This window comes from Chiloscyllium plagiosum, unplaced genomic scaffold (assembly GCF_037043375.1).
Source record: "Chiloscyllium plagiosum isolate Xiang-an unplaced genomic scaffold, Cpla_swu_hap1 HiC_scaffold_12, whole genome shotgun sequence".
Lineage (NCBI taxonomy): Eukaryota > Metazoa > Chordata > Chondrichthyes > Orectolobiformes > Hemiscylliidae > Chiloscyllium > Chiloscyllium plagiosum.
The window spans coordinates 76,486,846-76,631,024 of record NW_028270150.1 but is presented as its reverse complement, the minus strand read 5'-3'; the positions used below and the strand labels follow the sequence as shown (position 1 = coordinate 76,631,024).

Sequence of the window (144,179 nt, the reverse complement as noted above, 5' to 3'; positions counted from 1 at the left end):
AAACTATTAGGAGCACAATGCACTGCACACTAAGAACCTCTGATTCCCCTCATGCCATCCCCAATATCACTACTGATCTGAAACATATAGGGCATGACATTCAGTGAGATCTTTTGAAATTCAAGAAAATAATCCTAGTCTACTCACTTTCTCCTTACAAGACAATCCCCTAATCCCAGCAATGAGCCTAGTGAACCTTGGTTGCATTACCTAGGTCAAATATATACCCTTCTTTTAGCAAGGAGGCTAAAACTGTACATGATACTCCAAGACATTTGATATCACCAAGGACTGACCAAAATAAAACATCAATGTCATAGCCAGATAATCTCTTGCAATGGCTTCTCTTCCTGGGTCTACAGCTGGACCGATGGTGTTTCTCAAGGATCAAATCTTGACATTTGAAGGCAGAATGTTAGTTATCAGCTGCGTAATGACAAGAGTCATTTCTGCCTCATCTCTCATCTTCTCTGCTGTTGTTAAGTTATCAAACTGCTTACTTAGACATCCAGTTCTGGATGTGCAGAGAGTTCCTCCAACTAACTACTGGGAAAACTGGCATTCTCAATCTCTATTCCTAGCTACTAACTTCATCCTCCTATCTGGCAGCAGTCCAACATTAGGCCAGTCAGTTTGAAACCTTAACATCACATCTGACCTGCGTGCCAATATGAAAATCTATTCCCACCTCTGACATTTTCTGATATCATCCCTACCTCAACTCATCTGCTGTAAACCTCGCCCATGCCTTTGTTACCTTTAGACTCAACTATTGCCCCACACTCCTGAATGGTTTTCTACATTCTACCCTCCATAAATAGGAGATCAGCCAAAATTCTTCCTATATCTTAAATTCCAACAAGTCCAGTACCTCCATCACTTGCTGACCTACAATGGGTCCTGATCAAGTAAATTTCTAGTTCCTTTGATGGCTTTGTTCCTCCTTACATCATTAATTACACAACTCTTCAAGGTATCCCTTGATTCTGGCATCTTATACTTTCTCAATTTTATTTGCTCTCTCGTTAGCAGCTGTGTCTTTCCCTCACTTACCCCTTAAGACACATCAGAAATCTTATCTCTTTGGTCAAGTGTTTGGTCGTTTAACCTTATATCCCCTGATGTGGCTTAGTACTATACCATACTCCATTTATTAATGCTCCACTTGTGTTTAATGACATTGAATTATATTCAAAGCCTGATTGTACTTGTCAGGCACTGGGGTAAAGAAGTGGAATTCAAAAACATGTGTCGAGTCATGAACCATCTACTCACTTTATAAAATACATACTAATAATGCAAACATCAAAACCACAAAAAGGGGGCATTCTTTCCATGTAATAACCAAATTACCGAGAAAAACTCTGGTTTGAATTGAATTTGTTGTCACGTGTACTGAGGCACAGTGAAAAGCTTTGTCTTGCGAGCAGTACAGGCAGATCACAGAGTTAAGTAGCAGAGATAAGTAAATAATCGGTAAACAGCAGCAAAAACAAAAACACAGGTACAGGTGAATGCTAAGAGCTTGTGAGTCCACTCAGTATTCTAACAACAGTAGGGTAGAAACTCTTATGAAACTGGCTGGGGTGTGTGTTCAGGCTTCTGTACCTTCTCCCCAATGGTACAGCTTGTAGAAAAACATTGCCAGAGTGGGATGGATCTTTAAGAATGCTGGTGGCCTTTCCTTGACAGTGGGCCTGGTAGATTAGATTAGATTACTTACAGTGTGGAAACAGGCCCTTCGGCCCAACAAGTCCACACCGACCCGCCGAAGCGCAACCCACCCATACCCTTACATTTATCCCTTTAACCTAACACTACGGGCAATTTAGCATGGCCAATTCACCTGACCTGCACATCTTTGGACTGTGGGAGGAAACCTGAGCACCCGGAGGAAACCCACGCAGACACGGGGAGAATGTGCAAACTCCACACAGTCAGTCGCCTGAGTCGGGAATTGAACCCGGGTCTCTGGCGCTGTGAGGCAGCAGTGCTAACCACTGTGCCACCGTGCCACCCGAAATGGATTCTATAGATGGGAGGTTGGCCTTTGTGATTGTCCGGGCCGAATTCATCACTCTCTGTAACAGTCTCCGATCTTGATTAGTACAGTTGCCATACCAGGTAGTGATACATCCAGACAGAATGCTCTCAATGGCGCATCTATAAAAGTTGGCAAGGGTATTCGCCATCATGCCAAATATCCTCAGCTGCCTGAGGAAGAAGAGACATTGTTGAGCCTTTGTAACCAGTGCGTCTACATGAAGAGTCCAAGAAAGTTTGTTATGGATGACCACTCCCAGGAGTTTGACACTCTCTACTTGTTCCACTTCTGTGCTGTTAATGTGTCGGGGGGCATGAGTAACATCCTGCCAAAAGTCAATAATGAGTTCCTTGGTTTTGTCGACATTGAGAGCTAAGTTGTTCTCAGTGCATCATTTTTCCAGGTCTTCCATCTCCCATCTGTAGTCTGTTTCGTCGCCATCTGAAATTCGACTGACTATGGTGGTGTCATCAACGAACTTGTAAATAACATTAGTCTGGTATTTGGTGATGCAGTCATGGGTATACAGTGAGTACAGTAGGGGGCTGAGCATGCACCCCTGGGAGGCTCCAGTGTTTAGTTTGATGATGAAATACTGTTCCCAGTCTTCACTGATTGTGGCCTGTGGGTCAAGAAGTGGAGGATCCAGTTGCAGAGAGTGGGGCTTAGACTGAAATCACTAAGTTTAGTAATCAGCCTCAAGGGGATAATAGTGTTGAAAGCTGAACTGTAGTCAGAGTAGGATTCTTAGTGTCAAGATGTTCTAGGGAGAAGTGAAGGGCAAGTGATATGGCATCTGTTGATCCGATAGGCAAATTGGAGTGGGTCAAGCGTGGTGGGAAGACTGGAGTTGATTAATGCGTGACCGGCCTTTCAAAGCACTTCATGACCACTGTAGTTAGGGCCACTGGGCGGTAGTCATTGAGACATGCTGCATGAGCCTTCTTAGGCACAGGGATGATGTTGGTCAGGGACAGTGGCCTACTGCAGGGAGAGATTGAAGATGTCCGAGAAGACCTCTGTCAGTTGAACTGCACATGCTCTGAGTGCACAGTCTGGTACACTGTCTGGTCCCATCGCTTTCTTTGGATTCATACGAAGGAAAACTGCTCTGACCTCTGATGCAGTGACTGTTGGGATAGGTTCGTCAAGACTTGTCAGAATAAGTGTTACCTCTCTTCCAAAATTCTACTCAAAATGAGCATTGAAGGCGTTGAGGTAATCTGGGAGGGATATGTCATCATCTGCTATCTTGTACTATCTCTTTTTAGAACCTATGATGTAATTCAGTCTTTGCCATAGTTGCCGGGTATCTGTCTGGGTCTCTAGTTTGGATTGGCAGTGGTCCTTGGCTGTCTTAATGGCTCTGCAAAGATCATACTTGGATTCCTTATATTTGAGTAGGTCTCCTGATCTGAAGGCCTCACACCTGGTTTTTAGCAGGTTCTGAATGCCCTGATTCATCCAGGGATTCCTGTTGGGGAACACCCGGATTGACTTTCTCGATACGCAGTCCTCCACACACTTGCTGATAAAGTCTGTGACAGTGGTGGCGTACTAGTCCAAGATATCTGCGGGCTGTTTGAACATGGCCCAATCAGCCGATTCCAGACAGCACCGGAGTTGGTTTTCTGCCTCCTCCGACCAGCATTGGGGGACGTGTGTCCACGAGGGAGTCTCCTGCTTGAGCTGTTGCCTGTAGGCCGGGAGAAGAAACACGGTATTGTGGTTAGAGTTCCCAAAATGAGGGTGGGGGATGGAATGGTAGGCATCCCTCACAGTGGTGTAAGTTCACTTTTGTTTAGAGAAGCCAAAAAGGAGGAACAGGGAAGAAATTAAATTGATTTACAGGACTTCCAAATACTTAAGTTGAAGGGATGTAATTTATTTTTAATAATTTGCATCTCCCCTTCAAATTGAATTCCAGGAGAAAAAGTCCTTCCTGCTCACACCTTGAGATACTGAAAACTGAATTGACTGAGATGATTGAGTGAACAGATGCAGTCATCAAAATAACAGAAAATTGGGCAGGTATTCAATCAGTGGACAGATGCTCTCAATATGTGAAAACACTAACCCAGGGGAGAAGTGCTTCAATCACCAAAGGGATTTCATGGTGTGATGGCACTGCTTCAATCTCTGAGCTGCAATGTCTGATCTACTTCAGAGGTGTATCATTGCATATTTTCAAAATCAGTCTCTACTTCCTGCCTTACCTAGCTGAGATCATTGACAACCTTTACTTTCCTTTGCCTCTCTTGCTTTTTTTTGCCGATGGAGTTGGTAAATGGCCAGCCAATGAGAGAGGAGATAATTGATTGCTTGGTTTCAGCTACTTGTTGGACAAATGCAGAGTCAACCAATTAGAGTAAGTGGAACTGAAACTAGCCTTTTGTAGTTTGGTAGGTGCTCTTCAAAAACCCAGATCTTCCCCATTTCAGATTGCTGTGTTGACAGCATTAATCATCTTTTACTTCACTTTTTGTTTATGGAATGGGAAAATTGTTGTCAAGGCCAGCATTTATTTTCACCCGAATTGCCCCTTAGAAAGCTACTTTCCTGACCCGCTGTAGTCCCAGTGGTGTAGATATACCCATGAAACTAGATTAGATTAGAGTGGTGCTGGAAAAGCGCAGCAGGTCAGGCAGCATCCGAGGAGCAGGAAAATCAACGTTTCGGGCAAAAAGCCCGTCATCATTTTGCCCGAAACTTCGATTTTCCTGCTCCTCAGATGCTGCCTGACCTGCTGTGCTTTTCCAGCACCACTCTAATCTAGACTGTGATTTGCAGCATCTGCAGTACCTACTTCTGCCTATACCCATGATACTGTAAGGGAGATTATGGAAGGCAGCAGAGTTTGTGCCTGGCATAGTGAGATGCAGGCTCAGCATGGGAATCAAGGAGCCCCCATACCTTCATATTCATTTCTTCCTGATGCTCCTTTTCAAGTCCATTAGTGCTGAGTTTTAAATGATTAGATTAGATTCCCTACAGTGTGGAAACGGACCCTTCGGCCCAACAAGTCCACACCGGCCCTCCGAAGAGTAACCCACCCAGACCCATTTCACTCTGACTAATGCACCTAACACTATGGGCAATTTAGCATGGCCAATTCACCTGACCTGCACATCTTTGGACTGTGGGAGGAGACTGGAGCACCCGGAGGAAACCCACGCAGACACGGGGAGACTGTGCAAACTCCACACAGTCAGTCACCCCAGAACTGGCTTACCCCATTTCCCTACCACAGCAATGGCCTCTGATAACCCTGCCTTTACTTCCATCAAGTACAGCCTTAGGACTGACTGTTTTTCTGAACAGGATTAACTGCCCTGACTAGTAACTAACCAAACCTCTGGGTAATCTGTGTGCAGCTCTGTGACTGACTGACTGACTGACTTAGTGTGAGTACCTGGACTGGTTGCACTGCACCGATAGGGCTGACTATAGCCCACCCCTGTCCTGTCAAAGTACGAACACCCAGAATGCACCAAATGGTCAACTGACTGATATTAAATGCTGCCCTTGTCTTACTGAGTGAAGGGCATGTTCCTTGACGTGATTGAGGATTACAACCTTTGGACTTTGACACATGCCCATTTGGATGAAGCATAAGCAAAGTGTTGCTACATAAGCGTCTGGCACATGCCACAACTGTAACATTGAATCAGCATGTCCATTCCCTTGACTGAACGCTACTGACAATTATGGCAAGCTGCCTGGCTTTGTGCATGCATTAAGAAGCAAGTCAGGACAAAAGTATTGCGAGCTTCCAAATTATGATTGAGGGAGCAAAGTGGAAAAAGTCAAGGCAGAATTAATATGAGCATCAAAGCAGTTGCAAAGTGAGTGAGGGAGACTAAGAGAGCAACAAGGAACCCTGAGATGCACCCTGGTTGAATTCATGAACTTGGTGCCCATACTTGCACACAAATATTCTCATAGCAGAATGCCAATGAAAGGTGCTAGCCCACTTCAAAATGGAAATGCAGTGCCATCTTGCGTGTGGATCAAAGATGTACCATATGGGTGCAGTGAGGCTGGTACATGTCTCATACCAACATCCATGTCCAAAATGAAGGTCTGGAGGAGCATGCAGGAAGCTAGATTCACCAGGTACATACACTAACTTCCCCGTTAGGAACTGTCTTTATTTTCTACTTAGTGGAGAAGGTAGGGACTATAGAAACTGCATATAAATGAGGCAAGTCTGGTTAACAATGTGCATGCAAATAGATGGAAATAGACTTCCCCCCGCTCATTTACTAGATTTTTGTCTTGGCGTCAAAAATGAGTCTTTTAGTTCTCAACTTCAAAAAGCTTCTCACTGCTGATCTCGTGTGGCTTTCTCTTTCACCAACGCCAGGGACTGGAAAACTTGCACTCAACACTACAGCAGAAGAAAGTTTTGTTTCATAAAAAGACTGTAAACGATGTTTCAAACAACATTCCAAATGCAACCATGGAGAAAATTCAAATCAATGAATAATGAGTATTAAAATATTATTACACAAAGTTATAATAACAAGTTAATTTTGTCAACAATTCTTACAATGCTTGTAAACTTAGGATGTCATTCTATAATACAGCATTGATGAAGAACATTGTAATCAGTACTAATTAACAACATGATATTTCTGTGACCTTACCAGTTGAGTAGGAAATTAAAGAGTGAAGGCTGGAGCAATAATTCACAGGATTGAATATCAAAATAATACAATAAAAACACACTGCTGGGAAAAAGAATTGTATCTCTCTTTCTGCTGTTGTGATAAAATCTTTCCAAGTTTTTTCCAAATTGTGCACCTGAATAATTTCGTAGTTTCTTTTTTTCCTTTTCTATCATAAATTTATGTTCTTCCTTTCAAGGTGATATGGTAGCCTCTTGTGAATATATTTGGTGATTGACCACCAGAGTAACAAACCAAAATAAAAGTTATGGTCTATCAAGCCAGGTTTAACTTTCAGATCTCTCTTGTCCTGTATTACCATCAACTGGGAACACAGCAGTATTTGAGCTTAATCCTCAGTGATTTTACAAACTTACTGTGCCCCTGCAGTCTTGGCCCAATGCTCATCACATTAAATTTACATGGATGCCATCAACAAACTGGCTTATTTTGATTTTTTTTTCTGTATTTAGTTTATAAGTTGCATATGAATTCAATAATGCCTTAAGCATTGTCTGACAATCATTTGCAATTATATCGCACTGGGTGTGCATAATTCCAGTTCCATATACCCTTAGGGACCTGAAGGAGAGAAAAAAAAGCAAAAGACGTGGTTACTATTATTAGGTGTTCCAAAAGTACTGTTGAGCATTGGAGTTCAAGAAGCCAATATGTTCAATAAAATAAAATAAAATAAATCAGGACTGAGAAGATTTAGACTAGTCAATTTAAGGTTACTGGAAAATGACATTCATATAAAAAGCACAAAGGTCATAAGGACTTGTTTGCACAGATGAAGAGGAACAAGATCTGCATCATGTATTTATTGGAAATAATTTTGAGTGCAAGCAGCAGCAGAAGTAAGACGAACCCAAAAGACTGCAGCTAAGGTAAGGCAGTTTTTAAAAATTATTTACCGGTAGCGGACAGCAGTGTTTTCCCTTTCACAGAAGGAGCGGGAGCAGCGGAGGAAGTGACGAGGACCAGAGGGGCAGCCGGGCAGGAAAGCAGTGACCATATATATCAGCAAGGATAGATGGGTTACAGTTAGGGGGAGGAAAGGCCCCAGACAGACAGTGCAGAGATCCCCTGTGGACATTCCCCTCGGCAATAAGTATACCATTTTGGATACTGCTGGGGGGGATGACCTACCAAAGGAAAGCCATAGCAGTCAGTTCTCTGGCACTGAGCCTGACGCTGTGGCAAAGAAGGGAAGGGGGCAGAATATAAAAGTACTCGTGGTAGGGAACTTGATAGTTAGGGGAATCGACAGGAGATTTTGTGGTCAGGATCTGGATTCCCGGAAGGTATGTTGCCTCCCTGGTGCCAGGGTCCGGGACGTCTCCGATCAGGTATACAAGGTTCTAAAAGGGGAGGGCAAACAGCCAGAAATCGTGTTACATATTGGCACTAATGATACAGCCAGGAAAAGGATCGAGGATATAAAAAGTGATTTCAGGGAATTAGGATGGAAGCTGCAAAGCAGGACGAACAGAGTAGTGTTCTCTAGTTTACTACCGGTGCCACGAGATAGCGAGGCGAGGAACAGGGAGCGGGCGCAGCTTAACAGGCGGCTGCGCAGCTGGTGTAGGAGGGAGGGCTTCAGATATGTAGATAATTGGGATGCCTTCTGGGGAAGGTGGGATCTGTACAAGAAGGACGGGTTGGATCTGAACTGGAAGGGGACCAAGGTCCTGGGTGGAAGGTTTGCTCGAGTAGTTCGAGAGGGTTTAAACTAGTTTGGCAGGGGGGTGGGAACCTGAGCTGTATACCGGAGGTGAGACTTGATGCAGATGAGGCAATAGCAAGAGGTAGACCAGCTAGTGGGAAGGAATTTCCTGGGAAGGAACCAAGGGATCAGTTAAAGTGTGTTTGCTATAACGCAAGGAGTATCAGGAATAAAAGTAATGAACTTAGAGCATGGATCAGTACCTGGTGCTATGATGTTGTGGCCATAACAGAGACATGGGTTTCTCAGGGGCAGGAATGGTTGCTGGATATTCCAGGGTTTAGAGCATTTAAAAAGAATAAGGAGGGGGGAAAAAGAGGAGGGGGTGTAGCACTACTAATCCGAGAGGGTATCACAGCTACAGAAGCTTCCATTGTCGAGGAGGATCTGCCTACCGAGTCAGTATGGGTAGAAATTAGGAACAGCAAGGGAGCAGTCACCTCGTTAGGGGTTTAGTACAGGCCCCCCCAATAGCAGCAGGGAGATGGAAGAAAGCATACGTCGGCAGATTTTGGAAAAGTGTGGACGTAGTAGGATTGTTGTAATGGGTGACTTTAACTTTCCCAATATTGATTGGAACCTCCTTCAAGCAGAAGATTTGAATGGAGCTGTTTTTGTAAGGTGTGTTCAGGAGGGTTTCCTAACTCAGTACGTTGACAGGCCAACGAGGGGAGAGGCCATTCTAGACATGGTGCTCGGAAACGAGCCGGGGCAGGTATCAGATCTTGTGGTGGGAGAGCATTTTAGTGATAGTGACCACAACTGCCTCACATTCTACATAGCTATGGAGAAGGAGAGGATTAGGCAAAATGGGAGGATATTTAATTGGGGAAGAGGAAACTATGATGCGATTAGACATGAGTTAGGAAGCATGGATTGGGAGCAATTTTTCCATGGTAAAGGCACTATAGACATGTGGAGACTGTTTAAGGAACAGTTGTTGCAAGTGATGAATAAATATGTCCCTCTGAGACAGGCAAGACGGGGTAAGATAAAGGAACCTTGGATGACGAGAGCGGTGGAGTTTCTCGTCAAAAGGAAAAAGGTAGCTTACATAAGGTTGAGGAAGCTAGGGTCAAGCTCAGCTCTAGAGGATTACAGGCAAGTGAGGAAGGAGCTCAAAAATGGTCTGAGGAGAGCCAGGAGGGGGCACGAGAAAGGCTTGGCAGAACGGATTACGGAGAACACAAAGGCATTTTACACTTATGTGAGGAATAAGACAATGGTCAAAGAAAGAGTAGGGCCGATCAGGGATAACATAGGGAATTTGTGTGTGGAGTCTGAGGAGGTAGGGGAAGCCCTCAATGAGTTTTTTGCTTCTGTCTTTATGAAAGAAACAAACTTTGTAGTGAATTAAACCTTTGAAGAGCAGGTGTGCATGCTGGAATGGATAGTGATAGAGGAAGCTGATGTGCTGAAAATTTTGTCAAACATTAAGATTGACAAGTCGCCAGGCCCGGACCAGATTTGTCCTCGGCTGCTTTGGGAAACGAGAAATGCAATTGCTTCGCCACTTGCGAAGATCTTTGCATCCTCGCTCTCCACTGGAGTCGTACCTGAGGACTGGAGAGAGACAAATGTAATTCCTCTCTTCAAGAAAGGAAATAGGGAAATCCCTGGCAAATACAGACCAGTAAGTCTCACGTCTATCATCTGCTAGGTGTTAGAAAGGATTCTGAGGGATAGGATTTATGACCAACTGGAAGAGCATGGCTTGATTAAATGCAGTCAGCACGGCTTTGTGAGGGGCAGGTCATGCCTCACAAACCTTATCAAGTTCTTTGAGGATGTGACTAGAAAAGTTGATGAGGGTCGAGCGGTGGATGTGGTGTATATGGACTTCAGCAAGGCATTTGATAAGGGTCCCCTTATTTGGTAAGCTCATTCAGAAGGTCAGCAGGAATGGGATTCAGGGGAACTTAGCTGTCTGGATACAGAATTGGCTGGCCAACAGAAGACGCGAGTGGTAGTAGAAGGAAAATATTCTGCCGGAAGTCTGTGGTGAGTGGTGTTCCACAGGGCTCTGTCCTTGGGCCTCTACTGTTTGTAATTTTAATTAATGACTTGGATGAGGGGATTGAAGGATGGGTCAGCAATTTTGCAGATGACACAAAGGTTGGAAGTGTCGTTGACAGTATAGAGGGCTGTTGTAGGCTGCAGCAGGACATTGACAGGATGCAGAGATGGGCTGAGAGGTGGCAGATGGAGTTCAACCTGGATAAATGTGAGGTGATGCATTTTGGAAGGTCAAATTTGAAAGCTGAGTACAGGATTAAGGATAGGATTCTTGGCAGTGTGAAGGAACAGAGGGATCTTGGTGTGCAGGTACATAAATCCCTTAAAATGGCCACCCAAGTGGACAGGGTTGTTAAGAAAGCATATGGTGTTTTGGCTTTCATTAACAGGGGGATTGAGTTTAAGAGTCATGAGATCTTGTTGCAGCTCTATAAAACTTTGGTTAGACCACACTTGGAATACTGCGTCCAGTTCTGGTTGCCCTATTATAGGAAAGATGTGGATGCTTTGGAGAGGGGTCAGAGGAGGTTTACCAGGATGCTGCCTGGACTGGAGGGCTTATCTTAGGAAGAGAGGTTGACTGAGCTCGGACTTTTTTCATTGGAGAAAAGGAGGAGGAGAGGGGACCTAATTGAGGTATACAAGATAATGAGAGGCATAGATAGAGTCGATAGCCAGAGACTATTTCCCAGGGCAGAAATGACTAACATGAGGGGTCATAGTTTTAAGCTGATTGGAGGAAAGTATAGAGGGGATGTCAGAGGCAGGTTCTTTACACAGAGAGTTGTGAGAGCATGGAATTCGTTGCCAGCAGCAGTTGTGGAAGCAAGGTCATTGGGGACATTTAAGAGACTACTGGACATGCATATGGTCACAGAAATTTGAGGGTGCATACATGAGGATCAATGGTCGGCACAACATCGTGGGCTGAAGGGCCTGTTCTGTGCTGTACTGTTCTATGTTCTATGTTCTATATGTTTAGTAGAATTTAAAGTTTCTAAATAATAATAAGATTTTGAAAATTAATGACAATCTGCAGGGAAATTGAAAAATCCTTAAAACGGAAGGCAAAACTTAATGATAAATAGACCTGCTTTTGTCTCTATTGAAGAAAATTAATTAACAGCACTAACAAATAGATGTCTGCAGGTAACTGCTTTGGTTAACCACCCTCGGCATTTAGACAACAATACAAATAAAATTGATAGCATTTGAACAGATCTAGAAGAATTAAGCAGCTTGAGTTTAATAGTTTTTGGACAAATGGCAATTTCCTTCAGGCTAGCCATTATATTTTTTAGGCTTTTATTTTCTAATGAAGAACCATTCTTCAACAGTACTGTTTATGTGGAAACTATTGTGTTCAAAAGTAAACAGTTACTATAAAGTTTAATGTAAGCTGTTGTGGCTTTATTGTACAACATAAAAGCTGTCAAGGAAGCTTAAAGATTTACTATACTTTCCAACTGCTTGTGATAGGTAAGCTGATTTTCATTATATTCCCACTCTGCTACACTATTTAACGGACTACAGGTACAAGAAGGTGTCAAGGTTTCCAGAGAAGACAACTTTGAAACTGTTGCATTTCAATAAATCATTTGAATGAAGATTATTAACATAGTTAAAAATCACACAACATCAGACTATAGTCCAACAGGTTTATTTGGAAGTACTAGCTTTCAGAGCGTTCCTCTTTCATCAGTTAACTAGTGGTGCAGGATCATAAGACGCAGAATTTATAGCCAAAGGTCATTGTCATGCAATTAAAACAATATATTGAACAAACCTAGATTGCTATAAAGTCTTTCATCCTTTAGAATGGGTTGCAGATTTTGGTTCATTAATATGTAAATCTCAGGACGTCTTTTAAGTCACAATTAAAACCTGCAACCCATTCTAAAAGATGAGCCTGAAGTTATCTTGAGAATATGAGGTAAGAGGGGATTCTGAGGGATGGAATCGAGGTGCCCGACTGGAAGGAAAAACCAGTAAAACATATGAATGACACATACTGGATTGACATGTCTTGTCCACTTCAAAATAGTACTTCAAGAGGACCAATGATTTGGAGATGCCGGTGTTGGATTGGGGTGTACAAAGTTAAAAATCACACAACACCAGGTTATAGTCCAACAGGTTTAATTGGAAGCACACTAGCTTTCGGAGCACCGCTCCTTCATCAGGTGATTGATCAAGAGGACCAAGACATTCATTTACAAGTACAGTATTATTGTTTTCTTTCTTTCTGGGTTTCTGCAATCACCCCCCACCCGCAACCCCATCCATGATTCCAATTCTCCCCAGACTTAGGCAAATGGTGGAATCCCCTACCACCTCTATCACCGTCACTGTTGCCGACTAACCAGGCAAGCAGAATGCCTTGTTTATCCTGTCAGGAAAGCAGTCACTTTTCTCACCTGCAAGAAATATCGATAATTGGCCAATGGTGTGTTGAACCCTTTAAGTGGTTGTTAATTGACCATTTAAGGGCCTTAGTTGATGGTGTGTAAGGAAAGTAGCTGATGCCGCCATTCCCATGCCAGATTATTTGAACTCTCCTCCTCTTGTCCCACCACTTCTAGGAACCACAAATTCCTGCAAGAATGTGTAGTTTACATGATCACATTGTTGAGTGCTATAGTCTGACTTGTTGCTGTTAGGTCAATTTGTTGCTTTAATGGCAGGATTGAGGACAGATAAGGAATATGCATAAGATTTGCACTTTGAAAGACTGTGCATTTTTTACTGTATATAGTCACTGGCTTGCACAGTGAATCACATTTGCACAGCTTAGATCTAATGTAGTTGTACAAACACGAAGCATAATCACACTTCCAGTCTGAGCCTTTCTGCCATTGACAAAATCTTGCCAATGACTTACTTAATCGTGTTTTCAAAGGGCTCATGAAGATTGGCTTACTGTGGTCTTTCATCCACATCAACTGCTTTCTGCTAAAGCTCAAATTTCTATAAGTAGTAGATAAAAATGCATTAAATGAGCAAATATTTCCCACTGCATTTTAAGCAACAGTACAGTTTATATAGCCTTTGCATAACGTAACTGAATGTAATGCACCTTAATAAGATTTGTGAAAATGTTTAAAGCTGAGCAAATAGTCTAGATTTTCTGATCGAGTCAGCTAACTAAATAGCCATTTACTTTTAAATGGGTTTCTATACCGACATATTAAATTACACCAAAGCGGAAATTAAATTGCAAATCCCAATTGCATCATTCTGAGCACTTTTTCAAACTTACTGTGCAAGTTTGCAATCATGTTTATTACTTTCCCTTTGCCTTGCATTTGCAGAGGTTACTGGATCGATTCAGGTTGTGTAATCTACAAATTTCAAGCAATCTCATTTGTCATAAATTTTGTGTCAACATTCTCCATTGTAAAGTTGTAAGTGCGCACTTAGGCTGAAACTCTTTTCTGTGAACTTATCAAGATTTAACAGCACATTTCAGCTGCCAAATGGCTTTCACCCTTTCTTTGAACCATCACTGCCTGTGCGAGCTGTTTTCCTTTCTGTTCAAATACGTACACATTTGTATGGCGCATTCCGAATACCCATAACTAACCAATTTGTCCTATTTTTATGTTTGTTCTAGGAGTTCGGTGTTCACCACCTGGCAACTCGCCACTCTCTGTCTCCAATCAGCAAACATGCCATTCCCCTTCCTCTTGAAATAATATTTTCATTGTCAATTCACTACTCACTGAGTCGCATGTCAACTACACAATCCACAACACTCAATTTCAACCTGAAAAAGTACTAGTACCTCCACTGTTCAATTGTACTTCCATCACTTACTCAAACTCAGTTTTGAGAAAAACTACCGAACACATGTCTCTCCAAATACCCCACCTCACCACCACCCCTACCAGTTTCAGTGCACAGGCATCACCTCTGAGCAAATTAATTCTCACTATAAATCTCGCCTAAGTCTAGCACAAGATGGGATAATATTGATAACAGGTCAAGAATTTTTACATGACCCCATTATGAATAATTTTAAAGAAAGTATACAAAGGTACACAAACAGCTCAGATGCTTATTATGGTGGCACAGTAGCTCAGTGGTTAGCTCTGCCACCTCATGAGCCAGGGACCCAGGTTTGATTCTAGCCTCAAGTGACTGTCTGTATGGAATTTGAACATTCTCCCTGTGTCTGTGCAGGTTTCCTCTGCGTGCTCTGGTATCCTCCCACAATCCAAAGAAGTGAAGGCTAGGTGGATTAGCCATGCTAAATTGCCCATCATGTGCAGGTTATGAGGATTAACCATGGGAAATGCAGAGTTATAGGTTGATCTGGATGGGCTGCTCTTCAGAGGGTCAGTGTGAACTCAATGGGCCGAATGGCTTCCACACTGGAGGAATTGTATTACTGTGTATGAAGCTGATACTGACTATTTTTGATTCACTCATTGGATATGATCAGCACTGGCTGGCCTAGCGTTTATTGTTCATCCCTAACTGCCCTTCAGTAAGTGGTAATGAGCTGCCTTTTCAAACTGTAGTGGTCCATAAAGTGTATTATTAGGGAGTAAGTACCAGAATTTTGACCAAGTGCCATTAAAATGAACAAACAGACATAGAAACAAGGAAGAAAAGTAGGCCACTCAGCTCTTTCAGTCTGCTGTTCTGTTCAATACGATCATGGCTGATCTGATATTATCCACATCTCTACCTCCCTGCATATCCCTGGTACTCTTTCATCCCCTTGGTAAGCAAGAATGTACCTACTTCAGTCTTAAAAATATCTAAAGCTTCTGCATCCTCTCTCTGCTGAGGAAGGAAATGCCAAAGATTTAAAACTACCCGAGAGAAAAAAAATATTGACTGATCTTAAAAGGACAGCATGATGAAGGGCTTTTGCCCGAAACGTCGATTTCGAAGCTCCTTGGATGCTGCCTGAACTGCTGTGCTCTTCCAGCACCACTAATCCAGAATTTAATTTTTAAACTGACTAGTCTGGTTCCCGCAAAAAGAAATATCCTTTCAGCATCCAACAGGTCAAGTCTTCTCACAATCTTATGTTTCAATTAAATCACCTCTGACTCTTCTAGACTTTAGAGCATTAAAATCCAGCATGTCTAACTTTTCCTCATAAGGCAATCTACTCAATCAAATATTAGTCTTGTAATCCTTTTCTGAACTGCGTCCAATACATTAACGTAGTAAATACAGTGGTCAGTACTAGTGATGAACTCTCACCAATGCCCTGCAAAACTGAAGCATAACCCCCTTACTCTTGCTTTGAGTTTGCTTGACAATAAAACATAACACTCTATTAGCTTTCCTGATTGCTTATTACACCCGTATACTAACCTTCTGTGATTCATGCATTAGGATACTCAGATCTCTCTGCACCTGAGTTCTGCAAACTTCTCACCTCTTTTATATTCTTTCTGCCAAATGAACAACTTCCCACTTTCCCACATGGTACTTCATTTGCCAACTCTTTGCCAACTCACTTAACCTATTTAGATCTCTTCAAAGGCTCTTTATGTTCTCTTCAACCTCACTTTCCTACCTATCTTTGTGTCATCAATAAATTTAGCTGCAATACCTTCATCCAAATCATGCATACAAATTATAAACAGTTGAGACCCAGCCCCTACTCTCTGTGGTACATCACATCTTACCAACCTGAAAAAAGACCCATTTATTCCTTTTCTCCACTTCCTGTTAGAATGCAAGATAGTATTCCCAAGTCCAGGTGGCAAGTCACTTGAGGGGAAAACTCAAAGGTATTATGTTTCCGTGCACCTACTGGATGGCAGAGTTGGAAGGTGATGTTTAAGAAACTTTGCTGAGTCACAACGGTACCTCTTGTAGACGATACACACTGCATCAGCGGTGGATGGGGTGCTAATCAAGCATGATAAGGCATGAAGAATTCTCAAGGTGGTAAAAACAATGACTGCAGATGCTGGAAACCAGATTCTGGATTAGTGGTGCTGGAAGAGCACAGCAGTTCAGGCAGCATCCAAGGAGCAGCGAAATCGACCCGAAACGTCGATTTCGCTACTCCTTGGATGCTGCCTGATCTGCTGTGCTCTTCCAGCACCACTAATCCAGAATGAAGAATTCTCAGGCTCCTCAACGTGCTCATGATCAACTGTTTCAAACATTCAGTGCTGCTGCGTGCTTATGCTAATTTTACTTGCAATCTTGTTGCATTATCAGTTGCTATGCAAACAACAGCCCACTCCACAATTGAATTTTTAAACTCGATCTCACAAAAGTACATAATTAGCAGCAGGTCACTAACCAGTGAACACGTTTCAAATATAGGCGAAAGTGAGAACTGCAAATCTGAAGGTTAGAGCCAAGATTAGAGTGGGGCTGGAAATGCGCAGCAGGTCAGGCAGTATCTGAGGGCAGGAAAATCGACGTTTTGGGCAGGAGCTGATTTTCCTGCTCCTCGGATACTGCCTGACCTGCTGTGCATTTCCAGCACCACTCTAATCTTGACATTTCAAATATAATCATTTTTGTACACAGCAAATAGAAATGACTTTAATTGTCACCTTGACTTTAGCAGCGTAACTTGATTATGATGCTAGAGGACAAGAACCATACTCTATGTTTTTGATGAGGAATAAGTGATTGAATATTAGCTGATTTATAATATTTCTTTGTTCACGAGATACGGGCGTCGCTGCCCGAGCCAACACTTACTGCCTATCCCAAATTGCCCTTGAGAACGTGATGATGAACCACCTCTTGAACCATTGCAGTGCTTGAGGTTCTGAATTTTTGCTTCTTCAAATTGTGGGTAATCTGAAAGAACACACAAAGACAGCGTGAACAGTGCAGAGGACTTGTGCACTGTGCCAGGTTAGCACCAACATTTTTTTGGCCCATTCATGGGATACAACTAGCGCTGCTAATCTATATGACTAATAGAAGCTTTTTCAATAAGACTTGACTCGATTCTTAAGTTTGTTCACATGTACATACTTTTAGCAGAAAATTAATAGGGAGCAATCAAGGGTGGTAATCCTCGACTTGCCCCTCCTCCCTGAGGATAATTGTGGTGTTCTTACCTGTGGTCTGACTGAAATCAATTAATTCAGAGATCAGTCAATGAACCGTGGACTTTCTTGGTCCCTGTACATATCTATTGGATAAATTGACAGAGCCATTGAAGAATTGCAAGTATTGTATTGAAGTAGATTATTTGTACCTTTGAAGACATGTCGATGTTTTCATTATGAACTATTTTTTTCCTTGAAAGCACAGAACAATTACAGGTTGAGCAATTATGAATCAGTAGCCTACATTGCTGGAGGTGTACTATTTGTGTTTTAATATAGGGTGTCATGGTAACCATGCCTGGAAGAAATAGGCAAATGTATTACTTGTTAGAGATGTTGTTTGCAAAGATTGGACAAAGCTTTCCAGTATTGGAAATATAGGCCATACTATTTTCCAGCAATCAAAGTCAAATTATTTTTCAATTAACTTTTTAGTGGTTATGTGACAATTATTCATGTAAGCCATTGAGCATCAATGTGCATGAGGTATACTGGTAGTCAGCAGCTGTGCTGAAAATCTTACTTAAATAAAACACATTCAATATCTTGTGAAATTTGTAACATTATGATTTCAAAACTATATGTGGCTGAGAAGATGGATATTCTCAAACTAGTTTGTTAGTCATTGAATTATGTGATAAGTTGTTTTCCTAAAAAGGATGATATACCATCATTATTGTGACACCTTCCATTGCTGCAATGAAAAGTCTCATCATGTGTCTTGTAGACAGGGAATTATAATATGAAAACAGAAATAATAAATAACAAAAAAGAAATTTTAGTCACATTTCATGTGACAAACTGCAGAAACAAGGCATTCACAATATCTAAATTTCAAATTAAATTATAGGCTTTAAATCGATCTGTTACTTCAGGTTTCTTTGAGTGACTGTCCTTTTTCCTTCCTCTGTATCAAAATAGATACAAAATAAGCCCTTTACTTGCATCTATGTTAAACAGACACTGCTTGCCTTTACCACTCTCTTCCAGTTCACCGGATTTCCATTTTTCCCTGTATTTGTGTGAGGCTTTTATTTCAGTACTGAATAGCTTTTATTCCATTTGTTGACTATGGTTGCTTCATTGTAAAGATGGGATTTTTACTTTTTAAGGATAAATTCTGGTACTGTGTCTGATCAATTCTTCTTTGAACAACAGTTTGACACCATTCAGTACAAAGTAACCTACTTGATTGGCACCACATCCACAAACATTCACTCCGTTCACCATCAGTGCTCAGTAGCAGCAGTATGAGAAGCAGAGTAAGCAGTGAAATACATGGCAGATGAAATATAATATGGATAAATGTGAGGTTACCCACTTTGGTCGCAAAAACAGGAAAGTGATTATTAACTGAATTGCAGTAGATTGGGTAAGGGGAGGCTACAACAAGACATGTATGTCCTTATACACCAGTCACTGACAGTAGGCAAGCAAGTGCAGCAAATGGTGTAGAAGGAAATCTCCATGTTGACCTTCAGAGTGACATGATTCAAGTACAGGAGCAGGGATGCCTTACTGAATTTTACAAGGCCTTGGTCAGACCACACTTAAAGTACTATGTGCAGATTTGGTCTCCTTTTCTGAGGAAGAATATTTTGGCTATGGATGGAGTGAAACAAATGTTTACTGATTCCTGGGATGACAGGAATGATGTATGAAGAGAGACTGGATCAGTTAGAACTCCATTCACTGAAGTTTAGCATAATAAGGGGGTGGGGTAGAATCTCATAAAAACTTGTAAAATTATAACAGGACGAGACAGAGTAAATGCATAAAGGATGCTCCCAATGATTGGGGCGTCCAGAATTAAGATTGCGGTCTAAACCTATGGGCTGAACTATTTAAGATTCAGCTGAGGAGCAATTTCTTCACCCAGAGAGTAGTGAGCCAGTGGAATTCTCTGTCACAGAGTGCAGTTCAAGTCAAAACAATGAATATTTTCAAGAAGAGTTAACTATAGTTCTTGGGCTCAAGGGATCAAAGGGTGTGGGAAGAATGTGGGAACAGAAAACTGAGTTGGATGATCAGCCATGATCATACTGAATAGCCAAATAGGATTTGAAAGGCCAAATAAGTTACTCCTGCTTTTATTTTCTATGTTTCTGTACACAACACAGAAGTTCACAGTCTCCTTAAAAAGCACCTTCTAAACCAATGACTATTACCACCTAAAAGGCGAAGGGTAGCAAGTACAAGTAACATTTGCACTGCACATTTGTCAGGCAATGATCATTCCCAACAGAAGAGAATCTAACAATTGCCCCTTGACATTCACTGGCATCACCATAATTCAGTCTCCTATTATCAACATCTTAGGGGTTACCATTAACCAACAACTGAACTGACCTATCTTATAAATACTTTGGCTCCAAGACCAGGTCAGAGACTTGCAAATCAGCAGTGAGTAACTTACCTTCTAACTCTGCAAAGCCTGTGCACCATCAACAAGATTAAATCAGCAGTATGATGGAATACTTCCCACTTGTCCTGATGAGCGTAGCTCCAACAACACTCCAGAAGCTTTACAACATCCAAAGCCAAAGCTGACTCAATTGGTATCACTTCCACAAACATCTACTCAGTGGTCAGTTGTGGCCATGTGTACTATCTACTAGATATACTGCACACATTCACCAAGGCTCATTAAACAGCACCTTCCAAAGCCAAAACGACTTCTATCTAGAAAGGCAAGGATCGTAGATATATGAGACCATCACCACCTGCAAGACCCCTCTTCTCCACTCTCATTTATGATTTGGAAATATTTTTCCGTTCATTTCGTGTCACTCAGTCAAAAACCCAGACCTCCCTTCCCAACAGCATTGTTAATGTGTTTACAGCAAATAGACTGCAGCGGTTCAAGACAACTGTGCAACTCCACCTACTCTAGAGCAACAATAAATGCTGACTCAGTTAGCAAAGGTAATATACCGTGAATGAAATTTTTAAATGTTTCATTAAGGTATACTGTATTTAATGTTGCAGAGGCTTGCCACAGCTTTTCTTTATATTATAAAGCAGCAAGATGTTTGACAAGGGGATGTTTCCACTGTAACAGTGAAAGAGGATATGGTGGAGAAATTTTAAATAAAAAGGCAAAAATGATTTGGAGATAGTTAAATGGATAGATGTGCTAAAGTAAAAATGTTGCCTGATTCAGATGAGGAACATCCTTTGTTCCTCAGGGAAATCAAAATGGAAATTCCAGAGGTTCTGGTCACACCACAATCTTCTAATCCTCCTTAGGTTTAAGAATGAATCAGAGGACTGAAGAGTAGGAAATATAATACCACTGAAGAAGAAAAAAGGACAAACCTGGCAATTGCAGGTCTGCCAATTAACATCACCAGTGAGGATGTTAATCCGGGATTAGTTCAATTAGTACTTGAAAGTTTGTTAATAAAAGCAATGGAACATTGATTATGACAACGGCAAAGACCTTTGAAGAAGTAATTGATAAGGTTAGTGAAGTTAAATACAGGTCATTCTGCTTTAATGCCACAGTTACGTCTCTCTGCAAACCCGTGCTATAGAAAATCATGCAGTAGATGATCGCTAGAGAAAATCGCTATAGCGTTCAGTAGAAAGTTGGATTGTCCAAACCACCCACAATTCATCAATGATATTACAGCCAATTTGTGTTAATGAAATATGCATTATACCCGAATGACCTGTAATTTATACGAATTTTCAAAATGCTTTTGAAAGGTTCCACATAGCAAGCTTGTTACCAAATTGAATTCCATGGGATTTGGAGGGTAGTTGCTGTGTAGGTACAAATTTGAGAAAGGTACAGACAGCAGAGAGGAGAAAGTAAGGACTGCAGATGCTGGAGATCAGAGACGAAAGCGTGGTGCTGGAAAAACACAGCAGGTCAGGCAGCATCCGAGGAGCAGGAGAATCGACGTTTTGGGCATGAGCCCTGAATTCCTGATGAAGGGCTTATGCCCGAAATGTCGATTCTCCTGCTCCTCAGATGCTGCCTGACCTGCTGTGCTTTTCCAGCACCACACTCACGATACAGAGCGTAGGGGTGAAATGGTTGTTTTCAATCTCCAATGTCTGTACCATTTTGCTTTTATGATAAATGTGAATGATGCAATTTTACTGAAAATAGAACAAACTGAGGGTGTAGATAAACAAAATTTCTCAAGGTGGTAAGTCATATAGAGAAGGCTTTTAAATAGCATAGGGGATTGGTGATTTTATAAACAGAGGGATAAAGTACAAAAGGAAGAGATTGTGCTAAACCTTTAGATGACAGGTTAGGCCCCCAGCTAGAGTTTTGTGGACAGCATAGACAATACATTGAGGAAATATGCTGAGGCCTTAGAGTGAAGAAATTTGCTGCCATGAATGAAAGACTTTAATTGCTGAAGAAGCTGGGATGTTCTCCTCCTATCAGAGAAAGTTAACAGAAATGTTTGTGAATCTATTCAACATCTTGAAGCATTTCAATAAAGAAAGCAGCATCCTAGTGGCAGATGGATTGTTAATCTAATGATCGAGATTTAAGATAATTAGACAAATACCTAAGGGTGTCATGAGGGAATAGAGTTACAAAGGAAGTTGGATGATTTGGAATGCATTGCAGGATTGGATGGGGGAAGCAGATTCAATAATAATATCCAAAAGGGAATTGAATAATGACTTGAATAATATGCTGGGCTACAAGGGAGGACCCACAAATTGGCACTCATCCAATAGTTCTTTCAATGAGCAAACACAGACATGATGGAATGAATAGTCTCATTCTTTGGTTCAGTCATTCTGTGGTTAAGGAATATGAATTATGCTGTAATTCAAGTAAACTGCTTGCAGATTATGAACTATAGCATGGAATGCCTGAACATTGATTCTAAGACTGTACAAATAAATTAAAGTTCAATCAAGAAGGAAACACTGACAGACCTAATCAAGTAGAGTGGCTCTAGATACATGTGGATCCATAAATATTGGAATAGATCAGTTGGACCATATAGCCTGTGTCTGTACTGTAACATCTCTGCATGATATACATCACCCTTCAAATCTGAAAGTCACATGCTAATTATTGGGATGAATAACGAACAGGAGAAAGTGAGGACTGCAGATGCTGGAGATCAGAGTTGATGAGTGTGGTGCTGGAAAAGCACAGCTGGTCAGGCAGCATCCAAGGAGCAGGAGAATCAATGTTTCCAACATAAGTTCATTCCTGATGAAGAGCTTATGCTCGAAATGTCAATTCTCCTGCTCCTTGGATGCTGCCTGACCAGCTGTGCTTTTCCAGCACCACTTTCAGTTAACTGCTATGATTTGTTAAAGTAACTAATTTGCGCAACTAGCAAACAAAATTACCACAAAAATTCACAGTACCATTCCATGATCTAAACTATCATCCCTTGTTGTAGCACTGTTACACACATTGGACACCACATCCAAATACTTTCTCAGGGCTTCTTTCTTGCGGAAAGTTTCAGCATCTGTCTTTGCATCTTGTGTTTCTTTTGTTAAATGTGGAGATGAGAATTACTGAGTTTATTGTTTACCGACATTGAGGCAAGCTCCACATTCTGAGATAATGTAAGTAATGACACAACAATGGAAGTTGTTTCATTGGATGCCTTTAGTGCCTTGTAAGCTTTATGTGAAGAGATTCTTTTCAACACTTGAGTGTTTATTTATACAAGGTTAAGAGGTAGGAAGTAAATAAAAGCTTTTTGTCAGTGATGCTATAACTGATTAACTGATTTATGAATAGGTAAGAAAGCCAATTTTGAATGGTTGCTTTTATTGGCTCCCAATTCAGAATTATCGCTCACCCATGGTTCACAGTCTTCTGCGATGTCAGAAACCATGTACACTAAATAATGGGCCCTGCTCCATCCAAATGACAAGGAAATTTGAAATGCACACCTTGCAATGGACCCAGCAAGTGTTGAGTGCTTTATGTAGGCTGACTACCTGCAGACTTATCCTACACTGGCAAAATTGCTGGAAATGGGAATGGGGCAGTCTAGAAACAGATCCCATTTTTGGCTGTTTTCCAACTCAATCCTCTAAAAAATCCAGGCTTTGGTGTTAATTGTATAATTAAAGCTAAGAATACACTGATAGAGAGCACTGCTTGATAAGTATCTTGAACACATTAAAAAAAACTTCTAGGCTGCTAGGCCTTGTTTAGAAAGGAAGCAGATATTTGTGATGATGTGTTCTTGAAATTATGCCATATGAATTTTTCGTTATTATTTAGCCTATTTTTATAATCAACTGTTCAGAGACATTATCACACACCTCTGGAGCAGGTGGGACTTGAACCTCAGCTTCAGCCTCCCCCTATTCTGTAATACTGGATCAAAGTCCTGGACTTTTTAAATTAACTTTTATGAAGTAAAAATGGCGGCTGGGCTATGCAATAGGAAAAATACACGGACACTGAGACAGCTGCCCAGAACCATTGTTCAGCCTGAAAATCCAACTCACACCTCGACTCTAAAAGAACAATCAACCAGGCCTAACGCTACCCAACTCAGACTGAATGGGGCCCCAGCAAATATCAAACATTCAACTTCAATCAATATTCATGCACAGATATACCAGACATTCCACTTAATCAAAATACATTCATCCCTACTCTTAACTAGCAGGAAGCCAATTGACGGCAAAAGGGAACACCAGGCACACAATGGCAAGCCCAGGTTTGGCACAAAGATAACTGGCCAGCAATTGGTATAATTGCAGGCCCTGATCTGACCTGAGAGAGCTATCCCTGCAGCTAATATCATGAGAAGGATTCCAAAAGGGTGATTTTCCCCAAGAACTATCCACGCAACTATCTTCAGAAGAGGGATATCAAAGGCCATTCTGAAACCTATCAACACAGGCCTGCACCTTTCTGGGGAACCGATGGCAATCGACCATGACCAGCAGACCTGAGCACAGACAACCTTCACAAACTGCCGACCCAACTGACACCACAAAGCCTCAGGCACACCTTGAGGTGAAAACTGGCTCACAAAAGCTAGAAGAACCAAGTACTCACAATAAACATCCAAAACACATCCTACCGCGTCAGCGGACTTAACCTGGACTTACCTTTCTGCTGTTGGATAAACGCAGAGATTCTTTTGCCCTGAAACACTCGCCTACTGCCTTCTTCACTTCATAGTTCCTAAATAGGTCCAGTGTCAGAACCAGGGATCGGGGGTGATTTGAACCACCTAAAAATCAGCAAATTACTATTGCATCTAGAAACCCAACAATGGTCCAGGGGTGGGGATGCTGCCAGTGTCCCATTAGAGCAAAGGGATAATATGAGCAGCCACTGCTGGCATCTAGTATTCTTGGGGAGTCTTCCATCCAAGTACTAACCAGGCCGAAGTCTACTTAGTTTCCAAGATGGTATCAGCCATTTTCAGACTGCATAGCTGTAGATGTTATACTAGTATTAAGTGAAACATTGCTGCCTGGTGACCCAATTCACCAGTTGATTTTAAAGTTAATTAACAATTGCCCTCTTTCGATTTAGCTTATTCTGGTACAGATACTGGAGCTCTTATCCAGCTTTATCAATACTCCAGAAAAATTGCATCTTTAATACTTTGGAGGATAGTATGTTCCAAAGAACAGGTGAGGATTAAAGTATGGGAAGAAAGAATTGGAAACATTTCAATCTAGATCCTAAACCACCTACCTCCACTTTTAATGAAGGCAAAACAGGAGTAAATCATTAGTCTGTTCCCCAGACCTGGGCTAATTCCCGAAATCTCTTAAGGAAGCTGGGTGATCAGGATCTATACTTTAAAAGTTTTTGAGATATTATAAATATGAGATTTATAAGATTTTTACATTTTGGAGTAGTTCCTTTACTTTAGGATAAAATGGAGAAATGATCTCTTCTGACTTCTGTCGACGACTCACTTGGGTAGGTTGCTGTTTAAAGGTTAGAACAGACCCAGGTTATTACACTGGGAAGATAATCACTCCAAGGGAATGTACAAGTGTTGACTAAGTATTCAAGTCTGAGAGAAGTATTAGTAAAGTCAGATTTTGCAAATAATTATGCTTTAAACTATCTATTTAATTCTAAGATCTAAGGTAGATTGGAGTTGGGGATCTAGTGGATCAAACTAGCATGTCTATTTGGTGACAATGTATATGTGCTTCATGTGGCCATGCAGATTGGCCTTTGAGAAGTGAAGGGTACATAGGAAGCCATTGCAGGATCAGGTTGTTGCTTTCTTTTTTAACAGATCACTGGCCCTCAGAGATGGGGTCAAACTGCAAAAAAGCTGAGAAAGGGAGCGGTAGAGCAAAATGAGGCAGCAAGCCTCCATTCCTCACTTTGTTGAATATGAGTGAAAGCTTGCACTTGGGTTACAGACATCAAGTCTGTGAGAGTTTCCGTTAGCTAGAAGAATCACCTCAATTGTCTGAAGGTAAGAATCTTCAGTTCATCCCTTACTGTGAAAGTCAATTATCGGTTGAGGATTTACCTGGCTAAGAAATTAAGGAAATCTTGGAGAATAATTTTAGACTGGATCCTGGAGTATGAATAATCCACTTAAGTTAGTGTACAAAGTATCAGTGTGGGATTTTCAGATGTGTGGACATTTAAAAGGTGAAGTTCTTTTCTTTAAAAATACAAGTTACCTGAAAAAATAGTCAGTGTTGCTTTTTTAAAAAAAATTAAAGTAAAAGCCTTGAAACTTGAAATTATTTTGTGCAATCTTTTCAGTTGATCGTTGGAATTCAAATATCTATTAAAAGCAATCAGCCTCCGTGAAGATCATAAATTTTTTATCTTAATATTAATTAGTTTTCCTGGGGTTGTTGATCCACCATTAAGCCTTAGCCTGCTCATAAATCCGGAATCCCACCTTAACTAGCTTCTGTTCCTCTACTGATTTCCTACTTGACGGGCAGCCAGCCTGTAAATCAAATAAAATGTAATGAAAATGTGATAGTTGTAATGACTGAAGGGATAGATTCTCCTCTCTCAACCTTGCTAATATACACAGAGCTGATTTTTACAACCTGCAACATTCTTGGCTAGACATCAGGTGGACTTATAAATATAATTGCCTAGCCTTCCTTGTTAGAGTAACGTAGACCCATTTTATTGCTGATCTGCCTTAAGAGTTCTCATTCTAATAGTCTGCTAAATAAAAAAAAATTCATTGGATTGAGTCCATTTGAATATAATAATCTATAATCTCAGAATGTTAATATGTAGGACTAGCTTGATGTTGTTGAATGAGTCATGAGTGAGCACTAATTCTGATTTAATTGTTGATGTTAAATATACAAATCATGCAAAGGTTCTGTCTACTTAATTTTGACTTGTTTGTTGTTCAGATATTGTGTGTTCCTTCCATTAAAACAGATAACATTGATTTTAATAAAAACAGAAATTACTGGAAATACTTAACAGATCGATCATATCTGTGGGGAGTGAAACAAAGTTCATCTTTCAAATTACCAGAATTGGGAAAAGTTAGAGGAGTGATAAGGTTTTAGCACACAGAGCGGGGGTAGGGAAGTAAATGATTTAATGCAGTGTAATGTAGGAGAGATTCAATGATAAAATGATTGATGAAGCAAGGCCAAAGTGATTGGTGATGGTATAGGTAAAGGAACAAAATATTTGTTGCGAGGAGATGTGAATAGCCATTATCAAACATCAAGCCATCATGTCTAGGGCTGTCACTGACTTTATTTTCACTAGACATCCTCCCTCTACAGCCCCAAACTCAGAAACCCCATTTCTAGCTCCTTTCCAAGAGTCATGAACAAGGATGCTTCAGTAAACCCATCATTTCAGCCTGTTCCTGCCCCACTGAGTTGACGTCTTCCTCTCTGAACAATTCTCCTTCTCCCCTTGTCCAGTCTTTTTACACCTGCTCCATGACTCTTCTGTTCCGTCCTGTCCTGTTCTTTTTTGTTTTATAGTTTCCAGTTTCCTCACTCCTACTAATTTTTCCTTAGCATGGCTATCCACTGTCTCCCAACCTCCATCACCTGCCAAGACAACCTGAAGCCATTCTGGTTCGTCTTTGAAGAGAAGCCCAACCCATACCCATCCACCACCACCTTCCTCCACTTGGCTGAACTTGTTCTTACTTCAAACAACTTCTCATTTAATGCTGCTGACTTCCTCCAAATCATAGATGTTGCTATGACTACTGGTGAGGGGGGGGGGGGGGGGGAGGCGGTGGAGGGGGTTGGCGGCAGTGGGAGATGGGGGGGGTTGTCCTTTTTGAGGAGTATTTCTTGCCACTAGGGGTTGCCTGTCTCAACTCTTTTGCTGGTACATTGACAAGTTTCTCTTGCCCTGCACTGGAGGACTCCATCCATTTTGATTAAAGTCTTTATTCTTTTATCTTCACCGTCCATCTCTAAATGTTCCCTTCACTTCCCCATATCTTAGGATAGACTATTGACCAATATTCACTGTAAGCCCACAGACCTCTTTCACAGCTACTTTTACCATGTTTCCTTATATCTCCTCATGCAAGGATTCCATTCCATTCACCCAGTTTCTCTACCTCCATTTCATCTATTTTGGTGATGTACCCTTGTATAACAGCGCCTTCTGCTATGTCTTCCTTTTTTCCCCAGCTGAGGATTCATCCACCCACTTCGCGGTTGACTGAGCCTCAGCTATGTTCTGCACATCAGTTGTCGTTCCTTCTTCTTCATTTCAGGAGCACAACTGGGTTTTCCCTTGGCGTCACCTGCTACTCTATACTCTCTGTATTCAATGAATCATCCTCCATTGTCTCCAGCATAATGCCACTACGAATTAAATCTTTTCATTCCCTGCCTTTCAGCATTCAAAGGAATCATTCTGGCCATAATATCGTGGTGGATAATACTCATCCAACCCTGGCCAAAGCCCCTTTCTTGGTACAACACCTGCCTTTAGTGTCCTGGTCACCTGTTATAAGTATTAAAATCATGGAACAGTTTGTGAATTCAGAACTTACATTACAACACGAGCTCTTTCACAACACTCAGAACACCATGAATTGTTGGCCCATTATGCTTCTTTAGACACTGTCAAAATTACAGATTATTTCTTTGTGGTAAGCAAGTAAAACCACACAACTTTAACAACTGAATGTAAAATTTTAATAAGCAACTTCAGTGATGATCACCATTAAAAACTTAAAGGGTTTGTGGTACAGTGGCAGTGTCCCTATCTCCGAGCTGGAAATTCAAGCCCCATTGTAACTGGAGGTGCATCTTTATATGTCTGAACAGATGGATTATAATAATTTTTAAAAAGTCTTATGGTAGTGTCCCTACGTTGGGCTAGCAGATCTGGATCTAAGTTCCATCTGCCCTCGAGGTGTGTCATAACATGTCCAGTTTGATTAAAAATAATAACAGCTTGAATCACCAGAGGGTAATGCGAGAGCTCCCTCTAAAGGAGAGTCTTGAGAAATCATCAAGTTCCAAACTGATGTTATCGCTCCACCATCAATGACGACAGTGTACAGCTTTTGGCGCTTTTTAAAACAGACTACACACAAGTTGCAAATGTTTATCATTAATTAATGCTATGCAAAGATTATTACATTATTTCAGATCAGATATGAATTTAATTGAAAATATTTGATGCTATGTTTGAACTTGTCAATTTAAACAGAAATAGAATTGAACTTAAATAAAGTCTTAAGAATTTCTCATACTTCCTACCTCAGTAAATGTAATTTAATTGCACTCATTTCAAATGCTAAACAGGTTGATCAGGAAGGAAATGAGAAATGCTATTTTTCTGAACATTTACACGAGCATTAATGATAATTTAAATGTCTGTGGATGGGGACCTTGAGGCAGCATTTGAATAAATGGTCTGGAACAATCTCTATTAATTGAGTTACACAGTTAGTTGGACAATGAACCAATGCTCACATTCAGTTCCAAATGCTGAAAGTGAAGTCCCTTTTCTATCTGTTGTCTGGTCTGGCTCCTTCAATAAATTAGTTGGGACCTTTTCTATGCCAGGCCTGTCAGACATTAACACCCACACAAAATTTATCCTAATTTTACAAGTTCATTTAGCTTGAAATGGAAATGGAAATAAACCACATTAGTTCAACAGGCTTGTCAGAGGTTGGGTGTAAGACACTTGAATGAGATATATTAACAGTCCTGATGCTGATATTGTATCTTTGTAACAGTATTAACATCTTGAATTTTGTCATACTTTAGCTAAGTGTCAATTGTGTCGAATTTCATGGAGGGCTTCTCTCCACAAGGTCCAGTGATATAGCTTATCATACTGTCCCAAAACACCCCGTTAATAAACTGTCCCATCTCTATAGAAATACTCTCATCTCATGCTAGCCCCAATGTTACCACCCACCATATCCAGAAGTACTTGTCCCTGGGATATCAAAAACAATCAACGGAACAGCCCAGGAACAGGCCACTCAGCCCACCAAGACTGTTCCAACGCAGGATGCCTTTCCTGAGATAAAAAACCTTTTGAAAATGCAATGATTTGCTCCCAACTTTGAGAAAGGCCTCCTTGGACCTCTCACATGATTCTCCTAGATTTCTCACCTGAGCATGTCACTCAGGACCTAAAAGATTCCACCCAATATCTCTTATTTCAATGAGTTAGAATTTTCAAAAATTTATAAAGAAAATCATCATGGACTGAATTTATGCTTTTTTTAAGTTTCCACAATTAAACTATTTGTGTGAGGTTTGTGTATTTTGTTACTTTAAGGTTGATTTGTCTCAATATAAATAATTTCGAATGGTAGTCTTTGCTAATTTTAAGAAAAAGAAGTGTAGCTGTTCATCCCACACCTGCTCCGGATATTAAAGAAAACACATCTCACTCTCTTGATTCACCCACACTAGCTCACAGATAAAAATTGGATAGGGATGAAGGAAAACAAAGTATGCTTTCAAAGGATAATTCATGTCAATCTCTCTTTCGTTGCTTAATTGAATTGTTGTTTTAGCTGGAGCAAAGGTCTTGAAAAAGAGCATTCTCAGTTAACAGTGTGCCCTCTTGTAGTTAACTTGCCAAGTGGTTTGATATCTCAGTTGAACCTGAAGTTGAACCATATTTTCAGATTCAAGGTATTGCTGTTTATCATTTTAGCTATTTAGTTGACTAGCTGTTCATGATTTCTGATATCTCTGTGTGGGCTGTCTGGTAGAATTCTATCTATACATATTCTACTTTTTTTTAAAACCAGGCACAAGTGTAACCGTCTTGTCAACACGACCCGGAGCAAGTCAAAATGGTGGCCCAATAAACCAAAGCCTAGCAAAGAATCGCAACTTTTTTGCAAGGTTTGTGAAGGTTTGTAGCTCAGGTTGAGGTTTAGGGTGTAGGTTTGCTCACTGAGCTGTAGGTTTGATATCCAGACGTTTCATTACCTGGCTAAGTAACATCATCAGTGGCGACCTCCTGATAGCGGAGATCCCATGGGTGTGTCATTGGTTTGTTTATAGACTATGTTGTTGAAAGTGAAATGGGTGGTGAGACACAGGTCCACTAGCTTCATGATGTTTTCGTTGGTAATGTGATTGATGGTGGTTGGTGTGTATGCGATGGTCTCTTCTAAAAGTGTGGTAAGTGTTTCCTTTGCCAGGTCGATGTTGATGGAGGTGAAGAGTGCTGTTACGTCGAATGAGATCATTGCTTCGTCTTCCTCTATTTTGGTGTTTTTGATGATTTTCAGGAATTCCTGGGTGGAGTGGATGCAGTGCTGTGACTCTTCTACTAGGTCAACAACATAGTCTACAAACAAACCAATGGCAAACCCATAGGATCTCCGCTATCAGGATTCAGAGCAGAAGCAGTAATGCAAAGACTAGAACAAACAGCCCTACCAACCATCAAACCAAAAATCTGGTCCGCTACGTAGCTGACACCTTTGTCATCACAAAATGAAACAAGATAGAAGAGACATTTAACATCATCAACCACTCCCTCACAGGCATAAAGTTCACCAAGGAGGAAGAAACCGACAACAAATTCGCATTCCTGGACGTCACGGTCGAAAGAAAGGACAATGGAGAACTACAAACCTGCGTATACAGAAAACCGACAAACACTGACCAAATACTTAACTACACCAGCAACCATCCCAACACACACAAACGAAGCTGTATCAGAACACTATTCCAATGAGCCACCACACACTGCAGCACAAACGAACTTCGGAAAACAAAGGAGAACCACCTATACAATCTATTCAAGAAGAACGGATACTCAAAAAATACAGTGCGCAGATTCCTCAAGATCAAACTACGACAAGCAGACCAAACACAGCCAGAAACCCTAACCACCTTACCATACATCAAAGAAGTTTCAGAAATGACAGCCAGACCCCTCGGAATCCTAGTAGCACACAAACCCACCAACATTGTCAAACAAAAACTAACAAACTTAAAAGACCCATGGACAAAACCAACGTCATCTACAAGATTCCATGCAAGCACTGCCACAAACACTGCGTAGGACAAACAGGAAGAAAGTTAGCCACCAGGACACACGCACACCAGCTAGCCACAAAAAGACACGACCCTCTCTCCCTCGTAGCCCTACACACAGATGAAAAAAACCACCATTTCGAATGGGACAACACATCTATCCTGGGACAGGCTAAGCAAAACATGCCAGAGGCCTGGCACTCCAACCACAACGCCATAAACAAACACATAGATATAGATGCCATCTGTCAACCCCTCAAAAAATGAACAGGTAATGACCATCACCACAAACCCCAGGAACCCCATCCAGGAGAAAGATATAAATAGAAAGCAGGAGACAACAGCTTCGCTTCACTTGGAGGTCGCCACTGATGATGTTACCTAGCCAGGTAATGAAACGTCTGGATATCAAACCTACAGCTCAGCGAGCAAAGCTACACCCTAAATCTCAACTTTATGTCTGAAACATGGTTGGAAAATGCAACTAGTTGCTTCCGACGTCAAGAAAGTCCTCACTGGACTTCTCACCCAGTTCTCACAAATTTTGTGCCATAGCTAACATTGTTCAGATCCTTATAACCTTCTGGCCATTTCCAGAATTTCTTGTGCTTACAAATAATGCATAGTGTGAAATGTAATTTCCATATAGTATTAACGATTTGTGTTCAATGCAAACAATGGTGAAATATGACAAAGTAAATGGTTTTAACTTAACTGCCCATAAAGTTGTGCTATACTTCATGTTTGAGCTTTAGAGATAATCATATCTCTAATTGTATGAAATATCCAAGACACTTCTACCCTTGCATATTTATATTCTTTTAACCAAAGCAAAAATATTTTGTTAATTCCATAAATGCATAAAACTCCTGTCATCAATATTTATTTTCAATATTCAATTTACGATATCTAAAGTATTGCAATGTGCTTATTTGTGGGAATTCTAAAACATTCGTACAGTTCCTGTAGCTTTAATTACTTGTATACAGATTTACGTCACTGCAGAATTTACTCATATATTAAAATTACATTTTATAATTGAGAAAAGTAATTTTCTTCTTGAAAAATGCTCTTTCAAAAGCAAGTCACTGCTAGGAGAGTTACAATAAGAAATATCTATCTCAGAGCTAGAAGTTATCAGTATAAACAATGTTTTCCTCATTTATATAAATGATTTGGAGGTGAATGTGGGAGGTATAGTTAGTAAGTTTGCAGATGACACCAAAATTGGAGGTGTAGTGGACAACGAAGAGGGTTACCTCAGATTACAATGGGATCTTGATCAGATGGGCCAATGGGCTGAGGAGTGGCAGATAGAGTTTAAATTAGATAAATATGAGGTGTTGCTTTTTGGAAAGGCAAATCTTAGCAGGACTTATACACTTAATGGAAGGTCCTGGGGAGTATTCTGAACAGAGGCCTTGGAGTGCAGGTTCATAGCTCCTTGAAAGTGGAATCACAGGTAAATAGTGAAGAAGGCATTGGTGTGCTTGCCTTTATTGGTCAGAGCATTGAATACAGGAGTTGGGAGGTCATGTCGTGGCTGTACAAGTCATTGTTTAGACCACTTTTGGAATATTGAATGCAATTCTGGTCTCCTTCCCATCAGAAAGATGTTGTGAAACTTGAAAGGGTTCAGAAAAGATTTACAAGGATGTTGCCAGGGTTGGAGGGTTTGAGTTACAGGGTCAGGTTGCATAGGCTGGGGCTATTTTCCCTGGAGCGTTTGAGGCTGAGGGGTAACCCATAGAGGTTTATAAAATCGAGGGGCATGGATGGGGTAAATAGACAAGATCTTTTCCCCAGGGTGGGGAGTCCAGAACGATAGGTTAAGGGTGAGAGAGAAAAGATTTAAAAGGGTCCTAAGGGGCAACTTTTTCACGGAGAGGGTGGTGCATGTATGGAATAAGCTGCCAGAGGAAGTGGTGGAGGCTGGTACAATTACAGCATTAAAAAGGCATCTGGATGGATAGATAAACAAGAGGGGTTTAGAGGCATATGGACCTAGATTAGTTTAGGTTATCTGGTCAACATGGACAAATTGGACCAAAGGGTCTGTTTCTGTGCTGTACATCTCTGAGTTTAAAGTAGCCACTCCGACCTCCTGGAACTTGCTTAATCATTTTTATTGAAAAGGAGGAATTTCTCTACTTTCCAAGATTAAATATTTTATTTTCTTGGTCTTTGTTATTCCCCAATATCATGTGATTGGTGATGCAGGGCAGGCCAATGGTTGGTGTCCAGGCAATAGGTGGGCAATTGATAATACATGCTTGATAATTTATCTTAAAGCAATAGGACATGAATCAAACAGTTGTACTTTTTTAGCTTCACAATTCCAATTGAATAAAGTACTGTCAAACATACATGCCTTCTGCATTTTTCCTATAGATCTTCCATGGATGGGACAAAAATATGTTCAAAGATATGTTTTCCTGTGCTTCTAAGTACCTCCCTCAGTGCACGAAGGAGTACAGCCAGTCACCTGAAATATACCAGCACTATCAAGCTTTCTGAAATTTAACAGGAAATAGATATAACATTTTTGCCCAAATTGGTGACTAATTTCAGACAGAAAGATTAAGCTGAGGCTTTCAAGTAAACATTTTCATTAAAGAAAATTCAGTTCATTGTTTTGATTATATAGTCAAAATGTGTAATTTGCTATTTGTCGCACCATGAACTCGCTTCATTGGAAGGACATGGATTCTTAAGGGGTCTCAACCGTCTAAACTCAAAAAATATGGTACAGCTTGGAACATTATTTGACCTACTAGATGTTATGAAACTTTTAAGACTGTTGTCATCTTGTGTATACTAGTCTCAAACACAAACCTGCATAGTGCAATAAGGAGCCAGGGAATCCAATTTATTATTTCCTCCATTAGCCATGAGTCACTTTGAGGAGAAAGTGAGGTCTGCAGACGCTGGAGATCAAAGCTGAAACTTTATTGCTGGAACAGCACAGCAGGTCAGGCAGCATCTAGGGAACAGAAGATTCGACGTTTCAGGCACATGCCCTTCCTCAGGAATGAGACAAGGATAATCTTTGTACATATATACTTGGCATGTGTACAGTGCCATTCATTGGTCAGTTTTATTTCAAAGTTTGAGACAGTGGATTATGGGGACAGATTTTGAAAGAAAGCTTTTAAAACGTAGGTATGACAATACAATCATAATAAACATGCAAAGCCCAGTTGGGTGACAGGCTCTCATTAGACTTAAGTCTTAAGCCCTACTGGCTTAAACGTCTTGAGAATCAAATTTATCTTTCAACTTGCAATGCTGCCGTTAATGCAGCGAGTTAAATACAACAACCAAGGTAACAGCAAATTTTGTGAATTCACTGTAGCCCACCTTCCTTCTTGGTTTATTTATACTTTTGTGTTTATGTGAGTACACACCAATTATGTAAACAGAATTTATAAACTACAGTCACTTTATACATTATCAATTTAGTTGCAAAGATGCAGAACATAAAAACTGAGCAAGCTTTCAGAACAGATCTAAACCTGTCGCTAGTACTTGTCTCCTTTCCGAACAATACTATGAAAAAATAAAAGTCATTTATTAGCAATTTTTTTTAAACAGGAGGTACTAATAAGACTAGAAGATAAAGATCATGCAATCAGTCTTCTGTGAGATTTCTGCTAACTGTGTTCTGATTGAAGATAGTCTGTGGTCTGACGTGGGATTTCTGGTGTTCAGAATGGTAGATGACCCATTGATATTGCAGCAAAATTATTTAAACAAATTATGGTAAACCATTTCACAACTTAATTGTAAGAGATACAAATAGATTTGTAGTACTATTTATGACCACTTCACAAAGCATTGTTTATTAAACATGAAACCTTTGCTCTGCTCTCCTCAATACTACAGATTCACAGACCTTTAATACATTTCTTTTAATATGATTAATTGAAAATTATTCATTTTAAAAGGCATTTACAAACAATTTTCCTTTTGTTCCCAAAAAGTCTTGCTTTGTATGCTCTTGTTGATGTAATTTTTGGTACAAAACTGCAACCAATATAAAGCAATTCTCCGGCAGTCATGACAACAGTTATAACCTATGGTTCAAGCTGAACTGCCTCCAGCTCTACACCTGGGTTTAAAAGCCTCACAAAACTCTGAAAACACCCGAAGCACAAACATTTTCTTAAAATGTTTGAGATTACAATGAATGGAATATTAAAAACGTTTACACTACACATGCTCACAGTTATTTTCTGCCAATCTAATACATTGTATGTGTATTCTGAATAGTATAATTACATCTGTCATTTTACAAGTTAAGCTGAAAATCCACATCCCTGTTGAAACAATGCTTTCAAGCTTGGCTGTGATATGATATGGATTGTCATTTAATTCCACAACAGAGGGTGAAAATTATAATTCCATGATGTACCTATCACATGAAAATAGCAAAGATGAACATGAATCAAAACTTTCCTTTCCTGTTAAGAATCATAGCTCTATAGCCGCAGATTCAAGTTTAGACTCGAAGAGGGAAGATATTTGCAGAAGAATACTTATTGGAAGCATTTCCAACCTACACTGACTAAAATTATGCCTGTTTCTCAAGGTTATACCACTTTAATATAATCTGTAACAAAGTTTTATAGGTGACATCAACATTCAGCATGCTACCCTTTAAACTAGCACTTATTAACATAAGGAAATTAATTTTGCGCTAAACATAACCCACGCTTGAATTTCCTTGATCTTTTACATTGGTTTGGTCAATTGATGACTAAATGGACTGGAACACAACCTCAAACTCCAGACCACTCTCATTGTTTAATTTTTGGATGAAGAGACAACTTTATTACTGAAAGGATGGAATACATTGAGAAATTTGCCAGGATTAATTTTGCAGTGATTGATTATGTGGTAGAACTTGATTGTTGATTCCTAACTTTGAGATAGTGAGAACTGTACATGGTGCTGAGTCAGAGTGGAGCTGGAAAAAGTACAGCAGGTCAAGCAGCATCAGAGGAGGAGGGGAGTTGACGTTTCAGGTTGGAAACTTTAACTTATCCTATTGGACTTAGTTATGACTGTCATTATCAACGATTAGTAAATAGAATTCCAGAAGGGATAACCTGGAGATCATATCCATAACATAGAAAATTTTGTTTGTGTCAGATATTTTTTATAAGGATGATATCACAGCTAGCACTGGTGACTGAATCCAGCTAGCACTGATGACTGAATAGGATAGGTCATCCTATCATCTTATTAATTAATCTATATCATAAATACTTGTGCCCACAGCACCTATCCTGGTAGCACAATAGTGAGTTTGCCAAGCTGAAAATGATCCTCACATCACAGCTCTCTGTGCCCTGACAGCCACACCTCTAACCATGCTTATGTATCATGCCCAACACTACAGGTTTGGACACCATAATGCACTGCATCCACTTTATCCAGCCTATTTACTACATTTACAAAGAACTCCAATAAATTTGTTAAATATAATTTTCTTCTACAAAACTATGCTGACTTTGCCTCATCTTATTATGTTGTTCTAATGCCTAATGAGATGTTAGAATAACTAACCTATAAGTTTTCTCCAGTGTCTCCTTTTCTTCAAAAGGTAGTGTTATCTTTGTGGTTTTCCTATCCACCGGACCTTTCCAGGATCTTCAGCTACTTAATTTTAGGTCCCTAGAATGCAGGCCATTAGATCCAGGTGATTTGCAATTCATTAATCTTAGTTTTAACTTTAGCTTTCCTATTCCCTTCTCTGTCACAATTGTTGACTATTTTAAATTTCTTCCTTTCTCCCTTTTTCCTATTTTTTTGACTGTTCCACTGAATCTCAGACCAGCTTCCACAAGGTGAAGTCCACTGCAGAACACTCTCGCATGGTCCTTTCACTTGAGCTCATTAGTATTAAATCTAAAGATATAGAAATTGGCAGTTATGAAATAGTTGTATACTGCTCAAAAATGATATAAAACATGAGCATTTGAATTACACAGTAGAAAATGGTAATGGTTTTCCAGAAACATAACTTTTCTCATTCTTTTTAAAAGTCAACCCTCATGTCAAAATTAAAACCAATTAATGAGGGTAGGGGAAAAGGTTGGAATCGTTATCTTTTCCTATTTGACTTAGTAATGACTGTCATTATCAATGGCATGCTCAACTTATATCATTATGTATGAAGCCATGGTTGATGCAAACAGAAGAGAGGTGAGAAAGGAAATTAATATAGATGACACAGAACATCAGACATAAAAAGAGCATCTGAGAGCCGATTACATGGTTGGAGCAGGCAACTGACACCAATTAGTCCACCTCCTTGGAATGATTGCAATATTGCACTAAATACCTAAAGAGTACAGTGCCTTAGATAAATCTCTGCTCTCTCTCTCTCCATAAAACCTTGCACCAGTGCTTAACTTCAGCTGCTCCTTAGAAACATGGAAGGGTTTTGGTTTCCTATCCAATATCTCTGAGTAGGTTGGTAACAAATTCTCTTGATACTTCTTCCCTTGGACATTGCATTACAGTAAAGTTTCCACATAAATGGACATTGCTTTCCTAATATTTTGCTGCTTATGAACACATTAAGTTTTATTTTTGTAAAAGTGTCTTGAATTTTCCATTATAGAGTGAGAGACCGCAGCAAGAGGAATAAAGTTCAAATGGAGATGGATGAGATCTGATCTGGTAAAATGCTCTCTTGGTACAAGGCTTCCTAAGTAACCTCTATTGATATGCCAGTGAATTCTGTTTATCCAGATTTAACGTCTCCTTATGACTAAGCTAAGAATAGGCCTTCTAAGGATATATTCGGCAGTTAAGGATAGCAAACCCAGTTATTATTACAACTTGAATACATTTTCTGTTTCAGATGATTTGTGGTTTTTCTTCCTTAGTAAGCCCAAAATTCTGACCAAGAGGTCTTTTACTCAAAGAACATGAATTTTTTTACCTAAAACTCAACCAGTATTTTTCATGTGAAATTAGATACATTGAGACGGTCGTCAATAGCTAAGTTTGGTCCTAAAAACTGATCAATCATTGATACCACTATAAATTTTCTCAACTAGATACTATAATAACCATGTTTTAGAAATTAAATATATTAAACAAACAATCAGATTTCCTGCTGAATGTGAAATGCTAGTTTGAAATGAGTTTACAATGGTGAAGAGTCACAGTTTTGGATGGGATAGTAGATGGAGGAATGTATCACCACTATGTTTCATCTAGAGAAGAGAAAGACTTTTCACTCTGCCACAGCTTTATATTTTCAATCATTACGCAGTAACACAAAAGCAACTTAGAGTCGGCTTGTTCTCCTGCTCAAAAAAAGGAATTGTGGTCCCAACTTTTACCACACAGTCACTGGAGTTTAACCCAAGATGATTACAGATGCTGGTCCACTGCATGAAATAACACTCTCAAAAACTGTATGACTGAACTTTTTGTTTTCAACAGGGATATAACCATCAATAAAACAAAGTATTATGATAGCACATAAAATGTATTTTCCAATTGGTAAGCAAGCACTACTGAAAATTATACAAGCCTTTACTTAACTTGGAACAACACAGAACATCTCTAAAACATGGCTTCCCACTACTTCAAGATGGACATCCAAAAATAATTTATACAGAACCAAGACCTGTTCAAAAAATGCAGTCTGTCCTTCAGAAGGCACTGTAGTCTCCTGAAATTTATGGCTGCACACAGTCATTGCTTTCATAATCAACTTGACACAACCACAGAAGAACAGGAGTGCACACAGCTTCGAGAAGATGAAAAGTTGAAGGCGGAAACAGCAGAGTTCAAAAGTGGTCCATCTCCACAATGTTAATAGATTTCCAGCAGGCAGCACTTCTTAGGAGGACAGAAGTGCCCTTTTGTTCTCAGCTGAAGATGCTAATTTACATTCCTTTTGAATAATAACCACTGTGTTACAAGTGAGTACAAGTTCACAGCTCTGCTAATGCTTCAGTAGATGGCCTGAGGACGTTTTGTACAATAGTAAGCTTCAGATGCAGCTACATAAGCAGATTCTGAAAAGAAGTCCTCTTGGTATTCAGCCAAAAACCTGTAGATTTAAAGACACAAAATGAACTATTGTTTCATTAAAATATTGCTATTGAACATGATTAGAATAAACATCAAATAATGAACAGATGCCACCTTTCCTAAAAATCAAAAAATCTTCTTCTAATACTGTTTTGTAATTTGTCAGAATTGTATAGTCCATACCAGGAAAGGATGGCAATTTCCTTCCCTAAAGGATATTAGTGAACTAGATGGATTTTTTTGGACAATCAACAATGCTTTCATGATCATCATTAGACTCAATTTCTGATTTTTTACAGATATGGGAGGCAATGGCCTAGTCGTCCAGAGTTCCAGATTTTTACTGAATTCAAATTCCATCATTTGCCATGGCAGGATTCAAATTTTAGTTCCCCAGAACATTATCTAAATCTCTGGATTAACAGTCCAGCAACAATACCAACAGGCCATCGCCTCACGTATTTGGAAAAAAATCTGGAATTAAGAGTCTACGATGATCATGAATCTACTGTTATAAAAATCCATCTGGTTCACTAATTTCATGGAACCTTTAGAGAAGGAAACTGCCATCCTTACCTGGTCTGGCCTACATACTCACAGCAATGTGGCTGACTCTTAACTGTCTGCTGGGCAATTAGGGATGGGCAATAAATACTGGCCTAGTCAGCAGTGCCCTCATCCTCCTTTGTTTTTGAATATACATGTTAAAGATGGGTTGCAGCCAATCTTCTCCTTAAACTAAGCTCTTAATTTTCACAATTCTGGCTTATAAGTTCAACATCTTTTATTAAAGCCTCTTGCATATCGGTTATTCTGAATGGATATCATGGTGGTATTGTAGCCTTCAGTATTATATTCATAAATTTTGCTTCTATGATCATGTGCACAGTTTAGTTTACTGGGAAAGTCTTTCAATGTGTTGTGTGCTAAGCAACACTAAGGCAGGTGGTCAAATATAGCAGAAAGATCAATGTTCCGATTGAAGAAATGAGTTGTTATGGATACTAATATGTCTCCTGTTTCGTTGCTGAATATTATTATTGTTTTAATGGAAGATGGTGACAGAACTGAAGAGGTGTTTTAGAAATCTGCATCACCGATCAATTTGTAAGCCAGAATTAAAACTGAATAAACGAACAAATGTTCAATTTTGTAAACTTCAATGGTAAACATTGATGAGGAAGCAACCACCCGCAAAAAAATACTGACAAATGTTTTGGACAGGAAGTGCTCATTCTGCTCATGGTTTTCAATGAGTTGTTGTCAAAGTGAATGATCTTCAAACCAGACTGTCAGACCATACTCTATTTTAATTTATTATCCCCACTAAACTTAAAGAGTGAAACAGAAATCATTCATGATTCTGTCAAAACATATATTTAAAGAATAACTTTCCTTAAGGTTCTTCTCTTCAATTCCAGATGAACCAATTACACACTTTCAGCATTCTGAGGCTTATTTTATGTAAGTGAATCATATCTCATATTGCCTGTGTATATGACAGTGAAGCACAGCTAAATACACATGGTTCAAACACTTTGATTAATACGTCTCGTTGCCCCCATTAAGAAATCACATACATAGAGGTGGCTCATTGTTTAAACTGTATTTTCATTGGTCACAATAAAATCTGTCCTGCCATTAAATGGGATAAATAGGCCAAGACCAAGCAAAACCATCACAAACTAATTTAATTATTGTAAATCAATAAATGCAATAAAGAAAAGCAAGTATTTTTTGCACGGTTCTGTCATGTGCAAACAGTTAAGAATTGTTGACAACACTCAAGGATATGCAGAATTTCTTGGAAGCAAAATTGAACAGATCAAGAGTGATTTGCAAAGCTTATATCAAACCACACGTGGTCAACCAAATATCAACCTCCCATATCTAATAAAGCAGACACTCTGGAATATGCTGAGCATTTCCCATACCCTGGAAGCCATCTCTCTCTAAAGGCTACTCTGATGAGAAGATTCAACATCAGATTAGATGTACCATATCACATAACTGACAATAAAGAACTCTGTAAGTCAACAAATATTTTAACAGACAGTTCAAATCCAGTGACGTTTCAATTATATGTCAATGATACACAAGCACAAGAGAAATTTCATCAGCCTCAGCTGTATCCTCAGAATTATCTGGGAGGACCATGGAATAAATGCCATTTTTTTCTTAAAAGCAGCTTCACAAACATTCAGCAAGCTCCTGAAATAAACACTAATGGAGCAGACAATGTGTCTGAATGGCTGATAAGTAGCTAAATGGCTAGCGTTCCAGGAGGAGACAAACAATACACTTCAGAAACACACTGAAGTTCTCTTTGAAGCACAAAAGCACTAACATTAATGACTGAGAGGAGCTTGCTAACAAATCATTTATCCATCCATCTGCATCATGCTTTGAGTCCAAATGCCTTCATTATGAGCTGGCGGAGGCAGAGAAAGGAAGAAAAGGAAGTAAATCCAGCACTCCAGATCCCACTATTTGTGGGATGTCCTGCCACAAATGCATAAATCTGTAAAAATAGAAATCAGCCTAGTAGACACATGTGGGGTGGTGATAGCCTAGTGGCAGTATCACAGGACTGTTAATCCAGAGACCGAGGTAAGTTCTGGGGACTTGGGTTCAAATCCCATGATGGTGGAACGTGAATTCAATAAAACTCTGGAATTAAGAGTCTATTGTTGACTGTGAACCATTGCTGATTGTTGGAAAAACCCATCTGAATCACTAAGGAAACCGCACTCCTTTCCTGGGCTGGCCTACATACTGACTCTTAACTGCCCCTCCGGGCAGATAGGAATGAGCAATAAATGTTAGCCTCGCCAGCAATACCCTCATCCGGTGAATGAATTATAAAAACATGAAGACCCATGGCAGAAATTCCACCTCCTAAGAGCAGACATCACTCTCAAATCAAGGGATAGTTCATACCAACAATTAGGTGTTAAGTAACTTCAAGATTCCTTAGTGATGATTCTTTGTTCTCCCCCTCTACTTTTCCTCTCATCTGAGGAAGAATGTTCTAGTTCTGGAGTAAATCCATTGAAGGTTTACCAGACCGATTCCTGGGATAGCAGAACTGACGTATGAAGATTGGATCATTAGGGGTGTGTGTGTGGGGGGGGGGGGGGGTGAAGTCTCATACAAAAGTCTAACGGGGCTAAACAGGGTCAAAGCAGGAAGGATGTTCCTAAGAGATGGAGACCAGAACAAGGGGTCACAGTCTAAAAATGCATGAAAGCCATTTTGGACTGAGATGAGAAGAAACTTCTTCACCAAGAGTGGTGAGTCTGAGGAACTCTCTGCCACAGCAAGCGGCTGAAGCCAAAACATTGAATCCTTTCAAGAAAAAAAACAGATGGCTAAAGAGATGTAAAGGTATGATGAGAAGATGTGAAGTTGGATGATCAGCTGTGATTACATTAAATGGTGGAGCAGACTCAAAAGGTTGAATGGCCTACTACTGCTCCTATTTTCTATGCTTCTATGCGCAAGCTAAGACGTGTAGCAAAGCAAATATTGGGAGGACAAACTTAATCTGGTGAAGCTGCATAGGGACTGAATGAATAAGTCAGATTTCCTACAGTCTAGTACATGATTCAAAAACTGGTTTAGGAAAGCACAGTTAATTCTTCATTTTAAATTCAACACAAAAGGAAAATTTCCAGGAAATAATGTAATCTGGAAAGCAAAAGAACAGACAGAAGAAGGCTTATGCTTTGTTGCTATTTATTATGTACTCTTTGTTTAACATTCAATGATAAACTCTTGAATATCTGACACAGCCCATACTGGTTCTCTTGTAATTTTCTAGAATTAACTGCTCTAAAAATTGTTAAATACTGAAGTCCAGATTTTGTCAAGAACCATCCTCAAAAGGTTTGCTTGATTTTATACAAAAATCAAAGGATCAGCCTTCTACACAACCCATTAAGAGCTACATATCCATTACTGGTCAGACAAACTGACAATCTGTGATAATTAGGGAACTGAGATTTCTCTGAAATTGCTTTCTTGGCTAATTTACTGGTTTTAAGTAAATGGGATAACAGCTCTGTTCAAACAGCAGAGGAAAGCAATTTCAGATAAATGCACAATTCATTTGAATTCATTATCTTATAGTGGAATTTCAAGATCAGAATTTGTAAAACACAAGTTGACAGATGGTCAGGTTTTAAATTTTCTTTTTATAGTTGATGTTACCATTTGTATTTCTACTGTAGATCAAAAGAAATCAAGTAAGGAACAGAATAGGTTGAAATTCATGAATTAGAGAAAGAAGTAGTTAAGAAAAAGTCATTATTTTATCTTATCAGTTTAAGAAAAAAATTATTTGTCTGCTTGTTATCAAACAAATACCTTGTTTATTACTGTGGAAAGATGATGGCCTAGTGATTTTATCGCTAGACTGTCAATCTAAAGACCAAGGGAACATCCTGGGGATCAGGTTCAAGTCCTGCCATGGCACATAGTGGAATTTCAATTCAATAAAAATCTGGGATTAAGATTTGTTGACCATTGTTGCTTATCGAAAAAACCCAGCTATTTCATTAATGTCTTTTAGGGAAGGAAACTGTCATTTTCACCTGGTCTGGACAACATGTGACTGCAGATGCACGGCAATGTGGTTGACTCTTAACTGCCCTCTGGGATGAGCAATAAATATTAACCTAGGCAGCAAATGCCCTCATACAATGAATTTTTAAAAAACTTTATTGGCATTTTTCATATTACCTGACGACAGTTTTCAATGTGACATCTGACACTTGCTGGTTCTTAAATGACACACGTGTAACACTTTTCAATGAGAGAAATATTTTAATTAACACCGAAGAATAAGCTAACAAATATGAAAGTGAAGGCAGAAAAAGACTGTCTAAACTGTCCCCTTTAATTGTAATCCATAATGCATCAGAATGTGGATTTACCTTCTAATGTCTGAGGAGAAAAATAACCTGGCTAAGTGCAAGACTTTGAATGAAAAAAATATTCTTTGACTCTTTAGGCGATTGTAATAGTTTTTGTGTTAGTTGACCTTCACCTCAAATGGCAATTAGTCTAACTCTGCTGAAGGAATCAACCTTCACAGCACAAGCCTGCAAATTGTTCCATGGGTTCAACATTATCTATGGAAAGAAAAATTGAAGTAAGGTTGCTAACACCACTTACAAATATAACCCTATCCTGCTGAAATAATATTCCACACAAAGACAATCAAATTCCTTAAGTATTTTAGAAACACTGATTGAACTGTTCAAATTTAGACAATAAGACAGGAGCAGAAATTTGACCATACAGCCCATTGAGTCTGCTCCACCATTCAGTCATGGTTGATAAATTTCTCAACCCAGTTCTCCTGTTTTCCTCCCTTTGATCCCTTAACAATCAAGAACCTATCTATCTTTGTCTTAAATATACTCAATGACCTGGCCTCCACAGTGTCTGTGGCAATGAATTCCAAAGATTCACCACTCTCTAGACAAAGAAGTTTCTCCTTATCTCCATTCTAAAGGGTCTTCTCTTTACTCTAAGATTGTGCCCCGAGGTCCTAGTCTCTCCTGCTAATGGAAACATCTTCCCAACATCCATGCTATCCAGGCCTTTCAGTATTCTGTAAGTTTCAATTAAATTCCCTTCTCTTCCTTCTAAACTCCATCGATTATAGACCCAGAGTCCTCAAATGTTCCTTTCATTCCTGGAATCATTCTCGTGAACCTCCTCTAGGCCCATTCCAGCAACAGTACATTCTTCCTGAAATATGTGGCCCATAATTGCTCACAATATTCTAAATGTGCTCTGACCAGAACCTTATAAAGCCTCAGAAGTACAACCTTGCTTTTATATTCTAGTCCTCTTGAAATAAATGCCAACATTGTTTTTGCCCTCATAACTACTGACTCAACCTGCAAGTTTACCTTCACAAGGAACTTTAAAATCTTACCAACGACCAAGCTCAGGCTAATTAGCCTGTAATTTCCCAGGTTTTGCCTCACTCCCTTCTTAAACAGGCAGATTACATTAGTGATTTTTCAGTCCTTTGTGACCATCCCTGACTCCAGTGATTCCTGAAAGGTCACCACTAACACTTCCACTTTCTCTTCAACTATCTCCTTCAGAACTCTGGAGTGTAGTCCATCTAATCCAGGTGATTTATCCATCTTCAGACCTTTCAGTTTTTCTAGCACCTTCTCCTTGGTAATGGCCACCATACTCACCTCTGAACACCCCATCCCCACTGCCCCAACCCACCAATTCTCTCGAATATTTGGGATGTTACTCGTGTCTTCCAATGTGAAGACTGACACAAGGTATTTGTTCAGTTCCTCTGCCATTTTTTTGTTCCCCATCACTACACCTCCAGCATCATTTTTCAGTGACCTAATGTCCACTTTTGCCGTTTATATACCTAAAGAAACTTTTGAAACCTTCCTTTATATTATTGGCTAGATTACCCTCATATTTCATCTTCTCCCTCCTTAATTCTTTTTTAGTTGGCCACTGGTGGTCTTTGTCAGCTTCCCACTGCTCTTCCCCACATTATATGCTTTCTCTTTTGCTTTTATGCTATCCCTGACTTCCCTTGTCAACCATGGGTATCTCATTCTCCCTTTCATAGCTTCTTTTCACGAGAGAGGAATTTTTGCTGTGGCTCCCTAATTACTCCCAGAAACTCCTGCTATTGCTGTTCTACTGTCTTTCCTGCTAGGGTCCTCTCCCAGTCAATTCTGGCCAGTTCCTCTCTTATACCTCTGTAGTTGCCTTTATTCAACCGTAATACTGTTACATCTGATTCCAGCTTCTCCCTTTCAAACTTCAGAGGAGCTTCTATCATAAAATGGTCACTACACTTTACTAAAGTATGTGAACCCAGTACCTTGAGCCTACCTTACTAACTGAGGCGTAGCAAATGGGGATTTATCATTTGCTTTTGAAGAGATCAAAACTAGACACAATATTTTCAATGAAGCCTAACAAAAGTTTTGCAAGAAGACAAAAAGGTATGATTTATTTTAATTGTTTGCCTTGTAAATGAAATCCAGAACTCTGCTTTAGCTACAATTTTAGCTGATTCTCAACCCATTGCAGCTCATTACCAATAATGCTGCAAATATCCGTTAACATATTTTAATTCCTTACCTAAGGAACAGCTCAAGGTGCTTTACCAAGACCTTCAAATTCCGGTCAGTAATTTGCATTTTTCCCAACAACTCTGGTAGCTTCACTGCAACAAAATAAAATAAATCACAGTTGAACTCAGTTTTGTTCTAAATGTAAGTTGTTAAGTCTGTATTAAAAAGTGGAGAAGTATTTTTTCCGACCATTTAAATCTGGTCATATGTGAATTTTTAACATTGATCATACACATTTTCACAGAAATACCTATAGTCACAAATTCAAAACTGTACACAATATAATGCAGTTTGGTCAATCATTGAAACATGTTAGGGATTGCTGTCCAAAGAGAAAGCAGTTAGTTTGATGCCATATTTTTGTTAACGATAGATACAACAAATGATGGTCAACTCCTAAAGATACATTCTAGCTTAACATTCAATACCAGTTAGATTAATTCAAATATTTCCAGGTAAATCATTGAACCAAACCGCAAAGTCAACTGCCTTTCGACTCATCATGCCTGTACCAACTCGTTGAAACAGCTATTCAATTAATTCTACTCCCTTGTTGTTTTCCTGTTAAAATGCAAAATATGGTAGAACTAGATTTTACCAGGGAGGTTTAGCTGCCATTTTTGGAAATTTTGTACATTAAGAATGAAATGCTCTCTGATATTCAGGTTTTGAACAGTTTTCCATTTAACAAAAATGATTTGATTTACATTTCGTTTCTATCATTTTCAAGGCACACTTCAGTGGAATTTTTCATGCCTGTTGAAAAGCTTTTAGAATGGCAGTCAGGACAAATGTAATTGGGCAGGGGGCAAAAATTCAGTTTCCTGATGTTGGATTAAAATGTTACAATTAAGTTCTCTGGATATTTCATGTCAGTCACCTTACCCATGTTTGCATTCAATTGCAAGTCATTAACACAAGTCACCCCAATCTGCTGGAAATATATTCATGGCATAATTTCACTCACCAAAAACAAAATACATGTGTTCACAAATCCACCATATGAATGAAGCGTCTACCTGACAGGGTAAAATTCTTCCTCCAAGTTTGAGTGAATACAAATGTCTTCCGTTAATTGGTACTTTAAAACATTCCTATTCAAAATGTTTACTGTGAGAGGTGAAGTCTCTCCACTTTTATCAGCCCAGGAGTCATTTGGGGCCTGGTCTGTTGGTGTTAAACACTTACAATGTTAGAAATGAAAACTGATCAGGTCAACTAGCCTGTCCATATGAGGCAGCCACACTAGCTGCTAACAGCAAACCTGACTGAAACAGGCAAGTAGGTCTGAACTCAAACAGGCTTCATTCAAAAGCTCATATTTTTGTAATTGTGTCCTTTCTTCTGAAAAAACTAGATTTGTAAGGTTAGTGAAATGATGGTGCATAAGCTGCTCGGTGTAGCTTATTTTGTGCTTTGAAGTGTGTACCCTGGCAGATATGAGAAATGTGGTGCCAAAGACACGACACAATTAGCTACAATGAAGTTACAGACATTGATTGCACATGAGGCAGGGAGATGCCTGGCACCTAACCTGATGTATGACAATTCTCTAAAGTGGGATTGCAATGCTCAGATCATTCGTACTCTTGCGGCACTGAAGCCAAGTACTTTTAAGCTGCCCAAAGCAACTGAATTCCTCAGTTACTTCTGTCAGGAATGTCTTTATTAGTCAGGATCGTGTCTTATTACCATCCATAGGGAAAATAACTTTTCTTCTCCTACATCAGCCTTCAGCACAGCCTGTAGGGTTGCATCACTAAAGTACAGTGCCTCCTTTTTTTTGCCTAATCTTTGATATTTCCAAGGGTCGGTGGGGGTGATGAGCAGAGGTTCAGTGATGCTCCTGAGTTACAGAAACTGAAGTGTTGTCTTCGTGCCTTTTAAACATGGCATCCAGATTTGGAACCCGGAAGATCACAGCAGGAGGCAGACCTCAGTGTCCACAAATTTTGGTATTTTATCCTTGTATGAATACATAATAAGCCAAGAATAACATAATTCCACGGGAAAACTTAAACTGCCACCGTGTGGAAGTAAATTCTGCCTTTTCAGTTTCATCCACTGAAAATAATAATGCATGATGACTTACCAAACAGTCGCAAAAGGTGGTGAGCTCCATAGATATAAGAGGGTGCAGGAGGCTGTTCAATCAGTGGATAATTATCTGGCATCATTTTCCAAGACAAAACCTGTTAGACCAACACAAAACTCAGTTTTCAAGTCATATGCAATGACTAAATTAATAGCTTAGGTAACAACTTTTCAACAGATTAAAATCAGTTCCAATTTACACCAAGACTCCTCAATGTGATAACATTTGAAAAGCATATTGGTATACTTCATACCTGTCTACTTGATCTTGTTCAAGATTTATTTTGCTAAATCTTAAACACCAAGACTCAATCTGTTAGCCAACTTTACAATTCCAATTTCATACTGTAAATGCAATGAACTGAAATATATTATGCTTAAAATAGCCAAGTTTATATCTGCTTGCATTGACAAGTCTAAACATTTTAGGCTGATACTACTAAGAAATATTCTCTATTCTCTACATTTCTCAAGTTCAAAACAAAAAAGTAGACTTCTAGGTAGAATTATTGGAAATTTTAAAGTGATAAAAGGACATCTAGCAGATTTCTTTAGATCTCTGAATTATTTACTGAACTTTTAGTTCAAGTATAATCTTCAAATCCAGACACTCCTAGCCACTATATTTAAATCACTGACATACATCTTGAAATAGTCCTTCAACTTGGTTTTCTCCCTTCCTATCAGTATTTAATTGAATTGGCTAATTTCCTCTTAATTCGATATAGTACACTCTCCACTAGTCTGGTACATGATGAAATGCTTTTCCAACCTACCTAATAACCTACACACATTGCATTTTCCCTAACATTATACTGGCTACTTCTTCAGTTATGTCACATGCCATCCAGTTGAGTATTTTTCATAATTTTCTCTTACTTTATATTTAGCAATGTCACCTTTAATTAAAGCATTGAATATTACATGCCTCCACCAGGTTTCAACAAAATTGCCCCACCCATCCACCTCCAGTATAAAATGCCTGAGATTTGCTTTTCTTAGCAGCTAGGATACTCTTCGTGCTTACTATTACAATCCTGGCAGCTATTGAGCTCTGCAGCTACCAGGAGTGAGGACACTGCCAATCAATCAGCTTAGCCACAGCTTCTGAGGGTAGGACTTCTTTCTGAGTAAGGGAGTGAAGTCTTGTAATTATATAAATTAGCCAACCATGGTTGTGGACAGACTTCAAATGGACAAATTGGCTTTCAGTCAACTTCTACCCAAAGATGTCAATCTTTTCCCTTTAAAATTTGTTAAGTAACAGACTATGAAAAACTTAGGTTCACTTTACTTCTTTTTGAGTATGACAATTGCGCTGTGGAGAAAGCAGAAATACGGCTTTGCATTAGAGAATCAGCCATAATTCTATTGAATGGCAGAGCTTTAGTCTCAAAGGGCCTTCTGGCCTATTCCTGTGTCTACATTAATCTCTAGTCCACTCTGAACAGATTGGGCAATAAAATTCCTTGTGTTTCTTAGAATTATAGAATCCCTACAGAGCGGAAGCAGTCCATTTGGTCCATTGAGTCCACACTGACCCTCCAAAGAGCATCTCATCCAGACCCACCCCCCTTACCCTATCCCTGTAACCCTGCATTACCCATGGCTAATCCATCTCGCCTGCACATCACTGGGCACTATGGGAATTTAACAAGGCCAAACCACCTTATCTCTACACCTTTGAACTGTGGGTTGAAACCAAAGTACCCATAGGAAACCTACGCAGACACGAGGAAAACATGCAAACTCCACACAACCACCCAGAGGGTGGATTCGAACACAGGTCCCTGGTGCTGTGAGGCAGCAGTGCTAACCACACAGCCACTATGCCCACTCTTGATATTGAATATTTCTGAAAAAACTACATTTGTCCAAGTTGTCTGTCTCTTTCATAAACAAGTGAACCATAACTGCAAAGTTTTTCAAACTACCCTCCATATTGTTACAGGACGTTTATTCTACAGAATTTTGAAAAAGGCAAACAAGGAAACTGTAATTTGACCCAAGGTTAATTTCACAATTCGAATACAAAACTCAATCAAAGCTGTCATCCTAAAAATGTGTTGATTCATCAAATAACCTCATTCTAAAGCTGCATGAATATAGTTTAAAATATTGTGACAAATTCAAATAAATAATTTGTTGCTATACAATTAGTCGTTTCAGCATGAGCTCTGTCATACTTATCCTATCTATCTATAGAAATACACATTATCCCATACTTAGTTTCATTTCACTATTAACTGAAATGCTTGCCACCTATAAATAAGTCCTTGCCTCATTCTGTTGCCACAACCTCATTCAGCTCTTTACACCTTCATGCATCCTCTGATTCTGCCCTCTTTTAGATGGCATATTTGTATCATTATTAACTGCAGAACTATAGATCATTTCAGCGCACAATCTGAAATGCTCTGGTTGAGCACCTCCACTTTTCTAAGCGCTCTTCTCTCTTAAGAATGGATTCCAATTTGTATAGTGGGCTACACCATCAATTGCTCTTCCAAGAATCTTCCTCTTCCTTGGAATGAGTGTGCTTGTAAAATGGTTGTCATCATTAACTGGCTATGTAATCCCAAATGAGTTCCGGCTAAATATAAAATAATACAACTGGAATGTTTCTCATTGGCTAGTAGAAGTGCAAAAAAGTGTTGACTTGTAACAATGGCAATTACTAAAGCATGGATTGCTTTTGTGGAAGGCAGAAACAGGTTCGCAATAATAACATACAAAATCAGAAAGAAGTACGACAAATGGTCTTTTTAAATAATATATACACATATCCAGAGCCAAGAAAAAAGAGATTAGGAACTCCTACCTCATTCAGTTCATTACTCCTCCTGCAGTCAAACACTGTAACCCCTTCTTTACTAGGTGTGAGGGTGACAGGAGAGGAAGAGCCACTGTGGACTGGTGTTTCTTTAAAATACATTTGAATGAAACAAAAATAAACTTTCATTTCATAAAGTTAGCAAAATGAAAAAAGGACAGGGCACAAGATGTTACCTCCAAGCAGAATTCTCCAGCAGGTTAGGCAGCATCCAAGGAACAGGAGAATCGACGTTTCGGGCATAAGCCCTTCTTCAGGGCTTATGAAACGTCGATTCTCCTGTTCCCTGGATGCTGCCTGACCTGCTGCGCTTTCCCAGCAACACATTTTCAGCTCTGATCTCCAGCATCTGCAGCCCTCACTTTCTCCTCTAGAATTCTCCAGCACACTAATATCTTAAAACAGTTTAAATGTGCAACTTATTTTCAGCATTCTTATGAGAAAAACTAGTACAATCATAAAATTCAACATTGAAGGAAGTCATAACAATTCCATGAAATGAAAACAGAGTTTGGCACATGTGGCCATCATAAAAGAGAAATACTGGTTATTTCCTGCAAGCGAAATTTCCCAGGGTCTTGGCTGAGTCCCTACTGTGCCTGATCTGTATTAATGACCAATATACAGAAACCCATTTCAATGCTGTCAAGTTCACAGAGGAAAATATTGACAGTACAAAACAATCAGCAACCTGCAAAAGAAGTCAGATAAAGTTTGCAATTGGCCAATTTAGTCGCAGGTGAAGTTCAATATAGTTAAGTTGAAGGTGTTACACGATTTGGGGAAATAGATCCACAAGGAGATCACTGAATGTGTGGGAATACCTAATCAGGAAACAAGAAAGGATATGGGGATCATGTGGAACAGCTATAAGCAAGTAAAATGTTATTTCTACTACTAGCCTCAAGACATCATGGTAAAGTTACATAGCGCTCTGATCAAACCTTCTTTACATGAGGCATCTTTCAGTGAAATTGACAAGTCAGTGCTTTGGGACTTTGACCAGTTGGAAATAAACAGACAAATCCACGTAGAGGATCACTAAAGGCATACAAGGAAGACATCCACGCTATCAGATTGGAAGCCAGTTCCAGAAGGTAGAAGAATAGATTTACAAACATCTGACTTACGAACACTCATCCTTATGAAGGTGGTTCCATACAGAGTGCAAATTTAAAAGATCCAACATATAAACATTTTCTGTACTTACGAACATCTACTTCATATTGCCCTGCATTGTGTTCTGACCTGCATATAAATTGACTTGCAAAGAGACCGTCAAGGACAGAATCTGTTCACAACCTAGTGACTGCCTGTAACCACGCCCAATCTCATATACTTGGCCAAATCTAACATCTTACCTTACTAAAACCATACACTTCAAAACCATTGATACCATTGGTTTAAATTGCAATATCCTACAATTAACCATGGCTATGTCACCAATTATCTTTAATAAAAAGGTGGCCTACGATCACCACAGCAAAAATATTCACAGGTGCAACCTGGAAAAGGATGTCTTTTCAATTAAGATCATCACAAACTTACAGTTAAAGTGTTAAATACCTACTTTTCTCCAAGTGTAAAAGCAGTCTGGGCATTTGGGCAGGTTCATAAAAGCGGCGCTTTGACTGTGGGGAGGCACTGCTTTCAGACAGCCTGTCACACCCTGATGCATGCCGTGCTGATCGCCTCAATGATTGAACAGATTCAGGATCAATTTTCCGTCTCTTTGGTGTTGCAGGATCTCCCGACAACGGCTGACTATCTGTGGATTGTGGTGTTGACGGGTTCAAAAGAGGAGGAGGACTTGGTGAATGTTCCTTTTGAGGTCTATTATTTAATAAGCAAAATAAGAATTTAATTAGATGCAATTTTTAAGTAAACAGAGAAAAAAACAGATGAAGTACCACACCATCAGACATATTGAGAACTGACACACATAAACACACAGCTATAATGCCAAAGTGAACAATGATCCTTGTTAGGAAAACCAAAATAATGTATACAGTGAACTATATTCTCTAAACAACTCTTACTTTTTACATTTATCAAAGCCTTTGTTATCACCTTTTACATATCTGATAACGTTTCTTTATTTTTCTCTTATAGCACCTTCACCTCCCAAACACTTCCCATATTTCATGACATTATAATCTTTCATTATCCTTTTCTTCCCATGCTTACAACATAAATTTCAGTCTAATTTTAATCTCAATTTATGAATGAAAACTTTTGTTGAAACTATCCCTTTTTGGCTTAAAGGAATATATGTAGTTTGTATTTTCTCCCTTTCATATTTTGGGATTCACTAACTTGGATCATTAATTATAGGCAAGGTGATTTAATTCTACCAGGACTCTTACTGTACATTGCATTTTATTTTTGCCCCAGCACCTTTATCCCAAACACTTCATTAACCTTTTATATTCTTTTTTTACACTGACCCTAACAAATATTCGGGTCACTATTTATCCAATTATTTCACTATTCTGACATCAGTTATGTATTCCACTTCATTTTCTAGAACTATCTCAAGCAATGCTTCTTTCCTTGTTGGACGATAAATGTACTGATCGGAAAGCAGTCTTGGATGTTGTATAAAAAGCTTTTCCCATTTTGACCCTTTAATTTGCATCAATCTTGAGATAGTTAATATCACACAAATCGACATCCTGATGATTTTATTTTTTTTCTAAACTGTCGAGAGATTTCCCCACCAGCAAATTTCTAATATCTTGCACAGTGTAGCAATGCCAACAATTGTGTAATTTTCTTTAGTCTGTCCATACAGTTTCTGACCTCACATCTTATTTTAAACACACTTACAGAATCCTTTAACTATTCTTCCACCTACCCAGCCCATGCTCCTCTCAATCTCTCATGAAAAGGCGGTAATCTTGCCTCCATTATTGCCATTTTGCAAAAATTTTCATTCCAAGTATTCCTGACAAAATAAATGCTGAAAAGATTAACAATTCAAGACTGTAAAACCGACTTCTACCAAATATGATTTTTGTAGCTAGTTCGGTTCTTGGAAAAATAAATATCTCTATTTTATCAAGATCATAAAATCTATTAAATTTTCTATTTTTGGAAGTTACTTACTCTAGCAAAGTACTAGTTGATTAAATAAAACTGGTGATAAATGTTCTATCTATCCAGTGCACTGATCCCTGTCAAAAATATTAAATCATCCCTTATTCACTTATGGGTAAACATTGATAGTGTTAACATTTGAGTTTGCAACTAAAAGATGTTTCCAGGCAGGACTTCAATACAAATGAAAATAATTCCCAACTCTGAAACGGAACATGAAATTTGCAAAACAAGCTGGTTTTATTTAATTAGCAGTAAATAATGCCTGCAAGCAGGTGTTAATCTTTGTTTGAAAGCTGCATATGTTAAGTATCATTGTACAGTATATTAATACAAAAGAATAAACTATTGCACACTCTTAAATTAAAAATGACTTTGTCAAAGCAGACTTTGGGCGGCACGGTGGCACAGTGGTTAGCACTGCTGCCTCACAGCGCCAGAGACCTGGGTTCAATTCCCACCTCAGGCGACTGACTGTGTGGAGTTTGCACGTTCTCCCCATGTCTGCGTGGGTTTCCTCCGGGTGCTCCGGTTTCCTCCCACAGTCCAAAGATGTGCAGGTCAGGTGAATTGGCCATGCTAAATTGCCCGTAGTGTTAGGTAAGTGGTAAATGTAGGGGTATGGGTGGGTTGCGCTTCGGCGGGTCAGTGTGGACTTGTTGGGCCGAAGGGCCTGTTTCCACACTGTAATGTAATGTAATGTAATGTAATCTAATCTAATCAATCATGGCCGAGTGTAGTACATACATCAGACCAATATACTTCAGTAGATTGATACTATCACCAAAAAGCAGTAAAAATGTTCAAACAGAACTAACAACATTGTGAGCACACCTTAGCTTTGAAATAAATCCCCAACTATAAACAACAGCTTCTGCTCACAAAAATATGTGCCATCTTACAGGAAAAAAATAACAAGTACATCACAGCAAAGGGTACTGAGAGCTGTATCTTCCTGTGCCATTTCTGCATTGCTGGTGAAAGTAATAATGGTGTTTGGAAAACAATACGTTAATAATGACATAACCAATGTGCAAATATTGTCAAGAATTGGAACCAAGATCAAAATAAATGTTTCATCAATAGCATGTAAGATCTCTTATCACCTATTTGGGAACAGGGAAAACACAAATATATACTTTGCTATAATATGCACATTTCCAATGAAATAATAACATTGAAGTGAAGTGGGAGTATATGAAATTCAAAAATACAGGACCATATAAATATTAACAGCTTGTTCCTTCTCAAAGAGTTGCTAGAAGTATTTGCAACAAGGGTAATCTTGGTTCATCCACATCAGATGATTTTGGATTCAAGCACATAGCACAGGATAGGCAAGCACTGAGAGAGTGCTACTTCGTCGGAGGTACCATCTTTTGAAAGAAATGTTCAAAAATTCAAGTGGACAGAAAGATTCCATGGCAGTAATTGAACGGTAGAACATTTTGTGTGTTCTGAAATAAAAATTCATTCCGCAAATGACACCACTTTACCAGTTTGACTGACCCTTTACTTCACTTGCTGCTTGTAGGACCTGTGTGTGAACTGGCTAACTGGTTATTGCATTAATCAACAAATGTGATTACATTTCCAATTCACGAGCTTTAAAGTGTTTTAGGACATTGAGAATGTGAACAGTCCTATAAAGATTGAAGTAATTCTTGCTGTTTTTGTTTCCCTGTAACGTGGGGAATTTTCCTTATAAAGTCACGGAATATAGTTCAAACAGAAGCTCCGTACTTTGATATGGGTACCAATGTAATTTATTTAAAATCCCCTTCACATCACCACAATAAAATGAGCTGTGATGATCTCATATCCTCAGGCAAAAGAGAACTTACCTAACATTTGACAGGGTTTCCTTGATTGGAACAAAGAACTTAGATGAAGTGACCTTCTTGAACTGAGCATGTTCATACTGGTAGAGCAAAATCATGGGTAGTGTAAAGTCAAATGTGATTCTTAAACCATCCACCATTTCTTTACAAAGTTCAACACTGCAGAATAGAAAATATTTCATTACTCAACAAGAGCCTTGTTTATTTATTTGGTCAGATGTTGCAGTAAATATAATAGTGAAACCATCAGTTCTGAAGTTATTAAGGAGTAAATAAAGCCAGCAACTTCAAATTCTACTCTTCTTCAAGCTTTGCTCCAAAAGGTATCTCAAAGCATTGAATAAATGGAAAAAAAGTAAAGTTGGGATATTTACATGATAGACAACAACTCAACATGCCAGAGAAAAAAATAAAACTTGTCTGTTAAAGTACATTAAAGCTTATTCATTAACAAAAACATTACTGACACTAAAAAATAATTTTTTACAAAGCCATTCAAATTTTAATTATGATTGTTGTAAGTAATTTTACCTGTTCAGATTGAATGTCACACAGTAACAATTCTTCAATTTGTTTGATTAATATTCCTAATCCCCTGCAGTTTTGGATTTCTAATTATTTCAGGTTCCAGTGCAAATGGCTAATGAAGTTCAATGTAAAATGAATGGCTAAATCTTTCATTGTTGCTGACCAGTATATTTTTCCATTTCCAAAACCCATTATGTAGACTTACTTTTTCTCAGGTGGAATGTAATGAGGATTCATTGGAATCTGTGAATTACTCTGATGATGACGACACCTTTCATTGGCTGAAAAGGCTGCATTAATTGCAAAATGTTTCACATAGGATTCCAAAATATTAATAATGTTCGTCTGACATGGAAGCTTCACCAACTGAAAAATAGATTATCCACAATTTTATACTAATCTGTAACTTTTAAAGTTATAAGCATTTGAAAATGAACATTAAGCATAATCCAAGTTAAAACCTGAAAGTGCCATAATTGTCCCAAAGTAATGACTTAAACAGGAATACTGTATACCAATCTAAATATCCAGATACTGGATCCAGCTGTTTAGTATTAAGTCAATGAAAATAAAAATTAAGAGATGTGTAATGGAAGGCCATTAGCTCCAATATTACACTATAACCCATTTATGTCACAGTTTTCAAGGTTGTTATTGTTACAACTGTAATGGTTATCACAACTGGTGGACTTTTTCTTTCAAAAGTGGCTTATAACAATTAGATTTTTGTATCTTGTAATAGTGACATTAATGGTTATGGTTAAATATAAGATAGTTTGTACAACAGAATAAGTAATATCATGTCTTCATAGAGAAACAGCTTTTTATTGATTGAGAGATGCTCGTCATGGAATGGGTGCTACTATACTTCAGCTCAACCAACTCAAAATGTAATGGATCATGAGGCACTTTGTGACGTCCGAGTGTGACAAGGTTTTTTTTTAAAGTCAGTTGTAAGTATGTACAAGATCTGCAGAAAGATAAAGCATTTGTACAGTGGTTGAACATGGTCTCCCATGGATGATATGCATGCTATGGGTGCATTTCTTACAATATGTTTATACAATAAACCATTAATACTGCCTTAACATAACCACGGTAAGGCAAGTGGAGTAAATTATAGTATACATCATCAAAACATACATAGTTACAATTGGCTATACTAAAACGTGTTCATTATGGAAAAGTCAACTTCCGAAACTTCACATTGCTTACCCTCAGAAGGTGCTTCTGGCAGACCTACACTTAAAATACATATCCTTTCAATATTGGCAAACATTTTTAACATCGATGCAAAAGATGAAAAAAAACTTTTAAAATGGTATGCTGTACAATAGGAAATATAGAGCTGAAAATGTGTTGCTGGAAAAGCGCAGCAGGTCAGGAAGCATCCAAGGAGCAGAAGAATCGACGTTTCGGGCATGAGCCCTTCTTCAGGCTCATTCTCCTGCTCCTTGGATGCTGCCTGACCTGCTGCACTTTTCCAGCAACACATTTTCAGCTCTGATCTCCAGCATCTGCAGTCCTCACTTTTTCCAATAGGAAATATACCTTTTTTCTTTTGTTGATGTAATAGCAATCATCCTCAAGTTTCTTTTTCAAAATGTCTGGAATTTCTATATTTATGGTTTTCTCTTCCATTTCCTTTTTAGAACAAGTCTCTTGATCATCCTTCTAGATTATGAAGAAAATTGGTTATATTGGATCAGTTAAACACACCACAATACCAACTCCAGCTGTTAGATTTTTTACATCTCCCTGGTGCTAAGATGCCTGCGGCAGTAAGAAGTGTTTACTTACAATGGCTAATGGTTATTTAGTTGCTATTGTTCACGCATGCATGTATATTTGTGTATTCACATTTTCTTTGAGGGGTGTGAGGGAAAGAGAAACGGAGAGGAAGGGGGCATGGTTACTTGGTGAGCCTGAGATCTTGCCACTCTCATCAATAACACATTTAACATTTTAGAAAATTATTTTTAGGCATGAAATCTGAATTTAAGGTTAATTACAAATACAAATTACAAAATGGCTAAACATAAAAGTACTTTGTATGGCTTTACGGTTGCTGGGCTTCATAAGACTCTTCTACACATCTCCTTTAAGTCAAGGAAACAAGAAACAGTTTGGAGAGGGAGATGAACCTCCGACAAGATCTCAGATGTATGATATGAGGTTTTTGCTGAGTTAATAATCAATATTTTTTCTGTAGTTTAGTGTACTATTGTGTACAAAATGGTATATACGTTAACCAGAGAAGCTTCCAAAAAAATGTGGTTTGACCCATATATCACTTAGTGCAAAATGAGTTTAAAATGTGAATTGCCAGCCTGGGTTGCCAGAAAAGTAATTTAAAAAAGAAAATCGATAAACCATATTAAATTATTGTGGCACGGTTTACTGAATGAATTGGTTGTCCAAAGATACTTTAATGACAATCAAAAAATAATTTTACAATGTTAAATGCATTGTTTTTTGCATCCAGTTCAGCAAATTCTTTCAATGTCACTTCACCATGGCATTCTTGTAAGGAGTTCACTCAGGTTTGATGCTTTCAAGGTCAAAATTATCCCTCCACAACAAATCATTTCTAACCATTAAACTGAATATTCCACATGTGAGCAATCTGCTAACACTTGATGCACTAATATGGTGTTCCAAGATGTGATAATGATACCATACCATGCCCAACACAGCAAGTAGATTTTTAGCCTTGTGCAGATACAGATGTAATTAGAGGTAATTTAAAGAGAAATGGGGAAAAAAATAGTAAGTCAATCTCATTCTCTTTAGAAAAAAAAAGCAAATAAATATCAAGGTGATCTAAATTAAGATTATTAAGATTGCTTAGAGAATTAAAAAAATGACAGGAAATAGAAGTTAAAACTTTGATAAAATTTTAAAAGAATAAGATTTCTCCAGCCAACGTAAAATAGAGTTGTATAGTATGTGACCAAGGAGAGTCACTGAAACAAATAAATGAGAACAGAACATGAACTGATCTTCTTGGAAAAGAAGATATAAGGTAATGAAAGAAATGCACTATATAGCAAAAAATGCAGGTAGATAGGTGTTGATTTCTTGTTTATAAAACCCCTAATGCTTTGTTGTATATTGTTCCTTTGCATTCTGTGTTCAAGATTCTTGATACCAAAGTTCAGATCAGCTCTGCATCAACATTAAGTTCTAAGAACTGCAGCACTTCAAGAAAGTAGCTTGTCACCACCTTCTCAACAACAATTAGGAATAGACAATAAACATTGACCTAGACAGTAACATCCATACTCACAAACAAATTAAAAAACAGACAGAGCTGTCTATATCCAAACAATTAGAATCAATATCATTCAAGTGAACGTCAATGTAGCATATCACCATCAGACATTCCAACTATAAATTACACCATTTTGGCCATTTACATATCATTGTTTTTCTTAACAGATCTATTTTATTTTGATTTATTCTTTAGATGTGTATATCACTGACAAGCTGGATTTACTACTAATTACTGTAATTATCATTGTACCTGCCCTGTCTTTCCCACATTTGTAATTATACTTTTGATCATCCAATCAAAAAAGCAGAATTTCATTCCCTAGGTTCCAAACTCTCCTGTGAGATAAAATGTGAGTCCCAAAGATACCAGTGACATGACCCAGACAGCAACTGGAGGAAGATATCCAATTAAGTGGTCACACCTAATTAAGGCTGGCACGCAAGCTCCCAAGAGTGGAGGATTATTTGGAGGTTGCTCAGCACTAATTGATCGACAACCGCCATGAAAGTAGACCTTGCTGAAATCGGAAGGTAAGCAAGAGGGCTCTTTCATTCTCAGTTGCCAGCCACAAATTAGGTAGAGAAGACAGCCAGGAGAGTTTGGGCTTTCAGAGGTCAGCAGGAAGCCCTGAACAGTATCCAGCACTGCAAAAGTAAATGTGATGGACTATTTTTCATAGCAGGGTATTCCAATTAGATTGGAGTTTTTGGCCTCCTGTACTCCTTTGAGAAGGTCCTTACAATTTGATACATGGATCCTGATCTATCAGGTGTTCTCAATTTTTGAACTGGCAGATGGCCAGTTTACAGGACTCAACATTTCTTTTAAAATTACTGGGGAGGAACACCTCATTGAAAGGCTGGTATGCCTTATGGTGCAGCATAACTGTAACTTCATCATCTCCAATTCCTCCACCTCACCAGAGCAAAAATTCAGCCCAATATCTCCTGAAGCAGCTCGCTGTCATAGTTCATTTTATCATATTCTTCTGAAGCACTCTGGGACATTTTATCATGATAAATTTATTGTTGTTCTGATAATACCGGCTCATTATTTAAGTGAAACCAGTGATGGTTGTATTTGGGCATCCTAATTGTAAATCTTTGGAAAAAATAAAGTCTACAAATTTTTATTGCGTGTTATTAGTTTCTGTGATTCAGAGGTTACTGGGGACTGTCAAAATAAAATTCAGAAACAAGTTCAATACGGATAACAAATATAGAAATGAGAGACACTAAAAAACCTACAACTGCATTGTAAGTAATAAATTTACAAATTTTAAGAAAACATACAGAAAATATTTTATCATTATGGCAATTTGTCTTCCTGCAGACAATCGTCACGGATGATCTTGCACACATTCACAGGGCATTTTATTGACACCAATGTTATTTGAGGATAGTATTACAAACATTAAAATATGCTTACTTTCAGGAAAAGAAATGTTTTATTTCTATTCCTTTTCTATTTTTTATTCAAATGTAAACTTCTAGTTTTGATGACAAATTATACACCTGAAAAGTTACCTCTACTTCTCACAAAATGTTCCCGATGCTGTTGCTTTAAAGCATATTTTGTTTTATTTACCATATCTATTATTTCTTCTGGTTCACTGTCATCTTCACACTCTAATGATTCGTCATCTGTGCCATCTATATCATTGTCATCATCGTCGTCATCATCGACCTCATCGTTAGAAGTAGCACTTAAAGCTTCAAAATGGAAGGAAAACATTTTTATTATATATCCGTCGAAAATGTCATTAGTTTACCAAAGATTTTAGAGAACACAACCATTGGCAGGGGTTAGGGGCAACAATACTTAAAATTATTAAATCTAATGAGGAAATTCTATATAGAGTATTAGGAACTTTCAGCTATGCTTTTAAGAGCTTTCTCCTCACTAAAAGGAAAACATTCTTTTCATTAGTCTCGCGAGTAATACGTTAGTTTTCCTCTGTCAAGGACTTGAGATTTTCCTGTGTTTTGACTCAAACTTCAATCTTGGGAGTATCTATTGCTTGAAAAAAAAACTCTTTCTGCTAATGATTGTAATCCATTCAGGCCTTTTGTACCATTACGTTTACAGCTTTACTAAATAATTTTTAAAAAGTAATGTAACTGCTCAAACAAATGAACTTTCCAGAGTAAACACTTAGAATTTAGTGATTCTTAAATCATGAGCAAAAATTCCATTCAGGAACTGAACAAATGTCATCAAAACAACCTCATCAATATGTTTTAAAGAATGTTGAATGCTTAGTACAGTATCAATTAAAACAAATCTTTTTAAACATAAAATACAAAGGTCATACACATTTGCCTTTATTTACACTGCTATTCCCCATTTCTGTAGAAATAATGGCCCTGTGATAATTGAAGGTTAAAATGGTAATCTTTTCATTCCCTTCAGCTGCCATAAATAAAATAATGTTGGCAGTGTAATATACTAAAGTATAAACACACACACAGTGCAGAACACCGCGCTATAAATTACAAATGTATAACGGAGATAATAAGAAACTTTAACATGCCAATGTAATAAGACCTCTATTCTGTTCATTCTTCTTGAATATGAAATAGATCACAAAACGTTAAAAATATGACAACTGATTTTTGATCATTTTGCTAAACATAAATACTTTACCAAGACAAAGGTGCAACATGTAATATTTGTGGATAAATGCTTTCTATATCTTGCTTCATTGTATCTATTTGAAAAAAATGTACATCCTGACACAGAAGCTACAGGCCATAAGTTGTATAAAAAATAATTGCAGGCTTTTCAAATCTTAGACCATGAACACATGCAACAGAAATGCACTTTAGCCAGCATTAACAAGGGCAAAGTGGCTCCTTCATCTCTCTGCAAACTCACTGGGAGGTGGAACCACCCTCAGAAGAACAGCTGTCTACTGATTGGATTGACCTGCAGCTCCATCGGCCCTGGAAGGCCAAGGACTCAGTAGCAGTTGTAATAGAGGGCTGCCAGAAACGAGATTAGAATAAATAAGAGGTTACGTGCACTGTCACTCTGTGCATTGTGTATTTGAAATCAGTTTTGGTGAGAAATGCAGATGACAGCATAAAATTACTAAAGGATATTGACAAGTGAATGGGCAATACTGTGGCAAATGGGAGCATAATATAAGCAAGTGTGTGATTATCCCTTTTCAAAAGGATAGATCAGGTTACTTTCTAGATGGAATAAAGTTAAATACAATGGATGTCCAAAGAGATTTGGGAGGATACATCTTTAAAGTGTCACAAACAAATGCAGAAAATAATCAAGAAAGCTCATGAAATGCTGGCATTTATATCTAGGAGGTTGCAGTACAAGAATGCAGAAATTGTACAAAACTCTGATTAGCCCCCACTTGGAATACTGCAAGCAGATCTGGGCACCACATCTTCGGAATGATATACTGGCATTGGAGGGAGTAAAACGTAGGTTTGCAAGAATGATTCCGGGACAGCAGGGATTATGTTATGAGAAGACTTTGTACAAATCAGGCCTGTTTTCTCTGGAATTCAGGAGGTTGTGGGGTGATCTAATCGGACTCAAGATATTAACAGGAAAAGACAAAGATAAACTATTTCCACTAGTTAGGGGTTCCATAACTAGGGGCAATAGTCTGGGAATTAGAACCGGCCTGATCATGAGAGATGTTTGAAAGCACTTCTACACAAAAAAGGGTATTAATGATTTAGAACTCTCTTACACAAATGACAGTGGATTGTTGTTGTTAATTGTAAATCTGAAATTGATAAATTTTTGTTACAAAGGTATTAGGGGATATTGACCAAAGACAGGTATATGGAGTGAGGCAAAAAGACAGCATGATCTCACTCAATGGTGGAACAAGATAAAGGGATGAATAGCCTACTCATTTGTTCCTGAGGCAAGACGGGCAAGTCCTTTGGTCTTTTTCTTTTCCTTTGTCTTCTTCAGTCTTAACAAGCTGAAAAGGAGCAACATCACTATAGAAACATCATTTTACTGAGGAAATCCTGGAAGCAGCATAAGCGGAACAGTAGCCATAGTTAAGTACAAAGTTAAAAATCACACAACACAGGTTATAGTCCAACAGGCTTATTTGGAAGCACTAACTTTTGGAGGGCTGTTCCTTCATCAAAATAAACCTGTTGGACTGTAACCTGGTGTTGTGATTTTTAAATTTGTACACCCCAGTTCAACACCGGCACCTCCAAATCTTAGTTAAGTAGGATAGTATAAACATCCAATGTCTAAGTACTTAAGTTTTTACTATCTAATCTTTAAAGTGAATTGGTTGCCAGGTTAAGTAGTGCTGAAAATAAATGTTTGGTAGTACAGAACTTAATCATTGTTGAAAGGAGATACGTTGAAACTTTTCATCTGAATTAAGAGGCAAGAAATAGATTTGACAAAAAAAACACACCAATTTATACAGCATAAGAATAGGGTGCTGACTGATCGGATCATAACTGGCATGGAGATGTACCAAGAACAATGAAACATCACCTTAATCCCCAGACCAAATAGGGACATTCTGAGATGAAGAAAAATTTGGCTGTCTCCATGACCTTTGTTTTTGCAAAAGATGCAAGACATGTACAAAATCCCTTTGCTTACATAAAACATTATCCTGAATATTTAAAGATGTTGCTTTGAGAATGTGAGTTATTTACTACTCTCCATATCGGAGGATTCAGACCGATAAATTGAGAGGAAAAGTGAACAAGAAAACATCACTGATAAAGACTGAAAATAGGTACAGAGGGCAGTTAAAGTAAAATGGAACCTAGAGATCTTCCCTATATAAATAGTACACAAGTAGTAGGAAGTGGGGTGGGTATTTTAGAGCCAAGGAAGGTGATGAATGCTTCAAGGGGCATGGCCAGTATAGAATACTTAGGTCATTTGTCCTGGGGTATATAGTGGATGAGGAAGCTGACAAAGTATCAACAGAAGGAGTGGTGATAAACAGTGATGGATAAGGTGAACACAGTGAGGTGAAAGGCTGGTTGTGCTTACACTGGATAAATAGCCTGGTCTGATCGCTTGTATTCCATGTTGCTTAAGGAAATAAGTGTAGAGATAATGGAATGAATTGTCATAATCTTCCAAATTTTACCTGGCTTTGTGGGGGTGTCAAAGACTTGGAGAATTACAAATGTCATATCCCAAATCAAGAAAAAAAAAAGTGTGAAGACATTGCTAATGACTACAAGCCAATCAGTTCAACATCAATGGTGGGTATTGTTTTACAAATAATTATCAGAGGAAAGAAATATCCACAAGCACTTGGAGAAATTTCAGCTAGGTAAGCACAATCAGCTCATTTCCTTAGAAGCCAAAGCTTTCATTACATGGAAAGAGGTCCTTCTGTCCATCCCGTCCATGCTGGTCCTGGTGCATTTATATATTTTAATGTCATTTTGCATCATCTGCAGACTTACATGCCTTGCTTTTTCCAGTACTTCTTAAATGTCTTGAAGGTTCCTGACTTGACCACCCTTTTAGGGAGTAAGTTCCAAATATCCACCACCCATTGGTGAAAAACATCGATTCAATTTCCATCTGAACCTCCTGCTCCTTACCATAAAACTGTGGCCTGGTTATTGAACCGTTTACTATGATTGAGGTGTGCACACCTCAATTATGTCACCCCAGGACTCTGCTGCTCTGACAAAACCAAATCTTAGCCTATCTGGTTTACCTTTATAGCTCCAGCCCAGTCAACGTCCTGGTGAATTTCCTCTCCATCATCTCTAGTGCAATCACTTTGTTCCAATAGTGCATTATCCTAACTGATAGGGAAGGCTGATGACGGAAAAAGACAATTGATATTGTCTTTACAGATTTTAAGAAAGCTTGGATAAAGTACCAGTCAAAGGGCAGATAAACAAATTGAGGTGCATGGAAGTGATGAGTGTCAGTTTGGATTTTAAAAAAAATGGCATAAGGATAAAACAGTGAGTTGTGGCAGATGATTATTTTTACCTAGATGGTAATAGACAGTAGTGTTCTCCAAGGGTCAGTGCCAAGAAAACAGCATCTTTTGTTGTTGTAAGTTACTCAGGTCTTGGAAATTTGGGGAAAATCTAGACATACAGCTACTAATGAAGATAATTTCAAACAACGACAAAAGGACTTAGACAGGTCACACCAGCAGATATAAATATTTTGCCACAGTTTCAAAGGATGAAGGATTAGGTTTGAGAAGCTGGGGTTACAATTGAGGGACAATTTCATAGAGAGATACAAAACTATGGCAGGTTTAGAGTAAACAAAAGTCTGAACTTCATTGCTCCTCAAAAGTGGAATCGCAGGCAGACAGGGTAGTGAAGAAAGCATTTGGTATGCTTGCCTTTATTGGTCAATGCAAAGCGTATAGGAGTTGGGAGGACATGTTGTGGCTTTACAGGACATTGATTAAGCCACTTTGGAATACTGTGTTCAATTCTGGTTTCCCTGCTATAGAAAGGATGTTGTGAAAAGTGAAAGGGTTCAGGAAAGATTCACAAAGATGTTACCAGAGTTGGAGGGTTTGAACTGTAGTGAGAGGCTGAATAGGTAGGGGTTATTTTCCCTGGAGCGTTGGAGGCTGGGGGGTGACCTATAAGAGGTTTATAAAATCATGAGGGGGACGGATAGGATGAATTTCCCCAGAGTAGCAGAGACCAAAATTAGAGGGTATAGGTTTAAGATGTGAGGGGAAAGATTAAAAGGGACCTAAGAGGCAACTTTTGCACACAGAAAGTTGTATATGTATGCAATGAGCTGCCAGAGGAAGTGATGGAGAGAGGTACAATTCCAACATTTAAAAAGGCATCGGGATAGTATATTAATAGGAAGGATTTAGAGGCACATGGGCCAAGCACTGGTAAATGGGACTACATTAATTTAGGATAGCTAGTCGACATGGATGCGTTGGACCGATGACTCTATGACCTGTTTCTATTCGCTGGTAATACAGGGACTATGGGTCAGAGACTTAAGGTTTTTGGGAAGAAATGCAAGGAATAATTAAAAGAACATATTTTCTACAGTTACTGAATGGAACTTGCTGTCTAAGAGGGTGGCAGAAGCAGAAATGATGAATGATTTCAAAAGACATTGGCTAGCCATTTATACAAGTAAATGTACAGACTTAGAGAGAGCACATGAATGGAGTTGCTTCAAGTTGGCTATCGATTTGATTTAATGAAAGGCCTCCTTCCATGCCATATGATTCTACAACTTAAAAAAAAACTCACAGTTTTCATCATTGTCTTCCTTTTCATCCGCAGGGAGACTTTTCAGCACTGAGTCAACACCAGGTAGCCGGCAACGACGCTTCTTTTTCCCTTTGTTTTTCCTAATCACATGAAAGTTAGTATTAAACCTAGCAATCTTTCATAGATTCATTTCATGACACAAGAACTTGAATAATTTCCAGAAGCAAAATTTAGTTAAACACTTTTCTAAATCTTACAAAAAAGACAAACAAAATATCCAAGTTTAAATTTTAAATAATGTCAATTAATCTGAAAACAATCACTTCAAAAATTTAAGGAGCATGGTAATAAGTTTATATCAGCATACATAAAATAGGATGCAGTTTCTGTAACCCTCAAACTGCATTTATTGCATTTAACATTTTGCAATCATATTTAATTACCAAGAGTCAGTTAAGGTTATTCAATACTTTTCAGCAGGACTATTTATTTCTAATCCAGCACAGTTTGACACCAATACAAACAAAGTCACATAAAAGAAGTGAACATTTATATATCTCTTGCTGGATATGGTCTTCAGCTGGATAAGTTGTAAGTGGTCCATGGTCCTTCTTTCACAGCACTGCAGATAGAAATCTATGAGGCAGCTTCAATCATTAGATCTTTGTGTACGTGATGTACTGAAGTTTCTGCGCGACACTGTACTGGCTGTAATTTCTGTACAAATTTTACTCATGCTTGGGACACAAATGTCAGCTCATTATCAATCACAGCATCCTTTGCATGAAGGCAACTCACACTGAATATCTTGGAATACTCCAGTTGTGGCTTTGCACTTTGACTCAAGTCAAGAGCACGTTTACTCACCTTATAAACCTGTTCTTATTGGGGCCTGATTCCATTTGTGCAATAGCTATGCCCTGGCAGCATATTGTATTCAGAAAGAAACATGAGAATTCATTTGATTCTCAAACTTCAATTCATCAATCCTTTAGGTTGAACTTCCGTAGAACTTCTTACTTGCCAGATTTCACATAAAAGGTTTTTGCATTTATCTGACCAAGCTGCCAAGTTTTTGTTTTAAACAAAGTTATTATTTTGCAAATATTTTGGGGTATGTAATGATGCTTACATCACGTAAATTATTCTTACATGCGAGCCACAGCTTTCTTGGCCAATTTACGCTGTAATCTGCGATTTTCATCTGTGTCACGAAGTACATGATCTTCTGCTGCCCATCTATCCCAGCTGGAGACAGGAGGATAAAGACAGGTAAAAATAAAAGGCAACAAAAAAAAAGAAAACTCAAATCAAAAATGAAGTTTACAAAACCGAAATAAAGCCATTAACCCATTCAAAAGCATAAATTTACTTTCCAAATGTGAAATTCTTACTAATCTGTCAGTGAAAGGGTTAAAAGTATATTTAAGGAAAAAGGACAGGCCTGCTAAAATCAAAATTTTAAAAACACCACAGCAATTCTTTGAAGAAATTAAACTAAATGCAACATGATATAGAAGTGCTTACTTACCACAATGTATTTACTAAACATGGGAAAATAGAATCCAAATATTCAGCAGGTATTAGGTTCAAAGTGAATCAGGTACTTGATATTTTATTTTGAAAAGTAACATCGGATCCATTCAAAATAGGATGAATGATTCAATAAATAATATTTAAATAGAATAAATCTTGGCCTTTGTTGCAACGTCTGCTATTCACAAAGAGAGAGTTGTGCAGCACTAGGTCTTTTCAATTTTACAATGTAATCATTAGACTTCAACTTGGTGCTACTGATTTTAAATTACTTTTGTAGAAGCTATTTGACTGTTGTGATATGTTCAGATGTAGAAGATCATAACAATGGTACAAATAAAAACCAATCAGTAACCATGTAAGTAGCCACTGTTTTAAAAAAAACGATAAACTGGACTTCGATTGTTTGCAGCTAATTCATTCCTACCATACTGAATTACTGACACAAATGCAAAGTTCCAAACACCAAGTCCATTAATTGTAAAAATGTAACTTGGAAGGAACATTATACAAGCCTAATCAATGAAATAGATGACTGAAGGAGTGAAATTTAATAGGAACAATAAGAACAATGTGGGCGGCACGGTGGCACAGTGGTTAGCACTGCTGCCTCACAGCGCCAGAGACCCAGGTTCAATTCCTGCCTCAGGTGACTGACTGTGGAGTTTGCACATTCTCCCGTGTCTGCGTGGGTTTCCTCCGGGTGCTCCGGTTTCCTCCCACAGTCCAAAAATGTGCAGATTAGGTGAATTGACCTTGCTAGATTGCCTGCTAGTGTTAGGTGCAGGGGTAAACGTAGGGGAATGGGTCTGGGTCGGTGCGCTTTGGCGGGTCGGTGTGGACTTGATGGGCCGAAGGGCCTGTTTCCACACTGTAAGTAATCTAAATCTAAACATACTGTACCAAATAACATAAATAAAATAATAAATTATTTGAAGGAATTAACCTACTACTTTGAAATTGTACATGGTTTAACAAAGTATTCTCCTTTTTCTTCACTGAAACACTCAACTAGAGCCATTAGGGGTTTAATGACAGCTCTGTTATCAATGCAAAAGACAAAGACTAGCAAAATCTTACATTGTTGTATCTCGCAGCAGCAATTCATAATGTTATCCAAATATCAAACATGAAAGCAACTAATCCAGAATTAGTGAAAAACATTCTCCAAAAAAATATAAACTGTAGGTTATTACTAATGTGTTAAAACAAAAATCTTCAATCCTAGAAGTATCCATTTCTTTATTGAGAAAAGACAGAAATTTAGGGACCTGATAATCTATACAAAGAGTAGATTCCAAAATTAATGTTTCTTAAAACAACTGGAAAACCAAATTTCATTCTTTTGCACTACAGTTCACATTTACCTATAAAATAAGGGTGGAATTGCCTCAAGCTAGAATAGGAGTGAATTTACAATTGAAAAGTAAATATATGATGCTGGTTGTATATCACATCTGACTGCTCACATTACAACACAGAATACACAGGTCTTTCTCTAACGTAGGTGATATGCATTTTTAAAGACTGTTTTGTAGATCAAACTCACAAAACAGTTCAGAGTTAAATAATGAAATAACGTCAACCAGAACTTCACATAATCAGATTTATTTGGGATAATTATCCTTGTTTGGCAGTATAACAAAGTTGTACATAAGAGTTGTACTAATATTTATTAGAATTGTATCAAAACAAACAGCAAAAACAAAATACTTTGTACTTTATAAAACTAAAACATCAGTTTTTAAATGAGGGGATTAGCAAAAACAACAGAGTTAAATAAGAACAGTGCTTGCCTATATACCTACAAGCATGAGCATTCACTAAGAGATCATACACTAAACAATGTGGAGATCAAAGGTGCAGACAGTAAAAATAGAAAATTATGATAATCAAATTACAGCTTCTGCATTTGTTTGAACTAATGTTTCAACCTCTCAACAAAGATTCTTTGAGGCTTTCAATAAAGTGAAACAAAAGTTGATAAATGTAAAATGGCTAAAATAAAAATCATTGGACTTTATCAGAAAACACACCACTTCAAATGGCATATTAAGCGAGGTGATCAACTGGCGGATGTCAAAAGTACCTCAAAGTGCTCATTAGTTGAGTTTGAAAATAGTGTTCAGATTATCTATACATTAAATGGTAATTGAATGTATATGTAGAATCAAAAATTATCTGTATGCATCCTTTCAATGATTTGCCTTTCTATAATTAAAATAATTAATCTATACTATTTGCATCATGGGTAAAGACTTGATGATCAGAGTCTGAGTTGCCCTTTGCTGTTTTGTTATCTCCAAATTCTGATCAGAAGAACCCATGATCAGACAGGGGAAGTGAAAAATACTTATAGTTGTATGTTGCACACACATGATATTTTTATTTTGGATAAAACAGGTGCAACATAAATTATGTATGAAACGTGGTTAAGATTTAACTTGCGTTATTTCAGATCAGATCATTCGAAAGTCAGATGAACAGTTGAAAGGGTGCAAAATCACAAGGATAATTCCACATTGTTGAGTCATGAGTAGAAAATTAAAAGAACTTTTATTCTCAGTAGCAAAGAACGACAAGGCAAGAATTGTGCATCAAGAAATATCCTCTTTCTGACGAACCAGATGCACTAGAAATAGAAGTTAAATGGGAATCAAGACAACATTTTTTTTAAAAGAAAATAGAATTAACAGACTAATTGTTAAATACACTGAATGAAGAATCTATCGAATCAGTCCAGCACAATAAACTGAATGGATTTGTCACTAGTGAAAAGTGCAAGAATAGAGGCTTGGTTTAAGGTATAAAGGGAGAACTTTATCAAGTACAAATCTAGAGTACATAATTTCGAATTATTCAGATTAGTTCAATAATCTTTTCACTTGCCTAGTCCTCTTATGCATAGTGTACAGATGCCTTCTTTCTTCAAGAGACAATCTGTCTTGACTAACACAAAAGGCTACTGCATCCTTCAATGTGCAAAGTGCACAACTGCAGAAGTGCTCAAGGAAACAATGCAATAATATAACTTTATCAATTTATAACTATATAAAGCATTAGAGTTGAGGTAATATAGATTTCTTGTCACAAACAGCACAGAAAAATAGCAATCTTGGAATTGGTAAATACCAGACAAACACAACCAGAAAGAAACAGAAACTGGTGAAGCTGTAATCAAAATCAACACATGGTAACTGATTTTGTTGAGTTGTGTGGTGGTGCATGCATTATTCTTGCCTTAAGCATCTGGAATTTAAAAGCAAACACAAGACTAGAAATCAACCAGCTCTTCTTCAGTAGAAATCTTGCATCTTCCAATATTGACGCAGAAATCAAATTACAATTATTTCAAATTTTCCAATTATTGTTTGAAAAAAATGACTCAGTGGTTTTAGTAGTATTTAAATGGTACTGAACTTCCATGTTGCTGTGATAAATCTCCCAATATAGTTTTATAAATTTCTTCTCTGCCCCAGTAAAATCATTTTATGCTTCTTTTTATATTTTCATATGGCATGACACAGAAAAGGACAATTCTGCACACCAAATCTGAAATTTTAGCTATAAGTGTTCTCGTCTAACATTATCCTCTGCTTGTTCCATATACTAATTATTTTATCAAACAACGAATCTCTTATAGAATAAGTTATAACATCTACTTACAAGCAGATAGAATTTACAGACTACACAGCTAAATACACTGAATGAAGAATCTATCCAATCAGTCCAACACAATAAACTGAATGGAGTTGTCACTAGTGAAAGAGTGCAAGAATGAGGCTTGGTTTAAAGTATAAAGACAATCACCTTCACCTTCTAATTATTCTCCAGGTGAAATTTCAGGCCCAGTGGCATCATTTTTGTTTCTCTCAATTAACACACTGAAAAATATGAGATTACATTTTTAAATCCAATCGGGTTTACCAAGTTGTTTCATTTCAAAGAATCCTGAAGTGTTCAATGATACTCTCCCATAGCTTCTACATTGAATTTCCAATATCTTTATTAATTTGCACTTCAACTGAATTAGTCTTCCTTCAAGTTTATGACTCTCCTGCCTTCCCTAAATCTCCCCTACCATTTAAACTCTTTCAATCATAATTTGTTGGTAACCATCTGACCGTGTCATGTACCTAAGCACTTGGCTTCCACTGTTGCAATCTCTGTCTGGACCATCTCCAACTTGCATCTTTCTCCATCCACTGGATATGATCCCCTTCCTATCTCAATTCCATCTATAATCAATACAAATGACTTCCAACCACAAACTTCTAACAGCCTGGCATTTGACCAGTAAAGCGCAGCAGGTCAGGCAGCATCCAGGGAACAGGAGAATCGACATTTCGGGCATAAGTCCTTCTTCAGGATTCCTGAAGAAGGGCTTATGCCCGAAACGTCGATTCTCCTGTTCCCTGGATGCTGCCTGACCTGCTGCGCTTTTCCAGCAACACAGTTTCAGCTCTGATCTCCAGCATCTGCAGACCTCACTTTCTCCATTTGACCAGTAAACCAAAGCTCTTCGGTTGATCACTCCCTTACCCTACCTTGGATATCTTTATTCCCAATAAAACCTTGACTCTCTCCCTTCAAATTCTGTCATTAGACCTCGGTATACCCTCAGCTTCAGAATCTCTAGTTCAAAGGACGAACATTGTGTTGGATATCTGCATATTTGTACACAACCAGTTTCGATTGATATAATATAGCCAAATAGCGATGGCAATGACTAACTGACCTCAATCCACTAACAAGGCATAACAGTATTTCAGAACGATTACGAAATCAAAAGTTCTGATTTTTTCCACTACCAACCATTTCCTCAATTTAACTCATGGACCGGAGCAGCTCATACATCAATTTATCAGTAAGATTGAGGTTATATATTTTGCCACCTTGCTGTTCACCACTTTTCACTTATCCAATAAGTGAAATCCGCCATAGCTCCAATGCTGTGTCCATACCTAGTCCCTCTCCCACCTCTTCTCACTCCATCTCCAAGCTCAATATACCCATGAAATGCAATCCATACTCCTTTCACTGCATTCCACTGAACATTTAAGCATCCAAATTCCTTCAAACTCCCCAATATTAATTGACATTTTAATTTCTTGCCTCGTTTAATACACTCCTCAAAAGCATTTTTTTATATGAAAGATAATAAATCTATGATTTTATGAAATTCTTATTAGAGTCCGAGAGTCAGTGTTGTACAGCACGGAAACAGAGACTTCAGTCCAACTTGCCCATGCCAACTAGATATTTTACATTAATCTAGTTCCATTTGCCAGCATTTGGTACATATCCCTCTAAACCCTTCCTATTCATATACCCATCCAGATGCCTTCTAAATGCTGTAATTGTACCAGTCTCCACCACGTCCTCTGGTAACTCATTCCACACACGCACCGCCCTCTGCATGAAAATGTTGCCCCTTCCGTCCCTTATAAATCCTTCCCCTCTCACCATAAACCTATGCCCTCTACTCCTGGACTGTCCCATCCTAGGTAAAAGATCTCGTCCATTTTCCCTATCCATGCTCCTCATGATTTTATAATAATTATAAAGGTCACTGCTCAGTCTCCAATACTCCAGGGAAAGCAGCCCCAGCCTATTCAGCTTCTCCCTACAGCTCAAACCCGCCAACCCTGGTAACATCTTTGTAAATCCTTTCCGAACCCTTTCAAGTTTCACATCATTCCAATAGCAGGGAGACCAGAATTGCACTCAATATTCCAAAAGTGACCTAACGAGCTTATTGAAAATTTTGAGATCCTCCAACTCCACAAAAATATTTGTTCCTACATTTTCCAAATTACCACTATACATAGGTGAAAGATTGGTGGAGTCATCTGAGTAACTACGTAAGCCATTGCTCCGAAATATGCAAACTTCTGTCCTTGATTGTAGTTTGATCTTTCCATTTAATTTAAACTTGCCAGATGTAATTAAGAATCTACTTAGATGTATATAGAGAATTAGTTTCTTAGAGATGTAAAGAATGATCTTACCTTCTGTTCCAACCATTAAAATGAATCAGATATTCTGGGATCTTTCGGCCTTTTTCATCTCTACTGACTTCTACATCAACAATCTGTAAGAGATGATTAAACATCCTAAAACAGTGCAATCAAAAGAAATGCCACACACTTATTTCTATTATGAACCATGTTTTTACATATAACATTTTTATCATTAGAAATTTAGTAACATCATGCAAGTATCTAGAAGAAAACAAAAGTCAAGGAACATTATTATCTGTTAATTTATTTTCGAATGAATGAAAAGAATTAGCTGTTTATTTTTACAAATAGTTAATGATAGTACAGAACTATAGTACTGCAGAAAAAAGACATTTTGTTGAATCTTTATGTCTTGCAGTCATCAAGATAGTCAGTCAGACCTACATACACTGCAAGCTATGTACGTTAATACAGTCTTGTTCTTTGCAGACAGACAGAAAATGCACATGCACTCTACCTGTTTCAATTTAACAAGGTAAGTGACAGTCATTTGCTGGTTCATTCTGCAGGGCAATGACTTGGTCAAAGTCAACATGATTGGTTTGAAATTTAAAACAGCGTGGCAGTAAACTATCAACCATTAGGAACTGGCACATTCTCCATGGCAATGCCTCTACCACTGGGACTTCACTCGCCAACCAATTAGCACTCTCCACTCATACAGTAAAAATATTGCTTTTTTCCTTTAAATTGTATCCATGCAAATTACTCTTGATGGCAAGACAAAATGTCTGGACAAAACCTCTTTTCTCAGCAAAACCTAACTACAATTTTGTTTGAAATAAATAGAACTAACGTTTTACAGCAAAGGCAACAGTCATCTAGCTTACCATGCCTATGTTGGTCCTGAAACAACAATCCAATGAATCTTTACTTTTTTTTCTCTGAATTTTCTACCCTATCTAAAAAATCTGATATCCAAATCCAAAATAAATGTAAAGGTAGTTAACACACTCATTGGAATTAGCTTTTCAGCAGAACAGTAAAGCAACTGACCCATCATCTAACCTTTTTGGTAATTACAGTGCCATCTGAACCACCATTAGGTAATTGAAAGCACCTATTCAAGTCAATTTAAAAAAGTAATGGCTTCTTTTCAATCCTGCGTTTGTACTTTAGGCACAACGCCCAAGAATCTAATGGGTTCCTATTCTGAACAATGAGCTTTTGCATACATATGGATACAGCATTAGATAAACCAAAATGTCACATTGTAGTTTGGAATAACACAAGGAGAAAGTATAAAAGGAGCTTTTTCATTTTATTTGGTTTCAAGATATAGGCTGGTAAGGCCATTTCTAGCTGACTCTGGAAAGGTACGGTTCATCATCTTCTTGATCTGCTGCAATCTTCACAGTGGTCCAAATCAGAAATACGGGATTAGTGGTGCTGGAAGAGCACAGCAGTTCAGGCAGCATCCGAGGACAGGCAAAATCCGAGGACAGGCAAAATCGACGTTTCGGGCAAAAGCCCTTCATCAGGAATAAAGGCAGAGAGCCTGAAGCATGGAGAGATAAGCTAGAGGAGGGTGGGGGTGGGGAGAGAGTAGCATAGAGTACAATAGGTCAGTGGGGGAGGAGATGAAGGTGATAGGTCAGGGAGGAGAGGGTGGAGTGGATAGGTGGAAAAGGAGCTGGGCAGGTCGGACAAGTCAAGGAGACAGTGTTGAGATAGAGGTTAGAAACTAGGATGAGGTGGGGGAAGGGGAAATGAGGAAGCTGTTGAAGTCCACATTGATGCCCTGGGTTTGAAGTGTTCCGAGGCGGAAGATGAGGCGTTCTTCTTCCATGCGTCTGGTGGTGAGGGAGCGGCGGTGGAGGAGGCCCAGCACCTCCATATCCTCGGCAGAGTGGGAGGGGGAATTGAAATGTTGGGCCACGGGGCGGTTTGGTTGATTGGTGCGGGTGTCTCGGAGATGTTCCCTGAAGCGCTCTGCTAGGAGGCGCCCAGTCTCCCCGATATAGAGGAGACCGCATCGGGAGCAACGGATATAATAAATGAAATTAGTGGATGTGCAGGTAAAACTTTGATGGATGTGGAAGGCTCTTTTAGGGCCTTGGATGGAAGGAGTCTTCCACATCCATCAAAGTTTTACCTGCACATCCACTAATATCATTTATTGTATCCGTTGCTCCCGATGCAGTCTCCTCTACATCGGGGAGACTGGGCGCCTCCTAGCAGAGCGCTTCAGGGAACATCTCCGAGACACCCGCACCAATCAACCAAACCGCCCCGTGGCCCAACATTTCAATTCCCCCTCCCACTCTGCCGAGGATATGGAGGTGCTGGGCCTCCTCCACCGCCGCTCCCTCACCACCAGACGCATGGAAGAAGAACGCCTCATCTTCCGCCTCGGAACACTTCAACCCCAGGGCATCAATGTGGACTTCAACAGCTTCCTCATTTCCCCTTCCTCCACCTCATCCTAGTTTCTAACCTCTAGCACAACACTGTCTCCTTGACTTGTCCGGACTTGTCCGACCTGCCTAGCTCCTTTTCCACCTATCCACTCCACCCTCTCCTCCCTGACCTATCACCTTCATCTCCTCCCCCACTGACCTATTGTACTCTATGCTACTCTCTCCCCACCCCCACCCTCCTCCAGCTTATCTCTCCATGCTTCAGGCTCTCTGCCTTTATTCCTGATGAAGGGCTTTTGCCCGAAACGTCGATTTTGCCTGTCCTCGGATGCTGCCTGAACTGCTGTGCTCTTCCAGCACCACTAATCCAGAATCTGGTTTCCAGCATCTGCAGTCATTGTTTTTACCTCAAATCAGAAATACTATGAGCCTGAGGAGAAACCACAACTGATACCCCTGTGATGCTGCTCTTGACCTTCATAGGGCAAGGATGTGTTCTTCAAACAAAGCTCAATGAATGGCTACAAGTACAACGCAGACACAGTGCATTGGTGGTCAGTTGGAGGTCTAGAGAAGAGGAAATGATCACTTCTTCCTTCTCATCAGTAGTAGAGCTCATCAAGTTGTATGACTGTATCACATCTCACTATAAAGTCTGATATGCTGGAATCCTCCTCTTTCAGGATGGACATCACAGAATGCTTGGTCTAATGTGGTCCAGAAAATCTACTTGACTCTCTGACAATAAGAGGAAGATGTAGTCTATACATAACAGCAATTATGTACAAGTTGGACTAGTATGATAGATCCCACCACCAATTTTTTTTAAATCTCCCTTGAAAGAGACTACTTATACTTTTGTTTAAATTATTATTCTTTCCACAGCTCCCCATGTCCTTTCCACAAGATCTATGACTTCACAAATTTAGGTATCACAGTTCTTCCAGAAAATGCTCTCTTCAGATTTGGAGAATTGGTAGATATCAGGGCTGAAAACTGTTGACTTTGATTCTGTTCCTTAACATCTTATGGTCTGAAAGTCCCTATGAACTGAAGGTACTTTTAATCTCTTGGATGTCTTTTGTGTAGGACAGCTGCCTTGTTCAATCAGGCAATTTCTTCTTGACTGTGTTCTGAATCTTTGGATGCTGGTTGTCCCTTCTTATTTGTTAGATGAGTTATACAGATCACATCTTCAATCTGTGTTAGCATACTTTCACTTTCCATCTACAGTGGTCACTCCAGAAGCCTGTAGATGTTTTATTTCAACTTGGTGATTAGGGTGAATGCTTTAGTCACTGATTTCCCTCAGTAAATGCACTAATGGTGAAACCACGATGTTCACTTTCTCAATCATATAATTTGTTTTTTGCTTGGCATGACATCTGTCACAGTTCAGCCTGGGACAACAATGAGATGAAATTCATTGCTTGAACTTGTCTTCCAAATTAACTCAGCAACGTCAAATAAGTTTGTCACTACCATTTCATCATCAAGCTGTGTCACACTTTGAATTATGTCAGTTAAAGACACATTCATGAGCTCAAGTGGGGAGTACTGCTCATTGCTTATCTGGTTGTTTACATTCAAATTTTGCAGGCTAAAATCTCTTCAGCATTCGTAGTAGTTAAAAATATATCCGCCAATTCAGTACTGTTACAGGTATCTACCTCACTTACTGTATGTAATAAATTTAAATACATAGGCAACATAGTTAATCTGAATGGTCTTCTGTTCGAGTTCGACCATAAGTCTAGGGAGCCCCATAAAATCTTTTACTGGTAGTCCTTTGACTGGTTGCTCCATGACCAGGTGTTCCTTAATTTATTGTTCCACGACTAACAGTTCTTTGAGTTGTTGTTTCTTGACATTAACTAGTTTGACTCCTTCCATCCTGCACTGGTTTATCTTCTTTCGTCCTTCAGAATTGAGTGGATTCTACTGATCTCCTCTGATAAGGCTGACCTTCTTGTATAATTAACCACTGTTGATTCCAGATTTCTGCTTCAGAAATATTTGAATATTTCAGAAATATTTGAATGGATTTCTCCAGATTTGAACCTTCACTTGAATGTAATCAATCTCTCTGACAAGGACTCATCAGCAATAGCTCTAATTCTGTCTTTCATGAATCCTGATATTAAACCATTAGTCCTATTGTTGCACTGATCTCTAGGGATCCTTAATGAAATTATCCATGGATTCACCTAACCACTGAACTGTTCTGTTAACTATTTGTTCTGAGGTTGAAGTAATTGTTAATGGTTTCAGTACTTCTTCAAAAGTATTGCTTTGGTGAGCTACAACATCATCAGCTGAATCCAAGTTGGATAAAGAGGTGTTCAACTTCTGATTTAGTACCTAATTTGGAAGCACATTTGTATCTCAATTATTTTTCCAATATGTCGACTCTCTGTTCAATTTACCCCATCTCTGTAATTATTTCCTTTTCTTGTCATTAGAGATTTTACTTTTGCAGAATAGCAATGATGCTACTGTGTATTTTGTACTGGACAGTCTTCCTGAGTTTCTGTAGTCAAAATGGAGGAATCCCCAATTCTGTGAATAAAATGGAGCATTTGTGCCTTTTCTACTGGCTTCTGCAGATGAATCTCACTAATCATGGCATTAATAAATGATTCCTATTCCCAAAGCAACTTTAATGAATGAATTCACTTCCTATTGACAGCCTTTTCCCAAGTGAGTCTTATCTATGTTTTGTGTGAATATCTCTTGTCATTATCACAGTTTTTGTAATGAATTTTCCACCTTTCCAACAGCACCAATAGTCTCCTAACATCTTTTTCTGTTAAAAATTGTCTGCTTAGGCTTCTGGGATACTCCCAGTTGTTCTAATTCTGGTACTATGATATACTAGTGATGATATAAGTGGCTGCAGTTCTTAATTTCCCTTATTGTAACATGACTTATAGTGCTCACTCATATTGAGTTGGCATTTGATATGAGCCATAAGCAGTCAACAGTAAAATGTAGCAAGACCTGGACACATCCAGGTTTCAGCTCAAGTGGCAAGTAACACAAATGCCATGTAGTGGCCATCTCCAACACGAGAGAATCTCTCCATTGCCCCTTGACATTCAATGGCATTATCAGCCCTAAAATACCTACTATCAACATCCTGGAGGCTATCAATGACCAGAACGGAATTGGACTATTGATAAAAGTACAAGAGCAGGGCAGAGGCTAGGAACCTCACAGCCAGTAACTTACCCCTTGACATCCAAAACCTGTCTACCATCTACATGGCACAAGTCTGGAATGTAATTGAATACTCTCCACTTGCCTGGGCGAGGGCAACTCAAACAACAGTCAAGATGTTTGACACCATCTAGGAGAAAACAGCCCACTTGATTGACACCATATCTAGAAACATTCACTCAATCGATTACAGGTATTCAATAGCTGTTGAAACATGTAGCACTGGAAAAGCACCGCAAGTCAGGCAGTATCCGAGGAGCAGGAGAGTCAACGTTTCGAGCATAGGCCCTTCATCAGGACACATTCCTTTAGTAATAAATGCCAAAATTCCAATTGCACTCCTTATTACCTGCTGAAGATTAGCTTTGTGCAAGTCTTGCATCAAAGCATTTTGATGTTTCTCCCCATTTAAGATATTAAATTGCCTTTTTGTTCTTGCAAACAAAATGGATAACATCATATGTATATATTTTAAAAACATGTACAAATTTTGGCTCATTCACTTAACCTATCTAAATCCATTTGTAAATTTCTTATTCCTTTGTTGCAACTCACTTTCTCACCTATTTTAATGTCATCTGCAAACGGCTATATTTTATTCCTGCATCCAGTCAATAATAGACCATAAATAGTTAAGGCCCAAAGACCAAACTGTGTGGCATTCATCAGTTACAGCTTGCCACCCAGAAAGAGACTTATTTCTCCTGAAACTTTGCTTTCTGTTGGTTAGCCAATCCTCAAATTAATATATTACCTCTAAACCCAGGTGATCTCAGACATCACCCCTCAGAGTGAGCTGACTTAAATTCACACTATCTTTTCCACCATAGCCCACCCCAATCCCTTAGATATCTCACCACAATTTTATTCCAATTCTTCTCCCCAAATTTCCAAGTACTTTCCATGACAAAATCTCACCCAATCTATCCCCTGCAATTATCTCTCCTCAGTTCAGGATTGAGCTCACCAACGCACCCAATATTTCACCGTAATACCTCTCCCCAACCCAGAGATCTCAGAGTTCCCAACTTAAATCCCAATCTCCACCCTCACCCGAAGATCTCAATTCCCCCACTCACACTGATATCTCAGTGCATTCCCCATGCTGAGATCTCAGCATCCCCTCAGCCCAGCCTGGGATTCTCATCATTCCCCACCCCAAGAGCTCAGCACACCCCACCCTGAGAATGCAGCCCTCCCCCAACCCTGGTTCTCAGCCCCTCCCAAGATCACAGTGCCCCAACCCCACACTACCCTGAATCACAGCCCACCCTGGGATCTCAGCCCCCCTCTTCGATCCCAAGATCTCTGCACCCCACCCTGAGATCTTTGCCCTCACCCACCCCTCCTCTGTGATCTCTACCCATGCCACCCATCTCCCCACCCTGGGATCACTGCCCCAACACCTCCCCACTCCTAGATCTCATCCCCACCCAACAAAGATCTCAGGACCCCCTCCACACCCCGAAATCTCAGCTCCCGCCAATTACCCCGAGCTTGCAACCCACCCAGGGATCTCAGTGCACCCTGCACGCCAAGAACTCAGCGCCCCCACCCAGAGATCTCTGCGCCCCACCCCAGCATCTCTGCTGTCACCACCCCATCCCGGGGTCGCTGACCACCCCCTACCAACCTCCTCACCCCAGGATTTCAGCCCCCTCCATCCCAAGAACTCAACACCCACTCGCAGAATACAGCCCTCCCCAAACTGGTTCTCAGCCCCTCCCCAACCTGAGATCTCAGCCCCCATCCCCCCATTACCCTGAATTGCAGCCCATCCCGGGGTCTCAGTTACAACTCCCCACCTAGAAATCTCTGCCCCCACCCTGGGATCTCTGCCCCACTACCTCCCCATCACTGGATCTCAGCCCCGCCCAACCAAGATCTCAGCTCCACCCCCACCAACTATCCTGAGATTGCAATTCATCCAGGGATTTCAGCTCACCCCACACCCAGAGAGCTCAGCCCCCCTCCCCCAAAATTCCCACCTCGGGATCTCTACCCCCCCTCTCCCCTACCAACCCCTCATCTCTGCCCCCCCACCCCAAAGTCCTCATCCCCGGCTCTATGCCCCCCTCCACCTTCCCAACCCCAATATCTCTGCCCCCACTCTGAGATCTCTGTCCCCTCTCCACCCCGAGATCTCTGCCCCGACTCTCTCCCCAATCCAGAGATCTCTGCCCCCACTCTCCTCCCAACCCCGAGATCACTGCCACCTTCCCACCCTGAGATCTCTACCCCCACTCTCTCCCTCCACCCCGAGGCCTCTGCCCCCACTCTCTCCCTCCACCCCGAGGCCTCTGCCCCCACTCTGTCCCCCCACCCCGACATCTTTGCCCCCAGCCCCTCCCCCCACCTCGAGATCTCTGCCCCCACCCTCTCCCCCCACCCTGAGATCTCTGCCCCCACCCCGAGATCTTTGCCCCCACTCTCCCCCACCCTGAGATCTCTGCCCCCACCCTGAGATCTCTGCCCCCACCCCAAGATCTCTGCCCCCACTCTCTCCCCCACCCCAAGATCTCTGCCCCCACCCCGAGATCTCTGCCCCCACTCTCTCCCCCACCCCGAGATCTCTGCCCCCACCCCAAGATCTCTGCCCCCACTCTCTCCCCCACCCCAAGATCTCTGCCCCCACCCGAGATCTCTGCCCCCCCCAACCTCCCCCACCCCGAGATCTCTGCCCCCAACTTTCTCCCCCCACCCCGAGATCACTGCCCCATCCGCTTTCATAGATCTCTACCCCTTTTCTCACCTCAAAATCTTTGCCTCCGCTCTCTCCCTCCCACCCTGATATCTGTTCCCTCCCCACCCTGAGATCTGTCCCCTCCCCACCCTGATATCTCTCCTCTCCCCACCCTGATATCTCTGGCCCCGCTCTCTCTCACCACCCCGGGATCTCTAACAGAATATACCTTCCCCGCCGATCTCTTTCCCAATCCATTCCCCCACAGTGACCCCTCCCATACCCCTCAGTGATCCTTGGAGGGTGGGGATGGGGTGGGTGAGGAGGCGGATCCTGCAACCGCTGAAACAATGCAGAGGGGGAGGCCGCGGTGCCGCTACCTTGGCATCGTATAAAACCTTGGCCTTTGTGGGGTCCGGCTCGAAGCAGAGAACTCGTTCTCCTTTACGAAATTTAAATTTCATTCCCCGAGTGTTCATTTGGTCATGATGGAACGGGAGGAGGAAAAGGGGTGGGAAAGGGAGGAGGGGTGGGGACGGGGCAATGGAGACCGTTAACCCTTTCACCACGACAATGGGCCGCCGCTCATCGTTTCAGCTCGGGAGTCGGAGACAGGCACCTATCAGGACAGCTAGTGAGTGCATAGGCCCCCTCTCCCCCTCCCCCTAGTCCCGGTCTGACAGGCAGTATCCTGGACAGCCTGGCTCCTTGCTGGGGGGCCCTCGCACGGCCGTTAGTCCCCGGCTGCATTTAAACTGAAGCTGTGTCGGTGCGCGTGCATCAACCTGCTTCTCGGTACGGCAGTTAAAAGAGAGATAAGCGGTAGTATCATTTGCTTTCCTTTCAGACTTAGAAATATAGACAGGTAATAGTGACTTTATATCTATGTGTTTTGAGGATAACAATCTTTTGAGGCCCGTTTCCCGGGATTTGCAGTCGGCTGACTCCTTAGTGCAGGCCGCTGTATGATACTGTGGGAACAAATTACTGCAGATGCTGTAAAACTGGAGGAGCGCCGCCTCGTCTTCAAACCAGGCACTTTAAAACCTTCTGGGCTCAGTACTGAGTTTAATGCCTTCAAATTGTGATCCTATTCCACCCCTGACTTTTAGCTTGTCACGTTCTCTGTCACCCTCTCCCTCTTTTCCCCCCACCCCCAGTTGGACTGTCTCTTCTTCCCAGGATGGTAGTTAGACACACCATTTCATAGAATCACACAGCAGGGAAACAGACCATTAGTTTTCAACAAAATAAAAGGGGGGGGGGGGGCAGCATGGTGGCACAGTGGTCAGCACTGCTGCCTCACAACATCAGGATGCCATGTTTGATTCCAGCCATGGGTGGCTGTCTTTGTGGATGTCAGGTGAATTGGCCATGCAAAGTTTTAGGTGTGTTATTCAGAGGGAAATGGGACTGGGTGGGTTACCCTCTTTGGAGGGTAGGTATGGGCTTGTCCCTACACTGTAGGGAATCTAATCTAATCTAATCTAATCTAACATACAGAACAATAGCAGTGGCTGGATTCACTACTGAGGCAGCTCATTGGTTAGCACTGCTGCCTTGCAGCACCAGGGACCCAGGCTCAATCCCAGCCTCGGGCGACTGCAAACTCCTCACAGACATTCTCCCAGTGTCTGCGTGGGTTTCCTCCAGGTGCTCCGGTTTCCTCCCTCAGGCCAAAGATGTGTGGGTCAGGTGAATTGACTGTGCTAAATTGCCCATAGTGTTAGATGCGTTAGTAAGGAGTAGGTGAGTGGGTCTGTGTGGGTTACTCTTACTTCAGAGGGTCGGTGTGGACTTGTTGGGCCAAAGGGCCTGTTTCCGCACTGTAGGGATTCTAATCTATTCTAATCAGACCCCTCGGTCCAACCTGTGCATGCCAACCAGGCTCCCCAAAATAAACTGTTCCACTTGCCTTCATTTGGCCCACGTCCCTCAAAATGTTTTCTGTTTGTGTACCTGTCCAATATCTTTTAAAAGTTGTGACTGTACCTGCATCTGCCACTTCCTCTGACGTGTTTGTTCCACATATGGACTGTTCTGCCATTGAAAACAACCAAATGCTGGAGATCACAGTGGGTCAGGTAGCATCCATGGAGAGACAGAAAGCTAACATTTTGAGTCTAGGTAACTCTGTCATCATGACTCAAAACAGTAATGTGAGAAACAAAGCTCACTCACTTCAATAATTTCAGTCCGAGACAAGATCTGAATCAGTCGTGTCATTTATTTTACTCTTGCACGAGGGTGTGGTGTCCACTGTCCACAAGGCAGGGACACACGCACTGAATTCAACTAGTACACAACATTTATATAATTTGGTTCTTATTCTCTCCTCCCATTGTCCTTCCTCTGTTTACATCTCCCACCTCTCTAAGACGGCACCCATTACTCTTGTTCATCTTTTGCCTTATCCGGCCTTGTCTGTGACAAAATGCTTATTTCTGGCCTCACAAGGCCGTTTGACCACATCCAGCTGTGGGCCATTAGGTATATCCTCCCTTACTTGTTATGACCTTATGACCTCATGATTTCTTGATTGTGGTTTGTTCTTGTTTTTGCAGAAGCGGGAAGCAGATGCTTATAACTACTGTTGGTACAGGCGTATCTAGCTTAACCCCCTCCCCTCTCAGTACCTTATCTATTTGTCTGTAACATCTATCATTCTTTGCAGGCACATTTCAGCTAATACAAAAAAAACTGTATTTCCTTCACATAGTTTCCATTCTTGTTGACTCAGCTCTTGGCTGAAACAATTATACACTGGTGTGAGTTCATTTACCTTGCATAAGTAAATATGATTGCAGAAGTAAAGCTACTTTACCTATATCCCACAATTTCCCCTTTTTTCTTTAATTATCATTTGTTACCTTCTGCATTTTTCTGATGTCACTTCCAAATTGACAAGCATCTTACCCAAAATTTCATTTATTTTGGAAATCTCCCTGAGGTCACTTATTCCTTCATTGTTTAACAGGTCGAGCCCTTCTCTTCGAATGCTCTTTAGGGGCATTTGTTTCATTTAAGGTCGTCACAATCAGTCTCTGGGTTAGCCCTTGTATACAGGATATGATACAACAGCCAATGGCTACCAATACCCCTGCTACTACTCTCGGAAGTAAGGATGGAAACCACCACCCACTTCAATTTTCCAAAGCATTACGAGGGGGCATAGCTTTAAATTAAGGGGTGGTAGGTATAGGACAGATGTTAGGGGTAGATTCTTTACTCAGCGAGTCGTGAGTTCATGGAATGCCCTGCCAGTAGCAGTGGTGGACTTTCCCTCTTTATGGGCATTTCAACAGGCATTGGATAGGCATATGGAGGATAGTGGGCTAGTGTAGGTTAGGTGGGCTTGGATCGGCGCAACATTGAGGGCCAAAGGGCCTGTACTGCGCTGTATTTTTCAATGTTCTATGATTCAAGCCATCCTGTGAGAGATGTGTCTACTCCTGACTTCTCAGCCAGTTCCTCTGCTAAGGTAGTCAATCCTCTTAAGGCCCAAGTAATTGAACCATCAGGCACAGTGCTATTAGGAATAAAGGTACAACAGCTTCTTCCTAACATCACGCACGCGCGCACACACACACACCCTTTTTCCGCTAGAATTATATCAAGGGCCATTGTTTTCCCATGCCCTCCTACTTGTCGCAGCAAGTTGTTCTGATATTTCTTTAACCACACATCTCTTGTATAATTTATAAATCACTGTTGATTATAGAAAATGGAATTTATCCAATCTACATTTTTATTAATTGTTACCCACCAGAAGAGAACTGACTCAAAACCTGCTGCAATCTGGTTGCGAACCTTGAACTCATCAGGTACCCCTCCTAGGGACTCGTATAGAGTCTAGATAAATCCTGCTATCGAAAGAGGTGTCTAACAGTGATCTCTTACTCCTTCCATTTTTCTCTACTATCTTTTCCGTCTCAAATGCCAGGGTAACTGGAATTGCCAATTGTACAATTGCACATATCCCTATCCAATCTAGAGATAGGGTGGGTCTCAATATTTTGCCTCCACACTACCACCACAGATCCGCTCGGGGAACCTTTAGTGCTGAGTAGTTCCCTCTCTTGTCCGTTTCGGTGACATTCTCAATCTCTGTACACAATTTCAGCTCCCCCAAATCTCTAGACCGATTTGTACCTCGTCTATGCACACACGACGTGTGATTTCCAACTGCGGCTGAAAACGTGGGGGGGGGGCTTTTAAGTCTTTCTTCTCCAAGGGAGGGAACATCAGAGATAGGGAGGCACAGTTCCTATCATTCCATGCAGCCTCATCCTGGTACAGGACTATCATACATTTCATGCCCTTGCTGTCTCGCGCGGAAAGGGAACCACCTGGGCCATTGGCCTACCTGAGGCACATGCATAGCAATTGCTCTTATTCAGACTTTTTACAGTATACTTTACCCATTCAACCCAGGTATTTGCATCCCCATATCCAGTTTCTATTTCAATGGTCTGTTTTAAGTCCTTTACCTCTATAATTTTTACTACTTTAAGGGGTGAAAGGTTGTACATTATTATCCAGTAGTTCTACCCGTTTTCCCCGTCCTACACTAATTCAGAAACAACAGCCTGAGAAATCATTCCCGTTTGCTTTCGTTTCTATCCCAAATGTTTCATTTAATTGTATCTCATAGGTACCCCCCTCCAGAATTGCTTCGTACCATGTGATTTTCTTTATCGTTAAGTATATTGGGTTACACTTTTTATCAGGACAATCGAGAGCTGGTCGGAAGAGGGCGTGGTGTACTGTGACGAGACCATTATACCAAATGCAATCTCCATAGGACTTAAGATGTATCTCTGAGCTGCGGTACTGTCTCTGATTGTCTACATCCCCACAATTTACTAAGCAGCATGCATCAGCGTCTATTACTTGTGGATTATCAGACTCAGGAACCGTTAATAACACGTACGAAAATGATATTTGACAAAATCCCGATACTAAGAGGGCTAGCATCATAACTCTAAACATCCCCAGCATTCTAAAAAAACATGCTGAAGCACAAAAAGACTTAATATACAATCCTACAGAAATAATCCCATGCTCACGTCGCCACTGTATAATCAGTTACTCAAAGTCTCTTTAGCCTGAGTTTCAGCGGCTCTTGCATTGATTCGGCTGTCCAGACTTCTTCCTCAACTGGAGATTCCACTGGCCCTTTGATCCGAGTGCAGTGAGTCCAGCCTTTCTCCGCCGTCCTTATTGCCGTTCCGGTAGTCAAAAGAGCCTGGTACAGCCCTTCCCAGTCCGGCTGCAATTTAGTCTCTGTCCATGGTTTTACTAAGACTCAATCTCCCGGTCGAATCGGATGAACAGCGGGGCAGAGTATGTGCCTATAAACCCTGTTTCCTGAGGAAAGACAAAGAGGAGGACAAGCCCAGAATATACTTCTTTAAGAACAAATCTTTAGTTTCTGGGATTGGCAGTGGCCAGAGATAGGAACTTCCTGAGGACCTGGGACAGTAGGTATTAGGAAATAAACCACCGCTTCCTGTGGATTCAGCTGCTGCTTTCGTTACCACATCAGCCAGTAATGTAGCTTTTCATTCTTTAATTAACAATGAATTAATGCAGTCATGTTTTAAATTAACCATGAATCAATATGACAGGTCACTGAGACTGCGTGAAGGGATCCTGCCAATTAATATTGATTCAGGCTAGCACAATCGATTAATTATAAATATTAATTATATATTATATAAAGATCATTATCTGTATTTCAGGGTGGAAATGCAACAAATGACCAAAACATTTTTAAAACTGTAATTGCGCAGTTCTGTTGGTTTACCAGTCACTTGTGCTTTCTCATTTTGTTTCTGTAATTGTTTTGCTGGAGCACATTCATTTTTAAGAACCTCAACAGATTTCATAGCACCATTTGCAGTTAATTCAGTCCCAATTTGGTGGCAGTATTTTGTCATGTGCGCAAAACTGATTCTTCGTGCCTCTCATCACAAAACTGTCACCATAATCCAATTAACTCTTTCGTTCCCTCTGCCTTGGGCTTAAATTTTAAGGATGACCTTGCTGCTCCTGTATCGACTAGGAAAACTACGTCCTCTTTATAAAGTCCCACCTTTAAATTTATCAAGGGTTCCTGGTGGGTCCCCAAGGGCAGGAACTCCTGACACCTCTATTTTTCATCAAGGTTCATAAACTGTACTGTCTTTACTTCCTTTTTCAAATCTGGACACTCTCTCTTAAAGTGACCCGTCCTTTCACAGTAATAACATCCCGCCTGTGGGGATTTCCACTTCGATCCTTGTTCCTGTCCACCAGACCCCTTACCATCTCCTCCCCGACCATTCCGGTTTCTTTCTCCTTTTAATTTTGTCCTTTTCTTTATTATCTCATCAATCATGGCTATCATTATTTTTGCCTTTTGTTTCTACTTCTCATGTTACGTTGCCAGATCAATTGCTGACCCTATTTAACCAACTGAACAGCCTTAGGGCCACCTAATGGCCGTTCTTCATCACCCAATGTTTTATTTAGACCTTGAGAATTTTTTTAAAGAAATATTGCAATATTCTTTGCTCCCCATAACTTCAAGTACTAATTCATCAATTTAAGCTTGACTAACTTTAAAGCCTGCTCCTAACTTGTAAATATATTTATATATTATACATTCATTTATTCAGTATTCAATATTTAAAATGTAAAATGCATACAGTTCCCAACTTTGAAATCCACTATAATTACCCAGTTTTAGTCCCTTAATTTAAATTTAAAATTAGTTTTCTTAAGTAGTCCTGACCAATCATTGCTCAATTACAATGCTATAGGTCGTGAAATAATCAGAGCTGCCTTAAAAGGATTTGTCTATTCAAGTTTAAAAAAAAACTTCTAATGCATGAACAATGGCCGAATCCAATGTCACAGATATTAACCATAGGATTTTGTTTTTACTACAATCTAATGTTGAACTGAAACTTCAACTGTCCTCCATAAATCGCTTTTATGAAAGGATAAAAGAGATTAATTAGAAACTGACAGTAAGGCAGTCATGACCTGTAAAAAGAACAGGAGTTAACATTTTATTTTCATAATCACTATAGAATCCTTAACCTTAAAAGAAATCATGTTATGTTTCCATAATAAAAATCAGATTCAAAACAGTCCTGGAACTCAAGCTCCAGGGAATAAAGCGCAAACATTCAATCACCAACAAACAAATGTGCATTCAAACCAAATCACAAAGGGTTAAATGTTCTACCAGCTGTACAGCTATTTTCGTTCCCTCTCTCTCTCTCTCACACCATATCTCACAGATACTTCCTGAGCTTCCCGCAACAACACCTCTGGGTGCTCCTTGCTTCAGCCCTCTATCTTTTGAATATTTTTCTGGATGTCTGGCCATGATTTAGTTACAAAGTGTACCCTCAGTAGCCCTTCAGCCACTAGCCCTTCCGACTTGAAGCATAATCTGATTCTTCCTGACTATAAGGCTGTGTTTCATTGATATATAAATTCAAATATTTACAAACCCAATCTTTGTCCGACCCGTACTTTGGCCAGAAGACGGCGGGACGAAGAATCAATTCCTTAGTCCATACAAAGCAACAATATTTAATCATCTTTTTCCCTTGTACAAGTATTATTTTTCCAATTCTACACATCCTGTTCAACGGACTTTCTGGAGGTATGTTGTAAAGGACCCCGTCTCCATTTCCATTGCCTTTTTCTTCTTTTGTTCTCCCAGAGGCTTTTTCCTTACACACGGCACAGCCCATATTTAGTTCCTTCGTTAGTCCCTTATTAACTACTAAAACTCAATCCCAGCCACCAAGGCAGTACTTAAAAGCCAATTTTCTTACCCTGGTCTGTGCACAGAGTTGCCTGGCCCCTTTTTGCCGTATTTCCTATCAACCTCCTTTCACTGTCTGATTCAGATGTCTCTCTTGTGGGATTCGTACCAGTCGCCCAAGGGAGCGGACCAAACCGGGACACGAGACCGCTCCTCAATCGGGAACGGGATGCGTCTTCCCAGTGTCCAGGGCCAGCCACTCCCCCAGGCGATAGAAGAACATCCCGGACGGCCCCCAATTGTGAGAAACAACGCTCACTCACTTCAATAATTTAAGTCCGAGACAAGATCTGAATCAGTAGTGTCATTTATTTTACTCTTGCAAGAGGGTGTAGTGTCCACAGTCCACAAGGCAGGGAGACAGACACACTGAATTTAACTAGTACACAACATTTATGTAATTTGGTTCTTATTCTCTCCTCCCATTGCTCCTCCTCTGTTTACATCTCCCACCTCTGTAAGACGGGCGCCCATTACTCTTGTTCATCTCTTGCCTTATCCGGCCTTGTCTGTGACAAAATGCTTATTTCTGGCCTCACAAGGCCGTTTGACCACATCCTGCTGTGGGCCATTGTTCGGTATATCCTCCCTTACTTGTTATGACCTTATCACCTCATGATTTCTTGATTGTGGTTTGTTCTTGTTTTTGCAGAAGCGGGAAACAGATGCTTATAACTACTGTTGGTACAGGCGTATCTAGCTTAACCCCCTCCCCTCTCAGTACCTTATCTATTTGTCTGTAACATCTATCATTCTTTGCAGGCACATTTCAGCTAATACAAAAACAATTATGTATTTCCTTCACATAGTTTCCATTCTTGTTGACTCAGCTCTTGGCTGAAACAATTATACACTGGTGCGAGTTCATTTACCTTGCATAAGTAAATATGGTTGCAGAAGTAACACTCCTTTACCTATATCCCACAGTAGTGTGCTCTCTTTCAACATGGATGCTACCTGACTTGCTGTGATCTCCAGCAAATCTTTTGTTTTCACTGAACAACAACTTGCAAAAGCAACACAGAAATCACTGGAGAAGCTCAGCAAGTCTGACAAAATCTGTGGAGAGGGAAACAGAATTGCAATCACTGGACCTGAAGCATTTAAACTCAGCTTTCTCTCCACAGCTGAGCTTTTCCAGCAATTTATGTTTTTGCTTCAGATTTCCAGCCTCCACAGTTCTGTTGCTTTATTACAACTGACAGAACATGGTGCACACAGGCAGACCATCCTGATCTGCAGGGTGGGATATATTTGACTTTGGGAATGTGGAGTGCATGGGAAATCTTATTATAGAGTCATAGAGATGTATAGCACGGTCCAACTCATCCATGCTTACCAAATATCCCGACCTAATCTAGTCCCATTTGCTAGCACATGGCCCATATCCCTCTTAAACCCTTCCAATTCATATACCCATCCAGATGCCTTTTAAATGTTGTAATTTTACCAGCCTCTGCCACTTCCTCTGCATTCCAAGCTCTCTCTGTTCAGCAACACTCCATAGGACCATACCATAAAGTGTCTAAGTCCGGCTCTGATTTGCTTTCCCAAAATGCACTACCTCGCATTTACCTGAATTAAACTCCATCTGCCACATCTCAACCCATTGGCCCATCTGATCAAGATTCTGTTGTAATCTGAAGTAACCTTCCTCGCTGTCTACTGCACCTCCAATTTTGGTGTCATCTACAAACTTACTAACTATAGCTCATGCTCACATCCAAATCTTTTATATAAATGATGAAAAATAGTGGACCCAGCACTGATTCTTGTGGCACTCCACTGGTCACAGGCCTCCAGTCTGGAAAAACAACTCTCCACCACCACCCTCTGTCTTCTACCTTTGAGTCACTTCTGTATCCAAATGGCTAGTTCTCCCTGTATTGCATGAGATCTAACCTTGCTTATCAGTCTCCCATGGGGAACCTTATCGAACACCTTACCGAAGTCCATGTAGACCATGTCCACTGCTCTGCCCTCATCAATCCTCTTCATTATTTCTTCAGAAACCTCAGTCAAGTTCATGAGACATGATTTCCCACGCACAAAGCTATGTTGACTATCCCTAATCAGTCCTTGCCTTTCCAAATACATGAAAATCCTGTTCCTCAGGATTCTCTCCAACAGCTTGCCCACCACTGACGTTAGGCTCACTGGTCTGTAGTTCCCTGGCTTATCCTTACCACCTTTCTTAAATAGTGGCACCACGTTAGCCAACCTCCAGTCTTCCAGCACCTCACCTGTGACTATCGATGATACAAATATCTCAGCAAGGGGTTGAGCAATCACTTCCCTAGCTTCTCACAGAGTTCTAAGGTACACCTGATCAGGTCCTGGGGATTTATCCACTTCTATGTGTTTTAAGACAACCAGCACTTCCTTCTCTGCAATATGAACATTTTTCAAGCTGTCACCACCTATTTCCCTCTCATCTATATCTTCCATGTCCTTCTCCACAGTAAACACTGATGCAAAATACTCATTTAGTATCTCCCCCATCACCTGCGGCTCCACACAAAGGCTGCCTTGCTGATCTTTGAGGGGCACTATTCTCTCTCTAGTTATCCTTTTGTCCTTAATGTATTTGTAAAAACCCTTTGGATTCTCCTTAACCCTATTTGCCAAAGCTATGTCATTTCCCTTTTTTGCCCTCCTGGTTTCCATCTTAAGTATACTCCTACTGCCGTTATACTCTTTTAAGGATTCACTCAATCTATCCTGTCTATACCTGGCATAAGCTTCCTTCTTTTTCTTAACCAAACCCTCAATTTCTCTAGTTATCCAGCATTCCCTATCCCTATCAGCCTTTCCTTTCACCCTAACAGGAATATACTGTTTCTGGACTTACGTTATCTCATTTTGTTCCCTTTTTCCAGCCGTCCATTTACCTGGAATATCTGCCCCAATCAGCTTTTGAAAGTTCTTGCCTAATACCATAAAAATTAGCCTTCCCCAATTCAGAACTTCAACTTTTAGATCTGGTCTATCCTTGTCCATCACAATTTAAAACTAATAAAATTATGGTCATTGGCCCCAAAGTGCTCACCCACTGATACTTCAGTCACCTGCTTTGCCTTATTTCCCCAGATTAGGTCAGGTTTTACACCTTCTCTAGTAGGTTCTTGCACACACTTAATAAATTCCTAACCCTTAACACTATGACAGTGCCAGTCTACGTTTGGAAAGTTAAAAGCCCCTACATAACCACCCTATTATGCTTACAGATAACTGAGAAATAAATTTGTAAGCAGATTTCAATTTCCCACTGACTATGAGGGGGTCTCTAATACAATCCCAATAAGGTGATCACCCTTTCTTATTTCTCAGTTCCACAAATAGCTTCCTTGGATGTATTTCCAGGAATATCCTCCCTAAGTACAGCTGTAATGCTACCCCTTATCAAAGTTGCCACTCCCCCTCCTTTCTTGCCTCCCTTTCCAGCCTTCCTGTAGCATTTGTATCCTGGAGCATTAAGCTGCCAGTCCTGTCCACCGCTGAGCCACATGTGTGTAATTGCTATGATATTCCAGTCCCATGTTCCTAACCGTGCCCTGAGTCCATCTGCCTTCTCTGTTAGACCTCTTGCATTGAAATAAATGCAATTTAATTTATCAGTCCTACCTTGTTCTCTGCTTTGTCCATGCCTGCCCTGACTATTTGACTCACTTCTCAATATACCAGTCTCAGATTGATCTCTTTCCTCAGTATCTCCCTGGGTCCCACCACCACCTTAAAATCCTCCCAAGCAGATCTAGCAAATCTCCTTGCCAGTATATTAGTTCCCTTCAAATTTAGGTGCAATCCATCCTTCTTGTACAGGTCACTTCTATCCCAGAAGAGATTCCAACGATCCAAAAATGTGAATCCTTCTCCCATACACCAGCGCCTCAGCCACACTTTCATCTGCTCTGTCCTTCTATTCCTACCCTCACTAGCTCATAGCATCGGGCGTAATTCAGATATTACTACCCTCAAGGACCACCTTTTTAATTCCAGCCTATCTTTCTGTATTCTCCCTTCAGAATCTCATCCTTTCCCCTTCCAATGTGTACAATGACCTCCTGCTAGTCCCTCTCCCCTTTGAGAACATTCTGCACCCCCTCTGAAACATCTTTGATGCTGGCACCAGGATGCAACATACCATTCTGACATTTTTGCTGCCAGCCGCAGAAATGTCTGCCTGTGCCTCTGACTAGAGAGTCCCTTAACTCAGTCGTGCGCTTGAAACCTGACGTACCCCTCATTACATTCAAGTCTGCCTTGATACCAGAAACTTGGCTGTTTGTGATACATTCCCCTGAGAATCCATCACCCCCTACATTTTCCAAAACAGCATTCTTGTTTGAAATGGGGACAGCCACAGAAGACTCCGACAATACCTGTCTACCTCTTCTACCCTTCCTGGAGTTAACCCATCTATGTGACTGTACCTGTGGCTTTTCTCCCTCCCTATAACTGCCATCCACTACACCCCATTGCTCTGGTAAATTCCTCATTGCTTCTAACTGTCGCTCCAACCAATCCATTCGATCTGATAGGATTCGCAACCGACGACACTTATTGTAGATATAATCCTCAGTAACACACAAACTCTCTCGAAACTCCCACATTCGAAAAGAAGAGCATATCACTTTACCAGAGGCCATTTTTGATCCTGGCAATCTGCAGACCCAGAAAATAGCGCCGTCTTATTGCTCTACAAAACACCACTTCAGGCTAACAATACTTACGGCTTATATTTTTAAAATTTAATCAAGAGACAGATCTCAATAAAACATACAATCAAGAAAGAACCCACATTACTCCCTATTGTAGATTTACAGCAAGCCTGCACTTAAAATTATACACTTATCTGTTTCTATGCTGTGACCTCTCCCAAACAGCTTCCTCCTAGATCAGTTGTGATTTTTCTGTTTGTTAAATTTTCCTAGATGCACTCCGATGTCCAGCGACACATGAACTCAAACAGCAAAGGCAGAAACTGCGCAGATTCAGTTAGCAGTGTGGGTTTCTTTCTCTCTGTCTCTCCTTTGCTGACCATGTGCTGCTTACCGTCTGTCCTTCTCCCTTTTAAAAGTGCTGTTATTTTGATTTTTCTTTCTCCAAAGTTCCAAATGAATGCAACAGCTTATAAAACTGTAATTGCTGCTCCTGGAGTTTGAGGAAAACAACTCCAACCCTAAAATATCTCAAAAAAGGATCAGTTGTTACAGCCACAAACTTTTCCCATCCTCCGTCTTGGATTATTGAAGCATTTTCAGAAATTAAAAACTGTGAAGCTTTCCTTCATTCACGCCAACCCAACCAAACTTTTGTTCCATTTCTTGTGCGCAGTCTGGTAAGAGATTTAACTATTGTGAATGTATATATGCTGCTATCAGGGCACAGTCGAAAAGGATGGCGTTGGAAAAGCCCAGCTGGTCAGACAGCATCCAAGGAGCAGGAGAGTCGATGTTTCAGGCATAAACCCTTCAACAGGAATACGGAGGGGGAAGGGAGATAAGAGGTAAATGGAAATGTGGGAAGGTGATAAGTGGAATGCAAGTGGGGGGTAATTGTGATAGGTCATGGGGAGAGTGGAATGGATGGATGGATGAGAAGGAAGATGGACAGGTAGGACATGTCAAGAGGGTGGTGCTGAATGCTATCAGGGCAGTTGGACAATAAATGCAGAAAGGAGTTTATCGAATTGTTTCCATCTTCCAGCTGTAGATTACAGTGTGAAGATGCTGCTGACTGTGGTTGCCACAAATGAAGTTTGAAATATAAAAAAATGCATTCATACAGTGCTCTTCATAACATTTCAGAGTGAAAGGCATTCTAGTCAATCAAGCAATTTGCAGTACAGTCACTGTCTACAAATGTGGCAACCAATTTCCTCACAAATGAGTCAAATTGCTGTTTCTCAGCACTTTGTTTTGCTTACTGTGGATTATTGTCCTGCTTTTCTATTTAATATCCCCATCCCGAAAATGATACCTGTGACATGTGCAGAACTCCTCCATCATTACACTGGACTGTCTACTAGACATTTGTGCTCAAATGTAAGCCAGTTGTACAACCCATAAGCTACTGTTTTAGAGATAACTATGTTAACCAACCAAGCCTTCGCAGATTTGTAAAGTCAAGTGGTTGAGTTAAACTTGGATGAGCATGTTGGGAGTAGAAGTGACGACATAATATGGTTTATGAACCAATTGGAAAGAGACTAGGTCAGCACAAAAAAATAAAGTTTGATTAAGTAGTAGTTTAGAAGGATGAGGAATTAACTCATTGAGGCAAAGCTGAAGAAGAAATTTGTTGACACAACTGTGGACCAATGATGAAATGACTTTGGGAAAGTAGGGCAAAACACAGAAAAAGATTTTTTTTTAAATTAAACTATCATTGTGTTAGCTTTTTTCAGGTTGAGAAAACAGAGCTAATTTGTTAAAACAATGCAGATTATGGGCAATATGACCTGTTGAATATTATAAAGTTTAAGACAGAACAAATAGTTGCAAACTCATTCTAATTGTTGGGAGGTTAAGAATGAAGGACCAGATATAAAATTAATAAGAGATCCAGAGCAGAAAAAAAATGGATGATGAATGGGTTGGTTCGACATTGGGTTTTTGAAGAGCTAGAGACAAGAGAATTGAAGGCTTATTAGACTAGCCACTGTGCTCAAGGCAAGATGAACCAGAGGCAGGCACTATCACAGATAGAAGTGGTGGTCATCTTAATAGGATATAAAATCATACGGATACCAAGCTTGCAAACAATCTAAGACACTAGATGAGGAGGAGGATAGAATCAACAGCAAGGGTTTTAGAGTGTGGTCAGATGGGTGAGTAAAAACAGTTATTTCAGAAGCTTGGACTTAGTTTATTCCACCACTCAACAGTTGTTTCTTTGCCTTTTTGTTGAAATGCTAAATAGTTAGGATTAAATGCAATGAGCACGAATCTCATTCATCAGTGGTTTCTCTTTTCAGACATGCTGGCATAATGATGTTGAACTTTTCAAGGCAAAATGAAAGCACCTAAGGCTAATCCAGGAATTTCTTTCCATAGTCTTTGAAAGCTGCTAATTATAAATGAAGGAAAGAGACTGATTTGACTTCTAATAGTAGCCATGGTAAGAGTTTGGCTCAGTTAACAGCATAAGAAAGACTTCCATTGATTATCTAGTGAAGGTTGACGTCACAGTGTCGCAATCTCCAGTCTCTAAGCAAAAAGACAATTGTTGTTACAGTCAGACACTGGTAGAAGTGGTATTTGCTATGTAAATTCTAGTTTCCCCACTCCCTGTTTGTTTCTTATTGTCTTGTTGATACCATATATTAAAATAACGAAATTTTTCAATCTGAAGTAGTTTGCACATTCCCACATTGATAATGAGTCTTGTAAACCACTGTTTCTGCAGCAAAGCTGAAACTCTGGTAATACGTTATAATCATGCATAAAGTATTTATGTGACTCATATATCCTTGTTTGAATCAAAATGAAATAAGACTCATTTAAGCAGCCCTAGTTATGTTTTAGACTACTCCGAGGTCATAATAATCCTGCATTGCATATATTTGAATTAGAGTCATAGAGATGTACAACACGGAAACAGACCCTTCAGTCCATGCCGACCAGATATCCCAACCCAATCTAGTCCCACCAGCCAGCGCCCGGCCCATATCCCTCCAAACCCTTCCTGTTCATATACCCATCTAAATGCCTCTTAAATGTTGCAATTGTACCAGCCTCCACCACATCCTCTGGCAGCTCATTCCATACACGTACCACCCTCTGTTTGAAAAGGTTGCCCCTAAGGTCTCTTTTATATCTTTCCCCTCTCACCCTAAACCTATGCCTTCTGGTTCTGGACACCCCAACCCCAGGGAAGGGACTTTGTCTATTTATCCTATCCATGCCCCTCATAATTTTGTAAACTCCATAAGGTCACCCCTCTGCCTCCGACGCTGTAGGGAAAACAGCCCTAGCCTGTCCAGACTCTCCCTGTAGCTCAGATCCTCAAACCCTGGCAATATCCTTGTAGATCTTTTCTGAACCCTTTCAAGTTTCACAACATCTTTCCGATAGGAAGGAGACCAGAATTGCACACAATATTCAAGGAGCTATGAACCTGCACTCCCAAGGTCTCGTTGTTCAGTAACACTCCCGAGGACCTTACCATTAAGTGTATAAGTCCTACTAAGGTTTGCTTTCCCAAAATGCAGCACCTTGCATTTATCTGAATTAAACTCCATCTGCCACTCCTCAGCCCATTGGCCCATCTGGTCCAGACTCTGTTGTAATCTGAGGTAACCCTCTTCGCTGTCCACAACACCTCCAATTTTGGTGTCATCTGCAAACTATCCAAATGCTTGAATTAAGCAATGTAAATAATAACAATATGCAAATTTAGTATTTAGAAAATTAAACTATTTGATAATTTTAATTAAGTAACATTGAGTTAAGAGTAGAATATTAGTTAAATAATATTCAGCATGATTGATCTAACACTTTTTCAGCTGCCATGTGACCTGACAAAAACTGGTCATTTTGTTTTACAAATAGGAAGCTTTGATTATGCTTGCATTTTAACTATGATTTAAATAAACTCAGTCATGTTAAGTGGAACTGAATGTGGATTGAAATGTGAAAGCTGATTGTAAAACTATTGTTAGCCATAGATCATCCATTTATAATATATTAAAAATGTTGCTTCTGCACAAGTCTCCTGTCAATTCTCCGTGACATTTTCAGAAGACATAGATTTGACCAAGGAAAGAATTGCTATTAAGTATACATTTTATTTTTCAGGCAGAATTTGACATTGTATTTCCAAAATTAGTAGCATAATTGATGTGCTGGTATGCTCACTAGGTTGCCATTTATTCTAATAATGCCAGCATCATTTATACCTTTAAAGGCCAACCATATGATTTGCAGTTCTAGCATAGTGAACTTGAAATATAATTTTAAATTGCATTCGTCTGACTGGAATTTCTTGAACTTCTCAAACTGTCTCAGTTCACACTTTTATTGTTATGATCACTGAAGAGAAATGTAACTTAGAATTACATGTTATAAGTTTTAAGACTTTTACTGTCAAAACAAACTAAAAGTAAGATTGCTTAAATGCTGTTACAGTGGCAACTTGTACAGTTTGGTGGCTCAGTGGTTAGCACTGCTGCCTCACAGCATCACCGACTCAGGTTTGATTTCATCCTTGGGTGACTGTGTGGAGTTTGCACATTCTCCGTGTTTGCATGGGTCTCCTCCGGGTTCTCTAGTTTCCTCCAACAGGAGGAATGTGCAATTTAGGGGATCGGCCATGCTAAATTGCCCATTGTGTCCAGGCATGTGCAGGCTGGGTGGATTAAGCATTGGAAATGCAAGGTTACAGGGATAGGGTGGGGGATTGGTCTGGGTGGGACACTCTTCAGAGGGTCAGTGTGGACTCAATGAGCTGAATGGCCAGCTTCCACACTGTAGAGATTCTATGATTCTGTGAACATCCCTCATGCAACTCTTTTTTCCATTCATATCTCCTGAAGGCTTGTTTCCATTTTCCTTTTCCAGCCAGATAATTTCTAATCCCCAGACTGGCCTACTAGTGAGGGTTAACCTGTGGATTCCTTTTTCTAATCAAATTTTGACAAATCTAGTAGTCTCATTTTAAACCCTCATAAATTTTGTCCTGGCTGCATTCTATGTGGTAAACAATAGCAACTGGTGGTCTATCTCTCTGTATATTCCCTCATTTTTTTCTCTCTCTCTGGGGCCAGGGTCATGGATTACACAAAACGACTGCAGGGAATTTCTGTAGGGAATGGGCAAACTGTCAGAGATTCTGGTTCACATTGGGATCAACAGTGTAGGTATTACAGGAACGAGATCCTGCAACAAGAATTTAGGGCCCAGATTTTAAAAAAAAGCAATGTCAAAGGTCATAATCTCCAAATTACTCCCTGTGTGACGTGCTAATAGGCAGATAGAACAGATGAATGCATGGCTGATAATGTGGAACAGGAAAGAGAGCTTTAGTACCAGGATTACTGAGTTTGTTTCTGAGGAGGATGAAACCTGATCAAATTCAAACAAGAAGAGCAGTATCAAAAGCAGAGTGTGCTGCAAAAGCTCAAGAGGTCTGGCAGCATCTAAGGAGAGAAATCAGAGTTAAGGTTTTGGTTCCAGTAACCCTTCCTCAGAACTGATGGTCACTAGAATAAAGTAGATAGCGTGGGAGGGAGGAGGTAAGGAGTAAATGGTAGATGGGGATAGAACCCAAACAGAGAAGAATAGTTGAACAGACAAAGGAGTGGATAATGAATAGCTATTAATGAGAATTGTTAGTGGCAATTCACCCTCCTCACCAGTGACCAGTGTCCATTTCCATCTTCAGCTTGCTGCAATATTTCAGCGAAGCTCAACACAAGGTGGTGAACAGCACCTAATCTTAAATTAGACATGTAATAACCTTCTGGCTCCAACGATAAGTTTAACTTAAGATTCACTAAGATTAAACAACAACTTCAGATCATGAATCTGCCTTTCACCTGCTTTGGACGCATGCCTTGTTTCTTCACTATTACCATTTGCTTTGCCTTTGTTCCATGCTAACTCTATCTAGTGTTGATTTCTCCAGCCCTCTAGCCTATCCCTAACCTTCCCTTTTGTTCCACATGACCCTCCCCCTTCCTTAGCAACATAAGCCCATAATAGTTCTACCTCTCTTCACTACCAAAGAAGAATAAAAACTTAAACAATTGCAGATGCTGGAAATCAGAAACCAAAATAAAAGTCACTCGAAAAGCTCAACAGGTCTGGCAGCATCTGTGAAGAGAAATCAGAGTTAATGTTTTGGGTCTGGTACCCAAGGTTCTGAGGAAACATTAACTCTTGATTTCTCTTAGCAGATGCTGCCAGAGGTGCTGAGTTTTTACAGCAATTTCTGTTTGTGTCCAAAGAATAATTGGACTCAATGTTAACTCTGTTTCTTTTTGCACAGAAGCTGCCAGAACTAAATGAGTCTTCCTCACACCTTCTGATTTAATTTCAGACCTCCCGGTATTCACTTTTTTTTTTAAGAACTTCAATTATAACTGCCAATTATATGTTTACTGAAAACCTATTTTCACTTGTACAGTTTTGGGTGTATCAACAGCAGTGTGAAAAGAGTATTTGGTAAAATTAACAAGAAATAAGTATATACTGAATGTCACTGCGTGGTTAACGTGGACACAAAATGATTATAGAGTCATAAAGTAACTAAATATTACATCACAGAAAGAGGCCTGTTGGCTCATTGTGCCTATGCCAGTCATCAAGGTCTTATCCCATCTCCTAGCACTTGGCCTGTAGCCTTCTATGATTAAGCCTATTAAGTTAGTTATGGATTTGACTTAACATCATTTGCATGTAGAACACTTTTGTATTCAAATGACCCATCATGACCATCTTGTGTACAGTCAACTTATCTGACCGTTTAGACTAACGCTTTTAATTTTAATAACACTAGAGGTCATGAGGCATCACAGATTCATTCAGGAGCATGTGCAATCATTTGATACTCTTGTTCATTTGAATTATAGTGCAACATTCAAAAATTGAATCTCAAGCTTTCAGACGTGTATGTGATATTTAATGACAGGACAGCACAGCACTGCACTGCGCAATGTTATTTCACATTCTAGAGTAATTTAGTATTTCTATAAACCTAAAGTATAATCTCTTGATAAGCTTACCTGTCCATTATTAGTTATTGAAGTATTATTTCTGATTTTAATTTCTATTTCCTTGTTGAAGTGTGCTTCTGTGTTACTACTAACGAAGAAGTTTAAACATGTAATTGAATGTTATCTTTTTAGATTTGAGTAAATAGTCATTTACATGTACAGTAGAGGGCACTGTTGTCTAGCATTTCATGAAATAGTTTTAACAAAGCTAAGATCATTTGGAGAGGAATGAATAATAAAAGTAATTGAGTATTTTCTTAAAATTCATTTATGGGATGAGGGCATCACTGGCTAGGCCAGCATTTATTGCCCATCCGAGAGGGCAGTTAAGAATTAATCACATTGCTCTGGGTCTGAAGTCATATATAGGCCAGACAGAAAAGAACATGAGATTTCCTTCCCTAAAAGACATTAGTGAACCAGATGGGTTTCCCCAAAAATGGATTCATGGTCATCATTTGACTCTTAATTCCAGATTTTTAATTGAATTCAGGTTTCACCATCTGCCATGGCAGGATTTGAATCTCTGTCCCCAGGATATTACCTGGGTTTCTGGATCAACAGTCCACTGATAATACCATCAGGCTATCACCTCCTCATGTCATTTCCATGATCGTGCTATAGGTACAGATCGATTTCCCTGTGAAATACTTTGTTTGTTGAAAGTGATTTGAAGTAGGGAAATGTTTTGATCAATTTTTCACTGAAGACTGCAAGTTTATTTACTGGAACTGAACAGTGATTTTTATCTTACTCATGAGTTAGACAACCTCAATTGGATCAGTTATTGCCTGTGAAACTGAAAGTAATCCAATTTTATTTTGACTATTTTGCCTGCAATATACAGAATTCTTTGTATTCTTAATTTTTGAGTTAAAGTTTATTCAGCAAACTCACTTTACAGATATTTGTTTGCAAATTCAAGTATACCCAAGTCGTTCTTCATGCCATAGTTGTACCCAATAATTTATTTGAAAATCGCTGCATAAACCTATGCTGTGTCATCTACAAAACACTGAGATGCGCGACCCAAAGTCACGGAATGCTTGGCTTTTCTCTATTGGATCGTAGTTTGTCAGAACTCCATGGCTAAGGCACCAAAAACTGCTTAATGTCTTAAGTAGTATTTGTATAAATAAACATTATTAGTCAGTAAACATCAGTAATTCTTTTCTTATCTCTTGCAATTGTGAAGAGAAAAGAAGATGACATGCATGTTTATGTATCTTTCACAATCACAGGAGAAGAAGTATCATTGTAAGAAATTTGGCAGTCAATTTGAACACAGCAACACCCAAGACAGCAATGAAACATCAAATAATCTGTTCTTTGATTTTGAACGAGGGATAAGTATAGGTCAGGATGTTAAAAATAACTCCCCCAGTCGACAAAGATATTTTATATTCACATGAAAGGGCAAATGGGACCTCATTTTGTCATCTTATTTGAAGGACTGCACATCTGATAGTGCAATATCTCTCAGTATTGCACTGGAATCAGCCTTTCTCCTCAGCTTTATTTCATAGAATCTGCAGTGTGGAAGTAGACCATTCAGCCCATCAGGTTCACACTGACCCTCCGAAGAGCATCCCACCCCCTACACTATATTTCCTGTGGCTAATTCACCTAGCCTGCATATCCCTGAACACAATGGGAAATTTAGCATAGCTAATCCACCCAACCTACACATCTTTGGACTGTGGGAAGAAACCGGAGCACCCGGACGAAACCCACATAAACATGCGGAGACTGCAAACTTCACACAGACATTTGCCCAAGGCTGGAATTCAACCAGGTCCCTGGCTCTTTGTGGTTGTAGTGCTAACCACTGAGCCACTGTGTTGCCTGTCTCTCCTTTTTATGCTCATGACCTGGAGTGCAACACATACGTAACCTTCTGATTCAACGGTAAGGGTACTTGCTACTGAGTCATGGTTGACACTCGAGTATCATTTAGGCCTTTAACCACTTTGACATTACTGCTTGTTATCTTGATGATTTGATACAATGTGATAAGAATTGTTTTTCAGATTAGTTGTTTCAGTTTTCCTTAAATCTGTTATTCATTTTCTTGTTTGTCTCTAATGTGGGTTATCATTTTATTTAGAAGACCTTTTACTCTTGTCATTTCAAGCTAACAAACGAAATCTCTTTGCCAAAAAATGTAATTGTTTAAACACCTTCCATAAGCAGAAGCATTTTGGGAATGAAAAATGTCAACATTTTATTATTTCTAACTACAGTACAAATCTACAAGCTGTAAAAGAAAACAAAAATGAAGTTAAATTGAATCTCAATCCTATATATACATAGAATCATAGCACATATTTTGAGTTCTACACTATCCTCACAATGTTTCCAAATGTCATATCATCTGCAAGTTGTGACATGTACCCTAAGGCCTAGATTAATGTATATCTATATGTTTTGGCATCATGCCTAATTCTAAGGAAGATTAAAACATTATTGCCAGTGCTTCTGTAATTTCCATTCTTCTGGTCCCAAGGCTTTAATGTATTTACATAAGAATAAGGATATCTACAAACTTTTCCCCTTTCTTTCAATATCCATAACTTACAGCCACTCCTTTTATACTTCCATAAAACATTCTTGTTTAAGTTGCATGTAAGGAAGTATTGGATAAACAAGTTTCCCTAAACTGTGAGTTTTACCCTTTACTCTTTTAAAAGCAGGTACTTTAATGTCTAAAACTGCTGCTAATTTTCCTAACTATTACATGTTCAAAATATTTGAGTTTAATATTAGCATTAGGAAAAATTAGCTTCCAACTAGTTGACTATTTTAAGATTTTTAGGTAATGGTAGGAAAAAGAACTTGGATGTGAAATTCAAATCTAAAGCACAACTGGAGATGATGGTAAAGACGTTGATTACTCCACCTGCGATGCATGCTGTGTTGATTTTCCTCCTTTCAGTGACCTGTTCTCGGTAACAGAGGGAATGATTAAAATAATGCCTTTAGTTGATCTGATTAATTTATTGTGACGAGTAATTTGTTACAAAAAACAGTGAGACTTTGTGAATAGTGTCACCACTCTCTGGCACCATCTAAAACACAGAAAAATAAACCACAAGATAGAATATAAAGGCAGCAAAATAAAGATATAAAGAAAAAGTATTCAACTTTACAGTTAAGTGGGAAAACACGAGTCCCCTTAGCGCGCTGCAGCCGCTGGAATTAAAGTTGCCACTCTTTGGCACCATCTTGCCTCCATCAATGCCTTCGCCACTATGAGTCCTCAATGCAGATACCACCAATGCCGCTGACGGCTCAAACTCGATTCTGCCACCACCATCAGTCCACTTTGGGCCCACATTGCCAATGCAGCCGCCAGGTCATGTTGGTTGATGTGCCTGAGTTAGCTGTCCCTAAATGAATGTGTCGGCATTCAGAGGTGGGTGCTTTTAGACACGAGTTCCGAACATTACTGACTGCTACGTGAGAGTGACGGGCCTGCACTGAATTGAGCAGAGTGAGAGTCTTGTTTTTTTTTGAGAGAAGTGATAACGAAGATGCATTCACAAATCCTAATGATACAGGTGAGGTCGTTAAATACTTTTCAACACTGCTATCAGATCCTCAGGGTTAGACTTTAGGACATTTCTCTCTCAACAGCTGCCTTCTTACCAATTTTCTTGAAGGGTGACTTGTGGAAATGTAGTTTATTGCTTTGAGTCAACTTCTGATACTAATGAATTAAGCATAGCACTTGACAATCTTTCAATCCACTTCCCAACCTAATGTTCCATGTATAATACATCTGACTGTATAAGTTAATTACACCATTCAGTTTTCCACAGTAGCTCCCCTTTCAGAAGAACAAGTTGACTTTCAGAAAACAAAGATAAATTGCTAGAAAATCTCAGGTCTGGCAGCTTCTGTAGAGAGAAATCAAATTTAATGTTTCAGATCCAAGTGACCCTTCTTCGGAACTCAGTTGAATTTCAGGTCTGAGGGCTTTACTGAACATGTTAATCTTGTGCTTTTAGGTTTCTATTGTGTGTAAAGACAGTCAGTATCATGGTTCACACTGGGCTCCCTGCCATAATCAAATAAGGAGGCACCCCTTACATCATAAAATGTGCACACCAATTATAACTCTTATGTATTTCTATAACCCTCTTTACGAAGTCTTAATGATCCAAAGAAAGTTGTTACTATAAAGTACCAATTAAGTTTGTCACTGTTGTAAAGAACATGGAAGCTATTTTTTGCACAAGATTCCACAAACCAAGAATAACAAATTACCAAGTAATCTGTTTGTACATGTATTATGTGGAATATTAGACAGAATACAAAGGAAAATCCCCAACTCTTTCTTGAGTTAGTCTGGAGATAATTTACATCAGGCTGAGAGGTCCTATGGCATTTGGTTTAATATCTCACTGAAACACATCTATCCTTATGCAGTACATTTTAAATATACTATATTTAAATATATTATATGCTTAAGTATCTAGAGTAGGCATTCAGGCAACCACCTTCTGGCTTGGAATGAAGAAATATTGAAGCAAGGCTGTTGTATTCAATAATTTACTGTTTATTAGTCAAAATATGGTTCATATATGTATGAATGACTGTCTAGCTATTTTTGAGGAGAAAGTGAGGTCTGCAGATGCTGGAGATCAGAGCTGAAAATGTGTTGCTGGAAAAGCGCAGCAGGTCAGGCAGCATCCAGGGAACAGGAGAATCCCTTCAGGAAGAAGGGCTTATGCCCGAAACGTCGATTCTCCTGTTCCCTGGATGCTGCCTGACCTGCTGCGCTTTTCCAGCAACACATTTTCAGCTCGTGTCTAGCTATTTTGTCTAAGAGCATTAAAGAAATGCATGTGATCTGGATGGAATATGGTGGCTTCCAAAATCAATAAGATGTCTTCAGTCAGCATAAAATTAGTCCTGTAAGCTTTAATTCCAGGAAAGTTATTGATGGCAGGTTGTCTAATGTGTTATCCTCAGATTTATTAGTCTCTCAACATGACATATTTCCAATGATTCTGTGTACAATATATTGGACAGATTGCAGGAAAAAAAGATTGTAAATGGTGGAAGGTAGGTATTAATTATAATTAGGTACATTTGCTAATTATAATTAGCAACAATAATCTACTTTTAGCAACCATTTGAATAACAGAAATCTTTTATTGTATTCTAACTCGATTATAAATTACGACAAAATTTTGTCATTTCATGCCCAACTAAGTCTTACCGTTAGGTTCATTGCTTCCAATTATGTAAAACATATTTTTTGTAGTAATACAGCGACACAATTTGCTTTATTCATGAATTGCACAATTTTATGTTATCTATTTAACTGTAGCATCCAAATTCCAGAATAATGGAGTTTGGCATTGATGACGTCAACATATTGACCAGTTGTTCATAATTGATTTCATTTGCCTGTCAGACCAATTTTAGAATTCTAACATCCTCTAAATTCCATTGTATTGGAAAAGGACATAAATTTTCCTAATTATTAAAAATGAATATGTTTACATGTTTAAGGACATCTTTAATTTATTCCAAGTTCCAATATTTTAAGTTGTAAAGGTAAGACCGGAGAAGATAGTTCAGACATAGCTATCTGTCATGCAGCCTGACTAGTGATGCTGTGATTGAAGATGGTGAATTTTTGGCAGACTCCCTATCCATGCTGTTGGCCCTATCAAAATGAAGGATGAGGAAAGGGTTAAATGACAAATTAGTCAATATTTTAATCTAAGTATTTTTCATCTTATGTGACAATCTCCACTGAGGCTGACGATAGTTTAAAGAGAAATTTGTACTTGGAGGTTTTAGCTGAAGTAATGGCACATCAAAATTAAAAGAATTACTGTGTCAATGACTAAAGATATATACTATAAATTAAACAATATTTTAATAAATATAATCTTATAGCAATGATTTAGGTGTGGTTGCAAGGAGATCAAACCTGGAGACTAAATATTCAGTGACACATGACTTTTCAAAGGAACAGACAGAAAGGAAAGGGTGGTGAAGTAGCTTTGTTAGTATGAGATAGAATAAGTACCAAGGAAAGAAATGACATTAGGTCGGAAGATGTAGAATCCATATGTGTGGAGGTAAGGAATAGCAGGGGAAGAAGATAATGGTAGATGTAGTCTAGAGGTCAATAAGGCAGAGGATAAATCATGAAATAATAACATGTAAAAAGGCAGTACATTAATCATGGAAGACTGTAATCTTCATATAGTTTGGAAAATCCAAATAGTAGCCACAAGGAAGAATTCATAGAATATATTCAAGACCGACTCCTGAATCAATATGTTATGGGTCCAATCGGGGATCACACTATTTTGGATCTGGTAATGTGTAATGAGACAGGTTCTGTAAGGCAGTCCCTTAGGAGAAAGGACCAAAGAATGGTAGAATTTTGTATCCAGTATGAGAATGAGAAACATGGGTTAGAACAAACATGCTAAACATAAATAAGGGTAATTGCAAAGGAATGATGCAGAGTAAACTAGAGAGGATTGGGAAAGGAGTTTAGCAGCAAAGATAGTTGACCAATGGCAGGCATTTGAGAAAATAATTCGTGGCTCACAATAAAGATTTAACGTTGAAAAATGTGGCACTGGAAAAGCACAGAAGGTCAGGCAGCGTCCAAGGAGCAGGAGAGTCGATGTTTTGGGCATATGCTGTTCATCAGGAAAATGTAGGGGAAAGGGGGCTGAGAGATAAATTGTGGGGTGAGGGGGGGGTGGGGGAAGACAGGTTGGAAGGTGGTAGGTGGAGGCAGATGGAAGGTAATTGTGATTGGTTGGTGCAGAGGGTGGAGTAGATGGGTGGGATGGAAGATGGACAGGCAGGATAGGTCAAGAGGGTAGTGCTGAATGGAAGGGTGGATCTAAGATGAGATGGTGGCGGGGAGATTTGGAAACTGGTGAAGTCGATGTTAATGCCGTGTGGTTGGAGGGACCCAAGGCGGAAAATGAGGTATTCTTCCTTCAGTTGGCGGGTGGGTTTGGTTTGGCAGTGGAGGCGGCACAGGACTTGCATTTCATTGGGGGAGTGGGAGGAGGAGTTGAAGTGGTCGGCCACAGGGCAGTGGGATTGGTTGGTGCATGAGGACCAGAGGTGTTGTCTGAACCTTTCTGCGAGTTTGGTGTTCTGTCTCCCTGATGTAGAGATGACCACATCAAGAGCAATGGACGCAGTAGATGAGGTGGGTGCATGTGCAGGAAAATCTCTGTCAGATTTGAAAGATCCTTTAGGACCTTGGACGGAGGTGAAGGGGGAGGTGTGGGCACCTTGTGTCGTGGCAAGGGAAGGTGATGGGTGGATGTGTGTGTGTGTGTACCTATCCACATCCCTGATGAAGGGCTTCTGCCAAAATGTTGACTCTCCTGCTTCTCAGATGCAGCCTGACCTGCTGTGCATTTCCAGTGCCACGCTTTTCGACTCTGACTCTGCAGCATCTGCAGTCCTCACTTTCTCACAATAAAGATTTAACCCAAAGGGAACGGCGGGTTCTAGGAATGGGAAAAGGCAACCATCATTAACCAGGAAGTAAAAGACAGCATCAAAGTGAAGGAAAAAAAAACATACAATGTGGGAAAGATAAATGGTAAGTCAGAGGCAAAAACAGAAATTGCTGAAAAAGCTCAGAAAGTCTGGCAGCTTCTGTGCAGAGAAATCAAACTTAATGTCTCAGGTCCAGTGACCCTTTGTCAGAACCCTTTTGTTTCTGAGTTCCATCATCCACAGTTATTTTGATTTTTATTTGGTAAGCTAAAGATTGGGAAAGCTATAAAAACCAAAAGTGACAAAAGAAAAGAGAAAATAATTTTGAGTACAATCTTGCAAGTGATAGAAAGATGCACACAAAGACTTTTGTCCCACACTGGGAATGCAACATTTACGGGGCAGAATCCTCCATTGGGCAGTCTACCTCTGGCACTGGACATGGCATTTGGTGTCGCATCTACTCTGGGGTGTGTAGATTGTTCTCAAACCATCATTTGATTCTCAGCTTATTTAATATGCATGCACAAGGAGAAAAGCAAATCTTAATGGGGTGCACTGGAAGGAAGTCATCACCCCAAATGAAACCCTCTAGAGTTGAATTTCCAGGTACCACATTTAAAGGGTAGCTCACAGATAATCCATTATACGTTGCAAAGCAGGAGAATTAATCAGCTTGTTTTGGTCACCTCCACCCTCTCTGGAGGTGACGGACAAGATAGAAATTAGACATAAGCACAGAAAATGCTGGAAAAGCTCAGTAAGTCTGGCAGAGAATTCAAAGTTAACATTTCAGGTCCAGTGACCCTTCCTCAGAACTTTCTCAAATTGGCCCCACAAATCAGTAACGCCTTGCTAAAGGTTCTACTCCAGGTCATCGTGGAAAGATGTTGATCCTATTCCCAAGCATTAGCATAAGTAGGACATCATCTTGCCTGACAAATGTAGCCTGAACTGAGATACCAGCAGGGATTTCCACCCATTGGCCTCACAAGAGATCCTGGAACCAGTACAGGAACAGGATTCACCATGTGCTGCACTCTGCAGGGATAAACTTCTGGCACTGTCTTGACACTATAAACTGACATTTCAAGGGGCAGCACTCTGCCTAACTATGCCAGTTCTGAGGGATGTGAGATAGGATCCCGTACAAGCCTATGATGAGCAACTCTTGGAATTTCTGCACTAAATGTTTGACAGTCAGCTCATGCCATTAATGTTCTGTTAGTTGCAGGAAAGTGTGCTTTTTAGACATTCATTGTGGAGGGCTGTGAAGCTGTCATGGCTGTACAAGCACATGAAGTGCTCATACAGCTTTGGTATGACACTTAATCACAGAATCACAAAATTGTTACAATGCGGAAGGAGACCATTCTGGTTGTCGTGTCTGCACTAGCTTTCTGAACATTTTAACTGTGTGCAATCCCTTGCCTTTTCCACGTAACCCTGCATCCAATATTTTCTCAACTGCCTCAATTGAACCTGCCATTTCCAGGCAGTACATTCCATACTCCAACTATTCGCTGTAGTTGAAAAAGAAAACTATAAAACACAATTTTTGCTAGCTCTCTCAACCTGGTATACGTTAGCTATAAGATTCTTATGGGACGCTCTACCTCAACTCACCATTGCATGACTTCTTGCTGTCCATCCTCAAGTACCTGGCCCACGATGTCACCATTCGTTCTTAAAGGAAGTTTCTCAGTCCTCCATCTCCTCTTCTGTGAAGGTTACCCACTCTGTGGAAAGTGGAGCATATTGTGCTGATATGGTACATTCTTTTGGGGGAATATTCAAGTGCACCACCTGAGTTGTCTCATCATTTTGACCCCTAGCAAAGGCATATACAACATTGTACCTCTCCTCCCATTGTGCCTTCGTCCTCAATTGTGTCATTGAACATATTTTTTAGGATGCCCCATGTCACCCGATAGCCAGTCTCATAATTGACATGGTGTTGAAAAACATGAACCATGTTCGAGTGCTTCAGAATGCAGACATCATGAAATGTTCCTGGGTAGTGCAAACCTGGAAAATATCTCCAGTGTGATGACATAGCAACTGCACTGGAAATCTTTTCTGTTGATAAAGAGACAGATGGCTGATCCCAAGGAGGTGTAATTGCCTAGGGAGCAATATGTGTGAAATTTATAGCTCTTGTGCCTGTGTTACTCCTGAAATTGCAGCAAATCCTACTGCCCTAGTTCTGTGCATCTAAAAGGGACCTCACAAATTTATAGGCTGTTCAGAAAAGGGAATCTGTTACCACCTGGATTCACTTGTTTGTCACTGACTGGGATACCCGGCAGAGTCCCCAGTGCTTCCCTGGAACAAGCCACAGCAAAGAGAATAAAGGCTGTTGTGACCTCCAAGGCAACCAACATGAGAATGCCTCTCAGTCTTTGCAGTTCCATGTCCTTATCCAACAGTTCATATATGTAGGAAACTAAATCATGAGACAGAGTGCCTTCCTGCACTCCCTCTGATTCTCATTGATTCCAGTTTTGGTGGGGCTCCTTGATGCCACTCTTGGTCAAAAGTTATCTTGGTTTCAAGGGGAACTGCTCTATGTCACCTCTTGAATTCCACTCTTTTATCCATGTTTGGACAAGGCTTTAATGACATCAGAAGCTGAGTGACCTTGGCAGAATCCCAGCTGAGCATCAACCAACCTGAGCAGATTATTGCTGAGGAAATGCAGCTAGATGGCACCGATTGGCAGTAATTTACCAGATTGAATTTGTCCTGCCTTTTGTGCAGAGGACATAGCTGGGTAATTTTGCACATTGTCAGTGTTGTCAGGGCCCATAACATTTGCAGTATCAGGAACTTCACCAGTTGGCATATTCTGTATTTTATATAACCTTGGTGTACATATTCATTCAGCAATTTGTTTTGCAAATAGTTCCCCTTTGTATTCTTTCACTTTCCTTTGCTTTTTATTTGTCACTCTGTGCTGCTACATTTCTTTTTCATCTTTTTGTTTCGCTGTTACATTCTTTTTCAATTATTTTTCATGGTTCAGAATTCTCAGTATCTGCAAAGATAATCAGCAAACTGCAGCTCCTATATAAAAACAAACGTCTGGCATGTTGGTGCATAACTGGCTGGTAAGAAGAGCAGAGTAATGGTCTATAATGTTTTGTTTTTACCTCTGCTCTCTTGAGTTAAAAAGGCTTTGTATTTTGAAAGCATGTAGATTATTTCTAATTATGACCTGTCTTTTGCAGATAATCAGAAAATGTTAATCATCAACCGAATAACAACTGGACATACATGGAGATGCATGTTTAGGAGCAAATCACAAAAAAAATCTTAAATACAACCTTTGCTAGAAAACCACAAAGTTGCAAACCAGTACTGTCTACCTCCCATCCTATCCCGACTATGCCGTTCTCCCATAACTCAACTGATTTAATTTTCCAGATAGCCATTTACATACCTTTATAAACATCCATTTTTGGGGGGCCCTTTTGTGGCTCAGTGGTAATGTCCCTACCTGTGGACCAAGAGATCTGGGTTCAAGTTCCACTTGCTCCAGAGCTGTGTAAGTACTTCTCCAAACAGGTTGATTAGGAAAAGAAAGGTGAGGTTAAAAAAAGTTCATTACAACCATCCACCTTTAACATCACAGTTTCAGTCTGTGTCCATTTCAGGATACAACTGAATCCTATTTCTCAGCTGCATCCAATTATCCACAACTAATGCAGCCAGTACATAGTTGTCAGCCTTGGTTCTGTGTGTTGGATGCTTGCTTTTGAATCAGATAGTTGTGCATTGCAGTACTTGATCACACAAATAGTGCAATACTGAAGGAGTTCACTACAATACCAAAAATGCATTGAAACATTAAATATACATCCTACTCAAGTGGTCAGAAAGATGACTGGAATCCTAAAGATTCCAGTAAAAAATTTTGAAGTAAAGATGGGGAACTACAGGCAGTATCTTGCCTATAGTCATCTCTCAATCTATTATAAACAAGCATCATTATCAGATTGTTATTTGTGGAAGCTTGCTATGCTGAAATTGATTGCTATATCTCCCAGTTTTCAGTAGTAGCTACACTTCACATTGTCTGTTAAGCAATTTGAACATCCATTGGCCATGAGAGTAGCTACATAAATGCAAATCATTCTTTCTTTGTCTTAGGCTTATTTATAGAACCATTCTTGCAAACTGCTTCTGCACTCTCTGCAGTGCACTCACATCCTTCTTGTAATGTAGTGCCCTGAAACTGCATTTAATACTCCAATTGAGGTCTACCAAAAGTCTTATACAATTATAGCATCACCTCCTTTCTCTTAGATTGAAGTTGGAAATCAAGTTGTTTGTTGAGTTCTAATGGTGAATGAACCCTGACATTCCAGTCCTCAAATTTCAAGTCCTATCCACCTTCTCCTCTACTTCTCCCTCCAATCATTTCAAGAGTAAAAGACATATTTCCTATCCAAACAAAGTATTGCAAACACTCAGGATCATCCTTCTTATAACCAAAGTCCAGCCACAGCATCAATAAATGTTAACTCGAACACTCTTTTGGTGCTGCTACAGAAATCTCTTGGAAAATGTTGTTGCTACAGCACTTTGAAACTTACATTCTCTTCTTCACATTGAATTTGTACTTTGTACTTTGGGAAATTTCATAATGTGTTCTGGAAGCATTTCTTGTGAGTTAGTTAACTTTTCTGAAGAAGGGTCACTGCACCCAAAACATTACCTCTGATTTCTCTCCACAGGTGCTGCCAAACCTGCTAAGTTTTCCCCCAGCAATTTTAGTTTTTAGTTGACTTTTCTAGTTTATATTGATGATAATTATATCATAAATATCCTGTATGTCAGAAAAATTGCAAAGGGCAACCCTCTTGGGAGAAAACATTGTTTTTAAATAAACGTTTTACTGTTTTATTTTTGCTTTCAAGTCAAGCAGCACAGCAAACCACAAAAGGTTTCGTTCTTCAGTACAGCCTGTTTCCAAATGCATTTTATTTACCAAATAAATAGTAAGTATAAATAATTCAGATAGCTTTGTTTATAGCTATCATGCTCCTTATTGTCATTGATTGAAAAGGTACCATGGTTGCGCCTTAGCTTTTGAATTATTCCAGAGCTTAAGCATGGGTTGTAAATACTTCCTTTCCACAAAAGGCACTTCTCTTGTGATCTACGATGCAATATCTATTCAGAGGCTGTATGTCCTTAGCTCCAGATTGCTGCTGAGAGAATTCAAAATAATAAAATGTGCTTTATTTATTTAGACATACTGTAAATGGTCAATCTGCAGGCTATTCTTGTACCATATTACCCTTGTGTTTGGAAGACCCACAATGGTACAGCATGTTTGTGCAGGAGAAATAAATACCAGTAAAATTGAAAGGAATGCATTTCCTCTTATGGATCAGATTATGACGTTGGTTGGTGCAAAACAGGCAGTAGCGAAGGTGGTGGTGGAGTAGGATCGGCCCAGCAGCGAAAGATGGCGCCTAACAATTGGCGACTTCAACGTTGGTTGGGTCCGGTGTAGACGGCGGTGAAGCAGTGGAGGGGTGATGGCAGTGCTGGCGTTTTTGATGGAAATAAGCTGGTTCAGTGCTGATGGACTCTCTTTAAGCTTTTTCCTTATTAAATTATTCAAAATGGCACCGAATCATGGCAACAAAGGAAAGTTTTCACTGTATTTTATTGGACTCTTACTGTAAAATACACTTGACAATAAAATCCTTCATTTATTCATTCGTATTATGCACTCTGTCTTTTCAATTTTCTGACCACATGATGACAAATGGGGATGTCTGCATGCTATATTCATTGTTGCTCCTTTGTTTAATGTTGGAGCTTCCATATTGTGGGCCTTGGATTACAAAAATTCTGCAAGTCTGAGATATCCAGTGGCAAAGTGCGGAAGGAAAAGTTCCAAATTATGCCAGCTCTTATCTTGCTGGAGTCAGCTCTTTAATCATTTGGAACAGACTGATTTTACCATCACACTCTCAATTAAAAAGAAAGAACCACGGAGCCTCTGAAGATGGAAAATGTTGGAGACCCCTGATGTAAAAGTAAAGGAATTTTGTAGGCTGGATTTCTATCTCATAAGTGAAAATTAGGAAATTTCCTAGCTCAGTGTGGCCACCTAAGGGGAAAGTGCCAGCAAACTTGGGTGTTGTATTCTGTGGGATAGCTGATAACAGGAGTTGGGCCTACTGCAGCGAGAATGAGTTCAGAGATAACAAGGGCGGCTGGATGCCAAGGATAGCTACTCAAAAGGCTCACCTTATTGCTTGGAATTTTGCTTCTGTTATAATAGTGGCAGCAAAACAAAATGAAGCTCTCAATCTCACTCTTCAGAAACTCTTATTCTTTCATATGCTTCACACACCACTTTTATGTCGATTTGTTATAACGTGCCACACCACATCCAGGTCCCTCACACCTTGCATACCAAATTATGGTATTTCCATGTCCAGTTACCCACTATGCACTCTGCACAGAAACAATAAACCATATAGAGGTGATAGGACGTGTGAAGTCAATCATTACTTTCTACTTCCTTAAAAATATAATTCAGCCGTACAACAATGCCAATAATCTAGATGCTTTAAAATATCAATAACAGAAAAAGATAGTTGAAATAACTTTCTCTTGTATAAATAAACATCATGTAATTCAGAGCACTTTAAATTATTGCTTTTGATACTTTAAACAGCCTGAATGGTTAAATATTTTGTAAAGGTGTAGTTAAAACAATATTGTTCTCAGAAAGTAGAAAGTTATAGATGAATGACCAAAGGTGCTACATACAGTATTTCAACTGTAGAGTTTATTGGTTCTGTAAAAGAGGATATAGTGGTGAATGGGGCATGAAAGTATCATGTAAAATCACAAAACCTCAAATACTAGAATTGTGAAGTAAAAAAAAACACAAGAAAAGCTGTTTCTCCAGTATTTTCTGTCTTTTTTTAAATAATGGAAACGGCAAAACTGAGGATGATGGATATAAGGAGCCATTGGGGTTGAAGATAAAAGCATGAGCTTGACATGGTGCGTACAAGGGACCAAAAGGGATTCAGAGGAGGGGCATAACTTGTCATGGCGAGGGTATGGGTCGGAGCCTTTGAACCTACTCTTTAAAAGGATCTTATCCAGACTATGGTTCATGACAACCCATACAGTCTGGGAAACATAAGCTTTAAAGTTTCAAAACTGGGCTGGTTTCATGGAAATTGGCCTATACCCTTAACCCAACCAGGAAGAAATCATGTGTGTCAGGAATGGTGGCCAGGGTTGAGGGCAAAGGCCAGGAATAGGGGAAAAGGCGCAGAATGGACTGCAAGATCATGAAAGCAGTGCTGGTCATTCATAAAGCAAATACACAGCTCCGAATGGTGGGCAAAAGTGAGAGGTAGCAGTTCTAGACTGTATTTGGACTTGAGATCAGCTGGGACAGCATTGAAGACTTGTCCCCTGCTCTTCTAACTGCCAGAAAGCTAGCTAAATAAACTATAGACTAGTTGGAAAGCATTTGTATGTGTCACTTTATGGTGACATAGCACTGTTAGGTGCAGTTGCTGCACCTGTGTGCTACTGGCTCCACCAAGAAGAATTGTTCCTGTGAAACACAGCCAAAGTCCAATATTATTTTTTCTAATTAGATTAGATTAGATTTCTTTACAGTGTGGAAACAGGCCCTTCGGCCCAACAAGTCCACACCGACCCGCCGAAGCACAAACCACCCATACCCCTACCCCTACATTTACCCCTTACCTAACACTATGGACAATTTAGCACGGCCAATTCACCTGACCTGCACATCTTTGGACTGTGGGAGGAAACCAGAGCACCCAGAGGAAACCCACACAGACATGGGGAGAACGTGCAAACTCCACACAGTCAGTCGCCTGAGGCAGGAATTGAACCCGGGTCTCTGGCGCTGTGAGGCAGCAGTGCTAACCACTGTGCCACCGTGCCGCCCACTAATGTTATAAAGTCATGAGGGGCACAGATAGGGTGAATAGCCAAGGTGTTTTTCTGAGGGACGGGTAGTCCAGAACTAGAGGGAAGAGGTTTAAGGTAAGAGAGGAAAGATTTAAAAGGGACCTAAGGGGCAACTTTTTCAAACAAAGGGTGGTGCATGCATGGAATGAGCTGCCGGGGGTGTGGTAGAGGCTGGTACAATTACAACATTTAAAAGACAACTGAGTAGGCATATGAACAAAAAGGGTCTAGAGTGATGTGGGGCAAATGGGACTAGATTCATTTAGGATATCTTGTCGGCCTGAATGAGTTGGACTGAAGGGTCTATTTCCATGCTATATAACACTGTGACTCTATGACTGATCGAGGAGGCTTCGCAGATAACATTCCAAATAATAAAAACAACATTTTGAATTCAAGCACTATTGACACTAACGGGAATGATCATTTGTCTCTCAAGTTACATGCAACTGCTAAATGAGGATTGTAAAATCAGAATCTTTGAAATGGCAACATGCACACGCACAACACCAAACCTTGTACATCATTATATCATCCGCAAAGGTCTGCACAGCACATGTTCACAGAACAAGCCAAGCTTGAGATGGGAACAAAATGGGGCCAGAGAGTAGACAACAGATGGGCCACTGGGGCAGGGAAGGGCAGCAGAGAGAAAGGGAGAATGAACTGCAGGGGTGAGTAGGAGAGAATGGACTGGAAAGAGGGGAAAAAGAACTACAAGAGTGGGGAATAATGGTTCCAAAATGTAAACGTTTACAGTATTTTAAGCAAATGTAACGTTGTCATTTATCTCAGGAGGGTTGGAATATAAAGGCAGCGATGTGCTTCTGAGACTTTATAAAGCTCTAGCTAGGCCACATTTAGAATTCTGTGTCCAATTTTGGGCCCCACACCTCAGGAAGGACATTCTGGCAATGGAGAGTGTCCAGCGGAGATTCACACGGATGATCCCTGGAATGGTAGGCCTAACATATGATGAACGGCTGAGGATCTTGGGATTGTATTCATTAGAAGAAAGTGAGGACTGCAGATGCTGGAAATCAGAGCTGAAAAATGTATTGCTGGAAAAGCGCAGCAGGTCAGGCAGCATCCAAGGAACAGGAGAATTGGTGTTTCGGGCATAAACCCATCTTCAGGAATGAGGAGGGTGTGCCAAGCAGGCTAAGATAAAAGATAGGGAGGAGGGACTTTGGGGAGGGGCGTTGCAAATACGATAGGTGGAAGGAGATTAAGGTGAGGGTGATAGGCCAGAGAGGGAGTGGGTCGGAGAGGTTGGGAAGAAGATTGCAGGTCAAGAAGGCGGTGCTGAGTCTGAGGATTGGGACTGAGAAAAGGTGGGGGGAGGGGAAATGAGAAAGCTGGAGAAATCTGTATTCATCCCTTGTGGTTGGAGGGTTCCTAGGCGGAAGATGAGGTGCTCCTCCAGGCATTGTGTTGCCATGGTCTGGCGATGGAGGAGGCCAAGGACCTACATGTCCTTGGCGGAGTGGGAGGGGGAGTTAAAGTGTTCAGCCACGGGGCGGTTGGGTTGGTTGGTGCGGTTGTCCCAGAGGTGTTCTCTGAAACGTTCCGCAAGTAGGTGGCCTGTCTCCCCAATGTATAGGAGGCCACATCGGGTGCAGCGGATGCAGAAAGTGATGTGTGTGGAGGTGCAGGTGAATTTCTGACGGATATGAAAGGATCCCTTGGGGCCTTGGAGGGAAGTGAGGGGGGAGGTGTGGGCGCAAGTTTTGCATTTCTTGCAGTTGCAGGGGAAGGTGCCGGTAGTGGAGGTTGGGTTGGTGGGGGGAGGGAGTCGTGGAGGGAATGGTCTTTCCGGAACGCTGACAGGGCTGGGGAGGGAAATATATCCTTGGTGGTGGGGTCTGTTTGGAGGTAGCGGAAATGACGAAGGATGATACAGTGTATCTGGAGGTTGGTGGGGTGGTAGGTGAGGACCAGTGGGGTTCTGTCCTGGTGGCGATTGGAGGGGTGGGGTTCAAGGGCGGAGGAGCAGGAAGTGGAGGAGATGCGGTGGAGAGCATCGTCAACCACGTCTGAGGGGAAATTGCGGTCTTTGAAGAAGGAGGCCATCTGGGTTGTTATTGGAATTGGTCCTCCTGGGAGCAGATGCGGTGAAGGCAAAGGAATTGGGAATATAGGATGGCGTTTTTACAGGGGCAGGGTGGGAGGAGGTGTAATCTAGGTAGCTGTGGGAGTCAGTCGGTTTATAGTCTATGTCCATGTTGAGTCAGTTGTCCGAGATAGAAATGGAGAGGTCTAGGAAGGGGAGGAAGGAGTCTGAGACAGTCCAGGTAAATTTGAGGTCGGGGTGGAAGGTGTTAGTAAAGTGGATGAACTGTTCAACCTCCTCGTGGGAGCCCGAGGTAGCACCGATACAGTCATCGATGTAGCGGAGGAAAAGGTGGGGGGTGGTGCCAGTGTAGCTGCGGAAGATGGACTGTTCCACATATCCTACGAAGAGGCAGGCATAGCTAGGGCCCATGCGGGTGCCCATGGCTACTCCTTTGGTTTGGAGGAAGTGGGAGGATTGGAAAGAGAAGTTGTTCAGAGTGAGGACCAGTTCAGTCAGTCGAAGGAGAGTGTCAGTGGAAGGGTACTGGTTGGTTCGGCAGGAAAGGAAGAAGCAGAGGGCTGTAAGGCCTTCGTGATGGGGGATGGAGGTGTATAGGGACTGGATGTCCATGGTGAAGATAAGGCGTTGGGGGCCGGGGAAGTGAAAATCATGGAGGAGGTGGAGGGCGTGGGTGGTGTCCTGAACGTAGGTGGAGAGTTCTTGGACTAAGGGGGACAAGACCATGTCAAGGTATGCAGAAATGAGTTTTGTGGGGCAGGAGCAGGCTGAGACAATGGGTCGGCTGGGGCAGTCAGGTTTGTGGACTTTGGGCAGGAGGTAGAAACGGGCGGTAGGGGGTTGTGGGACTACGAGGTTGGAGGCGGTGGATGGGAGATCCCCTGAGGTGATGAGGTTCTGGATGGTCTGGGAGATGATGGTTTGGTGGTGGGTGTTGGGGTCATGGTCAAGGGGGCAGTAGGAGGAGGTATCCGCGAGCTTGCGCTTAGCCTCAGCAATATAAAGATCGGTGCGCCAAACTACAGTTGAACAGTTCATCCACTTTACTAACACCTTCCACCCCGACCTCAAATTTACCTGGACCGTCTCAGACTCCTCCCTCCCCTTTCTAGACCTCTCCATTTCTATCTCGGACGACTGACTCAACACGGACGTATACTATAAACCGACTGACTCCCACAGCTACCTAGATTACACCTCCTCCCACCCTGCCCCCTGTAAAAACGCCATCCCATATTCCCAATTCCTTCGCCTTCGCCGCATCTGCTCCCAGGAGGATCAATTCCAATACCGAACAACCCAGATGGCCTCCTTCTTCAAAGACCTCAATTTCCCCTCAGGCGTGGTTGACGATGCTCTCCACCGCATAACCTCCACTTCCCGCTCCTCCGCCCTTGAACCCCGCCCCTCCAATCGCCACTAGGACAGAACCCCACTGGTCCTCACCTACCAACCCACCAACCTCCAGATACATCATATAATCCTTCATCATTTCCGCCACCTCCAAACAGACCCCACCACCAGTGATATATTTCCCTCCCCACCCCTATCAGCATTCCAGAAAGACCAGTTCCTCCGCGACTCCCTCGTCAGATCCACACCCCCCACCAACCCAACCTCCACTCCCGGCACCTTCCCCTGCAACTGCAAGAAATGCAAAACTTGCGCCCACACCTCCCCCCTCACTTCCCTCCAAGGCCCCAAGGGATCCTTTCATATCCATCAGAAATTCACCTGCACCTCCACACACATCATTTACTGCATCCGCTGCACCCGATGTGACCTCCTATACATTGGGGAGACAGGCCGCCTACTTGCGGAATGTTTCAGAGAACACCTCTGGGACACCTGGACCAACCAACCCAACCGGCCCATGGCTGAACACTTTAACTCCCCCTCCCACTCCGCCAAGGACATGCAGGTCCTTGGCCTCCTCCATCGCCAGACCATGGCAACACGACACCTGGAGGAAGAGCACCTCATCTTCCGCCTAGGAACCCTCCAACCACAAGGGATGAATGCAGATTTCTCCAGCTTTCTCATTTCCCCTCCCCCCACCTTTTCTCAGTCCCAACCCTCAGACTCAGCACCACCTTCTTGACCTGCACTCTTCTTCCAGACCTCTCCGCCCCCACCCCCTCTCTGGACTATCACCCTCACCTTAACCTCCTTCTACCTATCGTATTCGCAACATCCCTCCCCCAAGTCCCTCCTCCCTACCTTTTAACTTAGCCTTCTTGGCTCACCCTCCTCATTCCTGAAGAAGGGCTTGTGCCCGAAATGTCAACTCTCCTGTTCCTTTGATGCTGCCTGACCTGCTGTGCTTTTCCAGTAACACATTTTTAAGCTTATATTCATTAGAGTTTAGAAGGTTGAGGGGAGAGCTAATAGAAACTTACAAGATAATGCATGGCTTACAAGGGTGGTCACTGGGAGGTTGTTTCTGTTAGGTGGAGAGACGGGGACCCGTGGGCACAGCTTTAGAATTAGAGGGGGTCAATTTAGAATAGAAATGAGGAGACATTTCTTCAGCCAGAGAGTGGTGGGCCTGTGGAATTCATTGCCACGGAGCGCAGTGGAGGCTGAGATGTTATATAATTTCAAGGCAGAGATTGATAAATTCTTGATCTCACCAGGAATTAAGGGCTATGGGGAGAGTGCGGGTAAGTGGAGTTGAAACGCCCATCAGCCATGATTAAATGGTGGAGTGGACTCGATGGGTCGAATGGCTTTACTTCCGCTCCTATGTCTTATGGTCTAGTGTTCTTAGGTTCTGTTCAGCATTATTTCTAGGCATCCCTTTAAATGTACACTCCACCCATTTTCACCTGGAGTCAAGTTCCATTGTACATTCTCGGAGCCATATTAACATTTTAAATGTGACCTTAAACAGTCTGCTTTGCTCAGGACATCACCCAAATAATATAACTAAAATGGCCATTTTCATGTCACTGCCACGCATACCACAATTCGCATTTAAAAATTGACCCTATAATATTACTTTCAGAACACAGATACATTAATACTGATATTGGTGCACAAGAAATTTGGTGTCTCCATTTAGTAGCGCACTATGTCTTTGCCTGAACAAAGCTGTCGCAGAGAATTGTCATCAGTCATAAAGAAAATGTTTTGTCTAAATTTGAATCTAGATCGTTTAACATGATTTTAATTGCAAGAGTTACTGGAAATTCAAGCAAGAATTAATTTCGTGACTGAACAATCCGAGAATTATTTAAAGGTCACTTTATAGCAGCTATGAATTTAACTTGCTTTGGGTGTGTAACTTACAAATAACTTAAAGGTATGCACGAAATCCAAAAGCAAAATTTGATCAGGTCTGCTTTGTGTAGCAGATATATTGCAAAGATATAGATAGCTTATACAATAGCAAAATACTGCAGACGCTTGCAATCTGGAATAAAAACTGCACCTGACAAAGGGGCTGCACTCCAAAAGCTTGTGAAATTTCATGTAAACCTGTTGGACTATAACCTGGTATCATGTGACTTCTGACTTTGTCCACCCCAGTCTAATACCAGCACCTCCACATTATGGAATAAAAAGTGAAAGTGCTGGATAAACTAAGACAAGTCATGGTGGTTTTGAAACATGAATTTTTATTTCTTTCTCCACAGAAACTGACAGGACCTGCTAGGTTTCTTCTGAATTTTCTGTTTCAATGATTACAGATAATTTGTATACATCAAATTAATTATGTGTTTGTATATTCATAAATAACAACATTAATAACAAGCATGAGTAATCGAAACAATACTTGACACTACAAATATAACATTAATTGACCAAATCGAACTCATCGGGACAATCTTAAACAGATCTGCACAAAAAAACGAGAAATGTATTGAAAAGTTCTGTGAGGCTTTTCTTGACATCGGAAACAGCTCGTCACATTCTGTAATTCTGTTCCAGGTGTTGAGAGGTGATTTTCACTTGGGAGCCATTCCTTGCCTATTAAAGGGATTACTGCTTGTCAATGATGTGATTAACTGCAAACTTCACATTATTTTGCAGCTTCCCATCCTACCACCTGTCTCAGGCAAACCAGATGCCAGGAATTCTTGACATGCAAGTCAGGGTGGGTGAGACTTGCTTGTTGCTGGCTGTGTGAAGGGTCCATGTTTATATACAATGCAGTGTCACCCATGTTACCAGAACGCCCTCAAAAGATATTTTTCTTCCCTTCCATTATGACTTAGTGCTGCCTAAGGTTCTACTATTGAACTGAAGGGACTCTGCTTGGCAGTAGAACCCGTTCGTGTTGGAAGTTTATTTGGGCAGTCCTTGGAACATTTGTGCCTGGATAGCTGGGAAATACTGAAGGTGCCCTTATCTCCTGATGCTTCCTGGCACTCCCCAACCCCCTACAAGGAAGGAGAAGGGTAACATGTGTCAAGTTCTCCATTAACTGAGGGATGAATGGCTCAGGCTATTTGTGTGCACCACTCAATTAGACCCTGCTGGACCTGACTCTCCATGGCTGCTGCTATACTGTCCATCAAGACGGCAAGACACTTGGATGCTTGAAGCAACTGGGCCCCCGTAGCAGAGCTGCTCTTCTGCAGTCTCTGTGCCATTGTTGCCTGCCAGTACTGTTCCTCCCTGTGCATGTGGACAAAGTCCCTAGTTGCCAACACCATAGGGCCCTCTTCTGCCTCAAGCTGAGAAATTGCCCGATCTCAAACAGTTGAGTGTTAGCAGCATGGGGCACTTCTCTCTAAGTCGACTGTGGAGCAATTGCAGTGAGCTGCTCAACAAATTGTGATTCCAAACATTCTAAACCCGACATTCTCTTTCTCTGACATCTTCTGAATGAATGTCCTTCAGTGAGCAGGAGAGCTACTTTTTATTTCTATGTTATATAGTAGAAATCATATGTTTCAGATTTCCAGGATTTTCTTCAAAAGGTTCAACAAACATTTAAAGTGTTGCATTTGAACGCCAGAAGCAAAATAATAAAAATAAATATCTCAAGCACTTAACACCTGAAAATGATTCTCATCATGGGTTGGTTTCTGCTTCCAAGACCACCCACTGCTGCCCTATTGTGACATTTCATTTCCCACACTATTCTTAAGCTTCCTCTGAGTGTGAATGCCTAATTAGTGCAGCATAATAAGCAGATTTTTGCTGTTAACCCAGGTTCACGAGAAAATATGCGGAGGTTGGCGATTCAATAATCGGTTTGAAGTAGAAACATGAGAGCAAAACATGGAGATATTTTTTATTCCAGCTCACCTACTGAACTTTCTTCTCAGGAGTGCAAAGGTTAACATGTTTGCTAGCTACATTACTCAATAGAGTAACTCAGAGTAACTCCATTCAGCCTGATGTTCTGAATGTCAATTGAAATAAGTTCAAAGACAGTAGATGCACAAATTGTTAAATGCGAATGGAAATTACAGTGATTCTATTTTTTTCTAAGGAACGTCATTGAAGTATTTATTTTCTGATGCTTCCGTTCAGAGCACTGTGAAAAAAAGATTACCTTCAACCCCAGAAAATGAATGCAATCTTTTCACCTTTCACGCACTATTTTCATGAAATTGTGTGTTATGTGATCTAATGAGTGTCATATTCCAGGGTATCCATTGCAGAGCACATGCAGCCTGTTTGCATCACAGGCCAAAACTCATTGCATAAAGGGGAACATAAAAAAACTGCAAAGATGATCATATTACGAAAACAGAAATACTTGGAGAAATTCTGCAGGTCTGGTAGCATCTGTGGAGAGAGAAACAGAATTAACGTTTTGAGTCCAGTTACCCTTCTCAGAGTTTGGAGTTCTCCAGCGATTTCTGTTCGTGTTTCAGATCTTCAGCATCTGCAGTTTTTGTTTTGTTTTATTTTAGATTATCGTATTACTATACTGCGCTGGAGAAACTCTGGAGACAGTGGTGGTAGCTGTTCATGTTGTTCTGGTTCTGCAGTTTCCAATGTGGGGACAAACACTTCTTGCCAGTGCGTTTCTGTATTTAGACTCGTAGAGCTGCATAGCAAAGAAACAGACCCTTCTGTCCAACTCATCCATGCCAATCACATATCCTAAATAAATCTCTTCCTATTTTCCATCATTTGGCCCCTAGCCCTCGAACATTTCCTACTCATACACCCATCCAGATGCCTTTTACACGTTGTAATTGTACCAGCCTCCACCACTTCCTCTGGCAACTCATTCCACACATGCACCATCTTCTGCATGGAAAAGTTGCCCCTTAGGTCACTTTTAAATCTTTCCCCACTCACCCTAAACCTATGCCCTCTAGTTTTGGACTCCCCATGCCCAAAGCCATGCTAACTATCCCTATTCAGTCCTTGTCTTTCCAAATACATGTAATTCCTGTCCCTCAAAATTCCCTCCAGCAACTTGCCCACCACCAACGTCAGGCTCTTCAGCCTATAGTTCCCTGTCTTGTCCTTACCACCCTTCTTAAATAGTGACACCACGTTAGCCAACCTCTAGTCTTCCAGCACCTCAGCCGTGATTATCGCTGATACAAATATCTCAGCAAGGAGCCCAGAAATCACTTCCCTAACTACCCCCAGAGTTTTAAGGTACACCTGATCAGGTCCTGGGCTTTATCTATCTTTAAGCATATAAAGATGCTCAGCACCTCCTCCTCTGTAATATGGACATTTTTCAAGATGTCTCTATTTATTTCCCCATATTCTTATCTTCCATATCCTTTTCCATAGTAAACACTGATGCAGAATACTCATTTAGTATCTCCCCCAATTCCTGCAGTCCCACACATAGACTGCCTTGCTGATCTTTAAGGGACCCTATTCCCTCCCTAGTTTTTATTTGTCCTTCATGTATTTGTAGAATCCCTTTGGAATACCCTTTACCTTATTTGCCCAAACTATTTCATGTCCGCTTTTTGCCTTCCTAATTCCCATTTCCTATTGCTTTTATAGTCTTCTATGAGTTCACTCAATCTCTCCTGTGTTCATTCTTATTCTTGACTAAAACCTCAATTTCTCAGGTCACCCAGCATTTCTTAGCTCTGCAGCTTTGTCCTTCACCCTAGCAAGAATATATTGTCTCTGCAATCTGGTTATCTCATTTTTGAAGGCTTCCTCATATTCCAGCCATCCCTTTATCTGCAAATTCTGGAATCAAGTGCCACTTTGTCTCACTTGCTGCCAATGACAGTGGTGTAACAGAAATACAGTTTAAAAATATAGCAGCTAGAAAAGTGGGAACATTAGCCAAAGGGAAAGGAATTGAAATTACATTGCACGTATTACTGTAATTCTTATTTCAAATGACACACAGCAACTCTGGAGAATGCAAATACTGGAATTTGTAATGTGTGTGTTCAACCAATTCATTCAAAAGAGTGGTTTTTGTTCAATTGGTCAGAGATTCACTGTTTACATTCTGTTGAGTAGTGTGAAGGACATCTGAGGAGGGAGCTGTGTTAAAATGAACTAGACAAGCTTGCTTCACAACAGAATGCAATTGTCTCTAAGGATGAAGCATTTAAAATTATCTCTTTACTTTCAGAAAGACCAGTCCAGTGTAGGAAATAGAACTATTATTTTCTTTTTTTTTTCTATTTTTCTTGTTAAAATTGTAAATGTTAATATGTGATTGCAGGTAACTGTTTCTGAAACATGATTATTGCAGACTGTCAACACAATACTTTAAAAAATGGCATATATTGACTCCAAATAAGTCAATTTTCTCTTTTGCTGTTCAAATATAAAATCAATAATGGAATATAAATAATGATAGAATTAAATTTGACTTTTTTCTTCTTTCGTTACTTTTATTTGAAGAAGGTGTATTGATGGCAGGCTTCACTTTTACATTTCTGTGATTTGCTATCATGATGAATATGAGGTAGAGTGTCAAATACTGCAGAACTTTTTTGTGCACAGCTCATGTTATAAATTTTACAAGATAGAACATTTTCCTTATGTGATTCAAGGAGATGTGCTAAGAGTGGCAGAGATCCTTGCCTGATCTGGCTTATGTGTGATTCCAGACCCATAGTAACATAGTTAACTGTTATCTGCTCCATGAAATGTATCAAAATGCGACTTAAAATGAGATGGTTTGCTTGCCATCAGCTTCAGTACTGTAAATGACAATATTAAACTTAGGCCTTTCGATCTTGCATCCATCTCCTTATTAACACCTGGGGGCTAGAGATAAAATTGGGAAAGCTGTCTCACAGTCCAGTCAAGTAGCTACTCAACATAGTCACATACATGGAATTATACTTTAAAATGTCCCCAACTTCGCCATCACCATCCCTGGATATGTCCTGCCCCATCACCAGGATGCAGCTGTCAGAGGTGGTGTCACTGCTGCATACACTCAAGAGAGAGTTGCCCGAGGGATCCTTGATATTAATTCCAGAACCAATAACATCTCATAGCATCATGTCAAATATGGGCAAAGAAGCCTCCTGCTGATTACCATGTACTGTACCCCACCAGCTAATGAATCAGTACTCCTCCATGTTGAACACGACCTAGAGGGAACACTACATGTTGCATTGGTATGGAACTTTCTCCAGGTGGAGGACTTTAATGTCCATTATCTAAAGAGGGTCAGAACCACTATGATAAGAGCATAAAATATAGGAGCAGAATTAGGCCATTCGACCATGGCTGATATGTTTCTCAACCCCATTCTTCTCCTTTCTCCCCATAACCTTTGATCCCCATACCAATCAAGAACCTATCTATCTCTGTTTTAAATACACTCAATGACTTGGCCTGCACAGCCCTCTGTGACAATGAGTTCAACAGATTAACTACCCTCTGGCTGAAGAAATTCCTCCTCATCTCAGTTCCAAAAGTCATTTCTTTACTCTGATGCTATGCCCTCAGGCCCTAGTCTCTTCTACTAATGGAAACATCTTCCCCTTGTCCACTCTATCTCGGTCTCTCAGTATTCAGTAAGTTTCAATCAGAGGCCTTCCATCCTTCTAAACTTCATTGTACAGACCCAGAGTCCTCATGCGCTCACGATATCATCCCTAGGATCATTCTTGTATACCTCCTCCAATGCCAGGTCATCCTTCCTTAGATGCAGGACTTAAACTGCTCACAATATTCCAAATGTGGTCTAACTTGAACCTTATACAACCTTAACAGTCCATCTCTACTCTTGCATTCTATTGAAATTAATGCTATTGTTGTATTTGCCTTTCTAGCCCCCAGCTGAACCTACATGTTAACTTTTAGAGAATCCTGAACTAGGACTCCCAAGTCCCTTTGTGCTTCAGATCTCCAAAGCCTTTGCCCATTTAGAAAACAATCTATGCCTCTATTCTTACTAACATGCATAACCACAAACCTGCCAACATTGTAGTCCACCTGCCACTTCTTTGCCCACTCTGTCCTAGCCAGTACAAATCCTTCTGCAGCTTCCCAGCTTCCTCAGCACTACCCATCCCTCCACCTATCTTTGTGACATCTGCAAACTATTAACAATGCCCTCAGTTCCTTCAGCTAGATCATTAATGTATAACGTGAATAGTTGTAGTCCCCAACAGGGAGCATTGCAGAACTCCACTAGTCCCGTAACTTTGCAATTTGTTTTGGTAAGTGCACAGTGAAAATTACCCAGAGTAAGTTAGCAGGGTTGACTACCAGGTTTTAAGACAGATAAAACTTTATTCTCCAAATTACGGAATGAAACACAAAGAATAGAATAAGGAACACCTACAGAACTCAGTCAATTCAAACTAGACTTAATTATGCTGTTCCGAATGTGCATAACAGTTCCCAATAAGCAAACCCCTTAAACACAGTAAAAATTAAACAAAGGCTTACAGGTCGAAGTTAGAAGGGCAGAAGGAGAGAGAGTCTAGTAGCCTGTTTCCACACAGCCCGGTGCTGAATCAGCTCAACCAAGACTTCAGCTTCTAGGACTGACCACTTCCCTTTCACAATGCAGATCACTTCTAAAACATAAGCTTTGGCCTAAAGTCTCATCTGTTTGTGTATAAACCAAAAGGCCTTTCATCTCTCTCCCAAACCAGTCGATTCGGAGCCTGAGTGATTTATGACCCCTCTGAGAAAAACCAAGAACACAGTATCCTTGAGAAAAGGAACAGCTTTTAGAAAAAGGACCAGCTTTGTGACACCCTGAGAAAGACCCCTTTGTCCCTTTTCCTGCTTTCCTGCAGTTAGCCTAACCTCTAACCATGCCAGTACCTAATCCCAATGGCTATTATCTTATTTAGCAGCCTCCTGTGCTGCACCTTGTCCAAATGGATCGTGTCCACAATCTTTCTTTTGTCTAACTTGCTTGTTACCTCCTCAAAGAATTCTAACAGCTTTATCAGGCATGACCTAACATCATTGTGAATGTATCTACACCAAATGAAATGCAACAGTTCAAAAAGATGGCTCATGCTCACCATCAAGCTTAATTCAGGATGGGCATGATGGATGGAAAGGCAAAGGCTGGCATGTACAGTGTCGTGTATTGGCTGAAGGTTGACATAGGGAATAAGGAGGCATGAAGACGATTGGAGCTCATGCATTAGCATCAGTTAGATGCTTCATCATTGAGTATATTCAAGGTGGAGATGAATTTTCAGGGAATCAATGAGTATGAAGAAGGCTCAGGAAAGTGAGTTGAGACAAGAGCTCGACCTTGACAATATTGAGTGGTGAAGAAGAGTAAAGGGATCAAAATGGTTTACTTTGGCTCCTATTTCTTATGCTCTTACATCCTTAATTGGAGAGTTCAGCTTTTAGCTTGTGTCTTTTAAAAAATGTAGATGCCTCTGAGGCCCTGGATAACAAAATGTGTGTCATTTATTTAGAGGGCAAGTGTACAATTGCTTTAGATATGGTACTCCTAGAGGGAAGTTTGTGTGATGGTTGATTAATTTACAGGCAATAGAAGACAAACAGACCATTGCAAAATCAGCATAACACACTCTTTCAGCCAGTATGCTGAGCCTGCCTGTTTCTGTCATGATGTGGAGGCACCAGTATTGGACTAGGGTGGACAAAGTCAGAAGTCACATGACACCAGGTTATAGTCCAACAGGTTTATTTGAAATCACAAGCTTTCAGAGCACAGCTCCTTTGTCAGGTGTAGTAAGGAAGAAGAGCACGCAGACACAACGTATAGGCAGAGAGATCAAGGCCAGAGAGATCAAAAGATCATACAACTGGTTGATTGATTGAGTAATTTATTGTCACTTGTACCAGAGTACAGTGATAAGCTTTGTTTACAAGCAGTACAGGCAGGTCATAGTTAGCAAGGATGTACAGAACAAAACATCTAGACGGAGGCATATAGTTAACATTGCACAGGACACACAAGATAGATCAACATTAGCAAGATCAGCATGATTTGAGGCTAGAGAATCCATTCAATAATCCAATAATAGCCAGGAAGAAGCTGTCCCTGAACCTACTGGTTCATGTGTTCAAGCTTCTGTATCTTCTGCCAGACAGAAGAGGTTGTAAGAGATCATTGTAGAGGTGCAATGGGTCTTTGATGATGTTGGCAGCAGGCGGGAATTGAACCCGAGTCTCTGGCGCTGTGAGGCAGCAGTGCTGACCACTGTGCCACCATGCCGCCCCAGCCTGTTTAGCCTCTCCCTATAGCTCAAATCCTCCAACCCTGGCAACATCCTTGTAGATCTTTTCAAAACCCTTTCAAGTTTCACAACATATTTCCGATAGGAGGGAGACCAGAATTGCACACAATATTCCAACAGCGGCCTAACCAATGTCCTGTAGAGCCGCAACATGACCTCCCAACTCCTGTACTCAATACTCTGACCAATAAAGGAAAGCATACCAAACGCCTTCTTCACTATCCTATCTACCTGCGACTCCATTTTTAAGGAGCTATGAACCTGCACTCCAAGGTCTCTTTATTCAGCAACACTCCCTAGGACATTACCATTTATTGTATAAGTCCTGCTAAGATTTGCTTTCCCAAAATGCATCACCTCGCATTTATCTGAATTAAACTCCATCTGCCACGTCTCAACCCATTGGCCCATCTGATCAAGATCCTGTTGTAATCTGAGGTAACTTTCCTCGCTGTCCACTACACCTCCAATTGTGGTGCGGTTTAGGGTGAGCGGGAATGATATAAAAGAGACCTAAGGGGCAACTTTTTCACGCAGAGGGTTGTGCGTGTATGGAATGTGCTGCCAGAGGAAGTAATGGAGACTAGTACAATTGCAACATTTGAAAGGCATCCTGGATAGGTGTATGAATAGGAAGGGTTTGGAGGGATATGGGCCGGGTGCTGGCAGGTGGGACTAGATTGGGTTGGGATATCTGTTCGGCATGGACGGGTTGGACCAAAGTTTCTGTTTCTGTGCTGTACATCTCTATAACTCTATGACTAAGCATCAACAAAAGGAACCAATTACCAGGCAATTAACATTTTACCAAATACAAAGATATCATGTGGAAAACAGTGGAGGTTTGATCTGATCAATATACTTCTGGATATTCTCCACACTTAGCAAGATTTCTTTCAATAGTTCAGTACAGGCCAACTCATTTTTTTCTATGGAATGGGTAAACATTCAACTAAATACAGAATGCAAAATCTTTGAGTTCAGCTTGCACATTACTTCTGCGAAAGCAAACACAATTTTTAGGTGCCAAAATAAATTGACCTTTGAAATAAAAATATACATAGTTTAGTATGGCAATTTGTTGATTCCCCAGTAGCTAAGAAAACGCAGCGGCCACAAGTTTCTTTCAAGCAAAGGGCACACTACAGACATAAGATGGACATGAATCTGCACATGAAGCATTGGATCTCTACCCAGAAGGACACCCTACAGGAAACACTGTTCCCCTCAAAATGTATCACAAGGATATGGGTCGGCAGGACTCTTTCTGCCAGAGCTCCTGTGGATACCTTCTGCTCTGCACTGAGGGTCCTGACTTCCACATAAGTGAATTGGCAAAAGAAAGGTCTACCAGGTTTCAACAGAACATTGCTAGCTAGATCAACCAAATTGATGCGAGCATGTTAAAGTACATTAGTGCCTGTGCTGTGGACTGCTGCTCCCCTAGCTTGCTAATGCCAAAATTAGATCCTTACTGGCTTGACTCTTAGCTGTACCAGCAATATTCAAATTTGTTAACCCATTTCCTAGATACTTCAGAAGAGTAGAGGTCAGTTTTGCAATAGACATTCCATTGTGTCACACATGTGGAATTGGAGCAGGAACGAGCTGTAGTAATCACCCATCCTCATATTGTCTCCCTAGGCGATACCTCCTCCGCATTCCATCTTCCATCTCAGTAACATCTAAACAACCAGACAACAGGAAATCCCTGACAATCTCAGCCAGGTTTACCTTTGCAATCTTTAATCCATTTCTGAACAAGAATGTAATTTGTTTTTCATCGAAGGCATTACTCGGGTACACCTACAATAAAAAGGTAATGCTGTTATGCTTCAATTACATACGGTATTGGCAAGACCACATCTCCAATACTGTGTACAGTTTTGCTCCCCTTATTTAATGAAAGATGCATTGAAGGTGATTCAGAGGAACATCTTAGAATAATAGATTAATATCTGGAGTCAGTGGATTATCTTATGAGGGTAGAATGGACAAGCTGGGCCTGTTTCCCCAGCAGTTTAAAAGATCCAAGAGGTGATTTAATTAAAGTGTATGAGAGTCTGAATCATCCTGACAATGTGGATGTTGAAAGGATGTTCCCTCTTGTAGGTGAGTCCAGAACTAGAGAGCATTGTTTTAAAATTAGGGCCAGAGATCAGAAACCTCACAAAAGATTGGAACACTTTGGAATCCTCTGCCTGAAAATATTTTAAAAATATTTTTACAGGAGATATAATTGGATTTTTCTCAGGCAGTGCAATCAGATGTTATCAAGGGAGATGGAAATGTGTAATTCATAACACAAACAGATCAGCCATGATCTTATTGAATAGTAGAGCAGGCCCAAGGGATCAAATGGTCTACTTCTTCTCCTATGTCACCTGTTTGTACCACGTTGCATTTAGGGTCCCCAAAACGGTACATAGAAAGATATGTTCCACACTACTGGGCTCCCAATGGGATTTGTGTTCAAAAGGGAGTTAAGAACCAGCAACAGTGCTGCAAACGTTTAGCAGTAATTCTCTGAAAAGCAAAATTGTGCTCCTTGTTGCAAGGATGGGATCAATACATTTTTTATACTGAATATTCCAGGAAATGTAAAGTGAAATAGCTTATAGTTAAATTTATAATAAATCCTTTCACAATATGTTTCATTATTTTCTTAGCATGGGTTAATAACTTCTCATTAACTAGATATTTTCAGGGAATGGTCAATAACATATTAAAATCCTCTTCTCATTATTTCTAGATGAGGCAATAGCCATTCAATCCTTAGTGGACAATGTCTTTCAGTTAAGGTGAAAGGGCAGTCTTCACAATCATTCATGTTGGGAATAGGCTAGGTTATTGCTGGAACTAATGTCCAGTAACCCATTTGGGTTTGAAGTAAATTTATGCTTTCAAATTTCCTGCATTTCTAGGGAGCTGCTGCAGCCGTTACCATAGCTCCCAGAGACTTGAACAATTTGCATTGGCTGTTTGTAGTACATGCACATACGATGTTAACTCCTGCTGTGAGTCTATGTCCCTTGATACCTATTAAAATTTGCTGAATTCTGTGTTGTTTTCATTGACAGATGTGTACAAATGAAGCATTTTCACTTCCGATAAAGTATATGCATAAATTCATTTCAAACCACTTGGAAGTGTTGATGGAAAAATGTGTAGATATTTTAAGCAGCCTGTTCAGACATGTTATGACCCATAGGTTTAAGGTGAGAAGGGAAAGATTTAAAAGGGATCTCAGGGAGAACTTTTTCACACAGAGAGTGTTGCATATATGGAATTAACTGCCAGAGGAAGTAGTGGACGCTGGTACAATTACAAAATTTAAAAGGCATCTGGATGGGTGTATGAATAAGAAGGGTTTAGAGGGATATGGGTCAAATGCTAGCAAATGGGCCTAGATTAATTGAGGATATCTGGTCGGCATGGATGAGTTGGACTGAAGAGTTTGTTTCCATGCTGTACATCTCTAAGACTTTTTGACTCTATGTGTGAGGGAGGTGGGACCTAAACTGAAACCTTCTGATCCAGATTTAGGGACACTAACACTGTGCCACAAGAGCTTATGGAATAATGCATAAGTATTTTCAATCGACCTGATTCAGGCATATTATGACAGACCTTTGGAGTGGGTGAGACTTGAAATTAGGCCTTCTGGCTCAGAGGCAGGGACTAACACTGCTCCACAAGAGGCTTTGGAAAGATATGCATGCTAGCAGGAAATACCTAATCAGTGGATATACCTGCTAGCTGTTGAATTAAAATCAGGATGGCACGGTGGCTCAGTATTAGCACACCTGCCTCACAGCGCTAGGACCGGATTGTCTGTGTGGAGTTTACACATTCTCTTTGTACCCCCATGGGTTTCCTCTGGGTTCTCCATTTCCTCCCACAATCCAAAGCTGTGCAAGTTAGGTGAATTGGCCATGCTAAATTGCCCATAGTGTTAGGTGCATTAGTCAGAGGGAAATGGGTCTGGGTGGGTTACTCTTTGAAGAGTCAGTGTGGAATTGTTGGGCTGAATGGCCTGTTTCCACACTGTATCTAATCTAATCATTGATCATATTACTGTTAACACAAAGAAGATGGAGCAAATTTATATCCAGGTCACTTCAGCTATTGTTTAATAGTTGTACGTTTGCTCGTGGAATCAAGCAAAAAGTACAAAAAACATACTTCATAACTCATCTCTAACTAACTTGTAGTCTGACTTAAAAGCAAAGGCATTATTAATGCTGAAAGTGAAGGTTGTGGTTGAAATGCAATGTTTGGGCTAGTGCAAAAGGAACATTAATATGCTCCTAGCCAATATTAAAAGTCATTCAGCATTCCTTGTGTCTCACATTAATTGCCTCAGGCAGAAATAAGAATGCAAATTGTTACCAGTTGACAGCACTATTAATGTCAAGAATGAGAATAGACAAATTAATAGTTCAGAGAAGAAATTGCAGCAGAGGGTAGATCGCTGTTTGCCATGAGATGTGGTGGGAGAATTGTAGTTCTATTTCTGTGTCCATATGGGCAGTAAAGCCACGTAATTTCTGTCCTTCTGGTAGTAGATTCTTAGATCTGAAAACTGGGAGATATTCAAGTCTTAGGCAAGGTAAAGGGAGCACCACAGATAGAAATTTAGCAAAAATGCTGATTGCCAATACAGAGAAGCCACTAATGGGTTAACTCCTGTGAAAGAGATTCTATGGAAAGATGAAAGCTCATAGATACAAACAAACTCTCTTTGAAGCATATGAATTTACATTAAAGCCTGAATAGCATGTAAATCAAACAATGGAAATGCAAAGAAAAGGTACACATTTAACAACATATCTTTCAAATGATTAGATGAAGAAAAATAGCAGAAAAGAAATTACTTTGTTAAACTTGCAGTTCTTACTTAAATGAATATAAAAATGAAGTCAACATTTAATTTTTACACCAGAGATCAAATGTTGGGTTTCACCCATATTTCAACAACAATAAGAAATTGAGAATGTAATGTTATTTCTGCCTTAGTGCACCATTTTATAAATGGTAAAGTCTTGGTGCAGGAGCATTTCACGTTCACACATTAAAAGTAGTCTGATAATTATTTAAGAAATAAAATAGTAGTGGTTAAATGATATAATATTCTGATTCTAAACTTTTGTAGATTGTGAGAGATGGGGAAGGTTCAGATTGGCAAGAAAGTTGAGTAAGAAATGTTGCAATACATCTCAGTTTCAAATTCTTAGCAGAAGAATCATGTTTCATTGTGCTAATGATCGATTTAGTTTTGTTATAATCATACAAACAAAATGCATTCCTTGATGGATCTAATATATTATTATGCTTATTAGAAATTAATATACTTTCTGGTAGTTTAACATCACACAACCCTTCTAAGCAACACTTGAGAAAGAAATACATTATTGGATTCAGAACAGAGTCAGAGATTTAGAGTTCCAGCTGCAAGACCAAAGGAGGCTCTTTTTCACCTTAATTCCATTTCATGACTGGGAGAACATGAAATATTCAAAGAGAAAGAAGGCAGAGTTTGTAAACTTCTAAATCATTCATCCTTAACATCATAGTTACTGATGCAAAGAAATGACTCTAGATCGCACAGTTAAAAGATGTGCATGTTCGGTGAATCGGCCATGCTGAATTGCCCTTAGTGTTCAAAAATGTGCAGTTTAGGGGCATTAGTCAGGGGTAAATATAGATTACGGGGAATGGGTCTGGGTGGGTTACTCTTCAGAGAGTTGGTGTGAACTTGGTTTTTTCACACTGTAGGGGTTCTATGATTCTATAACCAAAGTCAACTTTTAGATGAAATTTAAACCTTGTAGTAGTGTTAATTTTGTAATATTTGTAATTGTATGATACTTCAGATTTTCATCAATGAAGACTATGTATTGAATAATATTTCACTACACTTTTACATTACAGCACAGCAATTTGTTTAGATTAGCAATCTTGTTAGATTTTTTTGTGTAGTTTAAGCTATATACAAATTTTATACCATATCTTGTGCCTTTGATTAAAAAAAACACTTTCTAGACATTCAACACTGCACAAATGTTGCACTGCACATCAGCCAACAAATGCTGTAAGAAAAAAAACAAAAAATAAAACTCACTTCTAAGTGTCTGACTCAAAGGAATCTTCACCAAGAAAGTGAAAATTGAGACTTGGCTCCTGACTGCTTATGCTCCTTTTTTTTCTAAAGCAAAAGGGTAAAGAGGACGTCAATCAATCCTTTGTGTCAGTAAATACAGTAGTCATAAGTTGTTGTCGCCATAGTCTTACTAGACCACAGGGGCTTCTCTTTTATTAGAGAGAAGTAACTGGTGGTGATTTCACTTGAGGGCCACCAGACCTCAGGCAAAGAAAGGGGCGTGGAAGGAAAGTCTTTCGTGATAACCTCAAACTGGTGATGGGAATTGAACCTGCACTATTGGCATCACACTGCTCCGTAAACCAAACCGTCAACTGAGCTAGACTGATTCCCAGTCAGAAGTAGGCAATAAACAGATTATAGGGAAGAGGATGGGGCACAAGGATAATTGAAAATTTAAGGTGCCAATCAGGAGATTGTGGAAAGTGGAATCAGTCGATGTCCATCATAGTTAAGAGCCAATTAGCGAATGATCATGCATCCCTCAATGAGTTAATAGTAACCTTCACCATTGAAGGGCTTTTGCCTGAAACATCGATTTTACTGCTCCTCGAAAGCTGCCTGAACTGCTGTGCTCTTCCAGCACCACTAATCCAGAATCTGGTTTCCAGCATCTGCAGTCATTGTTTTTACCTAGTAACCTTCACCAAACTCAAGCCAATCAGAATTAATAAATGCTGTTAGTTGTGGCTTGGATGATTTAATAAGCAACAACCATTAGTGATAAATGCATACACAAATTTGAACGTGAAGTTTCTCTGCTGTCAAGATTTTGAGGAGAGAGACAGACCATGTGTCATTCTAGCCCTAAACTGAATTAGAATGCAAGGGACACAGTACAGATGCCCTGCTTTTATAGGTATTATTTATAAGTTGGGTAGAGTCTCCTGAGCTAGTGCACCAGTCTGTCTCCTATTACCTTATTGATTAAAATCTTAAATGAACAAATTAATATTGGGATTTGACTTTAAGTCATAAAATCTAAAACTTACAGGCATACTGCTGTTCCTATTTTTCATGTTCATAAAATGCAAGGCTGATCCATTTTCAATCTACTTCAGTCAGAAGTAACAAGTAGATGACACTCACCAACAGATGCCAGTCTTCTACAAATCCACTTCAAGAAAAGATTGAGTATCCTCGATATATTAAAGGTTATGGCCACAATAGCTTTTCTGCCTTCATTCTGAATATTTGTGCTCAAGAATTGACTACACTTCTAATCAAGCTGTTTGATTACAGCTACAATGCTGATGTCTATTTGGTATTGTGGCATTTTCCTGGCTTCATGGCTTATCCACAAAATGGACAGCGCTAAATCAATTACCACCCATCAGGAAAGTGATGAATGCTGTCATTGATAGTGTTATCAAGCAACATTTACTCATCTCAGTTTCACTGAAGTTGGGTTCTGCCAAGACCATTTGACTCCAGGTCTCATTACAGGTGGGACTGACAGCTCTTGACATTAAGGCAACATTTGATCAAATAGAATGGCAAGGAGGCTCTGTACAGTTGGAGTCAATGAGAATCAAATGGGAAATTTCCCACTGCCTGAAGTCCTATCTAACATAACGGAATGTGTTGGAGTCAATGGGAATCAAAAGAGAAACTTTCCACTGCCTAAAATTATATCTAATGCAAGGGAATGTGTTGGAGTCAATGGGAATCAAAGGGGAAACTTTCCACTACCTGAAGTTATAGGTAACACAAAGGAATGTGTTTTGAATTTTGACAGCCGATCACCTTAGTCCCAGGACCTTGAGCATGAGTTTCTCAGTACAATGTCTTACCCCTAATTATTTTGAGCTGCTTGATTGGTAAAGCTGCCTCTTTTGTAAGGTCATATTGGAGGATGTTTGCCGATGATGGTACACTGATAAGTTACATTCGCAACTCCCAGGATAATGAAGCAATCTGTGCCCACGTGCAACAAAATTCATGTTTCAGCTGCTAAGTGGCATGTAACTTTCTGCCACACAAGTGCCAGGCAATGAAAATCACCATTAAGAGAAAGATTAACTGCCTTGATTTGACATTCAGCAACATTACCCTGGCCAAGTTCTCGAGCGTCAACTTTCTGGAGTTTGCTATTAACCCAGAATGTAACTGGACCAGCCACATAAATACTGTGTGGTCACAATGTTTGGAATTCTGAGATGGTCAACTCACCTCATGACTCTCTAAAGCCTGTCCACCAGCTATAAGACATGAGTTGGCCATGTGATAGAGTATTCTTCACATGTCTGGTTGAATGATGCTTTAAAATCATCGAGAAGTAAAGTAATTAACTGATATTTCTTTCACTGTCTTGAAATATTCACTACCTTCACCATCTTTGCTAGAGACAAAAAAAACTGCAGATGCTGGAATCCAAGGACCACTTTTTACAGCAGTATGAACAATTTATGAGATGCACATTGTGAACTTGCCTAAGCTTCTTTGATAGCACCTCCCAGATATTTGACCTGTACTACCTCCAAGAACATCAGCACAGGCATACGAGACCACTAGTGCCTAGCAGCAAGCTAAAATGCCAACTTCCTCACCTTAATTGCATTGTGGGTATATCTTTTACACAGAAAATGCAGCAGGGCAGTAAAGTGGCTTACCATGAAGGACAATTAAGAATGAGAAATAAATGTTGGACTTTGCATTGGTGCTAACATCCCATCAATGAATAAAGGAACGTTCACAGAAAATGAAGCCAAGACTCGCTCTTTCCTGCTGATTAAATGATGAACGTTTATCCTTTACTTACAACAAAAACCAGTTGACCAGCATGGATGCGATGGGCGCAAGGGTCTTTTCCTGAGCTGTCGATCTCCACGACTCTGTGATGCCATGCCCACTTCTTTAGCAGGAAGACCAATTGCTAACTGAACAAAAAGATCATCTTGATTTTCAGATGATTTCATAAAAGCAAAATGTAAAAACTCTTGAAAAGGAAGTAAAGTAGCTGAACAAAGGGATATGAAAACTTTGGATGATGAATATATTTTGTTATCTTAAGGTAAAAGAATAGAAATAAATAATTATTGGATAATATTGCCTTATTTCCAACATTTCAAAAGTATGTGCATTTAAATGAGTTATTATATTTGTTAAAATAACAGAGGAAGGAATTTAAATATATGCACTGATCAGTAATTTATTTCCAAAAGAATCTCACTTATCTTTCATATTATTTGATGTCTTGTTATCCATATACATCCTGTCCAAAAACACAAAACTAACATTTTCATTGTGAAAAATTCAATCTTTAAACAAAATTAGCTTTCTGATGTTTGCAGTCTAATTATGATGCACAAGTCAAATAAAATTGATTTAAAATTGAAACACCTTTTTCTTTGATATGCACACAGATTTTCTTTTCATAAAGTCAAAAGAATATAATACATTAAAAAAACACAACTACTGTTCGATCCTCAGTATGCTATCAGTTGACTAGTTTAAATCTTATTGATGCATGTGTACAAATTCTGCAAACTGTAAATGTCCAGTCAACAAACCACACCTCAGCAAACAGAGTTGTTGCTTTGAGTTGACGTATTAAACTCAAGCCCTAACTTTAAAGCAACATACTCATAAAGATATCATAGACAAAATATTTTTTTTTTTAAAAAGACACATTTTATTCTAGATTACCAAAACGCTAGGAGACAAAATACTTAAATGGGTAAATTAAATCATGTTCGTAGCAGTAAGAGAAACACACAGAATACGTAAAGGGAGAATAAGACTCTGAACACAGTTCTGGCAGTAGCACTAATTATTACTGATTGTTACATTAACTATACTAACATCTTGGTTCAGTATTCTGACATTAGTACGAGTAAGCTTATGTAGGGTCTGGCTAATAAACAGACTATAATTTGTAACCACAAAAAGATTTTAAAAACCCGTCATGATGGGAGATGATGGCACGGGATTTAAGAAGCCATTAACAGATAGGAGATTTAATTTCTTTTATTCATTTACACGATGAGATTGTTACTGGCTAGGTCAGCATTTATTGCCTATCCCTAATTGCCTAGAGGGCAGTCAAAAGTCATTTTAACCACATTGCTGCGGGTCTGAATTCACATGTGGGTCAAGACCAGGTATGGATGTCTGTTTTCTTCTTTAAAGGACAATAATGCACCGGATGGATTTTTCTGACAATTGACAATGGATTTGTGGTCATCATGAGACTGTTAACTGCAGATTTTTATTGAATTTGAATTCCTCCATCAGCCATTGTCAGTTTGAACCTCTGCCCCAGAACATTGCCTGGGTCTCTGGATGAATACTTCATTATATCACCACTGGGCTGTCACCTCCCCTATGAATTGATGGTATCAATGTGGTCCTACAAACCAGAAATATATTTCACCAAAGTCAGAAGGTTAATTATCAAAATGTGCACTTCTAATATATGGTTAGATCCGGTGAGAGTGGGAAGAACCAAAAGAAATCAAGATTAGAAGGAAAATAGTGTTTTTCTTCTTTAAACATGATGAGAGCATCACTAACTAAGTAGCATTTATTGCCCATCCCTAATTGCCCAGACAGCAGTTGAGAATCAAGCTCTGTGTTCTGGGTCTGCAGTCACAGGTAGGCCCGACTAGGTAAGAATGGCAGCTTCCTTCCCTAAAGGACGTTAGTGAACTAGATGGACTTTTTTGACAATTGGCAATGGATTTATAGTCATCATTAGTATCGTAATTTCAGATATTTATTGAATTCAAATTCCACCTTTTGCCATGGTGGGATTCGAATGTGGGTCCCCAGAACATTACCTGGGTCTCCGGATCAACAGCCCAGTGATCATACCACTCGGTCATCACCTCCACATTAATGAGATTAAAGGCAAATTGAAGAAACTGGGTCTGTTCTCTGTAGTGAAGAGCAAAATGAGACGAATTTAGACAGAAATGAACCAGTATCATGGCAGCTGTGGATAGGGTAAGTAGGGAGAAACTGTTCCCATTGGCTGAAGGGTTACCATGATACCATGGATTTAAAGTGAATGGCAAAAGAACGAAATGAGTGGTGCGCAATTCACAACCTGAAAGTGTGGTTGGAGACAAACTCAATCATTGGTTCCAACAGGAAATTACTCAATTCTCCTAAGAGAAAAAAAATGCAGAGAAAGGGTTGAGTTTCTGACACAAACACAGAGGCCAAATGGCCCCCTTCTGTGCCAGGATTCTAAGAATGCCAAATAACAAAAATAGAATTGAACTAATTCAGTCATTGTTAATGAGGAGGGTGTTGTTACCTTCTGAATGACAATAACATCCACATTGTTACAAAACACCAACCCATTGGTGACTATCAAGAGAGATCTATTTTTAGATCATATGTATTTACATATTACAATATAAAAAGGAAAGGTGAACTCTTTGCAGTCTTACCTGACCATAGGGCTGCTCTGGCACTGGGGAGAGAGGTGACTGGT

At 40.0% G+C, this 144,179-nt stretch overlaps 1 protein-coding gene and 1 long non-coding RNA gene across 9 annotated transcripts; one reads left to right on the top strand and one right to left on the bottom strand.

The window, feature by feature from the left end:
* Window positions 1–35,766: 35,766 nt before the first annotated feature.
* Window positions 35,767–84,402, bottom strand: LOC122555022 (MSL complex subunit 3-like). Of its 8 annotated transcripts, none has more exons than XM_087992953.1 (14): window positions 84,232–84,401; window positions 75,578–75,660; window positions 69,183–69,278; window positions 68,070–68,170; window positions 62,416–62,540; window positions 59,103–59,225; window positions 57,757–57,917; window positions 57,027–57,182; window positions 54,941–55,045; window positions 53,654–53,916; window positions 52,072–52,172; window positions 49,249–49,348; window positions 47,164–47,248; window positions 35,767–40,036 (listed from the first exon to the last, which is right to left on the bottom strand). In XM_087992953.1, exons 1-14 carry the CDS (start codon window positions 84,328–84,330, stop codon window positions 39,937–39,939), a joined length of 1,698 nt encoding a protein of 565 aa, XP_087849079.1. In that variant the 5' UTR covers window positions 84,331–84,401; the 3' UTR covers window positions 35,767–39,936. The 8 variants fall into 8 exon arrangements, with proteins under 8 accessions (XP_087849079.1, XP_043556544.1, XP_087849081.1 ...); XM_043700609.2 differs by having other exon boundaries at window positions 54,941–55,030; XM_087992955.1 differs by lacking the exon at window positions 84,232–84,401 and adding an exon at window positions 81,732–82,124 and having other exon boundaries at window positions 69,163–69,278.
* A 188-nt stretch (window positions 84,403–84,590) lies between these two features.
* LOC148148550 (uncharacterized) lies at window positions 84,591–100,392 on the top strand. The gene is made up of 3 exons (XR_015758759.1): window positions 84,591–84,673; window positions 97,064–97,188; window positions 98,659–100,392. It is a non-coding gene; the product is annotated as an uncharacterized LOC148148550 (long non-coding RNA).
* The last annotated feature ends 43,787 nt before the right edge of the window (window positions 100,393–144,179 follow it).

Coding starts and splice junctions, on each gene's coding strand:
- LOC122555022 (XM_087992952.1), bottom strand. CDS start 81,628: ATGATGTTATCCATTTTGTTTGCAAGAACAAAAAGGCAATTTAATATC. Junction 53,917..54,940: donor TTGAGAGGAGCATGGGCTGG/GTAGGTGGAAGA, acceptor ATTAAATAATAG/ACCTCAAAAGGAACATTCAC. Junction 49,349..52,071: donor GGAGTAATGAACTGAATGAG/GTAGGAGTTCCT, acceptor TTGGTCTAACAG/GTTTTGTCTTGGAAAATGAT.